The 142,252-nt window shown below is 50.8% G+C and overlaps 2 protein-coding genes across 2 annotated transcripts in view; both read right to left on the bottom strand.

Annotated features, from left to right (window-relative positions):
* The window catches only part of SPNS2 (sphingolipid transporter 2), a gene marked incomplete in the record, with an annotated part of 29,520 nt that extends 15,870 nt beyond the window's left edge, over positions 1-13,650 (bottom strand). Inside the window, 2 exon segments of the mRNA XM_036754277.1 lie at positions 1-53; positions 13,152-13,650. Of these exon segments, the coding sequence (XP_036610172.1) occupies positions 1-53; positions 13,152-13,608 (510 nt within the window).
* Positions 13,651-78,509: 64,859 nt separating this feature from the next.
* SPNS3 (sphingolipid transporter 3 (putative)) lies at positions 78,510-137,781 on the bottom strand. Its single transcript, XM_036754278.1, has 12 exons — positions 137,577-137,781; positions 134,714-134,779; positions 132,458-132,594; positions 130,413-130,564; positions 129,492-129,558; positions 129,015-129,157; positions 127,258-127,395; positions 117,826-118,015; positions 99,730-99,795; positions 82,834-82,932; positions 78,994-79,153; positions 78,510-78,541 (listed from the first exon to the last, which is right to left on the bottom strand). Exons 1-12 carry the CDS (start codon positions 137,779-137,781, stop codon positions 78,510-78,512), a joined length of 1,455 nt encoding a protein of 484 aa, XP_036610173.1.
* Positions 137,782-142,252: the final 4,471 nt, after the last annotated feature.

Here is a 142,252-nt window from a genome sequence, read left to right as displayed (position 1 = left end):
GCCAGCCCCTCGGTCTTTGACTCCAAAGTGCTGCTGGATGTCCAGAAGGACACCTGGGGGAGCGAAGAGGCAGACATGCATTCAGAGAGGCGTCCAGGTAGCCCCCAGCACCCAGGCAGCCCCTGGCACCCAGGCAACAGGATTTGGGAAAGATGGGGAGGGCCAGACAGGCACAGGGTGGGGGACGGGACAGAGGCACGGGGGGCATCTGTAGGAGGTCCCCCCCAAGCAAGGGGGTGGGGGAGTCAGCCAGAAGTGCTCAGACTAGAAGGACCAATGACAACCCACATACAGACCCGCAGCCCTCATCCACAGGCCCAGCTCCATCCACTCACTCTCTCATTCACTTATCTCTACAGGATGGACGCCCTACTGTGGCTGATGGGGGAGGGAGGTGGGCAGGCCAACAACCCAAAGGGTAGGGGTAGTGTCTGGGAGTCTGGTCTCTGGGTGGGGGAGAGTCTAAAGCAGCCAAGGAAGGCTTCCTGGAGGAGGAGGCCTGGAACTGAGCCTGGGAAGGCCTAGACGCTTGGGGGCTGACAGGCTCAAGTCACAGGGGCCTGCCTACAGGCTGAAAAAGGGCCAGCCTGAGGGACCTCGGTAAGTCAGGAGGCACTGAAGGCTTGGGGCCTGGGACAGGGCAGGGTTGGAGGATAGAGGGGGAGACATAGGCTGGGGGGGGGCTGGCCAATTGAGGGGCAGATACAGCTATCAGGTCTCTACCTCACAGACTATTGTACAAGATTGTTGGCAGCTGCTCTTGTCATGGTGGCACAGAACTGGAAACTGAAGGTGGGCCGGAGATGCCCATCAGCTGGGAGCTGTTCATCGTGGGACATGCTACTAATAGCATGTCATAGAGAACGATAGTACCCCCGCTATCTGGGGGCTGATACTATAGGCATGTCAGGTTTGTCTTCCTTCCCGCTGAATGGGAAGTTCCCTGAGGGCAGGGCCAAGCTGGCCCAGCCAGAGCACACAACTGCTGTGTATTGGGGAGCTTTGGGGGATGTGGGGCAGCCCAGGCCTTGGCATATATGCTCCAGGGGAGAGACTGAAAGCCCGCATTGGCGGGATGATTCCCCCCAAGCCTTCCCAGCCAACCAGGGCTCGGAAAGGCCCAGGCCCAGGCCACTGATCACTGGCCCCTTCCCACCGAGGCCTTCAGGGATACCAGCAGCGCCCCCCCCCCCCCACAGCCCTGGTGAGGCTGTTGCTAACAGAACTGGTTTCCATGGTGAGCTGCTGCTGGTGTTAAGGGAGCTGGAGGAAGGAAAGCTGCTGGAGGAGACTGGAGCAGCCTGACAAGGGTCAGAGCCCCATGAGCAGCTCCCCAGGAAAGCTGGGCCTTGTCAAATGCTCTTTGGGGAGGAGAAGGTGGGTAGGGGGACAGCTCAGGGCTGAGGCTGGGCCCTGAAATCCCAGCCCAATCCCCAGGGGGCTTAGCCTCACCATGTAGGGACAGCCCAAGCATAGCAGGCTGGGAAGGACCAGGAGAAAAAGCACACTGCCCAGAGAACCAACAGGGCCCAGGGGAGCTGGGCCAAGGCTAGCCGGTCTGCCCACCAAGGTTCTTAGAGGCATGCAGGCTTGCAGGAAGCAGAAACTTCTCCTTTCCAGGGAGGAGGAAGCTGGATGCCCAGAGGTGCTGCCAGGGGGAGCCTGATCTCCGCGGGGCTCAGCTCCTCCTGGCTTCCTGCCCCGAGCCTCAGCTTTCTCATCTGTGAATTGGGCAGCCTCAAGGCCCCAGGCCCAGCTCCTAGTTCTCTCTCCTGACACCCCAGGACTGAGCTCCCTCACTCACTCCCAGACCACAACCTGCCCCTTCCCGAGCCAGGCACACAAGGCAGCTGGTGGGCTCTCTGAGTGCCCGCTATACCCAACAAGGCAGAAACACAGTACTCCTGGGGGCTTGGCTCCTCTGGGCTCTCTGGGCTCAGCAGGTTCCTCCCCCCATCCCAGGGCCCCACCAAAGCAGGTGCCATGGCCTACACGCACCCTTTCTGCCCCGATAACCCCGGACCAGGCAGGCAGGAACACAGCACCTGACATGCCTCCAGGTCTCTGGGGTTTTGAAGGGGGACGGTAGAATTTCCATTTCACAGAGGAAGAAACTGAGGCTGGAAAGGTCAAGGAACTTGTCTAAGGGCACACAGCTAGTGAGCAGTTGGGCTCCAAGAAGCACCCTTCCCATTGGGCCACCCAGTCCTGTCCTGAACACAACATTCCTGCCTCCCAGCTTTGATCCACACTATGCTCCTGCCCAACACCCAAACTCAGGTCCTGCTGACTGGCCCTCACACAGCAGAAGCCCCCAGAGGATGAGGCTTAGACCTCAGAGGTCCCAGGTCTGTGCCTTCCCTAGATCTTGGGCTCTGGCCAGGGACAGCCCCCTCTCCCCAGGCCCCCAGCCTCAGAACCTCAGGGCTCTGAGTCTTCCCTGACCTCACAGCCCTGCTTCCTCCTCTGGAATGATGAGACCCTCATCGCAACTCCCTCCTAGCCTCCTCAAAGGGCTTCCTACCCCAAGCTTCCTTGTCTCTCTTCTGCTCATAAGTCTCCTGTGGCTCCCTCTGGCCTCCTGAATCAAGCCAATTCCTCTGCCTGGCCTTCCGAGCCCTCCCCAGAGGGACCCCAGCCAAAGTGGGCATCTACCTCCAGGCGCCCTTCCCCTTCCTCTCCAGGGGCTCCTCTCCAGGGCTCCCCCTGAGCTCCCAGAGTGGGCGAGGGCCCTTTTCTTTACATGACCTGATGACCTCCTGCTCTGGCCCTACTAGATTGGAAGTCCCCGAGGGCAGGGCCTGAGTCTCACAAAAACTTGGGATCTTCCCCGCCCCCAAAACACACACACACACACACACACACACACACATACACACAGAGCAGGTGCTTAACACAGGTCAGGTGATTCACATTCTCCATCCTCTGGTCAAACTAGGTCACTCATTCTCTAATTTTGTTTCCTAAATTTGTGTGTTTCCTACCACCGGGCATTTGCCCAGACCATCCCCCACGCCTGAATTAAGCTCCTCCTGTTTCTGCCCAAAGTTTTCCTCATTCTTCTGGCGGGCTATCTTGTGCATGAAGTGACCCCCACCCACCCACCCAAAGCAGCTCCTCTCCTCCTCAGGGTCTCTCTGCCCCTCCTCAAAGCCCTACTCTCTGGGTATTTGCACTGCCCCCAGACCCTTGCTACTCCTTGCTACTATAAGCACCTGGCCTATGGTTCAAACACCCGTGTACAGTGAAACCCAGTGTCCTAGGATTATCTCTGCTGGGCTCTGCTCTGTCTTCAGTCCCCCTTATCCATCAGTTCTGCCTGAGGGACCTAGCACAGAGCCCAGCAATCAGACACTGGCTTCTTCTATGTGGGACAAGGCCAATAACACCCAACTCTGGGGGGCTCATGAGACCCACTCCTTCTTACCCCTCCCCCCAGAAGCCCAGAGGCGAACGGGGTGACCCTTTGTGGAGGACACTGGGCAGGGCTGGGTGGGGAGGATGGTAGGTGCAGCTGGGCTCTGCTCAGAGGCAGGAAGATGCCCGGGAAGCAGCCAGAAAAGTGTGTGGCACCTCTCAGATAAGTCACAGCCACAAGGCGGTCAGGGTGGGAGGACAAAGGGACTGGCCACCTGGAAGCCTGCCAGGGCCCTGCCCCACACCTACTCTGTCATCTCCCCTACTCCCACATTCCCTTCCTCAGCTTGGGAGCCCTTCCTGCCCATCTGGGAGGCAGGCTGGCCATCCCTAGGCTAGGGGGGCCTAGGGGCCGCACCCTAGCTCCATAGACTCCCACCTACCATCTGCTTTGACTGCCCTGTGCCCAGGCCTTCAGGGAGCTCCTGGGCCTGCCAAAGAGACAAGTCACCTGGGAAGACCTAGACACAGGGGCCAGCGTAAGAAGCCCCCAGAGGAAGAGAGAGGAAGGCAGGCCAGGGCAGGGGATCTCTCCCCCACAACACCCAGGCAGGGCAGAAGCAGAAGAGGGAAGGGCTGGGGCTCAAAGCTAGGTCCTCAGGCTACCCCAGGCCAGCCATCTGGCCCCTCACTCTTAGAAGGAGAAATGGGAAGCCCTTGCCAACTAGCCTCAGATGCCAGTCCAAACTCCTCAGCCTGGCATTCAAGGCTTTCTCAATGCTTCATCTTCCACCAGTCCTCTCTCAGGCTCATCTACCCCGAGTCCCCCAAACAAGCCCCTGTCCCGCTCCAGGCTTTGTCCACACCCCTCTGCACCTGTAATGCCACCAGACAAGGCCCAGTTCAGGTGCCTTTTCTCTGGCCTCCATGCCCCGGCCTTCTCTGGGCCTCACCTGCTACTCAGACTCCCAGTGATCAGGACCTATATTCCAACCCCCACTGCAGCCTCCCCTTCCCTGAGCAGGCTGGGTCTGAGCACCCTGCCCTCCCTGCATGCAGGAACCCTGCCTTGGGCAGTTTGCTGAGTCAACCAGCCTCTGGTTGGCCAGCCCCAGAGCCCACCCAGAGCTGGGCAGAGGAGTAGGCCGGGCCCCCACTGGCCCCAGACTAGGCTTGGTCACCTCCCTAGGCAGCTGGGCCCTTCCTCTCTGTTGGGGAAAGGGCGCTGGTCCTCTGAATTACAGCTCTGCCAACCCCCACAATCTGGGAGGAATGATGGTGGTGGGGAGCGGAGAGTAGGTCCCAGGCAGGAGGGCAGGCATGCAAAATCAGGCCTCAGCCACTACCTTTTAACCCTTACTCTGCCTAACTTTTACCCCAGCAGTGGCAAGGCCTCATGGGCTGGCCACCCTTCATTCCAGGCCTGTGGTTCCACATCTAAATTGCTACTACAGCCTCTCACAGGCCACCCCAATTTGGGCCTTCCCAGGCTCCCCCCACCTCCTGTCACCAGGGGACAGATACTGGCAGAGAGCTTGGGGGATGGCCAGCAGCAAGGGGATAGGGCCAGGAGGCAGAAGGGGTGCTGCCTCTAGTGGGGAACCTCCCTCCCCAGTCCTGGAGTGGGCATCTCACCAGGCCTACCTGCTGGCCTTCTCACACACCAGCCCACATGGTGGCCAGTCACACCCCCCCAGGACTCACAAAGATGGCCAAGAAGTTGCCCAGTGAGGTGGCTGCCAAACCCCCAGGCAAATTACAATCGGGCTGACCAGCCCTACCCAGGAGGGGCAGGCAGGGAGGCCTGCTGCCCTCACCCCAGGAAACCACAGGGCTGGGGAGACGATTCCTTACCTCTTGTGTGCTGGCCACTGGGGACATGGGACATAAAGGCCTCCTGACCTCAGAGAGCTCCCATTCTCCCAGGGAAAACAACCTCTACCAGAAAAGGAAATCCCAAATCTATACCAAGTCAAAGGGAAGGAGGGACTCCAAGAGACAAGGTGAGGAGGTAGGGAAGGCACTTCAGGCATGGGGGACCAGCCTGTGCATAAGTACGATGGTGCCCAGGAAGCAGCCCCAAGGCTGGTCCATCTGTGATGCGTATGGCTGTGGGGAGTCCTGGGAAATGGATTGGCACCAGGCAAGCCTCCCTCCTGGAAGCCCTGCCTGACCTCCATACACAGAAGCAGCTTCCAAGACACTGCAGAGGCCCCCCAAATGTTCAGCCATGCTCATTCCCTAAGCTTCTCTGGGCCTCAGTCTTTGCCATCTGGAAAATGGGGATCCCAATTCCTGCTTTGGCTGCCCTAAACTTGTTATAAAGATGGGGACAAGGCAGGGCAGGGGCTGATACAGAAGTATATTGGTCTCTCTCCCCATCCCCCAAGGAAGGCCTGGTTTGAATGATGGAGGAAGCTGCTCATTTCCCTGGAAACAGAGGCTCCTCTGCTCCCATCATGGGGCCTCCAGAGTGAGAGGAGAGAGAAGGAAGCAGCAGCAGCATTTTTGGGGTGTCCCCAGAAGGACAAACCTCAGACTCCAAAGGTGGACAGTCGGGTGTGCCTGGAGTATCAGAAGACAGCAGGTATAGCCCAGATGGGTGAGGTGGGAGGTGCTCCCTGGCCCCCAACTACTGCCCCCTCAACTCCAGGCCTCTTAAGACTCCTCTCAAATTGTGAAAGCCCCATGGGGGAAGGGGGAAAGGGGACAGGGGGGAAGGGGGAAGGGGGAAGGGGAGGAAGGAGAAAGGAGAAAGGAAAGGGGGGAGGGGAGAGGAAAGGGCGCCAGGGATGTGCCACGGGAGGCTCTGGAGCTGTTTTCTCTCCCTTCCTGCCTCTGAGGGCTAGAGCATGGTCCCAGGGCCTGCTGACAGGCTAGAGGCCCCAGATTCTTCTACCCCCCTTCTCTCATGTCCTGCCTCATGACCAATTATCCCAGGGTGCCTGAGCAGGCATGCCCACAGGTCCAAGGATGGATGAGGCAGCGAGTGTCCCCTGGCTGCTTTCAGCCTCCTCACCTCAGTGGGAGGGTTGAAGTTTGGTGAGGGGGGGCGGAGGAGTAAAGGGGGCAAAGCTCACTTCTGTAAGGCAACCCCTCAAGGCCAGGCGGGGTGGGCTGGGGTGAGGCGGGGGCCTGCTGCCATTCTCGGCATAGCTCTGCTTGTGGTTACAACATATCATTTGGGGCTAAGCTTCCTGGAACTGGGATCCCTTGGAACACATGAGGGCCCCTCTGGGCTCAGCTCCCTGGCCCAGCCACAGCCTGAGCTTGGCCTTGCAGGGAGGGGGCGGGGTGGGGACCATTCACAGGAGTCTGGCCCTCCCTGTAACTAGGCCCAGGAAAGAGGCTGGCACCATGTGGTGGTGGAGGAACTCAAGCATGGGCAGCAACTGTCCCTCCGGCTCAGTCCCTGGAAAGGAGGAAGGCCCACTAGCAGGCCACGCCACAGTAGACCTCTATTAAGGGCCTCGTTGTGCCAGGTGCCAGGCTGACAAAGATCAGATGTGGGGCCTACCCTCCAAGACCTTACCCTCAGGAAGAGAGGGAAATAGCCCCACACCCAGAGCCCTCTGCTCCAGAGTGAGTGAGTATGGTGGACACGAGGGAGGAGGCTGGGGAGACTGGGGGAAGCCTGGAGAAAGCTCCTAGAGGGGGTGGCCATAGAGCTGGGCGCTCAAGGGAAGAATCTGGACACACAGAGGCCCAAATGGCCTAGAGGAGGCAGAACACTGGCTTGGCAATAAGAGAACCTGGGTTCAGATCTTAAATACTTAATGCCTGTGTGGCTGTGGGCAAGTCACTTGAGCTCCCTAGGCCTTGGTCTGTCTCTGAAATGAGAGAACCTCTGCTACCGGTGCAATCCCTCCTAGATCTAGAATTCTAAAGCAGGTAGTGAGAGGTCTGGCTGCCCTGGGGTGACAAGCACGGGGCTCTAGAGTTGAGGGAGGCTTAGGAAAGCATTTTTTGAACCTCTCCCCACTAGAGGAAACAGGGGTCCTATTTATCCTGCCTGTATAAAGGCCGTGTGAGAAGCCCTGTGAAGTTAGAGTGGAGCCGGGAAGGGGGAGGAGGAGGAAGGAGATTGCCAGCAGGCTGAGAGGTTTGAATTTCACCTGCAAGGCAGCAGGGAGTTATTGAAGGTTTATGAGCAGGGGAGGGACATGGTCACACCTGAGCCTTTTGGCAGCTGCATGATTTGCTTCTCTGAGGAAGGGATCACCATGGTGACCATGAGTGACTGATGCTGGTATCATTCCCTCCTCTGAGCCTGGCAGGCCCAAAGGGCCTCCTCATTGTGCCCATTTCACAGAGGAAGAAAGCAGGTGACTCACTCAGCCCAGAAGGAAGCCTCAGAGGTGGGCATCCAACCCACGCCTTCCGAGGCTTGGAGCAGTTTGACGGGAGAAGCTGGTCTAATGGGTAAAGTGAGGCGCCTTGCCCACCCTCTCCCCACCGCTGAGGGGATTCAGGCCTTGCGGTGTGGAGGACAGCCCCGAGGAGTGATGGAGGCTGTGCTGGGGCCCTTCTCCCCTTCTCTGGGGTGCCTCAGTTTCTTCACCTACAAGAGATCTTCCCTGAGCCCATCCTCTGAATATGATACCAAGTGGCCCACCAAGGCAGAGGGGGCCAGCTGGCAGTCCCAGGTGAGGGAGTAGAGGGCTGAAGAAGGGGAGGGATGGGGGCAGATGAAGAGCGAACAACCCAGACACTCCCCCACCACCACCACGGGAGCTGGGACCAAGAGATGGGCTGCTCTATTCTGTCAGCTCTGGGCTCTGAATCACTGGCCAGTGTCAACTAGGTGATGTTTCTCTCCCCCTGCCCCAGCCCAGGCCCAGACTGGGCTCTACCAAGGAAGTGAAGTGATCAGATGACCAGGAAATGAACACAAGGAAATCAGCCCCTTATTCATCAGCTGGGGAAAATTCATTACTCAGGGGCCCCTGCAGGGCCAAGATCAGGGAGGGATAGGAAGCAGCCGGCCCCCTGGAGCAGGAGACCTAACCCTAAGCCTCCCGCTGCCCCTGAACCCTGTTCCTGGGCACCAGGGCATGTTGCCAGCCTCCAAGGCCAATTGCCCTCAACGAAGGGGAGACTCCAACCGAGTGGTTGGCTTTTCTCTTCCCAGTTTCATTATTATCAGACTTGGCTAAGGTCCTGAGTTTGAGCAGGGAAGGGCCAGGCCTGCTGGGAGCTCAGCTTTGCGCTTTCCCCAGGAGACTCTGAGAGAAAGGGGTGAAAGGCCAGCCCCCTCCTCTCCTGTGAAGGCTCTTGGGATCCCACCTCCCTTGGGGCCCTGAACACACAGGGCTGCAGTGGTCTCAGGAGCAATGGCAGGTTCATATAGACTGGGTACACAGCCTCTATAGAGCAGATATGAAGCAATTTAGGGAGACCACTAACGAGGCAACTGGGGATATCAAGAGAAGCAGCCTTGGAGCTGAACCTGGGAACAAGACCAAGATGAGAAAGGAATGTAAGCCAGACACAGCGACAGCCTGGATAAAGGCCTGGAGGTCAGTCCTGAAGACAGCCAGTGAGATCACTAAGCACAGGTCTAGTGAGGCAGAATGAGCCTGGAAAGTGAAAGGCCAAATGTCCAGGGGACAAGGTGGAGCAGTGGGCAGGGCCCCTGCCAGCTGTGTAGACAGGTCCCTTCTGCCTCAGCTCCCTCATCTGTAAGATGGGGGCCATGGCCCCAGCCTCTTGGGGTTGGGGTACCCAGCACTGGCCTGGGCCCCCAGGCCCTCAGGCCCAGGAGGGAGCAGAGGAGGACTAAAAGCCCACTTTCTTTCTGAGCAGCAGGTTGGCCCTGCTGGCTTTGGTCAGAGGCACCCTGTGCCCCATGCCCCTCTGTCTGAAGCAGCCTTGGCAATGAGTCTGGCCCCAGGGCAGCTCTGATGGTGGTGAGCAGTCAGCCCTGCTCCACCCCCGCTTCTAAGGAGCCCCAGTGTGTTTAGAGAGGCTTTTTCCCAAGGAGGCGAAATTCCTTGGACTGGGTCACCCAATTAGCCCTCCCACTCCCCTCGTTGGGAGGGGTTATTAGTCTCATTTTACAGGTGAAGGAAACTGAGGCCTGGAGCAACTGAGTCACAGGGTAGGGCCCAGCAGTCTATGGGGCCAGTAACTTCCCCTTCCCAACACTGCTGGAGTCTTCAGGCATGAGCTGGACTCTGCCCTAACCCCACCCCTACTTCCGTGGAAAGATCCTCTACCCCTGGGTCCCTGCCTGATACTAGGGATGGAAGGGACTGAGCAGACCTGGACAGAATAGCTGGGCCAAGGCCTGGCACTGGTCTTGCCCCACAACCCTCTGGCTCAATTGCCCAAGGCAGAAGGGGCAGAGTGAGGCTTCAAGCCACCCCCAGGGCCACTTCCCTGGAGCCCCTGGGGCATCACTGAGCCCCATTCTAGGCTCAAGGGGGGAAATATGTGGCCTGGAGAAGCCCCAAGCCAGGCTGGACAGGAGCACCAAGAAAGCTGAGTGAACCAAAGGAAGGAGATGGTGAGACAGAACGTGGCTCATGGTCAGGTGGATGAGCCCAGAGCAAGTATCGTGGGCTGGGGCCATCAAGGAAGTCTTCCTGGGCTGAGGTCATAGTTTCACCGTGCCCTGGCTAAGCCGGGGAGCCAGAGCCTTAGCTACACAGACACAGACACAAACACACAAAGACACACACACACACACACACACAAAGACACACATAGACATACAGCCACATAAAAGACACACACAGACACACACACAAAAACACACACAGACACACACAGACACGCACACACACAAAGACACACACACACACACCGACGTACACACAAAGACACACACACACATAAAGACACGCAGACATAGACATACAGCTGCATAAAAGATACACACAGACAGACACACACACAAAGACACACACACATACACACACATACACCCAGGCCTGTCCAATGCCAGGAGCCCACCATAGCCTCTGAGGGCCTCAGGATGAAGGGACCTAGCAACCCAGAGAGGGAGCATGGACAGTGTCCTTGCTCTGGCCTGAAGGGCAGCAGGCCCCATGACTGACACCTCACAACCCCAAAGGGGACACCCCCTAGAGATCAGCCAAGGTCCAGAGAAGGGACCCAAGGTCACACAGGAAAGGAGGAAGCTGCTTCTATTCCTCGTTACTTCTCCTTCCTCAGAGGGAGACTCCAGCAGCCTGGGGTGGCAGTGGGAGCAGGGGTCCTTGCTAGCCCCTTTTCCAAGCCTGGCTCTCCTGTCACCTGGCCTGGCCTGGTCTGCCAGTTACATTGGCTGGCTTGGGGATGGAGGCAGGTCTCAGGAGCCTTTATCTTCCCAAGCTGAGTCTAAAGGAGCAGCCCCAACAGCTGAGAAGGGGCAGCTTAAGAGAAAGAGGCTTATGGGTCAAGGCCTTTGGGAGAGCTCCCGGGAAGCTCTCGCCAGGCCCAGCCTCTGAGGATGGGTGGGTAGGGGACATTAGCAAGGTGTTTGTGCAGAGACTTCTGGGCCTGCCTTCCTCTCTGCTGCCCAGTCACCTTCTCTTCTCACCAGCTCCCAGGAGGCAGGGCAATGTCCCAGGGGGCACACACTGGAGTGCCCACATCTCCCTCCTGTGCCAAGGACCAGGCAGGCCTCCCACGACTCCCTCACCCTCCGGGGTCTGGCTAGCATTACTTCCAGGGTGCTTGGAGCCTACAGCTGAATGTGAAATCCTTCTCTGCCCCCCGACCCCAGCGCCCTTCTGCTCTCCTGTCCTTCCTGGTGGCAGGCTCAAACAGCTCTGGGCCGAGCTGGGCCAGGTTCAAGGCTGCATGATCCCTTCATACTTCTATCCTGCCAGGCCTGGTTTCTCCCAATTAGAAGGGCTGCACTAATTACTCTCTGCTTGACAGGATTCAATTAAGAGTCTCCCAGGGACTGAGTGTATGAGACAGCTACCAGGTGGGGGCGGGGCACCTGCTCAGGCCCCTGAGAGCAAGGCTGGAGCCGCCCGCTGCCAGGAGGCCCTCCTCAGCAAAGGTGAGAGGCCCTTTCATACAAGTGGGCCCTGGGGTGAAAGAAGAGGTGTGCCACCTGGCTGCAGGCCTGCTTGGCCCCCCAAGCCAGTCTCAGCATGGGCCCAAGAACAACCCCAGCCTCAGAGAGACCCTTGAGAGGGTGGCTCAGCCTCTCACCTGGGGAGGAGAGGGCTGCATGCCAAATTGGCCCCCAAATTCAGCAGGCTTCACTGCTCAAAGACACTGGGAGGGACCTGAGGGGCTAGCCAGCTCCACGGCTCATAGACCCAGAGACTCAGGCCCAAAGAGGTCAGGGACTTGACCAAAGTCACAGAGGTGCAGAACAATCTGTCTGTGTCCAGGGGGATAGGGCTGGTCTTGCCAACCTCCCGGCAGCTACCCGCACCCCCCCCCCCCCATCCCTGAGTTCTTAGGACATCCCTGAACTCTCTCAGTGACTCCTGGGGCACGAGCACACACACACACACACACACACACACACACACACACACACACACACACACCAAGCAGCAGCGACAGGAATGTGGTCCTTCCCGAGTGTGCCAGGAAGACAGAAGGGCACAAAGTCCAGCTCTCCTTGGGGAGCCCCGGCCCAGCCCACGCCGCCGCGCACCTGCCCCTCCAGCCCCGCTGCGGCGGCGGTGGCGGCTGCTGCAGGGACGGCTCAATCCCAGCCTCGGCCAGGCCTCCCGGCCTCTCCAGCCCTGGCTGCCCAGCCAAGGCCCACTCTCGCGGTCGGCACTGCGGCTCATTTACCAAGTGGTAGCAGAACAGGGGTCAGACAGGGAGCCGTCACTGCCCCCAGCCCAGCCCAGCCCCAGTCCCAGGAGCTCTGCTGGCGCCTCATCCGTCCCTGCAACCCATCCAGGAGGCAGCCTCGGTCAGGCGTCCTGTGCGGAGCTGGAAATAAAACGGGGCCCCCTCCCCCATCAGCCTCGAGACCGACCTGGGGAAGCCCCCGGGGGCTGGGAGCCATCCTCAACCTGGACTGTTTGTCTGCTCCCTTCCCGAGGAAGCTCCAGGAGGAGGCGGGGATTGGGGTGCTGGTGGTCGCATTTGGGGGGGCTCTCTAGGCGCCGGGCTTTGCGGGAGCACCCGCCCCTCCCGGTCCTGGTGTGGGTTGTGGAAGGTTGTGCGTGTGCCTGCGTGTGTATGTGTGTGCGCGCGCGCCTGTGTGTGCCCGTGTGCGGGTGTGGATTGCCGAAGGGGGTGCGGGGGGAGGGCGCTGCGGGACCCAGACGATTGCAAAGACCAGGAGCAGAGCCGGCGGGGCCCCCCAGTCCCAGGTGCCCCCATGAGGCGGTAGCAGTGGCGGCGGCAACAGCAGACCCCACCCCTCTCCCGCATCTGCAGCCTGGGTGATCCTTTTGTCAGCCTCGCACACACCCGGCACACTCACACACAGGCACGCGCACATACATACCCACGTTCACATTCACATGCACAGACTCATACATACACACACGCACCCCGCAAGCACCCCAGCACAGCTGCATCCCAGCTCCTTCGCTCCCTCCGGGGGGTGGGGGAAGGGGATGGAGACCGCCAGGACCAGGGCTAGAGCCAGGGCCAGAGCCTAGGCCAGCACTCGCTAGGAGTGGGGGGCGGGGAAGAGATAGGGGGCTGAGAGGTTCGGGGGGGTGTGGAAGAGGAGAAAGGGGAAGTGGGCGCAGACCCAGACAGACAGGCGGGAATGAGGGGGGGGGGTGGAGGAAGCGGCCCAAGGGCCCGGGGCTCGGGGTGGAGGGGTGGGGGGCGGGCAGCGGACCGCACCTTACCTGCCACGGTGTATCTGTCCAGGTAGTTGAGGACGTTGCCCACGCTGAGGATGGCTGCGGCGGCCACTCGCGCACGGCCCAGGCGGGCCCCCGGCTTGGGCTGCGCACCGCCCGGGGCCGGGCCCTTGGCGGCCGTCGGGGCCCCGACCTCGGGGCAGGCGGGGACGGCGGTGGGTCCCGGCCCAGGGGGCGCCCGCTGCACGCTGCCGGACAGCGTCTGCACCTCGTCGTGGGGCCAGCAGCCGCCCCCGGCTCCGCCGCAGCGCCGGCCCCTGCCGGGCCCCCCGCCCGCCCAGCCCCGGTCCCTGCCCCGGCCGCGCCGATGCTGCTCCGGGTCCGTCCCGGCCGCCGCCGCCACAGCCACAGCCACCGCCACGGCCGCGTCCTCCTCCTCCTCCTCCGCGCAGCCCGCCGCCCCTCCGCTGCCCGCCGCTGAGCCACCCTCCAGGCACATCATGCCAGGCCGCGGGGGCCGCGGGGGCCGTCGCACGGGGGGCGGGAGGCAAGGGGCCGGCAGGACGCCCGGAGGCGCGGGGCGGGCAGGAGAGCCGGCCGCTAGCCCGACGGGGCGCGCCGGCCGCGGCCGAGGACGTCGGGGCCCGGGCGGGCTCAGCACGGCTCCGGCAGCCGGGGGAGCCCCGGCGGCGGCGAAGGCAACGGCATGCCGCCCGGACCCTGCTCCGCGGCGCTGCGGGATCCTCGCTCTGTCCGTGCTCTCCCGCGGTCTGGCCAGCCGGCCGTCCTCCCGTCCGTCCGCCTGCCCGCCCGCCCGCGGACAGTGCGCCGGACCCGCCGCAGCCGGAGCTGCTCCAGGAGCCAGAGCGCTGGGAAGGCGGGCAGGGGGCGGGCGGGGGCGGGGGCACAGACGGCGGCCGGGGCCACCCCTATGCTAGCCGCGGCCAATGAGTGCCGGGCCCGGCGTCCCCGCCCCACCCCGCCTCCCCCTCCCCCACCCCGTGCCGCCCCTCCGCGCTGCGCCAGGGAGGGAAAAGGAGGGGGAGGGGGGAAAGGAGGGGGGCGGGGCCGTGCTGCCTACCCAAGTCGGCAGCCTCAGCTCCCTGCAGCTGCGGCGGGCACAGGCGCACCCTGCTGCCTGGCGCGGCCCAGCCTGATCCTCCCAATCCCTGGCAGCACCCGCCTGCCCGGACCTTCGGGACTCAACTGTGGGCGGCTCCGCGGGGTGGGGGGGGGGGGGCGGACAAGCTGGGTCTGCAGCCCGCCGAAGGGGGCCTTCTGGACCCGCAACCTGCTCCACCCCGCCCAGTACCAGGGTGGAAGGCCAACGCTCTCAACATTCCCCTGCACCGCCGCCCAGGGCTGCCTCTCCCAAATCCGGGACAGGTATCCCTTGAACGAGGGACCCTCAACTCCCCCAATTCTCAGCTCTCGCCGAGTCAGGACCTGCATTCATTCATCCACCAAGGCTAGGAACAGAAGATTAATCAGAGTCCTGTAGCCACACGTCCAGACAGCCCAAAAGATCCAGCCGGTCCTCTTAGCCGTGTCTACGTGTCCACACCCAAGGCAACAGGCCCCTACTCTGAGGCAGACCGGGCCTGGAGGGCCTTGGAGGGGAGCGCAAGGCGACCTACTGGCCCACTCCGAAGTGTTTCCGGACCCCTCTAAGCAGCCCCCAGCACCATGGACAGGCCCTAGGGCTCCTACGGGCTTTGGCTTTTTATAGCTTCCAGTAGTATCCACGTTGCTGTATGTAATGAAAGGATGTAAGCAGCTTGAGGGCAGGAATCCTGCGCTGCCAGGGCCTGGCAGGTGCCACACCACTGCCCACTGCCGTGGGTTGGTTATTGGGCATCCTAAGAGAAAGTCATGGGGGCCGGCCACAGATGGTCATTTGGGTGTTCCATGTGGGGCTGAGCTGCCTGTGCTCCTAGGGAGGAGGGGGGCCAGGTCAGCCAGGTGCTGGCGCTGGTTGATGCCACCATAATGGAACCCTTTGAGCTGGGGCCATGATGGCCTGGCAGAGGCAGAGAGAGGGGCAGCTCGGTGACCATCTGCTGAGACGTGGCAGCAAAGACCTCCCGGCTCCCCTTCCAAGCTCACAGGGCAGCCAACCAGGAAGCCTCCAGTTGGCCTGGCAGCCTCACTGAGCTCTGCAATGTCTTAGCCGAACCTGGGAACTTCACAAAGACTTTTTTTCCCAATGAAAACTCCTATTTCCTCCCGCTGGGGAGCTTCCAAAGAGGGCCAGCCTCTGCCTAGTCAGGTGAGCAGCCTGCTGCAGGCTGTGGTCTCAGGGAGGAGCCTGGGCCCAGAGCTTAAGCTGCCCAGGGCCTCTCAGTCAGCAGTAAACAGGAGAGAGGCCGGAGTAGGTCTTCTCGACTCTGAGGCCAGTGTCCATCCACCACACCACACTGCCCCGAGTGGTAGAGAAGAGGAAGTATCCCCAGCAGCCTAGCTCTGCCCAACTCGCTCAGCCCCAGGATTCACCTCATCCAAGTGTGGCGCTCTGAACACTCAACCCCATCATTACCCTTAGAAATGGAAGCAAACACCCCACCCTGTCAGGGCGGGGCAAAGGCAAACTGCCTGCTGTCCACAGCTGGCTGCGGCGGGCTGTGCTTGGGGACCGGAACCAGAAGGGGGGCACCTGAAGCTGATAAACCTAATGGGGGAGGGGCCCTTTGGGAATTCCATGGGGGATGGAAAGGCCATGCTCCAGGGAGCCTGACTTGGAGCCTTACATTGTGTCCTCTGGCCTAGCCCCTGAGCCCACCTGGTGCTGGCCGATGTTCCCCCCATGCCTCCATCTCCCAGGGGGGTATCAAAGGGCACCACTCGCCACCACCTCTCCATGGCCCTCAGGCCAGCTGGCTTCCCTTGTCTTTTACATTATAAGTGCCATGAAGGCAGGGTCTCAGGCCAGGACCAGTCAATGTCTGTAGAATGGTGTTGGGTTGGATGGTGGCATCAGCTCTGACACCTTGGGCTAAGACCTACATCCCTGGCCTGAAGCCATCACTGAGTCCTGATGAAGCCAGCGTGTGATGGGTTCAAGGCACCAAACTGCTCTTTTAAATTGTCTAATCTTGGCACCTGTACTTCCTGACACCTTCACAGTGCATTTTCAATGGTGTGGGGACTAAAAATATACCAGCAGGCATGGGCATGAATGAAAAGGCAGCCCCTGACTTAGGTCACCAGGAGACAGTTGGAGAAATGGGTTACACTGCAGAAACAGCCTAGCCACCCAGGCCAGGTGGACAAAGGGAGGGGGGAAGAGTGAAGAGCAAGGCATTGAGAGACCTCTTCTCTTCCTCCCACCCCTCCTGCTCTGCTAAGGGATCCCAGCTCAGGGATCCTGTGAAGCTTAGTCACTGGGTCTAGTTTGACCAGAGTCTCTTCTGGGAGATGGGATAATCCAATCCCAATTCAGAGCATTTTCTCTGGCCCGGAATTTTCTCCTGCCTGGAATGCCCTCCCTCCTCATTATTCCCTGGCTCCCTGGCTGCCTCCAAGTCCCAGCAAAAATTCCACCTTCTACAAGAAGTCTTTCTTAGTACCCTTTAATTCTAGTGCCTCCCTCTGGTGATGATGTCCCCCTTATCCTGTCCATATCTTGTTTGTACATAAGTGTTTGCATGTTGTCTCCCCCATTAGACTGTGAGCCCCCTGAAGGCAGGGCCTGTCTCTGACTTTTCTTTGTATCCCCAGGGCTGCAGAGAGCCCTCTGCCTCACCTGGCCCCAGAGCCCTCAAAGCACAATGCCACCATCAAGTGTCCATGCAGCAGCACCCCCCTTCCACCCCCCACTCCTGTCCCTGGCCCAAAGGACTCTAGGTCCTGGAAAAGCTACCTTGGGTTCCTCAGGTGGGTGCTTAAGGCATGTGGGAGCCACAGACCCATAAAGGAGGAGCCTAGAGGGGGCTATCCAGCTCAGTTCAGGGGCAGAAAGCCATCCTGCCATCTCCCTCAGGAAGAAGAGACCAGGTCTCACTCACCTTCATCTCTTCCATTGAATCTGAGAGACATTGGTCACACAGCTGCTGCTCAACACTCAGGATCTAAGTCTTGGCAGCCTTTTCTGAACCTCCCCTTTAATCAATTTTTACAGTGTAATAAATGTTCCATTACAGTATAATAAATATCCCAGTGGGTGGGCACTCTTGTCATCTCCAGTCCTTCAGAACAGAGTGGGTGCTGCTCTAAGGACTTCTATACATGTGGCCTCTTTGGGGTCTATGCCCCATAATAGCATCTCTGATTCAAAGGAAGGCCACAATTCAGGGACCTTGGGGGCAGGTTTCCAAGGGGCTTTCCAGAACAGCTGGACCCCTTCCCAGCCCCAGACTGTGGGCCTGCTTTCACTAACCTTGCCAACAACTAGCATTTTGGGGGAGATTATTTCTGTCATCTTTGTCAATCTGACAGGCCCAATGGAGAACCTTAGAAGTGTTTTAATGTGCATTTCTCTTTTTATTAGCAATTTGTAGCATTTTTAAAGTACGGTTGTTGATAACTTCCTTTTTCTGAATACTGTTCATGTCCTCTGACCATTTATCTATTGGGGAATAGGCCTTGTCCTTATGTATGTGAGTCGGTTCCCTGGATAGCTGGTACCTCAGACCCTGACTGGAGAATCTGGCTGCTAAGATTCCTTTCCCCTCACCCTGCTCCAGTTAACCATTTTCCTTCTTATTTTTACTGCATCGGCTATACAAAATGATTCAATTTCCTATAATCAAAGTTGTCTGTCTGCAGTGATCCTCCTATCCCTTGTTCATCAAGGGCTTTTTCCTTAGCTGTACTGCCTAGGACAGGGGCAAGGAGCCTGCAGCCTCGAGGCTGCACATGATAGGTCCTCAAGCACAGCCCTTGTGATCCTGAACCCCCACCCCTGGGGACCACTGATCTGTTTATGAAGTGACTCTTTATAGTCAGATCCTACAGCTGTTTCAAGCTGATTATTATTGTTGTTATGGTGTTAGATGTTGGTCTAAAACTAATTTCTACCAAATTGCCTTCCAGTTTTCCCAGCAAATTTTGTCACTGAGTTCTTACCCCAGTGCCAGGGGTCTTTGAATTTATTAAATACTAGGGTAACTAGTGTTTAGTGGCAGCTGGGGGTGCCATAGTGCACAGAGCATTGGATTTGGAATCAGAAAGACTTGTCTTCATGAGTTCAAAACTGGCTTCAGGCACCAATTAGCTGTGTGACCCTGGGCAAGTCACTTCACCCTGTTTGCCTCAGTTTCCTCATTTGTAAAATGAGCTGTAGAAGGAAACAGTGAACCATGCCAGCATCTCTGTCAAGAAAACCCCAAACTGAGTCAAGAAGTGATGGACATGACTAAAATGACTGAGCATCTATTTCACTAATAAATTTTCTATTTTTTAATCACTACCAAATAGTTTTGCAGTATAGTTTGCAATCTGATGCTACTAGATCCTTTTCCTTCCCACTTTTTCTTCATTATTTCCCTTGAGATTCTTAACTTTTTTGTTCCTCCAGATAAATTTTATTATTTTTCTAGCACTATAGTGTAACTGCTTGTTGGTTTAATTGGTATGACATTCAATAAATATATTCATTTAGATAGTAATCCAAGTTTTATTATATTAACATGGTCCAACCATGAACAATGAACATATCCCCCATTATTTAGGTCTCTCTGTCTGTAAAGAATGTTTTGTGGTCGTAGTCATATAATTCTTATGTGTCTTAGCAGATAAACTCCCAAATATTCCATACATTTTGAAATCATATTGAGTGGACTTTCTTTTTCTATTTTTGTCTTCTGGGAGTTTTTTTGCCAATATGCAAAAGTACTGATGATTTATGTTGGAGTTTTTAATATCTTAATACTTTTCTGATGTTATTGTTTCAATTAGTAATTTAATTGACTCTCTAGGCTTCTCTAAGTAGGCCATCATATGACATGCTAAAAGTGACCGTGTATTTCTTTTTTGTCTATTCTTATTCTTTCAATTTCTTTTTCTCATCTTATTGCTATAACTATCAAATAATAGTAATAATAAATATTCTTGCTTTACCCTTGATTGTATTAGAAAGGCCCCTCATATTTCTCCAAGCACATATAATTCTGGTCCTTGGTTTTGCATAAATGCTACTTAGCATATTAAGGAAAGGTAAATTTATTCCTTTATTTTATAAAATACAGAAATGGGTTCTATATTTTGTCAAAGCATTTTTCTACATTGAAACAATTATGTGGTTTTTCATATTAATATGGTCTCTTAGGTTTATTGTTTTCCTTATATTGAACCAACTCTGAATTCTTGGAATAAATACAACATGGCCAGAATTTATGATTTTTAATATGTCACTTTAGTGTCTTTGCTATTATTTTGTTCAACATTTTGCATTAATGTTCACTAGAGATAGTCCTCAATAGTTTTCTTTTTTTGACTTATCTCTCCCTAGTTTTGATATCAAGACCATATTTGTATCATAGAAGGAAGATGGTAGGATTTTTCTTTTTGAATCTTTTCAAGCAGTTTGCACAATGTTGAAATTAATTATTCTTTGAATGTTTACTAAAATTCACTTGCAAATCTCCTTGGTCCTGAGATTGGGTTATTTAGATTCTCTATTTCTTATTCTTTTAATTTGAATACATTATAATCCTGTAAATATTCATCCATTTTATTTATTAGTTTTGTTGGGTTAAAAATTCTCATAATTTCCTTTATTTTCTCTTAATTTTTAATGAATTTTCCTGTTTATTTTTTGATATTGGCAAGGTTTTTCTCTTCAAAAATCAGATTACCTAAGAATTTGATATTATTATTATTATTATATGGTTATTGTATATACACATATATAATTAGGGATTTTTAAGGGGAAAACAGTTTTATTTATCAATTATATGGCTTTCGGGATATCAGTTTTGTTCATCTCTTTTTTGATTTTCATAAAATCCACTTTGGGAGGGTAGAATCAATTTATTGATTTTCTTTTTTTTTTAGTTGTATGCCCAGTTCATTGATCTTTTCTTTTGGGGCAGGGAGTGGCCAGTGAGCTCAATATTTATTGATGCAGCCCCACATGGAGTTCAGTGCACATGCAGGTTTTATTTTTAATTTGCTTGTCATGCAACAAAGAGGAGCTTTTCAAATGGCCACTGAGTCAAAACTGGGAATGATTAATGATTTGGTTCCTCTTTCCTTCTAGATGCCTTTGAATGAAAAGGACTGCTTCTGGAGCTGTGACTTGTCATTGCCCCAGTCAGAGCTCTTCAGTCTCTCAAAGTTATTTGTCTTTATAATGCTTTGTTGTTGTAGAAATTATTCTCCTGGTTCCCTCACTCCACTCTGCATCAGTTCATGCAAGTCTTCTCAGGTTTCTCTGAAACCATCTACATCATCATTTCTTACAGCACATTAGGGTTCCATCACCCTCATATACATTTTTTTTGGCTAGGTGGGATATAGATTCAGGAATACTTGAGTTAAAATCTCACCTCAGATACTTACAAACTGTGTTACCCTGGACAAATCACTTAACCTCTTGTCCAGTGGGGTGAAGGGGAAAGTGGGAAGGAGAAAAAAATAAATCCTTGATAATTGAAAAAATGTTGTTGTTCAGTTGTTTTTCAGTTGTGTTTGACTTTTTGTGACCCCATTTGGGGTTTTCTTGACAAATATACTGAAGTGGTTTGACATTTCCTTCTCCAAGTTATTTTACTGATGAGGGAACTGAGACAAACAGGGTGAAGTGACTTGCCCAGGGCCACACAACTAGTAAGCATCTAAGGCCAGATTTGAACTGGGGAAGATGAGTCTTCCTGACTCTGAGCCTGGTGCTCTGTCCACTGTGACACCTAGCTGCCCATATTATATCTTTTAACTATGTCTATTTTTATTTTTGTTTTGTCTGAGATCATGATTGCTACACCTGCTTTGGGAGATTTTTCCGAAGTATAGTAAATTCTCCTCCAGCCCTTCATTCAAATTCTGTTGGAATTTTTATATTTTGAGAATATTTCTTGTGTAAGCTTCCCTGGATGGCTGGTGGCTTGCTCCTCACTCCCCCTTCTCTCTAGGGAAAAGTAATCCTCCCAGATCACACCTTCTCTTACTCTGAGCTAGCTAAAGACAAGAAAGCCAGACTTGTCCTCTCTCTTCCTCATCCTAGAGTCTCCATCAGTGGATGCTCTTTCCCTCCCCACTCTCAGTCCTCAAACTTCCTGTCCCATATAGGGTGGTATCCAGGCCTTGTTCATGCCTAACAAGCAATCACTGATGTGTTATCACTTGACAGAGCTAGTTTCTTATCATTTGAAGTGGGATGGAGTAACTTGATATATTTACTCAATCAATCTCTGTTCCTGCACTGCTATCCCCAGCCCCCAAAACAGTGTCTAGCACATAGAAGGTACTTAATAAATGGTGGGCAAATAACTAACTGAGTCTTATTTACAGCACACCACGCCAGTAACAGAACTGACTTGTACATAAATCAAGGTGGGTGATGGAGAAAATGGCATCAAATGACTGGCTGGGCCCTCTGTCTGAGGGCTTTGTCCCTTGGGAAGAAGCTTTATTTAGCATAAACAGAAGGCCTGGGTATAAGCAAAGCCAAATTCAGTCCCAGGCCTCCCCACAAACCCATTACTCTTCCAAACTGCCCTTACTGTGGAAAGTACCACCGTCCTTCCAGGCACTCAGGTTCCCAACCTCAAAGTCATCCTTGGCTCCTTTTTCTCTCTCATCCTACTTATCCAAATCTTGTTGATTGTACCTGCCTGACATTTTTCACATGAACCTGCTTCTCTCCACTTGGACAACTGACTCCCTCAAACAATCACCTCTTGCCAGGACTATCTCAAGAGATCCCTTTTTATCTAAAAAATTGCAACAACATTCATTAGGAATATTGATATAGTTTTCTTTCTCTGTTTTGACTCTCCCTGGTTTAGGGGTCAAGACCATATTTCTGTCATAGAAGGAATTTGGTAAAGCCTATTCTTTTCCTATTTTTCAAATCATTTGTATAGTATTATAATTAATTGTTCTTTAGATCTTTTGAAAGAATTCATTTGTAAATCCATTTAGTCCTATTTTTTCCCTCTTTGGAAGTTCACTTATTGTTTGTTCAATCCCAAAAAAGGATTATTTAAGTGTTCAGTTTCCAGGTCTGTTAAGCCAGGTAATTTATAATTTTGTAAATATTAATTAATTTCATTTAGATTGTCAGTTTTGTTGGCATATAATTGGGTGAAGTAGCTTCTAATAATTTCATTTATTTCTTCTTCATTAGTTGTGGATTCATCTTTTTTTCGTTTTTGAGACTGAGTATTTATTTTTATTCTTTCCTTCTTTTAATCGAGTTAGCTAATGACATCAATTTAGGGGTTTAAAATAGCTTGTTTTATTTATTAAGTCAATGGGGGTTTTGCTTTTCTGAGGGTTTTTTTAGTTGCATGTCAAAGTCATTGATCTACTCTGTCTCTATTTAATTGATGAAAGTATTTAGAGGTATAAAAATTCCCCCTAAATACTTTGATGCATCCTAAAATTTTTGGTATGTTGTCTCATTGTTGTCAACATCTTTAATGAAATTAATGATCATTTCTATGATTTTTCTTTGACCAACCTATTCTTTAGGATTGTTATTTAGTTTCCAATAAGTTTTTAATCTTTCCTTCCAAGGTGCTTCATTAATTGTAATTTTTATTGCATTATTGCTGGTAAGAGAAACTTTTAATATTTCTGACTCATTTTATTTGTTTGTGAGGCTTACATGCCCTAATACAGCATCAATTTTTGTGAAGCTTCCATGTATATCTGAGAAGTAGGTATACTCCTTTGTATTCCCATTTAATATTATCCAGGGATCTATCATATCTAACCTTTCTAAAATTCTATTCAAGTCCTTCATTTCTTTAAAAAAATTTTTTGGTTAGATGTATCTAGGTTTGAAGGGAGTAAATTTAGGTCCCCTACTATTATAACACTACTTTTTATTTTGCCCAATCACTCATTTAACAATTCCTTTAAGAATTTAGATACTCTGTCATTTGGTGCAGATACGTTTAGATATTAATTCCTTGTCTATGAATGTAGGTTCATTACTTTCAGCAAAAATGTAGTTTCCCTATTTATCTCTTTTAATTAGATCTATTTTTGTTTTTACTTTTTTGAGATCATAATTGCTACCTGTGCCTTTTTTTTTACCTCAACTGAAATATAACACACTTTCCCTCCAGCCCATCTGTGTGCATCTTTCTGTTTCAAATGTATTTCAACACATATTGTTGAATTCTGCTTTCTAATCCATTCTGCTAACATCTGCTCTTTTATAGGTCACTTCATCCCACTCACATTTACTGTTATGACCGTTAATTGTGCATTTCCAACAATCTTATTCTCTTATACTTTTCTTTATTTTAGTTTCTCACTCCCAGTTAAGAGTTTGCTAATCCTTCCTTTAATCTACCCTTCTTCTCCATCACTTGTGTTAACCTTTTGCCCTCCTTTTTCCCTGTTGGGTGAAATGTATTTCTATACCAAACTGTGTGCATGTGCGTATGTGTATTCTTCCTTCCTTTGACCAGTTCAGATGAGAGTGAAGTTCACGTCATCTGCTCCCCCAACTTCTTTCTCTTTGTTGTATAGTCTTCTACATATGCACTCCAATGATTTCCCCTGTTCTTTCTCTCTCTTCCCCTCTCCCAGTGCATCACTTTATCCCTTCTGTTTCCATCTTTTCTTTTAAGGTAATAAAATCATAATAGCATCACTTTCATGTCAATAGACTCCTAATTGATCTCCCTCCATCCAGCCTCTCCCCACTCCAATCCATTCTTCCTTACTCAACAATCATTTGTTAACTGCTTATTATGTGTCAGGCACTGTGCTAAGCACTGGATATACAAAAGCAAGTAAGAAAAGCAGTCCCTGCCCTCAAGGAGCTTATATCCTAACGGGAGAAGGTACAACCTATCAAGAGATGCTGAAATGCAGGGAGGGAACGAAGAAGAGGAGAGAAGGGTCACCATCACAGTGAGGAGATGGCTGGGACATGTCATGGAGGCCTAGGCCCTGGCAAAATCAGGTGAAAAATCACCTAACAGAGCTGAGGAACCCAGAGGGAGAGTCCAAGAATAGGACCATGGGGAAGAGATAGTAAGAAATGCAAAGAAAGTGAAAAACATTGTCCTAAATTGTGGTGATCCCCTCTCTCAAATGAGGGGATCAGCCTACATGACATCAGAGGCATCTTCCAGGTCGAGGACAATGTGTCCACATAAGTAGTATCCAGGTGAGGCAGGAGAAAGTTAAATGAAATCCAGTGAAATAAATAAAAATGAGGGAGTGTCAGAGGCTGGGCTAGGGAGAGAGAAAGTGAAAGGAGAGGAGAGCCATTTGGGGGATAGCCTCAAGGAAGGTGGGGGAAGAGGAGAAACATTTGGTGGAATTTGGTGGAATTTTAGTGGAGGAAAAACAAACTTAACAATCTAGACATGAAAGTGAATGAACAAAACCCAACAACTTGTTATTGGTGAGAAACAAATTTACAATGTAAAGCTTCCCATGGAATTAAACTAATGGATTGGAGTATGATTTATTATTATACCTCAGCAGAACTCCAAGAAGGAGGTGACAAGGCAAAAGTAAAACTTGGTGTGGTTAAGAGGGACCAATGAGGAAGCTACACATGATGCCAATGGCCCCATAGAGAATGAAGCCATAATCATTGGGATAAGCGATGGAGCATCTACATATAGACCAGGAAAACCACGTATATGCAGGGACCTCAATCAAGGAAATGGAAAGAAGGTCCCCCACAGGACGCAACTGAGCCCCATACAATCACAATGACCCAGCTCGACTGTGGAGAAGAGTCGAGACAGTGTCCCTTCTTCGTGTCCTGGCAGTGGTGGGGACTATGGGTGTGAAATACTGCATATACTGGAAGACTCTACTGGGGTCAGTTAATTTTATTGAACTCTTTTTAAAAATCTTTTTTATTCTTTGTTACGAGGGATCGCTCACTGAGCAAGGAAGAGTGATAGACTCAGAAATGAATGTGATAAAAAAACCAAAGCTATCAATAACTTTTTTTAAAAGAAATTCATAGGGTAGTATTTTAGGTTGTGTTTGTCTTAGGCCAGTCCCCTGGTAGTTTAGGTATGATATTGGAATGAAAGAGACAGTAGTAAACTATTCAGGATTTAACAAAAGGTTAATTTCCCCAATCACTAGGAAGGAATATTCCACAAAGATAAGCATTGAGCTTGCCCCAAACTGAATGATTCAGCTTCAGGAAGCTCCCCTGCTTCTGAATTGCCTCTAACGGTCTGCCAGCAAAACATCAGTGAGTACATAGAACTTGCATGGGGGGTGAGGAGCCAGTTGCTTGATACCACATTCTGAAAAAAAAACACTTAGCCCAGCTGAGCAAGGAAGCAGCTCACCCATTGGTGATGCCATTGGGGAGCACATCTAGTGAGGAGCCCAGGCCCAAGAATTGTGGGGTGCCCCAGGGCTTCACATGATCACCCCACTTGTCCCTTTTACTTTCAGCTTGAACCCAGTCTCCCCACACACTAAGTGGGAGCAGAGGTAAGTGTGTTCCCAGTTTGAGAGATGCTTTTTGTAACATATGTCCTTGCTATATCTTCTCACTGAACATCCCTTTGTAAAAGCTGACTGATGTCGACTGGCTGATTAACAATGGGGGAGCCCTCCAGACATGGACATATGAGTGATAACCCCTCAGGGTTAGCCATAGTACTCAGGGGGATGGAGCAGGAATACAGGCTGCCATTTGGAATGGGAGGTGGGAGAGGGAGCCCACAAATTACAAAGGTGGGGGAACATCTGAATTTATTTGGAATGTCTCAGGAGGCAGAGATGCAAACTCACACCATAGTGGAAACCCCTAAGGAAGTACCCAGAACCTCAGTGGAATTGGTAAGGACTGAGTGTTTGGGGACTGAGCAGAGGAAAGACCAAGACAAAAGAACGATCATCCCAGAGCTGGAGAAGGTAGCCTATCAGTTTGCTCTGCACACCCGAGGGTGCTGCCAACAAAGAGAATCTGGATGTCCAAGAAAACTTCCTGGAATCATCAAAAACAACAATGGGAAACTGGGCTTCAACAGGGTGAAAAATCAAAGTGGATCCAGCCCTCACCTCATATATCCCAGTCATTGGCACTTGGGTTAATGAGCTAACCTGAACAAAGGATGGTAAAAAATCAGCAGAAATTGGGCTAATTTCTCGATCCCAAGTGTGGAGGGAGGTTAGCACTTTCCCTCCCCCAGATAGAGGAACTACTGGGGATGACCTGGAGAGACTGGAAGAGAAGAAATTCCTTACAGCAAGCAACAACATAAGTATTACAATGGAAACACAATTGAGGAAAAATCCTTTGTGGTGACTGTGCTGAGGAAGTGCCCAGCCACCAGGATTCATTCCCAAGAGCCATTTAGCTTAGCCAGTCTTCTGAATCCATGGTTCAAGGAAATATTTCCAGATGGAGAATGATGCACCCAGCATTGCGGTGGAGGCTGGCCTCTGCACCACTCCCGGCCTTTCATGCTTCTCTTGGCCCATACAGCAAGCTGGGGGTCAGGATCCCCTGGCAGTGCAGGGGGCACATGGGGAGGCAAATACATCTTCCAGGAGAGCAGTGCCCCATCAACACCATGAGCACCTGCACCACCAGAGTGCCTGGCAGCCTTGTCTGTCCTAGAAGGACTGGGCTCCACCTTCTCTATAGAGGAGAGAGCATCTAAGTAACTAGATACAGAAAAGACATACACAGATCAGATGGGAGATGACCTTAGAGGGGAAGGGTCTAGCATCTGGGGAGACCAAGATAAGTCTCCTGGAGGAGGTGGAACCTTGAAGGATGCCTGGGGGGTGCTGTTGGTTTCCTTGGCTCCTCCATGGAAGGATGTGGACAAGAATCTCAGGATGCTGGGCTGGAAGGGGAGCACCAGAGGACTCCCAGACTGTCACATCCCCTACAAGAGGCCTCCAACACCTGCTGGAAGACCACCAAGGAGGGAGGCTGCCAAGGCAGCTCACCACTAGGCTGTCCTGACATCTCTGAGCCTTTCCTCATTGCTCTTGGGTCTGCCCTCTGCCCAAGACCTGGGCCTCCACATATCAAGGGCACCACCACCCACCTCCCGGCCCTCAGGCTCACAGCTCTTAGATCCAGTGCCTCTAGCCTCTCTCCAATCTGAGTGTTTTCTCTGTCTTTCCCCCAGGCCTGGAATACACTCTGTCTTTGCTTCTACTACTGACCTCCCTGGCTTCATCTCTTTACTGGAAGCCTTCCTCTGAAGGCAAGCACCTTCCCTCTGTTGTCTTGTATAGAGCGACTCTGCAGGCACTGGTTTACAGGGTGTTTCCCCCATTAGATGAGAAGGACTGACACACAGAGAGAGACTATAAGCTCCTCAAGGGCAGGGCTGTCTTTTGCATCTTCTGCATCCCCAGCACTTAGCATAGCACCTGGTGCGTGGTAGCTGCTTAATCACTACTTGTCACCTAGACCCAACACAACAGCCCTCCTAACACTCAGCCTTCGGTCTCCTTAAAGATGTGATGACAGCTAGGAGCCAGCAGAGAACAGGAAGATCTGGACGAGATCCCTGCTGGCTCCCAGAAGACCCCAGATGGCCAAAGCAGAGGGAGTCACATAGGGGCCAAGGGCAGCTGGTGGTCAAGATGACAGAGGAGTGTGCTCCCCACCCGGGCACAGGAAGGGTTGTGGCCACCTCTGTGAAGGCCACACTTCCCAGGCAGTTGTTCCTGGGGAGGGGGCTGAGAGAGGAGCTGCCAGGGCCTGTGAGCATCATCTTGAATTGGGGGGGGGGAGGAAGGTGACCACAAGCAAAGGAGCAGCACTTCATAACTGTTCCCCATCTCTGGTGGCTGGAGCCTTGGGAGGACAGGTGGGGGCAGAGAAAGCCCCTGGGTGAATCGGCTCATTGGATCACAACTTTAGAGTCAGAAGTAACACAGAGGTCACCTCGTCTAACGCCCTCCCTTAGGGAGGCCCAGAATCTGCCCAAGATCTCCCAGAGGATGAAGGACATACAAATCCTCTGACTACGATGCAGTACAAGGCTCCTCTCTATTAACCTCAACCCTGAAAAGCCATGGTGGGGGAGGTGCCAGGCAATGACACTGAGCCCCAGCTGGATCTCCTGCAGGGAAGCATGCTGAGGTTGGCCTAGGCAGAGCAACAAGCCCAGCTCTGCCCACTCCGGCCCCCAATCAGGCACAGTGCCACACTTGAGAGAGGGGGTACTGGTCTTGGGTAGACTCTGGCACCTCCACACACACTTGGGCATTGCTCACAGGGAGCCTTGGTGGGCAATTCACTGTCTGCAGCCCCACTCCAGCAGTGGGCCCTGTCGGCCTGAGCTGAGTGTCCCACTTGGTCAACTGGGACTTTTAGCAGTCACAACCACCCCGTGACATCTTTCTAGCTGTCCCAGCTGGCGTGTACTTGAGCCAAGGGCCCTGTGGGGGACCTCACAAGCAGATCACAGCATTTATGGACATGATACTCTTCTGTCCCAGGGCATTGGGAAGGCTGGATTTCCTCACAGAACTGCTGCTGTGCCAGGTGTCTGGGAATGACTTCTGATTTGGACAGGACACCCAGTTCAAAATCCAACAGGCATTTAGTGACGAGGGCATAGGAGGTCAGCAGGGGTTAAGCAAGGCATGGTGCTCATTGACTATGTGAGAGAGCCAGCATCAGCATCCTAGAGGGAGAAGGCAGGGGGCAGGACACAGACAATGACACAGCAAAGGAGAACACAAAGGATTGGGCAGATGAGAGAAATGAGATAGGTATGAGAACCCAGGAAGACATGAGGATTGAGAAAGAGATGTGACCAGGAGGAGGAGAGCAGCAGAGAGGTCAAGAAGGATGAGGACTGAGAAAAGATCACTGGATTTATAATGAAGAGATCAATCACTCTTTGTGTGTGTGTGTGTGTGTGTGTGTGTGTGTGTGTGAGAGAGAGAGAGAGAGAGAGAGAGAGAGAGAGAGAGACAGAGACAGAGACAGAGAGACAGAGAAAGACAGAGACATAGACAAAGACAGAGAGGAGAGGAGAGAGAGAGTCACTAAAATGACGAGGTCAAAACCTAGATTCAGAGAGTTAAGAAGTGAGAGAAGAAGAGATGGAAGCCCCAAGTGAGGACCAGGTTTTGTAGAACTTTGGTTAGGGAATCAGCGAGCAGAGATCCTGGGCTGTTACCGGAGTCTAGCGAAGTCGGTGATGGGAAGTCCTGGTGAGCAGGAAAGGCTCTAGGAGGGGGTTTCGGACTGCGGGACGCGTGGGGCGGGGGGAAGGCAGTAACAATCTGCTGGAAAAGACAGAGAGATTGAGGACCCAGGAGGAGCCAGATTGTCGGATGGAGGCCCTTTCTCAGGCAAACCTTGTCAAAAGCTCATCTTTCCCTAGCCTTTGTGCTCATTTGCAAGCTTTGATAAGGTTTTAGAACTATATAATTTCTTTTAAATTTAAGGGTTTTTTTTTAATTATCAAGCATCCATTTTTCTCCCTCCCACTTCTACTGGGAAAGAAAAAGAAGTCCCTTGTGCTGCACAAGCACAACCAAGCACACCGAGTTCCCACCCCTCCGACAGGAAACAGGCAGGCGGCGTCCCCATCATTGCCCTGCTCAGAGTAAAACCAGCCAGATCATTTCAAAGACATTTCAGGAAAGTGTGTGTGCTCCCAGTAGCCAAGTGTCAGTTGGGGGACCCCAGGGCGTCTCCGAATTCCCGGGAAGGCCCTTTTCAAGAACTCTTTCGGGACACTACCCGCCTCGCCCTCGAGGGAGGGCTCTGAAGTCTGGTGGGGTTCCTCTGGCAGGGCCAGACTCCACCGCTGCCTTCAGCTAACAAGGGGGTCGCGCCCCCCAGACAGCGACGCCAGCTGACGTCTGGCTCTGATGCGAGGTCTGTCCCTCTTCCCAGCTTCTACTGAAAAGTCTTCGGGGACCTTAATTCTGACCCTCCTGGCTTGGGGTCACCCGTGAATTAGGCACACCAATACAGTAGAAGCCAACGCTTCCAGGCCCTTGAAGGTTGACAGCACTTCACACGGGCAATGACTCAATGGAGTCTCTTCACAACTCTATGTTGCCTCCGTTTTACGGGTGAGGAAACTGAGTTGCTTAGAGTTTACTCCGCTTCCCCACGATGGCGCAGCCAATCAATGTCGCCGGCGAGGTTTGAACTGAAAGCCGGGTCTCCCTGCCTCCACGTTCAGAGCCTTCTCGCTAAGTGCCTCTGGCCCATTTAAAAGGGGATTGACCAGCCCAGAGCTACAGCTCGCCAGCGCTGATAGCGACCCCTCCGTCACTCCGCATCCAGTCCTGCACGGTCCACAGCGCCCGGCCTCTGGCCCACAAGGATGTCCTGAAATCTGGGGCATTCCCCACTCTGCCCATTTGGAGAACCTGTTCCAAGGTATCCAGACCTGCCGCGGATCAGACTCTGCAGGGTGGGGGTGTTTCCCCCCTCACCATGGGGCCTGTCACCCGTGGGCACCGCCCGCCCTCACTGGCCAGAGCGCTCAAGCTTGAAGGAGCAAGAATGTGCTTCCGTGTGCAACAAGGCACTGAGCTTCCCCCTCCCCTGTCCTCGGGGCACGTGGTGCAGCGGGTAGAGCGCCGGGCCTTGAGTCAGGAACACGAGAGTTCAAATCCAGCCTAAGATACTAGCTGTGTGACCCTGGGTGAGTCACCCAACTGCTGTTTGCCTCAGTTTCCTTTAATGTAAAATGAAGATAATAATGGCCATATCGCCTCCCTCCCAAGGTTGCTGAGGATCAAATGAGGAGAAGCACTTAGCCAGTGCCTGGCACACAGTAGGTGCTTGATAAATGCTTATCACCTCCTTCTATCTTCGATTCTTGTCTCATTTGATCTCCACAACCGCCCTGGAGGCAGGGACCCTTATTATCCACAGATGAGGAACCACAGCAAGCATAGGTGAAGTTACTTGCCCACAGTCCATAACAGTAATCGAGGTGGCACTTTCTTTTACTGTTTTCTCTTTTAGCACTTATTTAATCAAGAGCCCTTGAAGAGTCTGGCCTTTGTTTCTTTGATTGGATCAGGAGTCTTTGATGACCTCCTTGCCTCAAGGGAAAGCCTGGTTTGCATGGGTTTGAGTCACATGTTTTTGAGCCTGAGGCTTTTAGGCCATGTGGGTTTGAGTCGGATGTTTGTGGCACCCGTTGACCCTGAACAGAATATATAAACCCAAAGGCTGGCATTTTCCCTTGGGGCTCTCACTCACTGGAAGAGTGGCGTGCGACTTGAAGAGACTCTGGGCAGCCGTTAACAGCCCCTGACTCGTATACCCAGATGTTGATGCTTTCCTGCTAACTACGAATTGAGATTTGGTCTGTTTATATTGTGTATGTTTGTAATTTGTTTGTATTTGCCCTGAGGTTCACGTTGCTCGCTTTTCCTCCTGAACTAAGCGAATGATATTTGTATGTTGGATTAAAGTGAGATTGTTAACCCCTTAACGTTGCTTTCCTTAGTAAAGCAGATCAAAGAACCTGTGCTGGCAGCGTTCTTGTTGTTGGGCTTGTGTTGGTCTTTCACCCCCACAGCAGCTGCTAACCAGATTGTTGCTATAGTGTCCTCATCAGTCCAGTCTGTCTTCATCTCTAGATGCAGACACTGCAACCACTGAGGGCTCCTTAGTCAGTAATAGAGTTAGATGTGAATTTTAGGAACATCAATTGGGCAGCTGTGGAAGATAAGTTGTTGAGGCAAAGAAGCCTCTGTTAGGAGGCTGTAGTGGGAGGCTATTAGGAGCGGCCTGACTGAGGGTCTGAACAGAAGGAGAGGAGAGTGGTATAGAGGTAAGGTGTCTTGTGCAGGCAGAACCACCCAAACTTGGGAACTAAACAGATGGGAGGGTTTGAAGAAGAACCAAGAGCCTGAGATGGCTCGACACTGTGAATGAGGGTGATGGGAAGGATGCTGGTGACAGTGACAGAAATGGCGAATTTGGAAGGGGGGTTAGGGGAGATGTCCAAGGATCAGCTGGTTGGAAGTGTCCAACAGGTGATTCTAGACTGGTACTCAGGAGAGAATTTGGGAGCAGATATAAAGCAGGTAATAATTGGACCCATTGGAACTGATACCATTACTGCAGAGAAAGAGAGAGAGAGAGAGAGAGAGAGAGAGAGAGAGAGAGAGAGAGAGAGAGAGAGGAGGGTTCAGGATGGTCTTGGGGGGACACCAGAAAAGAGGGGGTAGGAGGAAGATGCTGACCCAGCAGGTTGGAGGGGCAAAGAGGGTGAGGCAGTGGGTAGGAGGAACACCGGGAGAAAGAGAAGCATCTAAGAAACCAGGGGAGAAGAAAGGATCCTGGAGGAGGAGGTGATTTTAGAGGCATCAAGGAGGAAGACTTAGGAAAGACCCCTGGATTTGGCAGCCACAGGCCATCAGTGACCTTGAAACTATCCATTCCTGTACGAGACAAAGGAAGGAGAGAAGAGTTCTGTCGGCAGTGACGTCCTGTGAAGGTATTCTGGCCTGATGACAATAGAGAATCTGTTGTCTTCTCAGGATGGGTGTTCAAGGTGTAACAGAGAACTGCCATTCTGGGGAATCCTCCACACTTAGCACAGTGCCTGGCACAGAGCTGTCACTCCATAAACTGCAACTAGCTGACTCATTAAAATACCTGAGTGCCACCCACTTCTAGTGAATCCCTGGATTCGAGGGCATTGCCCCCTGAAGCTTACCAAGGATGATCAAAGATGATGAAGTCTTGGATGAGAAGCATGGGATTCGAGGGTCATTGGTAGGGTTTTCATATCATAGGGTTACCCACCAAAGTCTGGTTCACTTTTGCCTTTGTATCCCCCATACTTAATACAGTGCCTAGCACATAGTAGGTCCCTAATAAATGTTTGTTCATTGATGAGATCTATGCCTGGAATTCGGCTCTAAATGGATATTCCTCTGAGAAACAGGAAAGGCGAAGATAGGGGTGGGGATGGAGAAGCAAGTATCATTATAGTAGAAAGAAGGCATTTTTAGATGAGGACTCCCCCAGGGGAATGCAGAGCAGGTGAAGAGAGAGCATTTGAAGTAAGACCAATGAAGGCAGGAGCAGAAGTGCTTTTTGCCCTTGGAGTAAACTGGAGACCACTTGGACCAGAGAAGGAAATAGATACATAATGTGAGATACAAACAGAAAACATTCCTGTGAGGTGGTTACAGAGATCTTTAGACAGCAAACCCCCTTTGGACTTTATGTATATTCCTGAGGGTAAGCTTATTAAGAGGGAGAGGTGACCAAGTCAGTCCTGGGCTTTAGGGAAATCACTTTAACAGCTGAATGGAGGGTGTATTATAGTGGAGAGAGGCTTGAGGCAAGCGCTGTGACAGTGTGAGAGGATGAACACCAGCACCACAGTGGTGGCAGTATCAGAGGAGAGAAGACCGAAAATCTGGTATTTTTTTCTTCCTTCACAATGACTTGCCAATGGATTAGACGTGGAGGATGAGAATGAGGAATGAGATGATGACACCTAGGTTGTGAGCCCAGGTGGAAGATGATGTCTTAGTAATAAAAAGTTTGAAAGAGAGGAGGGTTTGGGGCAGGGGTAGGGTACCTGCAGTCCTCTAGGTCCTCAAGTGCAGCCCTTTGACTGAGTCCAAACTTCACAGAAAAAATCCTCTTAATTAAAGGATTCATTCTATAAAACTTGGACTCAGTCAAAAGAATGCATCCAAGGACCTAGAAGGCCACACGTGGCCATGAGGCCGCAGGTTCCCCACCCCTGGTTTAGGGGGAGGATAACTGGTTCCATTTTGGACATGATGAGTTTCCGATGACCGTGGAACATCCAGTTTGAGATGAACAAGAGGCAGCTTGTGATGTGTGTCTGGGGCCAGGGAAGAAGCTGGAGTTGAATCATCTGCATAAAGACAAAAATTGAACCCAAGGGACCTGATGAGGTCACCAAAAAAGACAGTAAACATCACCTCTATATGGGAGAGAGAGAGAGAAGAAAGGGGGCCCAGGGCAGACTCTTGAAGAACAGCCAGGGCTGCCATGACCTGGAGGAGGGTCCAGTCAGTAGACCAGGGAGCCAGGGAGCAGCAGCAGGAAAACTCTAAAGAAGAGTGTCCCAGAGAAAGGGGGATCTCCAGCGTCAGAGGATGCAGACTGGCTGAGGAAAGGTCACTAGGTTTGGTGATGAAGAGATGATGGGTGAATCTGGGAAGAGCAGCTCAGGTGGAATGACGAGGTCAGAAGCCAGACTCCAGAGGGCTTAGAAGTGAGAAGAGGATGGTTTCTTCCAGTTCAGCCAGGATGGGGAGGAGAAAGAAAGCATGAAAGCTAGAGGTCATAGTTGAACAAGTGAAGGTGTTTTTTGAAGAATGCAGCAGATGTGGGTCTATTTGTGGGAGGCAGGGAAGGACAGAGTGGATGGAGAGAGATTGAAGATTAGAGAAGGTGGGGTTGATGGAGGCATCCAGCTGCTGACACAACAGGAAGAGACTGGTCAAGGAAGCATGCAGAGAAGGAAAAGGGCCACCCCTTCATGGGGGACTAGGGTGAGAGAAGAAATGATCGAGGCTGAGGAAAGAAGGAGCTCTTGGTGAGCAGCCACAATTGGTTCAGTGAAATATGAGGTGAGGAGATTGGGGGACCATGCACCTGGGAGAAAGGCAGGTCAGGCATGAGGAGGAAGGTGAGAAAAGTGGCTGTGATAGGGGGGACGAGTCGGTCAGGGAGGTCGGAAGGATTTGTAGGGGATCCAGTCAGCAGCACAGTTGGGGGATTTTTCTCCAGCTTCATTCAACAGCAGTAGCAGAGAGATCCAGCTTGGGATTTGTCGATGCACAGTGGTTACAGGACGGGAGGGCAAGAGTTTCTGGTGTAGACTGCTGTGTAGAGGGAGCCGATTCACCAAGTAGTTGTGCTAGGGCAGGGAGGAGGAGAGCGTAACCAGCGCAGCGCCTTCAAAACCACTGAGGGTGAGTGGAGCAGAAGGTCACCAGGCAGAGAGAAAGTCAAAAGGATGGGGGTGACCAGCCGAGGTGGGGATTTCAGAGTTCATGAATGTGGAAGTGGAACATTTGTGGATGATGGCCGGGCCAAGGGTGTGGCCTCCTCTTTGTGCAGCCAGGATGATGTGGACAGGGAGAGGTCACAAAGAATGAGTGGATTGTGGAAGTGGGAAGGGAGGGGAGGGAGCATCACTCTGGATACTGAAATCCCAGACCATGAAGCAGGCACGGACCCCATCCAGGAAAGGAGAATGGGGGAGGGGATAAATAAGGCTCCCCAGGATCTACTCTGGGTGATGAGTTTGGATAGCAGGAACCTCAGAGGAGGGACATGCCAGTGGGAAGAAGTACTGTGCTTACTCCCTCACCATGAACAATGACTGCATCAGAGGAAAGGAGAGTGGCCAGGGATGTCAGGCTATAGAGAGAGGGCCAGGAGGGAGAAGGAGGGAGAAAGGGAGAGGTTCCAGGTGAATTAAGCAGTGAGCATTCCAGAGAGGCAACGGTAGGGATGAGCAGGACTAAGGTGGGCATTGTGGGAGGGGAGCATTGGGGGGATGGGAGTAAGGGAGTAGCCCCTGGGGAATGGCTCTGCCTCAGCAGGAAGGGGTCATTGAGATCATTGAGAACCACTGAGGACCACTGAGGGCAAGTGCAGGCTGAATGTGAGTGGTCTACTCAGGGAGAGAGGTGGTGAGATTGTCAAGGCTCTCCCTCAAAGTTTTGGCAGGTGGCGATGTTGTATCCTGGGGCCCTAGGGGGCCCTCCCTGCCAAGGGCAGTAGCAGCAGGGTATAGGGCTTAGGATACCAGGGTGGGGAGGCGGTGTGAGGTCAGTCTGCTGAAGCAATATAAGGGAGGGGGGAGCAGTTAGTCAGGGGATGGACTCCAGGACACTGGAGAAGGAAGACCCTGAGGCAAAGACTGCAGGAGGCAGGGAGGCAGGTGGGCTAAATTGGGTTCATAGGGTGGCTAGAGAAGACCCTGGGGCAAAGGGCTAAGTTGTTCGGTGCACATGTGTGCCCTCCATATCTGAACACCAGGTTCCTGACACCTACCTGATCACACATGTTGCTTGGTCAAGTGTGATCTCTAGGTGGGTGCCCTCTCTATGTGTATGGCATCCCAATTTTGGTGGGGTCCCCTATGGGACAGTGTACCCCATATCTTCAAGGAAGGAATTTTTGCCACTTCATTTGCTATGCTATTAATAAAACATCTTTTATTTGAACTAATGTGTCCTCTGGCTGACTTGTAAAAGTAAATACAGTAAATATCTCAGCGGGGGCTCGTGAGTTTTGGTTTTATGTGGGTGCTGACCTGTGGAGCACCCTGAGCCAGAGGTCGCTTTTCTAGGGAAACCATGTAAAAGGGAGAGACCAGATGTTATACTTGGGGGGACGGGGCTGGGCTGGGGTGCAGCGCAGGCTCCCTATGGGCAGCCAGGAGCAGCTGTAGCAGTCGAGGGCTTCCAGCTCTACCTTCCCAGAACTCCCAGGTCCTGGGTCCGAGGGTGGGGAGAGCCCTAGGGAGGAAGATCTGGTTCCCTGCATTCTCATCCACTTAGCCAAGGACCATTTTGTCTGCGTCAGAGGCCCTGTAGTTTCTGAGTAATTATTGCATTCCGCAGGGATTAAGTTAAGGTCTGGTCTGAGAGAGGCTGAGTCATTCTCTTAGAGATGCCAACAAGATACCTGGCAGGTTTCTGGGACGTGTCAGAAACCAGGTTGAGCCAGAATCGCTAGCTCTGAGCCGGAAGTGGGTGGCTGTGAGGGAGGCCAGCATCCCCTGCATTGGCCTTCTCTGTGGGTCAGAGAAAGGAACAGGCTGGGAAGCTGAGTCAGCTGGAATGGGAGCTGGTGCCCTTCTCCACTGAGTCCCCAAAACTGAGATCTGGACAGCTCCTCAGAACCATTAGTCCAACACATACCTGAAGGAGAATCACCCTATGCCAGGACCAGAAAGAAGGGGCACCAAAGAGCCCCTCAGAGGGGAGCATAGCCCCCAAGCCCAGGCAGCTAGCACCTGCCACTCTGGATGGCTCCCACCCCAACGATAATGGCCAAGAAGAAGATAGTGATGATGATGGTAATTGCTAGCATTTCCCTAGTGCTTCCAGGCTGGCCAAGTGTCTCAGAAATATCATCTCGTTTGAGCCTCGCGATTACCCTGGGAGGAAAGTGCTCTATTTATCCCAATTTTATAAATGAACAATGGAGGCGGACATAACTGAATGGACTTACCCAGGGTCACGCAGCCAGTAACAAGAATTTAGAATAACAATTACATAGACCTTTCTGCTAGCACCCAGCCCCCACCTGTCTCTCTGCATCTCCCCCGTCCCTGCCCCTTCTCATCCCACCTTCTGGGGCCAAGCAGGACAAGGGTCTGCCCTTCTTCCTTGAAGATGGCTGTCTGAGCCCACATCATTCTGGCCACTGCCCAGCCAGCCACGAGTGCACTCAGATGGGCAATGGATCCGTGATCTCCTGGAGGGATGTGGCAGCCCCTCCACCAGGGCTGATTATGTACCCATCTCTGCCTGGTGCCTCAGTACCATGTCATCTAAACCAGGAACATCTAGAGAGCATCCCTGCCCCAAGGGCTTCGCTCTTCAACGGCCTGGGCACTCACCGCCCGTGACAAGGGGGAATAACTGGGGGGCAGGTGGCAAGCGGCTCCCTGTTTTATGACTTGCTGAATATTAACAGCCACGGGGTCGTTGAATATGGTTGCCTCTGCTGTGAAATCTTTCTAGAAATCTTGAAGAGCGTGGATGCACTGGGAGGGGAGAGGACTGCATAGGGTCAGAGACTGAAGAGGCCTTGGAGGAAGCCTGGAAAGGTCACCCAGGGAGTGAGGGGGCAGAGGCTAGGCTCCAAGCCTGGCCCCCAGGCTCTAAGTCAGACCTTCCTCCCTAGTGCTCCCCAGGGATGTAGGTAGCTAGGTCGTTATCTGGTTATGTGCATCTTATGCATGTGTGTGAATGTGGCTGTGTATGTATGTATGTATGTATGTATGTATGTATTGTGTACATGTGTGCAAGTGGTTGTGTATGTGTGTACTGTGTCCATGTTGTGTACTTGTGTGCGTGTGGTTGTGTATGTGTGTAGTGTACGTGTGTGCGTGTGGTTGTGTATGTATTGTGTACTGTGTGTTGTGTACTTGTGTGTGCATGTGGTTGTGTATGCATGTGTGTATCATGTCTGTGTTGTGTGCGTGTGTATGCACGTGTGCACGTGTGGGTGTACAAATGGATGTGTGCCTTACCTGTACGTGTGTGTTGAGATATGTGGTTGCAGGGGAGCCTTTACGGTGGCATTTGCCTTTCCTGACCCAGGTGCTTTTCACTAGTAAAACCAGAGGCAGGGTGAGTTAGGGGTTAGAGCCAGAGTGGGCGCCTGTGCTCTCCGCCTCTTCCCCTCAGCAGCCGGCCGGACGCCCGAGCGCGCTCTTGTGCGCATCCCTGGCTTTGGACGCTGCCTGCTCGCCAGACGCTTTCCTGCGGGAACCTCCGGGAGCTGGAAAGGCGGCCGGCAGTGAGAGCGGGGGCAGGGGGCGGTGCGTCCTCCGCGTCCCCCGAGGGTTTTTCCATAGTAACCCCCATGAGATCCTGTCTTTCTTGGCATCTTCTCCTTTCTTCAGATTCCTTTCCGAAGCCCTCAGGCTCCCGATAAGCGAGTTCCCTCCAGCCCGATCTCCTCTGGGGCCAGGCGGGCTGCTGGGCCTGTCTCTGCCTCCCGCAGGACTGAATCCTAGTCTGAGCGCACCTCCTCAGTGTGGCGGTAACGACCACCGCGGCAGCAGCGCCTAACGCTGGAACGGCGCCTATGTGCCTGGCACTGTGCCGTGCGCGTCTGATCCTCACGACAAGCCTTCCAGGTAGGGGCTGTTATGATCCCCACTTTACAGATGTGGAAACTGAGGAATCCAGAGTCACAGAGCCAGGAAGTACCTGAGGCTGGATTGGAACTCAGGTCTTCCTGACTTCAGACCCTTTTATAAAGGAGTCTCCCTCCCAAACCAGCATGGCCCTTGACTATTCCCTACTTCTCCTGCTTGGAGCTTGTTTGTGGGCGCTCACGGGCTGTCTTCCGTTAGGACGGGATCTCCTGAGGGTGGCTCTGTCTTTTGCCTTTCTCTGTGTCCCAGGACTTGGCACACAGTGGGTAATTAATACAAGCTTGTTGACTGACCAAGGCCCTTTCAGGCTCTTTCTGTCTCCTGGTTGTAGCACTGGATTTCTGTGTGTGACATTCGTGTGTGACATTGATATCACCCATGTCTGTGTCCTCTCTAGGTGCTCACACAGCCTTTGGGGGCTGCGGTACCATACTGCTGATTCATATTTAAAGCTCCCCCACATCCTCTGTTGCCTGACTAGGCCCCCCACCTGTCCTTGCCCTACCTCTGTCCCCTGCCAGCCCCAGCACCACTGCCCTCCCTTCAGGAGAATGTGACGAGACTTCTCCACCCCCTGCTGTAGCCTCTCAGAGATGTCCGGGGAACACGGGGGAGTCTGGAGATGGCTTGGCAGACCGCAGGCCTGGCTGTGGGGAAGGCTCTGGGGGCACTGGCCAGTTGGCCACTCACTGCTTTGGCTTTGAGCTCTGACTCTATCTGTGCTGGGAGGGGGGGGGTGAGGGGGGGCGGTACCAGCCTACCTTCCCTTGGGTCAGGCTTTAGGAAAATATCCTTCCGGTCTGGCTTTTCTGGAGAATGTTGGGGCTGACCTATGGCTGGCCTGTTTGGCTACCCACGAGCCCAGAGCCTCTCCCTCCCCAGCCCAGTGTGTGTGTGTGTGTGTGTGTGTGTGTGTGTGTGTGTGTGTGTGTGTGGCGGTGGAGTGGATCTTCTCTCCTTGGCTTCTTCAAAGGCATCTAGGTGAGGCTAAGACCCTCACACACGTCCTGAGACATCACCACCCACAGGAATTCTAGAGCAGAACGTGGAAGAAAAGTGGCTTGGGAAGGTGGTGGCAGACAGTGGCATCCCTCCTCAGCCAAATTTGCTTTTAGACTCCGACTTAGACCACGGGGCCACATCCACCTTTTCTCAGAACACCTTAAAAAGACTGGGATATGTATGTCTCTGCACATACATTTGTATGTAAGCACGCCCGTGCATGTTTGTGTGGGTATGCCTGTGCGTGTAAGTGTGTGGATGGATAGATAGACAGAGAGGCAGCAGCTCTGTCCAGGATCTCCTCCCTGTCATCTGAGACCCCTCGGGTAACATGGTCACCCTCTCCGGGGGCCTCCCTCCCGATCCCCTTGCCAGGCGCTTCTTGTCTCCCACAATTTCTAAGCGGACAGGCCCTTCCTCATTTGCCAGGATCTCTGAGATGACACAGCCCCACTGAGTCTTTCTTATTCACCAGAGCTATTTACAGAATCCATGTTTATCCACACGTTCTCTATGTCAGGGATGGACTGGGGCAGGACGCAGAGAGGTCCATGAAGCTGGGAGATCCATCTTTGCCCCTGTGGCAGGCCTCCCCCAGCCTTCCTCTGTCTGCCTGCCTAGCCACCAACTCTGCCTCTCCCCCCACAAGAATGCCAGAGCCTTCTTGAGGCAACCACAAGCTATCTTTGGGACCCAACACAGCAGCTTTGGAAGATAGAAGTGGGTCAGGAGTAGGAGCCTGGGAATGTGAGGCAGTGACTGAAGGAAGGGCCATCCAAGGGGTGATGAGGCCCTGGACCCCCCTATGCTGGGTACAGACCCACTCCTTAACCCTGACTGGGCCTCCATTGGTGCCAGTGCTGTGAGAAATGGGCACTGCGCATGTGTCTGGGGCGGGGGTGAAGGATGTCAACAGGGCCCTCTGTGACTCTGGAGGACTCTTTACAGAACCCTGATAGCTTTCCCCTTGAGTGGGAACGCACCTGTTGTAAAAAGCCTGGAGGATGGCCCAGGTCCTGTGCAAAGGTGGAAGCCCATGAAAGAGGAAGTGGCTTCTTCTTCACCTGGCGTCTGGGCCCTGGGCCCCCATCCTTTCTTGTATTTTCTGTGTTAAGTCTGTGAGACCTGGTTTAATTTTGATGAATACCTGATAATTCTGTGGGCTTGAAGAGGGAGCGGTGGTGGACTTCAGGGGAATGCCCTGTGCTAACTGCTAGCTGCCGATGGTGCAGCTGCCCAGGAGCCAGGCTCACAGGAGATGAGGGAGCTGTGGGCCCCCTTTGGGATGTTGCTGGGTGTCACCTCGGTGGGGGCAGAGAGACCCCAGCCCCATGCGCCCCTGCAAGCTCACCGGGCCCTTCACATCTGAATGTCTCTGACATAGGGACATCCGATTGCCTACAGTTCTGGCCTGTGCTTTCTAATCATCAAGTCACTGGGTCTCTTAATGACTCAGTTTCCTGAGTTCTTAAAAGTGTGGTAGCAAAGAATTGGAAATCAAGGGGATGCCCATCAATTAGGGAATGGCTGAACAAGTTGTGGTATTTGAATGTAATGGAATACTATTGTGCCATAAGAAATGGGGGTGATACGGACTTCATAATAACCTGGAAAGACCTACGTGATCCGATGCTGAGCGAGGGGAGCAGAACCAGGAGAACATTGTACACAACCACAGATATATGGATTCTGTGCTGACTAACCTTGATAGACATCGCTCTTCTCAGCAATACAAGGTACAAAGACAACTCCAAAGGACTCATGATGGAGAGAGCTAACTGCATTCAGAGAAAGGGCTATGGAGTCTGAATGCAGATTGAGGCAAACTATTTGCTCTCCTTTTTTTCTTTTTTGGTTCTGTTTCTTCTTTCTCATGATTCATTCCATCGGTCATAATTCTTCTTTACAACTTGACTATTGTGTAAATAAGTTCACTGTGAAGTTATACGCAGAAGATGCATCAGATTCCATGCCATCTTGGGGAGGATGGGGGGAGAAAATCTGGAACTCAAACTCATGCAGAACTGAGTGTTGTAAACTAAAAATAAAAATCTTAATTAAAGATAGTGGATGAGAATAGCTATCCCAAAGTTTTGTGAGGCCCGAGCATCTCAGAAAGGCTGGAATACTGCAGAGATATGAGGGGCCAATCAGCCAATCAGCACTCATTAAACACCTACTATGTGTCAGGCACTGTGCTAAGCACTTTACAGTTATCAGGCCCCCAAGCAGCCCCAAAGCCCAGATCCTCTGGAGAGCCCCTGCTGCGGTTCCTGGCCACTCCTGTCCTCTGCTGGCCGAGCTGACGTCTTTACCCATTCTGGAAACAATGCACTGGACCTTATTAGACTTCATCTTATCGATTCCTTCCAGAGCTCTAGCAGATCGAGTGACCAAGTGGGGCCCAAAGCCAGAAAGATCTGAGTTCAAATCCAAACTCAATCGGTTCCTAGTGTGTCTTAGACCTGGGCCAGCCACTTAACCTGTCTGCCTCAGTTTCCTTAAACGTAAAGTGGTGATAATATCAGCCTCCTTCAAAGGGTTGCCTTGAGGATCCAATGAGATGTTTGTTTAAAAACAACTTGGCCCAGTGCCTGGCACATAGTAGGTGCTATGCCTATTCCCTTCCTCCTTCTCCTGTCCGCCATGATCCTTTGGGATCCCAACAGTGTCACCCAGAGTGCTGACCATTCATCCTGGACTCCAGGCATTTGATAGCTAGCAAGCATATCAGCTGTACTTCTTATGAGTCACTGATAAAAGGGCCAAGTGCAGATCTGCGGGACCCTCCGCCAAGACCTCCTTCAAGTGAACTTTGAACCATCTACACCTGCTCTTTGAGGCCCATCATTCAACCAGTTCAGAATCCACCTCCTTGTCTTCTCCCTGGGCCCACATCTCTCCAGCTTCTCGAGAAGAACATCTCGAGATGCTTTATTAAGGCTTTGTTAAGCTTTGGTAAATGTGACTTAAACAGCCACAGCTTTCCCCTAATCTCCCTGCTTCATGATGCTGTCTCAAGAGCTGGGTTCTTCCCCCATCACCAACTCTTCTCTCCTCTGCCAGGGTCATATTTCTTGAGCTACTTCCTGCCTCCTCTAACTTCAAGGCCCGTATTTCTACTGACCACTAGGGGAGAGCTGATCTTTAGCCACTTGGCTGGGTCTCCTCCCCTAGAAACCAGAGAGACTGAGCTCTTGGAGAGTTCAGGCGGATCAAGACTGGGCAATTCCTATCCACTAATGGACAGAGGGCTCCACCATGCTTGGTTCCATTTGCAGGTAGACAGATGGGAGCTGGGGGAGACAGAGAGCTGGAAGGCACTCAGGAACCAGCTCAGGGACATTTCACCAAGTAGAGGGAGCCATTCCTGACCATCCCAGCTGTGGCTTGCTCTTGTCCTCAAGTGACCTTCTATTCACTCGTCTGCGTACGTGGAGGAGATCTGCCATAACTCTTCACTGGAGTTGGCTAACATTCAACTGGGAAAAACCAAAGGGATGAAAAACCCCATTGTCCAGGCTACTACAGGCAGCAAAATCAACAGCTTGCAGTCTTGGGGGAGGGGGAATGTATACTGTATAGACGTGTGTGCACATGTATTTGTGTGTGTGGATATACGTATATCTGTGTATGGGCGTATGTGTACTAAACGCTGGGAATACACGTATGAAAAAGTTCTTGACATCAAAGAGCTTACGATCTAAAATGAAGCTGAACAGGGGGTCAGCGATGTTCCATGATGGAGAAATCCAGAGGAACACAGCCAGTGGGGAATGGAGATTGGGCCATGCTGCCTTCAGGAAATGGCAAAGCTCTATTACTGGCCTCAAATTGCTCCCAGAAACAAAGGTCATCTTTACAATCCCAACACACTTCTACGGCCTCCAAGAAGGCCAAATCGAGGGTCACTCAGAGGGCATTGGAGGGCATAGGACGGAGGGCCAAGGAGGAACGCGGAGGAGGAAAGAGTGTGGAATGTCAACATCGAAATGCGGATCCAGAAGGAAGAGCGGCCGTCATGCGGAGCTGGCGAGGGGCAGCAGGAGTGGTCCCTCAGCCCCTCAGGGAGCAGGAGAAAGGGGGAAGTGTAGCAGCATGTCGGGAGGATCTTAGCACCACTCCGGAGGCCAGAGATTAGCTGCCCTCACGGGGGCAATTGGACGTGCATCAGCACAGGGAGCGCACAGGCCGCCAAAGACCACACATCCAGATGTATTGCTTGTCTTTGTATTTCTGGCTTCTGGAGCTTTTGTCGTCTAGTCATTTCAGTCCTGTCTGGCTCTGTGTGACCCCATGTGTTGGCAACCAAAAATGGGCTCCTTAGCACTTAGTCAACAAGTGCCCTTGACTAGTTTGGCTTTTTCCCCTGAACTGAATGCTGTTTGTATGTTGGATTGGAGTAAGCTTGTCGGCCCCTTCACCTTGCTTAAGCAGATTGAAAGAACCTGTGCTTTCCCCAGCGTACCTTACACCCCTGCAGAAGCCGGATGGTTAAAAACAGCTTCCGTTGGAGCCAGAGGCTGCCACAGCTACAGCCACAGCCGAAGCTGAAGCGGGAGCTGCCAGTAGCAGAGCTGACCTACGGGAGGAAGCTGAACAAGGACTTGAAGCCAGTGGGTAATCTTTTTACCATAGAGGGGGAAGCATGATTCTGTTTTACACCATCATGCTTCTCTGTAGCCTCCTGGTTACTCTTGTAAGGCGTACTTATTGGGCCTGGAAGCTTTTGATCAATATGTCAAAATGGGGATGCTGGTTCATGGGTTGGTTACTGTGGAGCCTAAATATATGCTTTGATTCTTCTGCCTCCTACTTTGAGAGTTTCTTATATCCGGCGGTTCCGAACCTTTCAGACATATATATGATCCTCTTTGAGATTATAAACTCTGCCCTCCTAATACACCCCATTTGGCATTTTCTCAGCAAAGATGCTGGAGCCATTTGCCACTTCCTTCTCCAGCTCTTTTTACAGATGAGGAAACTGAGGCAACAGGGTGACGTGATTTGCCCAGGGTCACCCAGATAGGGAGTGTCTGTGGCTAGATTTGAACTCAGGTCTTCCTGACTCCAGGCCTGACACTATCCACTGCACCACCCAGCTGCCCCTTTGGTGCATGGTAGGTGTTTAATAAATGTTGCCTTATCCGTGATTTTAAGATTTTTATTGGGACAGTTATTCCATATCTTCTTTAATTATTTATTTATATTTGTCAGGGCGGTACAAAGTTCATGATTTCAAATTAATATATTACCTAATATTAAAATCACAAGAGGGTTCAATGTGATGCCTTCTCTTGACCCTTCTTGCTTAAACCAATGAAACTGTTATCCTCTACCTGCCACTCACACACACACACACACACACACACACACACACTCATACATGCTCACACACATCCATCCATACTCATTCACTCGCACCCTGCTTTCCTCTCCAGGCCTGATGTAATGGCCACACCCAGACCCCACAAGGGCTGCCCATTCCCAGGCCCAGAGGGCCTCTGGCAGGAAATTCATAAAGGCACTGGACAGGGAGGCCCAAGGAGGCCCTCAGCTCTCAGCTTACCACCTCTGGGCCCTCCAGGGACACACCCCACATCCCTGTGGCCACCCACTCCCACATCCACCCCCATCCACCCCCTGGGGCTGGGTCCACATCCCAAGGAGGCCCATGGTGGCCTGGCACAGAGACAAGCAGCCTATTTGTCCTGCCATGGTAGGCCTGGTGCCTGGGATAATTATGGGCAAAACCAGGTGGTCATCTTTCAACTTGCCTGGTAGTTTCCTGGGTCCTGTCTTGGCCCCCAGTAGAGCCTGGAGGCCCTTCCCAGGCTTGAGGCATGCCTGCCTGGCCTGGCTCCCCTAGAGCCCTACCCTGGACAATGGGCCTTCACAGCTAAGTGACTGCCCAATCTCCCATGGGATTCTAGCCAACACACATCCAATGAGCTGAGCTAGGCTGGGGATACAGAGACCATCCAGCAGAAAGTGGGGGGCACAAGATATGCCCAAGTAAATCCAGGGGAGGGGGGAGAAGAGATCAACCTAAAGCTCCTCTCCCCTCTACATACTCTAGAACCTAGGGGCACTGATGTGCTCTGTGTTCCCCCATGAGACACCCCATCTCCCACCTCTGGGCATTTGCCCTGGCTGTCCCCCATGCCTGGAACACTCTACCTCCTCCCCTCTGTCTCCTGCTGTCCCCTCTCCCAACTCTGTCAAGTCTTTCCCAGCCCCCATGCTTCAACCCCCTTGGGTGTGCATGTCTTCTGGGCCCTGCGCTTCTAGACCCTTGTCTCTCCCACCAGATGAGGAGCCCAGAAAGTTCCCAAACTGTGCGTGCCCTTCGGCCCAGCTGTGCACCATTAAGGAATCACCCCCCCCCCACCCAGACCAGTGGGGAATGGCTGAACAAATGGGGCCCGTCAACACAATGTTATTGGGTCCCAAGAAATGACAAAGACTATTCACCAACAGCGACAACATTCTAGAGGAAAACCACTTAGAAAGACTTTAAACCTTTGACCAAGGACATAAAAAGCTGGGGTGCAGAGAGCTGAGGAAGAAGCTTCCTCCTCCTCCACACTTCCCCCTCCTCCCTCCTCTTCCTTCCCTCATCCTCCTCTCCCTCTTCCCCCTCTTCCTCCTCCTCCTCCTGTTGACCAGGCCCAGCACCCCTGCCTCCTCAGAGAGGAGAAGGGCTGAAGATGTAGAAAGAGCCAGATTCCAGACATGGCCAGTGGGGGAAGGTGCTTAACCAGACTACTCAGCTCTGAACCAAGGCCTTGGCTTTTCAGGGTTTAAAGAAATATTTGCTCAAGGTGGGGTTGTGTTAGCGGGAGTGACATTCATTATTTAAACTAGAATTACTGGGAGGTCCCTGAGGCAGGCATTGTTTTTGCCTCTGGCTCCTCAGCACCTGGCACAGTGCCTGGTACACCTGGGGTGCTTAATAAATGCTGGTGCTCCTGAGGCAGGGAGGCGTCGGAGGGCAAGCCAATGTTATAGAGAGGGAAGAGCCCAGCTTAGCTCTCATGGGTTCACTCGCTCAGATGCCTGCCCAAGCCTCCTCCAGGCCCTGTCTCACCTAGTGGGGTGGCCCTCCTCCTCCCTCCTACCAGCCCTCCACCAGCACAGGTGAACCCAAGTTATCTCATTTTCTCCCTGGCACTGCCCTCCCCCATCCCCATGCCCTTATTCATCTCCGGGATGCTCCCCCTGCCTCTGCCTCTGCTTTTTCAGACATTGGTCTCAGGCTCCCTCTGCAGCTAGCGCCTGGGGCCCTCTCCAGGGCACATCCCTCCACCCAGCCAGCCCCTTCTCTCACTGATGAGCTCTTCCCAGGGCCTTCTGGGGAAGGGTCCTGGGCCTTAGGGAGGGTCCCAGGCTGGCCACCTTTCATTCTCCTCTTGGCTCAACTTCTGACTTTCTGGACTTCATCAGCATGGTGGCTCCTGCTTTCAGTTCCCTTTCCAACATCATCTTCCCCCATTAGAATGTAATCCCTTTGAGGGGAGGGCCTGGTTTTCCTTTGGCTTGTGTGTATATCCACAGGGCTTAGCACAGTGCTTGTCACACAGTAAACACTTAATAAACCACTCAATCCAGTCATACCTCCTAGCTTCGCTCCTACATCTTTCCTCCTTTTTGTGGCTAAACTTGAAAAAGCAGCCTGTGCTCCCTGCCCCCACCTCCTCTCCTGTCTCCCCCTAAGCCTGCTACAGTCATGCTTTTCTCTGGTCACTTGCCTGAAGCCCCTGTGGCCAAAGTCACTGACCATCTTCTACTCACCAAATCGTGGCCTTTTCTCCATCTTTCTCCTTCCTGACCTCTCTGCAGCCTCCCCACTGCCAGTCTCTAGGTTTGGGGGGACACTATTCTCTCCTGTTTCTCTTCCTCCTTCCAGTGCCCTTTGGGAAATCTTGAACCAGGTCATCCCATTTCACTGTCAGTGAGCCCTTCTCTTCTCCCTCCATATGCCCTTTCTTGGGCATCTCATCAGCTCTATATCCAGCCCTACCCTCTCTCCTGAGCTTGGGGCCAGAACCACCAACTGCCTTTGGGCATCTCCCTTCAGAGTCATGTCACCTCTCTGGACGGACAGGTTCCTCCCTCCCAGCATGCCTCTCTTTCCAATTTCTCTGTCACTGTTGAGGGCACCATCATCCCCCAGGCTTGGACCTCAGGGTCATCCCTGACTCACCTCTGCCCCTCAATGCATATATCCTTCTGCTGCAGAGGTTTATCATTTCTGCCTCCCAAATGTCTCTGGCATCATCCCTGGAATGCTCTCCACTTCTGCCTTCTTCAAAGCTACTTCTGGCTTCCTTCAAGCCCCATCTCAAAGCCCATCTTCTGCAAGAGGTCTTTCCTGGCCCCCCTCCCACCTTTAGTGCTCTCTCTGTAGAATTACCTCAATTTACCCTGTCTATACCTTATTTTCACAGAGTTATCTGTATGTTGCCTCCCCATTAGACTTGGACCTTCTTAGAGGTAGGGACTATTTTTTTTTTGCTTTTCTTTCTGTTCCCAGCACTTAGCTCAGTTCCTACCACAGGCTGGGTGCTTAATAAGTGCTTGTTGACTGATTGATGAAGAATTTCCCCCTTGCCCCCAGCCAGAGCTGTCAAAGCTTCCTGATCCTGTTGTCTTCATATTTCTATGGTATGCCTGTTAGTATTCAGATCATGTTGCCATGGGGAATGAAATGTGAGGCGTACAGAGCATTGAAGTAATTTATTTAGCAGATGGAATCAGACAAGACACAAGACAGAATCCCATCCCATCAAATGGTGAAATCTACCCTTCTTGCTATTGATCCCCAGATATCTCCCTCAGCTTTCCTGTCCCCATGAGGAGGCGGGGGGGGGGGGAGGGCAAGCCTGAATTTTATTTATCAAACAGAAGCAGACACAGGCAGAGAAGACATGAGGGCTAATTAATTAAATCCAATTAGCTGACTCTATGTACTCTTTGGGTTTGACCTTGACCTCTCAGTTTCTCCTTCTCTGCCTGGCCACTAGACCCTCTTTTCATGATCCCCAATGGGGATCTATCAGTGGAAAGGCAATGCATCTCAATAGGACACCCTGACTCAGGATTCAGCATCTGTAGAGGGCATCCCAAGGGGCACTTGGAGACATGAGCCTGGAGCTGGGAGATCAGCTGCCTATTATAAGAGGCTTGGACTAGGAAGAGTCCATCAAGGTTAGAGAATGAGACTTTTGTGCTAGCTTTGAAAATATCCCCTTACGCAAAGGGATTGACACTGCACCTGGAACTCTGGCTTGGATTCAGGATGTCTCCTCACTGGGAGTGAACAAACCCCTTGCCTTTGGCCTTCCTTAGCCTGTGACATTTCCTTGAGCAGGATGGATAATGGATTGGGCCAGGCTAGTGTGCACCTGCCCATACCTTAACTGGAAAAGATAGACATACTGGTACACTGCTGGTGGAGTGATGGGGGTGGCCAAACATCCTGGAAATTCTTTGGAATTAGGTAGGAAGAAAGTAACTCTAATGTTCCCTACCCTTTGACTCCCAGGGAGGTCGAAGACAGGAACACCAAAATCCCTACAGCCCCCATGTGGTACCTGCCCTCAGGCTGCTTCCATTTGTATGGATCCATGCTGCCAGGGGCTTGCTGCTTTCTGCAGTTCAGTTCCTGCTACCAGGGCTAAGTCTTTCCCAGCCTGGGCTCATGGGACCCTGTCTCCACATGGATGATGGGAGTAGGTCAGGGATAGGGGAGGGAGAAAACACTCCCCCCTCCAGTTCAAGAATGATTTTCTGTCCTGGGTCAGTTCTTCTTCTAAAGTTGGCTTTCTTCTCAACTCATAGAGGCCCCAGAATGCCTCCAAGATGTCTCCTGCCTTGACTCCTCACTAAAGAATATTCTTGTCTTTAAAAAGTAAACTAGGAGGGCTGGAGCCAAGAGGGTGGAGAAAAGGCAGGGACTCACTGGAGCTCTCCCAAATTCCCCTCTAAACAACTTTCAAATACTGCCTCACAATGAATTCTGGAGCAGAGTAACCCACAAAAGGACAACATAAAAGGTTGGCAGGAAAGATCTGTCACACTGCGCTGACACTGAACACAGTCCAGCACAGGCCTTGCTCCAGTAAACCAGCAGCAGGCCTTGGGGGAGACTGAATCAATGGCAGCTTCTGGACCTCTCAGCCCACAGATGGTGAGGGGGGGTCAAGCAACTGGTCAGGAGATTCCAGGGGTCCCTTTGCCAGCACTGGGTGCAGGACTCTGTTGAATTGTCCATACCTGAATCTGGGTTGCAGTCCTAGGTGGCAGTCTTAGGGCAAGGAGGAACAGTAGCACACAGAGCTTGCTGCAGCAGAGGAGGGGGGACCCTGGTCACAGTTTCAGGATGGGAAAGAGTGCTTGTGGTTACTCACAGACCAGAGCACAGGCCAGGAGGGCAGTGACCACACTTCTCCTTAGATCCTACCACCATGGAAGAACTGAAAACTTACAGACCCCCAGAACTAGCTCTGAAAACAGTGGCATGAAAAACCTGAAGCTTGGGACTATGCTCCCTCTACCCTGGGAGCACAGCCCAACTTTATTGTAAAGTGAAAAGTCAAGGAAAAGGCCAGAAAATGAGCAAACAACAAAAATGAACCTGATCATAGAATATCACTATAATGATAGGGGAGATCAAAACAGAAACTCAGAAGAAGACTAAAAGGTAAAAACTCCTCCATCTAAAGCCTCAAAGAAAAATGTGTACTGGTCTCAAGCCCCAAAAGAATTCCTGGAGGAGCTCAAAAAGGATTTTAAGAATCAAAGAGAAGTAGAGGGAAAGTTAGGAAAAGAAGTGAGAATGCTGCAAGAAAATAATGAAAAAAGAGTCAGCAGCTTGGTAAAGGAGGCACCAAAAATGCTGAAGAAAATAGCACCTTAAAAAAACAGAATAGGACAAATGGTAAAAGAGGCACAAAAATCCACTGAAGAGAAGAACTCCTTTAAAATCAGAATTGGGTACATGGAAAAAGAGGCACAAAAATTCACTTAAGAAAATTCCTTAAAAAACACAATTATGGGGGGGGGCGGAGCCAAGATGGTGGCTGGAAAGCAGGGACTTGCTTAAGCTCTCCCCTAGGTCCCTCCAAACACCTATAAAAATGGCTCTGAACAAATTCTAAAGCTGCAGAACCCATGAAATAGCAGAAGGAAGCAGGACTCTAGCCCAGGACAACCTGGATGGTCGCTGGGAAGGGTCTACCACACAGAGCTGGGAGCAGAGTGGAGCACAGCCCAGCATGGGCTGCCCCAGGACAGACCAGACTGGGAGCCAGGTGGAACAGGCTGTAGGGCCCTGAATCATTGAGCTATGACAGTTACCAGACTTCTCAACCCAGAAACGCCAAAGACAACAGAGCAGGTTAGTGGGAAAAGCTGCTGGGACAGAGTGAAAGCAGTTCAGGTCGGCCACTGTCCTGGGGGTGGCGGAGGTGGTGCAGCTCTGAGGCTGCTTCCAGAGCTACAGTTGCAGTTGCTTCCAGCCCCAGGCCCACTTGGTGGGAGGAATTAAGCAGCAGATTAGACAGGGAGTGCAAAGCCTGCTTTGCCCTGCCTGAATCTGAGCCACAATCCTGGCTGACAGTTCTTGGGGGAGAAAGAGCACTGGTGTGGCAGAGCTTGCTGTGTAGAAATAGTTCCAAAAATAGCAGCACAGACCCTCAAGCTTGGAACAAAGTACTCTCTACTCTACAAGCAGTCATACCCCAATAAAAAGCTCAAGGATCAAATAGTTGGCTGGGAACATGGCCAGGCAGTAAGAACACACTCAGATTCAGACTCAAATTTTGGAATCTTTCTTTGGGGACAAAGAAGACCAAAACATACAGCCAGAAGAAGTCAACAAAGTCAAAGAGCCTATATCCAAAGCCTCCAAGTAAAACATGAATTGGTCTCAGGCCATGGAAGAGCTCAAAAAGGATTTGGAAAAGCAAGTAAGAGAAGTAGAGGAAAAATTGGGAAGAGAAATGAGAGTGATGCAGGAAAACCATGAAAAACAAGTCAATGACTTGCTAAAGAAGACCCAAAAATACTGAAGAAAATAACACCATAAAAATAGACTAACTCAAATGGCAAAAGAGCTCCAAAAAGCTAATGAGGAGAAGAATGCCTTCAAGGGCAGTATTAACCAAATGGAAAAGGAGGTCCAAAAGACCACTGAAGAAAATACCTCCTTAAAAATTAGATTGGAGCAAGTGGAAGCTAGTGACTTGATGAGAAATCAAGATATTATAAAACAGAACCAAAGAAATGAAAAAATGGAAGACAATGTGAAATATCTCATTGGAAAACCACTGCCCTGGAAAATAGATCCAGGAAAGATAATTTAAAAATTATTGGACTACCTGAAAATCATGATCAAAAAGGAGCCTAGATATCATCTTTCAAGAAATTATCAAGGAAGACTGCCCTGATATTCTAGAGCCAGAGGGTAAAGTAGAAATTGAAGGAATCCACCGATCGCCCCCCGAAAAAGATCCCCAAAAGAAAACTCCTAGGAATATTGTCACCAAATTCCAGAGCTCCCAGATCAAGGAGAAAATACTGCAAGCAGCCAGAAAGAAACAATTTGAGTATTGTGGAAACACAATCAGGATAACACAAGATCTAGCAGCTTCTACATTAAGGGATCAAAGGGCTTGGAATATGATACTCCAGAGGTCAATGGAGCTAGGATTAAAACCAAGTATCACCTACCCAGCAAAACTGAGTATCATGCTCCCAAGGCAAAATATGGACTTTCAGTAAAATAGAGGACTTTCAAGCTTTCTCAGCGAAAAGACCAGAGCTGAATAGAAAATCTGACTTTCAAATACAAGAATCAAGAGAAGCATGAAAAGGTAAACAAGAAAGAGAAATCATAAGGGACTTACTAAAGTTGAACTGTTTTGTTTACATTCCTACATGGAAAGATGATGTGTATAATTCATGAGACTTCAGTATTGGGGTAGCTGAAGGGAATATACATACATACATACATACATACATACATACATACATACATACATATACACACACACACACACACACATATACACACAAAGGATATGAAGGGATGATATCTAAAAAAATCAAATTAAGGGATGAGAGAGGAATATATTGAGAGAGGAAGAAAGGGAGAGATAGAATGGGGTAAATTATCTCACATAAAAGTGGCAAGAAAAAGCAGTTTGTTGGAAGGGAAGAGGGGGCAGGTGAGGGAGAATGAGTGAATCTTGCTCTCATCGGATTTGACTTGAGGAGGGAGTAATATACACACTCAATCGGTTATCTTATTCCATAGGAAAGGAGGAGGAAGGGGATAAAAAAGGGGGGATGATAGAAGGGAGGGCAGATAGGGGGAGGAGGTAATCAAAAGCAAACACTTTTGAAAAGGGACAGGGTCAAGGGAGAAAATTGAATAAAGGGTGACAGGATAGGAGGGAGCAAAATATAGTTATTGTGGAAGGGTTTTACATAATGATACACATGTGGCCTGTGTTGAATTGCTTGCCTTCTTAGGGAGGGTTGGTGGGGAGGGAAGAGGAGAGAGAATTTGGAACTCAAAGCTTTAAAAGCAGATGTTCAAAAAAAGTTGTTTTTGCATGCAACTGGGAAATAAGATATACAGGCAATGGAGCATAGAAAGCTATCTTGCCCTACAAGAAAGTAAGGGAAAAGGGGATGGGGGGGAGTGGGGTGACCGAAGGGAGTGATGAATGGGGAACGGGACAATCAGAACGGGAGGGTACAAATGAGGAGAAAATTTGTAATTCAAAATCTTGTGGAAATCAATGCTGAAAACTAAAACTATTAAGTAAATAATAAAATATAAATTTAAACTAAAAACCACAATTGTCCAGATTGAAAAGAGAGGTGCAAAAGCTCACTAAAAAATAATTTCTTAAAAATTAGAATTGGGCAACTGGAAGCTAATGAATCTGTGAGAATCTAGAAACAATAAAACAAAATCAAAAGAATGAAAAATAGAAGAAAATGTGAAATATCTCCTTGGAAAAACAACTGACTTGGAAAAAATATTGAGAAGAGATCATTTAAGAATTATCGGACTACCTGAAAGCCATGATTTTTAAAAAGAGCCTAGACATCATCTTTCAAGAAATTGTCAAGGAAAGTTGTCCTGATATCCTACAACCAAAGGGTAAAATAAAAATGGAAAGAATCTACCTATCACCTCCTGAAAGAGATTCCAAAATGAAAACTCCCAGGAAATTCCAGAGCTCCCAGATCAAGGAGAAAATATTGCAAGTAGACAGAAAGAAACAATTCAAATATCAGGGAGGCACAGTCAGGATAACACAAGATTTAGCAGCCTATACATTCAAGGATCCAAAAGGTGGGGCAATATGATATTCTGGAAGGCAAAGAAGCTAGGATTACAACCAAGAGTCACTGATACAGTGAAACTGAATATAGTCCTTTTGGGGGAAAAGGATATTCAATGAAATAAAGGACTTACAAGCATTTCTGATGAAAAGAACAGAGCTACCTAAAATATTTAGCTTTCAAATAAAAGATTCAAGAGAAGCTTAAAAAGGTAAACAGGAAAGATAACTCATAAGGGACTCAATAAGATTAAACTGTTTACATTCCAATGTTGGAAGATATTTGCAACTCCTAAGAACTTTCTCATTACTAGGGCAATTAGAAGGAGTAAACAGACAGAAGACATGGGTGTGAGTTGAATATGAAGGGATGGTAGCTAAGAAAAATTAAGGGGTGAGAAAGAGAAATGCACTGGGAGAAGGAGAGAAGTAGAATGGGGTAAATTATCTCACATAAAAAAGGTGTGAAAGAGCTTTTACAGGGAAGGAGTATGTGGGGAAGGTGGAGGGGAACACTTCAACCTTACTCTCATTGGAATTGGCTCAAAGAGGGAATAATACACACATTCAGTTGGGTATAGGAATTTATCTTCCCCTACAGGAAAGTAGGAAGGGAAGGGGGTAAGAGAAAGGGGGGCTGATGGAAAGAAGGGCAGTTGCGGGGAGATAAAAGTCAGAAGCAAAACACTTTTGAGGAAGGATAGGGTGAAAAAAAGAGAGAGAGTAGAATAAACAGAGAGAAAAATAGGATGGAGGGAAATACACAGTTAGTTATAATAATTGTGAAAAAAAATTTACAGCAAGTTTCTTGGTAAAGACCTCATTAGAGAAATGAGTCAAATTTATAAAAATAAGAACTAGTCCTCAGTTGATAAATGGTCAAAGGACATGAATAGGCAGTTTTCAAATGAGTAATCAAAGCTATCTATAGTCATGTGAAAAAATGCCCTACATCACTATCGATTAGAAAAATGAAAGTCAAAACTACTCTGAGCTATCACCCTACACCTATCAGATTGACTAATGTGACAGAAAACGAAAAGGACAAATGTTGGAGCAGATGTGGGAAAATTGAGACACTATGGCACTATTGGTGGAGTTGTGAATTAATCCAGCTACTCTGGAAAGCAATTTGGAACTATGCCCAAAGGGCTATAAAACTGTGCACAAACGTTTGATCCAGTAATACCACTACTAGGTATGTATCCCAAAGAGATTAAAAAAAAGAAAAGGACCTAGTACATAATACAAAAAATATCTATAATAGCTCTTTTAGTGGTGGCAAAGAATTGGAGATTGAGGGAGGCTGCCCATCAATTTGAGAATGGCACAAGTTGTTGTGTATGATTGTGATGGAATATTATTATGCTATAGGAAATGACAAACAGGATGCTCTCAAAAAAACCTGGAAAGACTTCCATGAACTGATACAAAATGAAATGAGCAGAACCAGGAGAACGTTGTATGCAGTAACAGCAACATTGTATGATCAAGAACTGTGAATGACTTAGCTCTTCTCAGCAATGTAATGATCCAAGACGATTCCAAAGGACTCATGCTGAAAACTGTTATCTGTCTCCATTGAAAGAACTGACGGAGTCTGAATGAAGATCGAAGCAGACTTTTTTAAAATTTTATTTTTCTTGGGGGTTTTTGTCTGTTTTTTCTTTCACAATGTGACTAATGTGGAAATATGTTTGACATGACCGCATATGTATAACCTGTATCAAATTCCTTGCCTTCTCAATGAAGGGAAGGGGAACTCAATTTTTTTTTAAATGAATGTTAAAAATTATTTTTACATGGAATTGGGTAAAATATTAACTAAATGTATATATTGTTAAAAGGCAGGCTAGGTAGTGCAGTGGATAGAACCCAGAAGTTCTGAGTTCAAATCCTGTCTCAGATCTTCACTAAATTGTGTGACCATGAACAAGTCAGTAACCTCACAAGCTTCAGTTTGCTCTTCCATAATGGAGAGAATGGCACCTGCCTTCCAGGATGGTTGTGTCGACCCAATAGGGCAGATATCGATTAAGAGCTTTGCAGACCTTAAATCATTTTAGAAATGTTGGCTACTTCTAAAGGCTAGTGAGCCTCAGATTCCATCTGGCTGAAGAGCCCCAGACCTTGTACTGAGCCAAGGAAATGGAGGCACAGACAAGGCCTAGGCATCTCACTTTCCCTGCCCTTGGCCTCCCAAATCAGCTCTGACTCTGGGCACTGATGATGGCTGGTGGCCCAGGGGGAGAGGCATTTGACTCATTGACGTTGGGAGTCTCTGGTTGCTCTCAGATAGTCACTCAGATAGTGGCTGGCTTGTGATAAAACCAGTCCCTGGAACAGCATTACTCCTGCCTTGACACCAGTGCCAGTGAGGCCTCACCATCCTCTGCCTCTTGAAGTGGGGCAGGAAGGAAGGAGTGCAGAGTGAAGCTGGTTGGGAGGGTGACAGGCAGAAGTTGGGCCAGGACCCATGGAAAGGGCCAGGGCTCTGCCAATGACCCAAGCTGGCAGTGCCAAGTGTCAGCAGCAGGAGCTGGGACAGGAGACACAGATGGCCAATGCTTCCCAGCTCTGGCCTCGTCTGGCACTCTGCCCTCAGGCACAGGCAGGGCAGCCAGCTCAGGCAGAACTCTCCAGGCCACTGGGCTGGCAGGCTGTGCCTCAGGAAAGGAAGAAGCTATTAGCACAGCATCTGCTAGGAGATAGGAAGTCATGGAAGAGAGTGGGCTCGAAGGACAGTCTGACTCCTCCGGACCACATGGCAAGCTGCCTGCCCTGGGCATGTGCTCCACCGCCAGAGCTGGGGAAACCATCTCTTGTCCCCTTCTGGCAGGGAGGCAGAGGCAGCTCCACCTCCTCCATCCAATGGACCAGAGCCTCCTGGAGGAAGGGCTCGGCCACCAGATGCTCCCCAATTTAGCTGAACAGGCCTGCTATGTACCAGGCTTGGCTCCCATCCAGGAGACCTTTCCCAGGCCTCGGATGTGAGCGCCTTCCCTGAGGGCAGGAACTCTACTTGTCTTTCTGGCTCCTCACTTAGCACAATGCCCATCACCTAGTAGGTGCTTAATAAAGGCTTTCTGATTGACTGGCAGACTTGGCATTGGGGTTACATCAACGAAAATGAAGGAATTCATGCTCTCTACCCAGGCAGTATCCCAGGGCCATCTTAGGGACTCTGACGACTCAGAGATCTCTTGTGCCTCTTCCTTCTGTCAGACTGCCTAGTCCAGCCCCGTCATGATCCTGGTATGAGATAAAAATTTAAAAACTCCCAAAGTTGAGACAACCTTTACATGGGGGGTCTGCTTCTCTGCACCCCTGGGGTGGCACCACCCAAACACTGTTCTAGACCTGCCTCATCTGTGACCCTTGGCTTCCTAAATTGGTCCAAGAACTATCCGAGGGCAGGAATTCTCTCCTGCCGCTACCAGAAGCCCCAAAGCACCAAGATCGGGGCCATGCAGCCAGATGGCACAAATGACCACTTCTTGAATGAATGAATGAACGAAAGAACGAATCCTTTTTTCATCCTTCCAGATGCTCCTGCTTTCTTTCCCCTCAAGTTATCCTGCACGGAATTATCAACGTGCTAGTCTTATTCCTTTGGGGAAGCTGGGGGTGGCATGGGGGCGGAGGATTGCTTCATTTTTTCTTTCAGCTCAACAAACATTTAGGTGCTGACAGTACAAACACGAGAGAGAAATAGTTCCTGCCTTCAGGGAGTATGTGTTCTGCTGGGGATCAAGAACTGGTGCTCACAGCCATGTAACAGGATTAGGGATGTCGTACCCACATGCAGCCCTGTGCTGGGCACGAGAGAACGCGAAGCTGATCCTCACCCTGGATCGTGTCTTACCAACTTCCATCCCGGGTTCTAAGGCAGCCAGAGATGTTTGATTGGGCAGCAAGCCGGGGCCTAACGATCCGGGCCCTTCTCCCCATTGAAAGGGGCTCGCGGGCGAGAACACCGCCATTGTTTAACCGCGGGAGCTCTAGGGGTGTCCCTCCTCTGATAAGCCCGCGTGCGAGCAGCAAACGGCCAGGCTTCACAGCGCAGGGCGCTCTTCATCTGGAGACGGCCCACGGCTGATGGCGCAGGGGAAGAGAAGCAGTGGGAGAGGGAAGACTTGGAGGGGGCCAGGGGAAGGTTCCCCTCTTTCCGCCCTTCGGCGATCACTGGTGTGTGTGTGTGGGTGAGCGCGCCCGCGCGTGTGCACGTGCCCGTGTGTTTGTGTCCTGTGTGCCCGTGTGTGTGCAAGTGTGCGTGTGTGTCCGTGCTGCGCACGTGTGCGTGTCCCTGTGTGTGTCCTGTGTGCGCGCGTGTGTGTATCCGTGTGTGTGCGTGTGCCCTGCTGTGCCGCTAGAATGGATGCCCAGTCATTCACATCCCTCTAACTCCCCTTCCACGGCTAATTACTAGTGCAATCAGCATCCTGCGTGTCCCTCCTTTCTTGGGAATCCAAACCCTCTGGCTGTTCAGTCAGCCCAGTGTTCTCATATTTCCTCGTGACTAACGGAAAGGAAAATTAATCCGGGGGAGAAGAGGAAGGAAGGGAACAAACATTTATTAAGCGCCTTCTGTGTGCCAGACACCGAGCTAACAATGTTGTCTCATTCATTGAATCCTCACAACAACCCTGGGAGGCAGGCGCTATTATGATCCTTATTTTACATCCGAGGAAACTGAGTCAAAATTAAGGGACTTGCCCAGGGTGACGCAGCCAGGAGGTATCTGAGGTTGGATTATCACTCCAGTCTTCCGCCAGGCTCACTTCCTCTTTCAGGATTTCTCTTCAAAATGCCGCACAGTTCATTCCCACTGTCTCTCAGACTCCTTCCCCTTGATCCGAATTAAAAAATTTTTTATTGATACATTTCATTTTACATCCCACAAATCCCCCCACCCCTCCTCAGAGAACACTTCCATATAACAAAGATTATTTTTTAAGAAAAAAAATGAAAGGAAAATCAGGGAAAAGGAAGGAAGGGAAATCAGCAAGACTGACCAACACATTGAAAAATGTAAAAATGTGTGGCCCACTCCACACCCATGGGCCCCACCTCTACAAAGGAATGAGCCAGGGGACCTGTCCTCTGCAATTTCTTCTTTGAGGCTGGCTTGCAATTTTCAGCATCCACTTTGGGTGTATGGCTGTTCTTCCCTTTTAGGCAGCTGTCCTGATTGTTTTCTTGGGTCTGCGGACATCACTCTGCATCCATTCATATCAATCTTTCCAGGCTTCTCCATCCCTCCATCACACAGCCCACTGCTTACAGCCCAGTCACCTTTCCTCACATTCATGGATCACTATAGTGTAGCCATTCCCCGACTGATGAGCATCTGCTTTGTGTCACAAAGATTCTGCTCCGAACACTCTGCTGTTGGTGGGGACTTTGCTCTTCAGTGGTATGTTTGCTCTGGCCCTCTCTCTCTGAGTCTCCCTGCTAGAGCTTCCCCTCAGGATGCTGGGGCCAGCCACTGGGGTGGGGGGAGTGTTTTCCTTCTCTCTTGCCATTGGCTCAAGCTCTAACCCCAGCACCATTTTAGGAGCCTGCGACTAGTCCCCTAATCATATTTAGTCATTTAATAGCACATCAGCTCCACCTAGTTCATTCCAAAGGTGGCATCTCTGCCAGGTGAGCCCTCCCTCGGCTTTCACTGGGTCCAGCAGGTGGCTCTTTGCTCTTGGGGGCATTGTTGCTGGGCCAGCTGTAAAACCCAGCCCGGATCCCAATGGCCAGGTGCATGTATGTATGTGTGTGTGTATACATGTATATACATGTATATGTATGTATATGTATATATATGTACAGGTTAACACACACATATATTTATATAGGCTTCCGTTAGCTGTCTGTCCACTAGCTCAGTTTTTAGTAAAGAAATTCTTAGTCCTTCCTGTGCCTCTGAGTCTGTCACCATGACAGTTAATTCTCCCCAGGTGACAGTTAAACTATAATGCTCCCCAAGCTTACTTCTCCTCTTAAATATATGGTACCAGTATCCATAACCAGCAGGATTGCGGTGGGGGTGGAGATTGAAATACACAAGCAAATAGAAAACATTGACAACATTTCCCAAAGCAATGGAGATGAGGCTGATAGCTGAGGAGTCACCAGCACCTAGGCCAGCGCACTTAATCACTGATTGTTGAGTTGGGATCTCCAGTGAGAGGGGAAGAGGAAACAGCCTCGCCCCCTCCCTTTTCCTATCTGTGCCCTCATCCACATCCTGGGGCCGGTAGCTGAGCTGACAATTCTGCAGATCTGCTCTGGTTCAGATGCGTGACCCTGGGCAAGTCCCCACTCCTCATCTGGAGATAAAGCTAGCACCCACCTCCCTGGGTTGTGAGGCCCAAACGAGATAACATGTATAAAGAGCTTCAAGAACTTGAAAGCATTCTGGAAATGCAGATTATTCTTTATCCATTTTTTTTGTTGTTTGGTTGTATTTTCAGTCCTGTCCAACTCTTAGTGACCCCATTTGGGGTTTTCTTGGCAGAAATACTGGAGTCGTTTGCCATTTCCTTCTCCAGCTCATTTTACAGATGAAGAAACCGAGGCAAACAGGCTTAAGTGACTTACCCAGGGGCACACAGCTAGGAAAGGTCTGAGGCTGGATTTGAACTCAGGAAGATGAGTCTTCTTGACTCCAGGCCCCGAGCTCTGTGCACTAAGGCACCCCCTAGTGGCCCAATGTGTGGATTAGTGTTCCCTTAGTCTACCATAGCTCCCTCCCGTGTATATCGCTCTTCTGCCTGGCACCCGCAGCCTCTCATAGGCCTCTCCGGTCTTATTCTGGACTCCTCTCTTTCCCACAAACCACTGCCCAGCCCAAAGGGCCTTCTCACTGTCCTTCACCTTCTTGGGACGGATTGACCCCATATCTGGAAGGCATTGCCCCTCCTCCTACCTCTCCAGAGCCATAGTTTCATTTTTAAATAAGAATGATTAGCATCAACACAGTGCTGAGGCAGTTAGATGGCTCAGTGCACAGAGAGCAGGGCCTGGAGTCAGGAAGATCTGAGTTCAAATCGGCCTTCAGACACTCACTAGCTGTGTGGCCCTGGGCAAGTCACTTAATCTTTTTGCCTCAGTTTCCTCACCTGGACAGTGAGCTGGAGAAGGAAATGGCAAAACGCTTCAGCATCTCTGCCAAGAAAATCCCCAGTGGGTCACAAAGAGTCAGAACGGACTGAACAACAATGAGGTTTGCAAAGCTCTTGACATATGGTATCTCACTGTTCCTCCCAACAGTCCGGGGAGATCACTTCTATTATCACTTGGCTGTGCCTGTCTGGTCCCTCCCCCTCTACAGAATATAAAGTCCTTAATGGTACAAACTTTAATTTTTTTCTCTGGATCCTCATTGCCCTACTGTGTGCCTGGCACATAGTAAGGGCCTGAGAAATGCATATTGAATTGACTGCCCCCTCCCCCCACCCAAGACTTTTATTCTCAAGGATAAACTTCCCAATTCGTCCAACTAACCTTCAGATGACACGAACTCGAGACTCTTTAGGAATCATTGTGCCCTCCTCTGACACTCTCCCAGATCATCAATATTCTTCCTAAGTGTGGTACCCACAACTGAGCAGTCTTTTTTTCAAAATCTATTTATTTATTTTTAATTTACAACACTCAGTTCCACAAGTTTTTGAGTTCCAAATTTTCTCCCCTTCCCTCCCCTCCCCCTCCCCAAGATGCCATGCAATCTGATATAGACTCTACATATACATTCACATTAAACATATTTTCATATTAGTTATGTTGCAAAGAAGAATTGTAATCAATGGAATGAACCACGAGAAAGAAGAAACAGCAAAACAAAAAGGAGAGACCAAATAGTATGCTTCAGTCTGCTTTCAGACTTTTTAATTCTTTCTTTGGATGTAGATGGCATTTTCCATCATGAGGCTTTTGGAATTGTCTTAGATCCTTGTATTACTGAGAAGAGCCAAGTCTATGAAAGTCAGTCATCACACAATGTGACTGTTACAATGTTCTCCTGGTTCTGCTCACTTCGCTCAGCATCAGTTCATCTAAGCCTTTCCAGGTTTTTCTGAAATATGCCTGCCCCTCATTTCTTATAGCCCAATAGTATTCCATTACATTCATATACTACCACTTATTCAGCCATTCCCCAATTGATGGGCACCCCTCAATTTCCAGTTCCTTGCCAAAAAGAACTGTCATACATATTTTTATACATGTGGGTTCTTTTCCTGTTTGTATGATCTCTTTGGGATATAGCCTTAGAAGCAGTATTGCAGGGTTAAAGAGTATGCACATTTTTATAGCCCTTTGGGCATAACAACTGAGCAGTCTTGAGCCCTCTCCATCCTGAGCAGGATTTAGGGTTAGGATTAGAGTTGGTTAGTAGGACCATCACCTCATGGCTCTCTTAATGAAAGGTCAAGGTTTCTCGGCTGCCCTATCACATTCCTGACTTTCCCCCACAAACCACACATCATCCTGCTCCCCTTTTCTATTTTGTACCTGGGAAGTTGACATTTGGATCCAAGGAAAAAACTTACATCTAGTCTCACTATATTTCATCTTCCTTGGTTTAGCCCCATTTTCTAGGCTGCCAAGACCCTTGTAAATCTCCACAGCCTTCCAGGGTGCTAGCTCTCACCCCCAGTTTGGCGTCCTCTGAAAATATGGTAAACTTAGCATCTCTCTGCGAGAGCATTTGTTCAGGTAACTTTCTCCATCAGTTTGATTAGCTTTCCAATCAACTTGATGAGTTTACAGAGTAGCCGGCCTTTAGGCTATCTGATGGACACCTCCCTACAGAAAGTGTGGGCATATCCATGATGGAGTGGACATTAGATATAAGGAATTATGGCTGACTCCAAGGAAATTGACTGGCCAGGACTCTCAAACTGGAGGTTATCCATGAGGTAGGAGACCCCACTTCCTTCTCTGACTAGACTTGATCCAGCCACCTGCTGCACTGGAGATGCAAACCCCTCTCTTCTTAGCCAGAGGAAAGGGTTCAGGCACATTGTCCATGAATCCACTTCTTGGCTCTTTGCCATGTGCTTCTATAAGAACTTGGTTAGTACTCCACTTGCTAGCACCCTTGGTCTCAGAAAGCCTACTCTCCAAGCTTTTCCTTCAGGCTTGGCCCAGCACCCTGGGCTCCCAGGTGTTCCTTTCCCATGCCAGCCATCAATGGGTCCTGGCGGGAGGAGCCTGCACACATGTACACAAGTCCTTCTAAGGTCACGGGCTCAATCTGTTATACTTTCAGCTTTCTGAAGGAACAAAGGGGAAGGGGCCAAAAGAGGAGGTGAGTCATTTGTGTCTCTGTGTTATAGACCGGTCCAGAGAAGCACCACCACTGCTATCCCCCCTAAGAATGCATTCTCCCTCAAAGTCTCAGGCAACTGATCATTCAAGAGTCAACCCCCTAAGATCATCAAGCTGATTGGAAGTTTGTGGAATCAGTCAAGGAATTCCCCGGTTCAATCTCCTTTACCCAAGCATCAGGTTGTATTACAATAATTAGATCGTTTCACACTTAGGGGAAATATAATGGCTCCTCAGGCTCCCACATTTCTCTCCTCTGCTGCTTTAGAGTTTATATTAGCAAACATTAGGAATAGCATCACAGTTGCTTTCAGACCCCGGTTAGGAAAATTCCTAACATCTGGGCAGAGGTCAATCAGTCAGTCGACTAGCATTCATTAAGCACCTCCTATGTTCCAGGCATTACACTAGGTGCTGGGAATACAAAGAAATGCAAAAAACAGTCCCTGCTCTCAAGAAGTTTACAATCTAATGGGAGAGACAGCATGCAAACAACTCTGTATTAACAAGAGAGACACTGGATAAATTGGAGGTAATGATTGGAGGGAAGGCACTAGCACGAGAAGGAGAGGCTTCTCACAGAAAGGACGGAAGGCGCTAGCATGAGAAGGAGAGGCTTCTCACAGAAAGGAGGGAAGGCGCTAGCATGAGAAGGAGAGGCTTCTCACAGAAAGGAGGGAAGGCGCTAGCATGAGAAGGAGAGGCTTCTCACAGAAAGGAGGGAAGGCGCTAGCATGAGAAGGAGAGGCTTCTCACAGAAGGGAGGGAAGGCGCTAGCATGAGAAGGGGAAGCTTCTCACAGAAGGGAGGGAAGGTGCTATCATGAGAAGGAGAGGCTTCTCACAGAAAGGAGGGAAGGCGCTAGCATGAGGAGAGGCATCTCACAGAAGGGAGAGCTGGAGCTGAGATGTGAAGGAAGCCAGGGAAGCTGAGAGGTGGAGAAAAGCTGGGAGAGAGTATCATGGATAAGGTACACTTGTTCTATCCAGTAAAAAGGTGCAAAGTCAGGAGGAGTGTCATGTCCAAGGATGCCAGAGTGATTGGATCACCATATACACCAAATACAAGGCTGTGTGGAGCAGAGGAAGGTGTAAGAAGACGAGGAAGTAGGAAGGGCCAGATTAAGGGGAGGGGGTGCTTTACAAACTAGAGAGGATTTGATAATTGATCGTGAAGGCAATAGGGAGCCAGTGGACTTGGCTGAATGGAGAATAACATGGTCAAACTTGTACTTTAGGGAGAACAATTTGACATTTGAGTGGAAGATGGATGGACACTGAGACATATTTGAGGCCCCTTCACTAGTCCAAGAGTGAGGTCATTTGGCCTGCACCAGAGTGGTGGCAATGTCAGAGAAGAGAAGTGGGGAGGCATACAAGAGATAGTCCAAAGGTGAAATCAACAGCACCTTCAACTGATCAGATCCAAGGGTTGATAGAGACAATAGAGGATGACCAAGGCTGCAAGCACCGGGGACTGAGAATGGAGATGCCCTCCACAGTAAAGGAGAAGTTAGAAAGAGACAAAGGCTGGGGGTGGGGTGGGGAAGGAAATAATGAGCCCAGCTATGGATGTGGTGAAATACGATGCCCATGGGCCATCAACCATCAACCACTTTGAGCTGTCCAATAGGCCGCGGGAGATATAAGCCCAGAGACCAGGAGAGAGGTTAGAGTTGGCAAACTGCTAACAACAATAGCTTCAGTATTAATTAAAGCAGCTCAGATAATAAAAACTGGTCTAAGATATCTTCGTGGGGATGATGGGATCCACGGGAATGGAAGAAATCCCCCAGTGAAATCATCTAGAGCAGTGGGTCGAACTCAGCTAGAAATAGCTCCCTGAACTACACGGGGACATAGAAAACCACAGACTAACATTATTGATTTCATATCATATTTTCCTTTGCTTTTGTTAAACATTTCCAATTGCATTTGAATCTATTCGAACGCACTCAGGAGTTTTGTGGCCGGCTTGCCAGCAAGCAGTGAATTTGACACCTCTGCTCTAGAGGGAGACAAAAGAGGGTCCATGGATACCTACAGGCAGTGGGTTTGACTTAGATGAAGCTGAAGCAGAGAAGGCTGAGAAGAGGCCAGACAGGTAGGAAAGAACTCAAGGCTTGTATCTCTTCTTTTTTGAAAAAAATATCTATTTATTTTTAGTTTTCAACATTCACTTCCATAAAACTTTGAGCTCTAAATTTCCCCCCTCCCTCCCCAAAATGGCCTGCAATCTGATATAGGCTCTATATATACATTCATATTAAACATATTTTCACATTAGTCATGTTGCTGTAAAAAAACCGGGGTGGAGCCAAGATGGTGGCTGGAAAGCAGGGACTTGAGTAAGCTCCCTACCAGGTCCCTCCAAAAACCTATAAAAAATGGCTCTGAACAAATTTTAGAACTGCAGAACCCACAAAATAGCAGAGGGAGGCAGGGCTCCAGCCCAGGACAACCTGGCTGGTCGCTGGGTGAGGTCTATCGTGCACGGAGCTGGGAGCGGAGGGGAGCGGAGCTCAGTGTGGGTTGCGGCAGGACCAATCAGACCAGGAGCTGGGCAGAACAAGCCCTAGAGCCCTGAATCAGTGAGCTGTGGCAGTTACCAGACTTCTCAACCCACAAACACGAAAGACAACAGAGAAGGTTAGTGGGAAAAGTTGCGGGGACAGAGTGGAAGGAGTTTGCAGTACAGCCACTGCCCCAGGGGCGGCAGAGGTAGCGTAGGTACAGAACTACAGCTGCAGTGGCTTCTGGCCCCAGGCCCACCTGGTGGGAGGAATTAAGTGGCAGATCAGAGCAGGAGTGCAGAGACTGCTTAAGATTTTCATCAGGTCCGGGTTAGTGGTTCTTGGGGAAGGATGAGTGCTGGTGTGGCAGAGCTGTCTGTATAGAAATAGCTCTGAAAACAACAGCACATCCCCTCAAGCTTGGAACAAAGTACTCTCTACTCTTCAAGCAGTCATACCCTGACAAAAAACTCAAGAGTCAAGTAAATTGGCTGGGAACATGGCCAGGCAGTGAAAACAGACTCAGATTCAGTCTCAGACTTTGGAATCTTTCTTTGGTGACAAAGAAGACCAAAACATACAGCCAGAAGAAGTCAACAAATTCAGAGAGCCTCATCAAAAGCCTCCAAGAAAAACATGAACTGGTCTCAGGCCATGGAAGACCTAAGTCCCTTGGGAATTCTCTTTCTTGTTTACCTTTTCATGCTTCTCTTGATTCTTGTGTTTGAAAGTCAAATTTTCTGTTTAGCCCTGGTCTTTTCACTGAGAAAGCTTGAAAGTTCTCTATTTTGTTGAAAATCCATATTTTGCCTTGGAGCATGATACTCAGCTTTGCTGGGTAGGTGATTCTTGGTTTTAATCCTAGCTCCATTGACCTCAGGAATATCATATCCCAAGCTCATCGATCCCTTAAGGTGGAAGCTGCTAGATCCTATGTTATTCTGATTGTGTTTCCACAATACTCAAATTGTTTCTTTCTGGCTGCTTGCAATGTTTTCTCCTTGATCTGGGAGCTCTGAAATTTGGCGACAATATTCCTAGAAGTTTTCTTTTTGGGATCTTTTTCAGGAGGCGATTGGTGGATTCTTTCAATTTCTATTTTACTCTCTGGCTCTAGAATATCAGGGAAGTTCTCCTTGATAATTTCTTGAAAGATGATATCTAGGCTCTTTTTTTGATCATGGCTTTCAGGTAGTCCAATAATTTTTAAATTATCTCTCCTGGATCTATTTTCCAGGTCAGTGGTTTTTCCAATGAGATATTTCACATTGTCTTCCACTTTTTCATTCTTTTGGTTCTGTTTTATAATATCTTGATTTCTCATCAAGTCACTAGCTTCCACTTGCTCCAATCTAATTTTTAAGGTAGTATTTTCTTCAGTGGTCTTTTGGACCTCCTTTTCCATTTGGCTAATTCTGCCTTTCAAGGCATTCTTCTCCTCATTAGCTTTTTGGAGCTCTTTTGCCATTTGAGTTAGTCTATTTTTTAAGGTGTTGTGTTCTTCCATGTTTTCTTCAGTATTTTTTTCAGTATTTTTTTGGTTCTCCTTTAGCAAGTCATCAGCTTGTTTTTCACGATTTTCTCACATCATTCTCATTTCTCTTCCCAATTTTTCCTCTACTTCTCTAACTTGCTTTTCCAAATCCTTTTTGAGCTTGCCCAAGGTCACACAGCTAGCAGTCCAGTGATTCTTTAATTCTCTCTTCTCAATCTATTCTCCAGGTTGAGTGGTTTTGCTATATGAGATACCCTAAATTTCCTTCTATTTTTTCAATCTTTTGACTTTATTTTAATTTTTGCTGTTGTCTCATGGAATAGTTATGTTTTACTTAGTCTGTTCTAATTTTCAGGGAGTTTGCTTTTTGAGTAAGGTTTTTGTAGTTGTCATGTCAAACCATCAATTCCTTTCTATTTCTATTTTCCATGGCTCTCCTTTTTTCCACTTTTTTCTCTAGAATTTTTTCATTTATAGAAACATTTTAAACTGTTTTTTTTAAATTTTGCTTCATTTCTCCCAGGAATTCTAGCTGGATTTGTGTCCAAGTTGTGTTTTTTGGGGGGGCTTTGCTTATAGATATATTGGAGTTATTGTCTTTGTCTGAGGTTGTCTTGAGCTTCTCTGTCCCCACAGTAGGTTTTTGTGGCCAGGTTCTTTTTTGTTTGCTCATGTGCTCATTCTTCGGGGGTACTTCATAACTTTGTATTCAATGTTAGGGCTGATCACTGTGGCACTTCTGGAAGGAAAGTCTGTGCTGGTCTTCTGATTTCTTGGAAGTCATACTTTTGGATTAGGGGTGGGGGTGAACAGACATGTGGGGAGCTGGACAGTGAAGTCCTTTCTCAAGTTGAACTGCCAAGCATTCAAACTCTACTGAAGAGAGTGCCACTCTGATGGGCCGGCCACGTTGTTTGAATGCCAAGTACATGCTTGCCTAAAAGACTGTTTTTACAGAGAACTTGCAGGTACTCACATGGAGGTCAGAAGAAATGATACAAGGACACTCTCAAGGGCTCTCTGAAGAGCTTCAGTATCTATTGCAAGACATGAGAGACGCTGGCACAGGACCATCCAGCATGGTGTACCCACATCAAAGAAGGTGCTGTGCTCTATGAGCAAAGCAGAATTACAGCAGCTCAAAAGAAATGCAAGGTGCACAAATTTAGACATCTCTACTCTAGCTGTTCATATGGACCATTTGTGCCTGACCTATGGTAGAATATTCTGAGCTTGTATTGGTACAATCAGTCACAGGCAGACACACTGTGACTTGAACCTGACACATTGATGTCACTTTGGTCTTCTTTGAATGCAAAGGACAACAACCACCCACCCAACCAGGTTGATGGCCCTCCTCAAGCTTTCTTCCTCCTCTGCTACAGCTCAATTTTCTTTCTACTTTTCATGGATTGCCCAGGGCTGCTGGTTTTTTCCAGCTCAGCTCCAGATGTTTTCCCTTCTTCTCTGCAGTCAGACCCTTGAAATCTCTCTCAATTTCTGAACTCACTCTTGCTTTCATAAAGCTATTTAGATCAGGACCCCCTGCCTCTCCACACCCACATCCAATGAGAGCAGGCTTCCTGGGTGCTGATCTGGTTCTGATTCATTGATTCAATCAAGAAGGTCTCCCTCTAACAAAGGCAATTACTGGGTGAGGGAACAATCAGCCCTCAATGGACCCCCCCCCCCACCACCACCACTACCTCCATGCAAGTTATTTATAAGAAATGTTAAAAGGTACATGTCTCTAGAGAACACCTTTAAAAACCCTTCTAGAGTGATATCTAACAATTAATGGCCATTCTTTGGGTCCAGTAATTCAATTGGTCCCCACGCTGCCTGATTGTACTGCCACTATCTCTCCATCTTTCCCACCACGTTTGGCTAAAATCCAGGTAAAGTCTGCCCTTGATAATGGTCTCCCAAGCCCTGACTCCAGAAGGACGTGCTCATGAAGCCATGCTGATTTTTTGGTGATAACTAGCATGAGAGGGAAGCCTTTCTCTCAGAGCTGCTCACAGGTGCTGCCATTGCTGACAGACCGGAGCGTGAGTGGAGCGAATAGGGGAGACAGAATGGAGAGTCAGACTGCGCTCCCAGAATGTTGTAGGAGGAGGCAGCTGCCTCGAGAATAGGCCCTGGGAGGACGCCTCCTTTCTTTTACTCTCCAGGGCTCCCTCGGCCTTTATGTCTAAGCATTGGATTCATATCACTTGTGTGGGATTGTAAGAGATTTGGAGGGAGATAGGGGCTGGGAGCAGCAAGTGGAATGTCTCACACCTGCAGTAAGCCTTGAACCTGGGATAGCCCAAGGTGGGGAGGAGAGGGCCTCAAAGGGTGTGCACACAGCTCATTTCAGGATCACAGCTCCTGCAGAGAGAAGAGCTGTCCACTGGCCGAGTCTTCACTAGGGAGCAGTGATGTGAAAGCCTTTAGCTTCCTTTAGAATTCCAGCATTTGATGTCAGACACTAATACTACACTTGCTAGGGAATGGACCTCACCTGGAAAAGGAATTGAGGGGTGGCTCTTCCATGAGCTTCTCCCCAGAGAAAACACCCCAAGAACGGGGAGACAAATTTGAAATGTGCAAGGTCTGACACAAGAAGAACTTTCCTAAGGGCTGGAGAATACAAAGCAGAGCCTGACTTCTGCCATCGCTGTGGAGGGGTGTTGCAGGAATGGGCCTCTGGCCTCATCTCCTCTGGATGAGGGAAAGTCTTAGACACCAGGCATGCCCCCATGCCTGTGAGAGTCATCACAGCAATGTCCCTTTAAAGGAGTCAGGAGCTGACAGTAGGACCCCTGTGAGGAAACCGAAGCCCCCAAAGAGGGGCCAGCCTACCCACGGTTACACCGTATGTCCATCAGACTCCGCCTCTGACCTCCTGCTTCAGAGTCTTTGCTGTCTCAGCATGCTCACTGTCTAACAATATAGGGGAGGTGAGGGATAGACACCAGCTGTTCTGCAAAGAATCTGAGGGGCGGGGGAGGTTGAGTGGACAGAAGTCCCAGAGGAGCTAACAGTGGGATAAGGCAGCCAGGAGAGTGAGCACCATCTTAAGTCGAATTGAGAGGCACCATGGCCACCATACCCAGGGAGGTGGCCAGCATCCCTCTGTCCTGGTCCGAGCCTCTCTGGAATGTTGGGCTTAGCTCTGGGCACCCCAGACCTTTCAGGAGGTTGCTTGGAAGCCTCCAAAGGAGGGCATCCAGGAGGATAAGTGGCCTCCATTTTGGCTCACGGGAGGTTTGGTCAAAGAAATTGGGAACATTTACCCTAGACAAGAGAAGACTTGGTGTTAGACTTTTTCTGTTTAGTCCTGGGAGCAGACTTAGGGGAACTCATGCTCATCCCACAGGCAACCCAGCCAGGTGCTGGCTACAGGGATCCAGGTGATGTGTCTGCTATCACTGGGTGGGTTGCATTCAGTCCTGAGGTCACAGGGCAGTGAAGTGCCCAAGACCATGCTATATGGGAGCGGTTGGCACGGTACCTGGCACATGTTGGGCACTTGATAAATGCTTCTCAGTGGACTTGGGAATCAGAAGACATGGATAGGGGGTTAGGGGAGACACATGGCAGAGTCCTCAAGTGCCAGAAGAGCCAATGAGGCAGGTTTAGGCTGGAGGTCAGGAAAGCTTCTGAGCAGGGGCACTGTCCCAGGACGAAGGGTGGCCTCAGAGGCGGGGCAGGGCATGCATTCGGGCAGAGACTGGACATGCTGTGTAAGGCGTGATGGAGAGGATCTGGCTTGGGTCTGGTCTGGATCAGAGGCGGCTGAGGTCTCTGCCAGCTCTGACATTCAAAGACCCTGTGCCTTCCAGTGCCTTCCACTGTGCCCAATGCCTGCTCGACTCACTCCCATCCAGAGCTTATGCAGTGTCTCCAGGCAAGAAGAGAGGGGGGCCATCCCCCAACGACATGTCCCTGGGAGCGTGCTGGGCTCCTTCTCTCCTCCTCCACACTCTGACTCACGCAGACTTGCTAGAGCCCCAAATTGGTGTTGGCTTTGCTGCATGGGAGGCAAAGGCAAGTGAGAATAGAGAACCATCTCACCAGCATCCCTGACGTCCTAAGAACTGGGACTCAGCCTGGCTGCCAGAGGCTGACCATACTCCTTCCCTCCCCTCCCCTTCTGTGCCATCACCTTCTTTTCCTTTCCCTTTAAATCAAGCCAACAGCATTTTAGGCACCTGGTATGTGCCAGGCACTGTATAAAGTGTGGGGAATCAGGCAAAGAAGGGCAAAAAAATATCCCTGACCGCCAGGTCTAATAGGAAAGACAGCATGCAGAGAGCTAAGTACAAACAAGCCTGAAAGGGGATAAATGTGGTGGTGGGGAGGGGGAGAGCACAAGCATTAATGGAACCAGGAAAGGCTCTTTGGAGAAGGAAGTCAGAGCTTTAGTGAAGACCTGAAGGAGGCCAGGGAAGGCAGGAGGCAGAGGTGAGCGTTCCAGGCATGAGGGGATGGCCAGCCAGAGCAAACACCCCCATAGAGGGATGGGGCATCTTGTTGGAGACCAGGGTTTGAGCCAAGAGGCCAGTGTAGCTGGGTGTCGGGGAGTACCATGTAAGAAGATGGGAAAGATAGAACTGGCCCAAAGACTTTCAATGCCAACATGGGGTTTTATATCTGATCCTGGAGGTAAGAGGGAGCCAATGGACTTCCATGATTGCATCAGTCAGATCAATCAGTCAACAAGCATTTATTAAGTTCCCACTGTGTGCCAGGCACTACCCTGAGTGCCAGGGAAACCAAAACCCCAATGAAATGGGTCCTGCCCTCAGGGAGCTTAAGGCTTAAGCAGGGAAGCGAGGCCGATAAAGGGTAGTCTTTTTTTCTAGGAGTTCGGCTAAGGAAGGGGAGAGAGACAAGTTCAGCAATAGGAAGGCTTGTTTGCTGATTTGGAAGGATGAAGATGGCAGCTGGGCCAAAGTCAGCAGGGAAGGAGGTGGCAGAGAGGGAGAGACTAAGGGTTGGAGTGGTTTGAGGAACATGGGAGGGGAGGGGGTCAAGGCCATCCCCGTCAGAGACTGGGAAAGGGGGGTGGTCATGTCAAGGGGTGATGTCAGGGGACTGTGATGTCAGGGAGAAGTGATGTTGGAGTGGTGATGTCATGGGGTGATGGGGGTGGAGAGTGTTGGGGGAGATGAAGAGAAAGGGAACTTATGTAGATGGTGTCAGTTTCCACAGTAGAGTAAGAGAGGAGGTCCTCACCTGGGTGAGAGGAAGGAAAAGCAGGTGTGAGAGTGAAGGGAGAGTTTAGAATAACTGCTGTGGGGAGCAGCATGGGGCATCCATTTTTGTCGTTCATTTGGGCTTTTCATGGCAGAGATACTGGAATGGTTTGCCATTTCTCCAGCTCATTTTACAGGTGAGGAAAATGAGGCAAACAGGGTGAAGTAGCTTGCCCAGGGTCACACAGCCAGTAAATGTCTGAGGCCAGACTTGAACTCAGGTCTTCCTGACTCGAGTCCCAGTGCTTGTCCCCTGCACCCCCCAGCTGCCAATTAGTGGAATCAATTAGGGAGGAATAAAAGGGCTGCCTTGCTGCTGTGAGAGCCCAGTTGACGTTAATGACAGGAATGTATAACTTGGCCTGTCTGCATAGCTATGTGACGGATCCATTCAGCAGCTGGTGAGTGGGAGAGGAGAGGGGATGATGGGATAATCCAGGACAGGCTTGGTAAGATGAGAGCAGCAATGGGCAAAGGGGGTAGGCGGATGGGCCAATGGACTGGGCAGATCAGAGGAAGGGCTTGAGAGAGTTGGGAGGTTCGGATCCCTCATCACAGAGCTCTGGGAGGCCAAGGAGTCACAGGGAGGAGAGGACTGAGATCAGGAGCTCAGGGAGCGGCACTGGGGGCTCTGTGGAAACCGGAACGAAGGAGAGAGTGGGGGGAAGCTGGAGGGGCCAAGAGGAGAAGGGGAGAAGAGGGAGCTCTCGGTGAGTGAGAAGTTAAAGGTGAGATAGTCAGCTGAGTAGGGGAAGGTGTTGGAAGCGAGAAGAGCCAGGTTGGAACAGTGGTCTGGGGATCACCTTGCACTGGTGAGGGCCCGCTGAGATTGGGCAGCAGAACCTTTGGAGTGGACGCAGTCAGCCCCACTCCGGTGTGTGATTTTCTGCAGTCTCTTGCTTTCTGCTCCCTCTCCCTGTCCTTGCTGCCACCTTCCCGGTGACTCTGCCAATGCCTTCATCATCCGGGTAAATCCTCCCCTCCTCAGCTCTCAGCCATTTCCTCCAAAGCCCAATTCAGCTGCTGCTTCCTCCAGGAAGCCCTCTTTGAACTTCCCCTCCCTTGAGAGGGCCCGCTTCCTTTTCTATTCTCACTTTGTCTGCACTTTTTATTTTGGTGTCTGTGTGGGTGTCTCCCCCAGAAAGGCAGACACCTTGAGAGTGGGGGCTGTTTCCTTCTTATGTTCCCAGGCCCAGCACCAAGCCTTGTACAAAGCAGATGCTCCATGAGTGTTGGTTGACCTGAGCTGGAATGGATCCCAAAGTATTCCAGAGAGGTACGGGCCTTGGGAGGCAGGGAGGGAGGGAGCTCCCCAGCCCTGGAGGGCTGCAAGCAAACACTGTCACATGGCAGAGGGGATGTTGGTCCAGACAAAAGGGATGCCCTGGCAGCTCAGAGCCTCAATGAGTGGGTTCTTCTGCCTTCCTTCACATCCCCTATATTCCAGCAGTGGCCAACTCCTATTGATTGGAGGTCCACAGTAATTGTGATTATTCCATGCTGGAGGACAGAGGCCCAAGCCAAATGATGCCTGACAAGCTGGACTGTTGGGTCTGATGTAATTAGATGAAATTGAGTGGGCCTGACTCCCAGCAGTCTTGTCCTTCCACCCAATTCATTATAGGGGCTCCCTGTCACCTCTAGGAGCACGTACAAAATCCTCTGTTTCAATCCAATATTTATTACATGCCTCCTATGTGCCAGGTGCTATGCTAAGTGCTGGGGATACAAAAAGAGGTAAAAGACAGTCCCTGCCCACAAAGAACCCACAGCCTAATGGAAGAGACAAGTGGACAAATGAATACAAAGCAAGCTTTACCCCGGATAAATAGGGAATAATTAACAGAGGGAAGGCTCTGGAATTAGGAGAGCCAGGGAAGGCTTCCTGTAGAAAGGGAGAGTTAGTTGGGACTTCAAAGAAGCCAAGGAGGTCAGTGGTCAGAGCAGAGGAGAGAAAGTATTCCAAGCATGGAAGACAAGCAAACAGAAGGCACAGAGCTGAGAGACGGATGGTCTTTTTGTGGGACAGCCAGGAGACAAGGGATCACTGAAGCAAAGAGTATGTGGAGGAGTAAGGTACAAGACTGGAAAGGAAGGAGGGGGCAGGTGATGAAGGGCTTCAAATGCCGTGTTTGCTCCTGGAGGCCATAGGGTGCCACTGGAGTTTATTGAGTTGGGGGGGGGGGTGCGTGTGTGACATGGTAGAAACTGTGCTTGGGGAAAATCACTCTTGGCCCCTGAGGGGAGGGGAAGGAAGGTGAGGGGAGAGGAGGGGAGAACACCAATGACCTGGGTGGGGGGAACTGAGAGCTGACTGAAGCCCCTAAAGGGAGGAACCCAAGGACAGAAGCAATGGGGGCTGGAGTGGGGGTGGCGCTGTGAGGAGGCAGATTTAGCCTTCAAGTGCTAACAAAGAGTTGTCACAAATAGGAATGGGCTGCCCAGGCAGGTGGTGAACTCCCCACAAATGGAGTGCTCCAAGCGGAGGCTGGAGGGGGCTGGGAGCCCTCATTGCCTCTCCCTGAATCTCCAGTCTCCTCCTAGGTCCTTCAAACTCTCACTCATCTTTCCTTTACACAGCCCCAGAAAAACCTTCCCAAGGCTCATCTCTGACTGTGTCACACCCCTGCTCAAGGACCTTCAGAGGCTCCCCATTGTTTTGGTACTATTCTTTGGCCTGACCTAGAAGAGCCTCAACAACCTGGCTCCAGCCAGACTCTCCGGCCTCATCAAATTCTCCTCCCCTGGCAGTAGAACTCCCAGGCATTTCCTCCCTTGCCTACTCCACGAAGTAGCTACAGGAGCCTTCCTGTTTCCATTGCCAGCCTGTCTGGTCCTTGTCTGTGGATTCCTAGGACAGATTGTGCTCCAGGCCAATGCTGGGGCCAGCACAGACACCAAGAGTTGGGCACAAGTAGCTGCCACCTGTTGGGTACAGCCAGGACTAGACGTTCTTCATGCCTGCCCATCCTGCCCAGTGTCTGCCCAGCTCTTGCCCAGCTGGTGACTGCAGTACAGGATGCTGAAACCTCCTTAGCTGACCACCTAATTCCCTCTGGTCCACAGACCCTCCTCAGCCTGCCTGGCTGGTCCTGGGTTTCTCCAGTGGGCCTGCGACATCATCAAAGTGGGCATGGCTTCCCATGATGCAGACCACAGCCCATCCTGCTTTACCAGAAGACAGCCACAGGGGCCCCTCCCTCACAGCCACCTCACTTTCTACCAATGTAGCAAGGCCGCCAAGGGAGCATTTCCAGCCAGGGAGGCCCTTAGGAACCATCTAGTCCAATGGATAAGACTAAGGCCAAAGGATGGGAAATGAAGTGCTCATGACCCCACCTAGGTCGCATCCACACAGGCACCAGGACCCTAGGAAAGCAAGTGTCTCACCTCAGAATTAAAGCCCTGGTCTGACTATGTCACCCCCCCCTCTCCTGCCCCACTGCATAACCTCCAATGGCTCCCTATCACCTCCAAGATCAGCATTCAAAGCCTTTTGTACCCTGCCCCTCCTTTCTTTCCTCCCCACCACATCCCCTTTGAGCCCAGGACACAAGCTCCTATCTCTTCTGTGAACAAGAGCCTCCATGTCTCAGCTCCAAGCATTCTCTCTGCCCATGCCCCAGATCCGGAACACTCTCCTCCTCTGCTCTGACGTTGCCTTCTCCGGCTTCCTTCAAGAAGCCTTGCCGGATCCCCCTTAATGCTAGTTCCATTATCCCTCTGGTGATTATCTCCAGTGTGTCCTATGTATGCCTCTCCCATTAGATTGTGAGCTCCTTGAGAGCAGGGATTGTCTTTGTATCCCAAGTGCCTAGTGCAGCGCCCAGCACATAGTAGGCACTTAGTAAATATTCACTGACTCACCCCATGCTCCCCTTACTCCTTCTTTGTGCCTGGAGGAGGAAGGAGGTCCCAAAGAAGAAAGGGCACTGTGGGGGAAGAGGGAGGGAGTTAGGGTTCAAAGCTTGATCCCCTGAAACCAGGCTGGTAGCTGGTGCCAGGCAGAGCTCCTAGCTTCCTGGCTTCACTTCATGCGTCTGCCCTCTGTGCTCCAGCCAAACCGGGCTGCTGGCTGTTCCCCAGCTTGCACCCCATCTGCCAGCTCTGTGCACTTGTCCAAGCTCTGCCCCATTCCAGGAATACACACCCTCTTCTCTGCCTTTGAACAAGCAATCACTAAGAGCCTACTATGTGCCAAGTGTGGTGTTACACCCTGGAGAGAAGAATGGTAAAAATAGAGGCTGCCCTCAAGGAGCTTGTGGTTTAATGGGGGAGACAACACAGAAAACATAGTCACGAGTAAGTTGAAGCAACCAGGTGCTACCTTGTATAGCGCACTGGGGCCTCAACTCTTCCCAGCCGCGTGGTCCTGGGCAAGTCACAACCCCTTTCTGCCCCCATTTCCCATCTATAAAAAAGGGGGATGATCTCAGCCCCTACCTCCCATGTCTGTTGTCAGGATAGAAGGAGACCTAAAAGTGCTAGCTATCCTGATTAATTACTAATATCATCATGACTGCGATAGAGACAGAGTCGGTGGAAGGTCGTGTCAGAAGAAGGCTCCAGCAGCTGGGAGCACCGGGGAAAGCTTCCTATGGAAGGTGGGCTTTGATTAGAGCCTTTGAGGAAGTCATTGTGGGGAGAGAGGAGAGGAGAGGGTTAAGTAGCCCTCATATGCTGCCTCTAGCAGATGCCTGGTGCACCTTTGGGGAGCTGACTTGGGACCTTTCTGTGTGAAAGGAGGGTTGGCCTTCCACAAATCCCAGATGTTTCCTGATGGCTCAAAGAGTCCTAAGACACATGTGGAGCAGCTTCCCCCACTTCCCTGCTCTCCCTTTGAGTCCAGAAGGTGCTCATCCATTCTCCTGTCCCACAGCAGCCCCTTCCCAAGTACATGGTTCCCACCTCCTCCCAGAAGCTGCTGGAGGCTGACAGATGGCTTAGGACCCAATCAAGCAAAACCTAAGAGTTGATTAACTGAGCCCACAGTTGGCAGGTCCTTGCATGCCCAGGATTCTCTCCCGATGCCCCCAGGGAGGCCCACTCAGAACAGAAGCCACAGTGCAGTTTTGTTACCTCTCTGTTGCCAGGTTTCTCAGCCCCCAAGAGCTACATATTCTGTAGTTTCCCAAAGCCAAGACAGGTCCTGACAAGGAATCTGCCCTGGGCTGGAAGAAATGCCCAAGAACTCTTTCCAGCCTCCCCCTCATCTCCCCTCCCCTACCCACCCCTCAAGAGAGGCTCTGGCACAGTCAGCCTGGAGAGGGAGGACCAACAGCCCAGTTCCCGGAGGCAGCCAGTTCCAAAGCCAGCACCGAGGGCAGCTCCCCAGCCAAGCCTGCTGATGTTCCTCCTGACTCAGTAAGTTTCTCAGGGCCCAGGCCCAGGTCAAGGTAGCAGGAGACAGCCTGAGGGCAGGGTCAGAGAAAAGCGAAGATGGAGGCTGCTCACTCCTGGGACCCTCAGCCCCAGGAGGCCAAGACCTTTATCCTCTGTGCTCCCAGGACTCTTCGATGGCTGTGGGGACAGAGAAGTTAGCATCAGCGTGGGGAGCAGATAGCCAAGGACTGCATATGACAAGCAGCCACATCTTCACTAAGGCACTCTGGGGGGACAGGGGGTGTGGGGGATGAACATCAGAAGATAGCAACAAGCTCAGGCACCCTCCCCCTACCTGGGACCAAAGGCATGTGAGGGTCAACAGGTCAGCCTGTGGCCAGAGCCCAGAGAAGGCCCACGGAGCAGCACGAGAGCATGGGGGCAGAAAAGCCTCCTTCAAATGCTGGCTCTGAGGTGACCTTGAGTGAGCCCCTTCTGTTTTCTGACCTTCCTCAGTTTCTTCCTTTGTAAAATGAGAGGGTGGACAGGATGACCTCTAAGGTACCTTCTTGCACCAGACCTTTGTGCTTATGAACTTATGAGGCCAAGATAGTTTATAATCCAAAAAGGAAGATAAGCAGATGAGTGACCTGGGGCTGGAGGCAGGCCACGTTCCATGTGGAGGGCAGTCATCAGGAAGCAGGCACCCCCCAGCACATCAACAAAGATGCAGATGAAGAAGCTGTATTGCAGACTTCGGAAAAGCCACAAGGAGGAGTCACCATGGGCTGCCTGGAGGACACTGGACACCTGCTCAGAGAAAAGGAGAGGCTGAGGGAAGCTGGCTGGGAACTGCTTGGCCCCCTGGCAGGGTCTGTGGGTCAGGCTCTCCCAAGATCAAACCCAGGCAATAGCAAGGGCTGTTCACCTTGACCATGGCCTTCCCCTTCCCTTTTCCTGCACCAGCCATTCCCTGCTCCTTCCCCCAGGTCCACCTGCTGCTCTAGCTGTCCTTCAGGTGTCCTGCCCCACAAGCCTTCCCCGGTGATTCTAGTTCCATCAGATCCAATTCAACAAACCTTTATTAATCCCTTGCTAAGGAATGGGCTGGGCACTGTGCTCAGTATTGGGGAGGCAAAGACCAGGGGAAAAAAGCAGGTATAGATCATGCCCTCAGGAAGCCTCTCAGCCTCTGAGAAGATCCAGCATGCCCACAGCTTTATGTGCACGTGCCAACTGGAGGGCAAGAGAACTGACAGACCAAGAGAGAGATCAGGGAAGGCTTCCTGTAGGAGGCACAGCAACCTCCCCTTTCTGGTCTTCTATAGCACTTGGGCCTGAGATGTGCCCACACACTGTCATGTCCTGCCGGATGTTTCAGGAGTGGGTGCCATCTCCCCAGGTGGCATGTGGCCACCTCATCTTCTCCCTGCCCCAAGGCTTCATGTGGGGGTCATCTATGTCACCTCACTTCATGCAGTCAACTTGTTCTTGAAAAGGCAGGTAAAAAGTGACCTCTGGGCAATTGTTTGGGATACTCAGTACCCTGGGGAAATTTGCTGCTTAAAGGAATCCCATAGGAATTCCTTTTCTTCAAGCAAAGAGCCATCGTGTAAAATTTGCCTGGTTTACCTTTTGTGGAAAATGAGATTTGCCCACAGATCAGCTCACCATAAAGTTTCAGATTTGGAAGTTTGAGGGGCTCTGCTAACTTCCCTTTCAAGTGCTCCCCAAGGTCCCTGTCCACTATCAGTATCATTCTGTTAGTTTGCCTTAGATGAAGTTGGCCGTTAGTTTTGGACTGAATTTGAGGTGACCTCATGCAAGGAAGACCCATGCCAGAAGATCAGAGGCAGCTGCTTCTGGCTTCAGATGCTACTTGAGGGCACATCTCAAAGGCTTCAGACCTGCTGAATTCTCTTCAAAGCAGCCCCTTCCACCTTCTGTGGGGAAAGGGGCAGGAGAAGAGAAAAGTGTTTGGTTGAATAAAAAGAAGGAAATTGTGAAGGTGGCTTGAAGGGGTTTGCACTTGTGAAGAAGGCCAGAGACTGAATGAATTTGTGGAGACAATGAGGAAAATTTAAAAGAGAACCATCTCCCATCCAAAGGCAATTTCTAGTAACTCCCAAGGAAGATTGGAGGAGGGGGAGCAGGGATAAGGAGAAACAAGAAGGAACCAGGAGCAGAAACAAAGATTAAGAAGGATTCTTAAGAACTGCTTTGAAGAGGGGGACAGAAGGAGAATGCAATTGGGAACGACAGGCAGGAGAGAAAAGATAAGCAAATAGCCAGTGAATGAATTGGCCACAAAATTGGTAATTAGACCAGACTGGCAAATAATAAATATGAGGTTGGCCTGAAGGAAGAGAAGTTTGGTATGGCTGTAACATTCATAAGAAGCTCTAAAGTTTAGCATCCTCAAGCATTTCAAAAATAAGGCTGAGAGGCTCCATCAGCGGGAAAGCAGGATGATTTTTGCAGCATCTTCCAGAAAGGGCAATATTTGGATTTTGGTCACAGCCAAGTGGCTGCTCTCTAGGTTTCAAGTGTTCAAGTATCTACACATATACATACTGGAGTTTCTCTCCCTCTCCCTCTCCCTCTCCCTCCCTCCGTTTCTCTCTGTCTCTCTGTCTCTCTCTCTCTCTCTCTCTCTCTCTCTCTCTCTCGTCTCTCTCTCTCTGTCTCTCTCTCTGTCTCTCTCTCTGTCTCTCTCTCTCTCTCTCTCTCTCTCTCTCTCTCTCTCCAAAAAGTAGCCAGCAATGACTCCTGGACTAGCCTAATTATAAGTTCCTCCTTCAGAAGGTAGAGGCACCACCTAGAGATCTGATTCTCACATCTGGGAAGGCAGAGATTGTTAGGACTGGAAGGATGGGAATCCTGGGGGGTGGGAGGAGGAAGTGACCGACCCTCCTCCCTAGAACCTAGGTGAGAGGTGAGGAAAGCCACACACAGTCCAATCTGCCCTCTAGGTATGGAGAAAACAAATTTCAGAGGTGAAGATGGTTAGACATCATGGACTAAAATTCTGTAAGAGAAGCCAATCTAGGGGTGATGACAACTCATGAGAATGACTGTTAGGACAGAAAGGGAAGTGATTCCAATGAGAAAGAAAAAACTGGGGTTTGTATAAAGAGACCTCAATGGCTTCCTCTCTCTGGGTTTGTGACTCTGTTCTGGTCTGATTCTCTCCCTGCCTGGCCACTGCTTCTTGGCTTCCTCTCATGGCTCTTTATCCAGGTCACACCCATTAGCCACAGGTGTCTGCCAGACCTTTACCTTGGGCCCCCCTTCTCTTTTTCCTCTCTATGATTTCTTTGAGTGATCTCTTCAACTCCCTTGGGTTCAATTAGTATCTTTAAGCAGAGGATGCTTGATCTGTAAAGATAGCCTGAGTTTCTCACCTGAGCTTCAGTCTCTTATCACCAAATGCCTTTTGGACGTGTCTAAAATGTCCCGGCAGTATCTCATACTCAGCATATCCAAAATGGAACTCATCAGCTTTCCCCCAAACCTTGCCCACTCACCAATTTTCCTCCTACTATTGAAGGCACTTGCTTTTTTTTGTTTCTTTCTTTGTAGAGGGGAAGGCAAGGCAATTGGGGTTAAGTGACTTGCCCAAGGTCACACAGCTAGTAAGTGTGTCACGTATCTAAGGCCAGATTTGAACTCAGGTCCTCCTGACTCCAGGGCCAGTGCTCTACTCACTGCACCAGCTAGCTGCCCCGCTGCTGCACTTTTGGTCACTCACAACCTCATTGTCATGCCTGATTCCTTCCTACGTGTCTCACTGGGGAGGTGATGTTACCACATCTGGTCCTTTCTGCCTCCCTGTTGCTTCTCAGACATCTCTTCTCTGTATTCCCCCAGCCACCAGCCCAGTCCAGACCTTTCTCAGTCCTGCTGGACTCTCACAGTAACCTCCTGGTTGGCAGCTCTAATTCATCTCTCTCCCTCCAATCCACCCTCCATGTGGCTGCCAAAATTGGGGCTGGGCACAACTTTTTACCTCCAACTCTGCCCTGAATTCATCGTTTCCCATTTCCACAGATCAGAGTGGAGTGATTCCCATGTCCTCAGTCTCTGGCTAGCAAGTCTCACAACTGATGTTTGAAAAGCCATAGCCTAGGAGAGGGACCAGGCTTGTTCTCCTTGGCCCCCGAAGGCAGAGCTGGGAGCCACAAAAGGAGGGATGGGGGAGCTTCAAAGAGGCCAGTTGAGGCCAGAGAGCAGGAAGATCTTCCTCACACTGAAAGCTGTCCCAGAGTGGAGCTGGTTGCCTGATTGGGGTGGGGGGTGGTAAGAGATAGATGACCACTTACTGGTGGTGTTCCAGAGGAGATTATGGGGTGCAATGTGGTCTGAATGGGATGTCCCTGAGGGACTTTCCAACTCAGACACTCTCCAACATAGGTGGTCCAGCCCCAGGGAGGGAAAGCACCCTTTTCTTCCTTCGAGAAAGCAATCCCTGCCCCTTCTCAAGTCCTTACTTGTCCAATGAGGTAGGGGCTGCCAGCATCTCCCAAGATGTGGCCCACAGTGATCTGCAATGCTTCTGCAGTTCCTCGTCGGCTAGGCATAACCACAGACTATAAGACAGAGGAGAGAAAAGTCAGACTCATTATGGGCATCATAAAAGCCATCCCCAGCTCCTCTCCCTCCCCCTCCACCAGGAGGTCAGTGCCCACATGTCCTGGCATGGCCACATATGAGCCAGACAGGGCTGCCTTTACCAGTAGGCAGAGAAGATGGTGAGAGGGATGTGTCCTCTCTGGACAAGCAGGATTTTGATGGATGTAGAACAAGAAAAGCCTAGCCCTGAATAACTGTTCATGTGTCAGGGTAGGGATGAACATGGCAGTCCATGAACAGAGGACACCCAGGACCCAGTGACTGAATCCAAGGGAGGGACTGGACTGGTTGAGGCCATGTGTAGGGTGGGACCAGATTGATGGGACATCTTGAAGTCTAGGGAAGGAAGTTGGTATTGACCTGATGGCAAACAGGGGTCACAGTAGACTCTTGGAAGGCAGAGTAGTTGGGATGAAGAAGAAGCGGAGGATGATCTGGGGGTCAGGGAAGGAACCCTGAAGAGCAGCAGCCAGGGAGCCTCTATGCCTGCCCAGGAGGAGAGGCAGAGGGCTGGCCCACATGACAACCTGGACAAGTCAGCATGACTGACTCACCTCCTCCCACCCTTACAAGGAGTTTGGGCTCATTCTGGTCAGAAGAAAAATGGACCCAAAGTCTCTGCCCCCATTCCTCCCCCCATGCTCAGTCACCTGATTAGTGGTGGGATTGAGAGAAATAAAAACTCAGGAGGGTTTTGCCCCAGTTCAGAAACAAACAAGCTGAGATGTGGGACTTTGTTGCTCAGTCCTGCTCCTCCCCAACCTCTCTGTGGCCTTTGAGACTCTTGGTCACTCTCTCCTCCTTGACACTCTCTTTTCTTTAGGCCTTCTGGACACTCCTGACACCTCCTGGTTCTTCTCCTACCTCTCTGATCACTCCTTCTCTGCTTCCCTTTACTGGACCCTCGTCTGAATCATGCCTGCTAACTGTGGCTCTCCTCCAAGGCTCAATCAGTAAATAAACATTTATTAAGCACCTACTATATGCCAGGCACTGTGCTAAGTGCTGGGGATACAAAAAGGCAAAAGCCAGTCCCTGCCTTCAAAGAGCTTAAAATCTGGTCAAGGAGACAACATGCAAACAACTATGTACAAAACAAGTCACATCAAGATAAGGAAAAATGGACTGAGGGAAGGCACTGGAATTAAGGGGGGCTGGGAAAGGCGGGATTTTAGTTGGGACTCCAAGTGGGCCTCTTCTCTCTGTGTACTCTTTCACTTGGTGACGTCATCAGCTCCTCCAGATTCAGTGCTCATTTCTGCTGTTCACTTGTTTCAGTCATGTCTGACTCTTCGTGACCATTTGGGGTTTTCTTGGCAAAGACACTGGAGTGGTTTGCCAATTCCTTCTCCAGCTCATTTTACAGATGAGGAAACTGAGGCAAACAGTGCCTTTCCCAGGGTCACACAGCTACTAAATGTCTGAGGACAGATGGGAACTCAAGGAGATTAGTCTTCAGGTCCAGTGCTCTATCCACTGCACCACCTAGATGCCTCATCTCCATCCTGATGATTCCCAAATCTACTTAGCCAGCCCTGGCCTCGCTGCTAATTTCCGGTCTTGAATCTCCAACTGCCTATTGAACGTCTCAAGCTGGATGTCCAGTAGACGTCTTAAACTCAGCATGTCCAGAATAGAACTCATCATCTTTCTCACCCCGAGCCCTCCCCTCTTCCAAATTCCCCTGTTACTTTCAAGGGCACCATCATCCCCCCGTCCCCCAGGCTCACAGCCTAGGTCCCATACTCAACTCCTCATTGTCTCTCACCCCCAGATCCAATCTGTTGCCAAGGCCTGTCTAGTTTACCTAGGAAACATCTCTCCCCTCTGCCCCCTTCTCTTCTCTGACCCTGCCCTCACCCTGGGGCAGACCCTCCTCACCTCCCACCTGGACTGTTGCAGCAGCTGCCGGGGTGGGGATCTGCCTGCCTCAGGTCTCTCCCCCCTCCTCCTCTCAGCCACTCCTCCTAAAGCTGACCACATGTCCCTCTACTCAATATACTCCAGGGGCTCCCTCTCACCTCCAGAATAGATACAAGATCCTCTGTTTGGCATTCACAGACACCTGGCCCCCTCCTCCCTCTCCAGTCTTCTTACACCTGACAGCCCCACATATTCTGCTTGTCTGACTGTTCCCTTGCTGGATCATCATTCATGTCCTGCCTCCTCCTACCTGTGGGTCCCACCCAGGCCAGGCTTTGTCCTGAGCCACCTTCTTTTTCTCTGGGTGATCTCATCAGTTACCATGGATTCATCTATCTTCCTGAGGTCTTTACTTCCCAGATCGCTATGTCCTGCCTTCTCCTCTATCCCAAACTCCAGTTCCCTAATCTCTAACTGCCTGTCAGATGTCTCAGAACCATCTCAAACATCAACTTATTTCTCCACCTAGCCCCTTTCCCAATCTTATGTTTCTGTCAAGGGCTTCGCCCTTGTCCTAGTCATGAAGGTTCATAGCCTTGGAGACAATTACAGCTGCTTGTTCTCACACACTGATCCCCACAACCATTCAGCTGCTATGTCTCCTCAATTCTACCTTCACATCCTCCCTCATGTGCTAAACCCACCCAGAAGAATTGTAAGCTCCTTTAGGGGTCAAGAAGAATGTGCAATGCCGGAAGAAGGATCTCATGCAGGCACACTAATGGCCTCTAAAAACCTTGGCTTCCAGATAATCAAAGCCTTCCCCTTGGCCCCTCAGACCTTTTTTGCTCTACTGGACTCTGTTCTCTTAATGCCCCAGAATGCCTGTCTCCCAGATGTGTCTACCCATCCTCTGCTCCAGAGAATCCCACAGACCCCTTTGGCAAAGTAGGCTTCCTTAGAACTATTATCCCCCATTCAATGGATGGAAAGACTTACTCTATCCCTATTAGGAAGGCTAAGATTTGAACCTCAAATGGCCAATTTCCTGAGCAAGACCCATGGAACCCACCCCCATCTCCACTACCAGGTGGTTCCCACAAACCCATCCATTATGTCCTCCATTTAGCAACCAAACCTAGGTGTGGACGCTGGAATGCAGAAAGAGAAGGGGGAAGAGTTGGCCCAGGAAGGCAGTGGCACACCTTAAAGGTGGGGCCAGGGTGAAGGAGGAAGAGGGACAGAAACATCTGCTGGTGACACAGACACACAAGTTTGGAGAAGATCCTGCTCTGTCTGAAGGGGGAGTGGAAGGCTAGTCCCATTTCCTGGGATGGAAAGCCCAACTGAGAATGAACCAAGTACACAATGAGCCATTTTCCTAGCCCACAGGGAGGAGTGACCCAGAGCTGAACCCAGTCCAGCAAGCAGCAAGTGAGCATGAGCTGTCCCTCCGGCAGTGGGTATGGGCTGTGCTGAGCCTTACACACTCCTTCAGCTGGTCCCTCTTAGGATCACAGCACACATTGATGAGATGATTAAATGGCATTGAGGCATCATCAGTCCGCACCCAAAGTTGGGGTCAGTCTGTGGCTGGTAACAGAAGTAGCTAGTGCTCACAGGGCTCTAACCCAGAACCTTGCCCTTCCTTAGCCACAGGATCCAGACCACTGGTCTAAGCAGCCCCAGACTCATCCCACTCCAAAGAAGAGGGGTTTGCCTGAAGCTGCTGTGTTAATTCCTTCATACTTCTGCCTGTGGCCAGAGTCTCCCTCCAGAAGGAAGGTCCCAGCTGGCTCATCTCCTCCCATGTCAAAGGGCCCTGCTCAGGCTCCAGCAGGTCCTAGGATGCTATTTGATGGAAAGCATCTTCTCAGAGCCTGCACGCCCAAAGCTTGTGTTCATGTGTGTGGGAAGTCCATCTTCTCTGAAACCTCAGGGTGGGCCCTCTCCCCATGCACTGGAGTCTGTAACTGTGGCACACACATTTCCTGGGGCTCAGCACCACAGGAAGGGGTTAAGAAGCATCTCCATCTCAGACATCACCAGCAGACTCCACATGCCCCTGTCGCCAGCAGATGGAATGCGTGCTAATTACACATCCATAAAATAACAGGTTGAAGAAACAAGGTGTGCATTGACGTCTGGAGAATGGAAACATGCTATGGATAATTATGTGGGTTTGAGAAACAGAATCTTGTTGTTGGGTGGAAGGAAGCCTTTTGGATGGAGATAATGGAAGCGCTGAGCTGCAGGAAGGTGTACTCCAGGCAGGGCCATGCCCATTGGGTACAGTGTGTTCTGTACTCATATTTCATGCCACTCTAGACATCATGAGCCTCCAAAAGGGCTCATTTTAGGAACATTAAGAAGCTCTGCTTCCAGAGTCACTCACACTGTTTCCTAAGACAAAGCTCTGCTACTTCTCAGAGGGGCCCTTTTTCTCCCTTCTCCCATGGTGCCAAGAAGGAAGGGGGCAGGAAGCACATCCACGTATGTGATAATTAAGGAGAACCACAAGAGCTTAGTGCTGAATGATAGGGCTGGAGAGGCCATCCCATCAGTCTAACCTCCTGTCTGATGCAAGAATCAGAGGACCACAGATCTCAAAGATAAAGGGACTTCAGAGGCTGTCTGATCTAACACCTTCATTTTACAGGTGAGAAAACAGGCCCAGAGGAAGTGGAGTGACCTAGGAAATACTGGAGGTAGACCTGGAGCCCAGGTCTATGAATTCTGTGATGTGAAAGGTCCAGTCAGCCTCTTTCTTCAAGTGGACCCAAGAGCCCAAACCTCCTGCCAGTAGCTGGAGGCTCATGTTTGGGTCTAGGGAGAGACCAGCAGGAGGCCCAGGCTTCAAAGCCCACGTTCGGTACTTCCTACCTGTCTGGCTCTTGAGAAGGTCACTCCACTTGCCTGGGCCTCTGTTTCCTCAGGGTATCTCCTAGGCTTTCTCCCCTGGCTGATTGCCAAGGGCAGAGTGCACTGGCCACAGCTGGACTGGGCTTTTGGCACCAGGTGGGTACAGGCCACAGATTGTGTTCAGTCACTGGCCAGGTGTGAGCCAGCACAGAGGGAAGAGTTTGGTGGCCTTGGCTCTGGAGAGGATGGCACCTCGTGAAGAGAGACAGAGTCTTTGGAAGAGAGCGGTCTTCCCTTCTCTTCCACAGAGGTGACATTCCTTGGTCACTTTTGCCCCCTTCTGACAGGGTAATTATTATGAACTCAAAGTTCTGTAGCAAGTTTACAAAAACAGCTCCTCCAACACCATGGTGAGGTAGGTGTACCAAAAATGGTCATTTTACAGCTGAGGAAACTGAGGTGGAGGCCAAGTGATTTTGATGAATTGTAGCATTTGAAAGGACTTCGATGTGACTGGTCCAATTTGTAACTGAATGAGATTCATTTTGGCACCATTCATGATTTCCAGCCCCTGCTTGCAGACTTCCAGTGAGGAGAGCTCACTCCCTCCTGAAGCAGCCCATGCCAATTCTAGACAGCTCTAGTTGTAGGAAGTTGTCCTGATGTCCACTGTAGTCCTTCCTTCTTTAACTTCCCCCATTGCTCCTGATTCTGTCCTCTGGGGACAGCAGAATAAGCCTAATCCCTTCTCTTAATGACAGTCCTTCAAATACTCAAAGACAGCTGTGATGGACCCTCAGTCTTCTCCAGGCTAAATACAGCCCCTTCCTTTGATCCTCATGCAGCATAGACTCAAAGTCATTCCCCCAGAGTCTGTCTGGGACAGTGATTTTCTTTTCTTTTCTCTTCTTTTTGCTTCAGATATTTTGTTTTTTCCAATTACATGTAAATTTTTCAGACATTTGTTTTTTTAAAATTTTGAATTCCTAATTCTTTCCCTCCCTCTCTCCCATCCTCCCTCATTGAGAAGGCAAACGATTTGATATAGGTTATACACATGCAGACATGCAAAACATATTTTCATATTAGTTATGTTGTGAAAGAAAACACAGACAAAAAAGAAATAAAATAAAGAAATCCCAAAAAAGTCTACTTTGATCTGCATCCACCTTCACCTGTTCTTTCTCTGGAGGTGGAGAACATTCTTCCTAGTGAGTCCTTGGGAATTGTCTTGGCTCACTGTATTGCTGAGAAGAGCTAAGACACTCACATTTGGTCTTTGTACAACATTGCTGCTGCTGTATAAAATGTTCTCCTGGTCTTCTCACTTCACTCTGCATCAGTTCATGTCTTCCCAGGTTTTTCTGAGAGCATCCTTCTTATCATTTCTTAAAGCATGATAGTATTCCTACCACAATCATATACCATAATTTGTTCAGCTTTTCGCTAATTGATGGACATCACCTCAATTTCCAATTCTTTGCCACCACAAAAAGAGCTCCTATAAATATTTTTTGTATATATAGATCCTTTTCCTTTCCTTTTAAAAAAATCTCTTTAGAATAGAGACCTATCAATGATATATATTGCTGGGTGAAAGGGTATGTACAGTTTTATAGCCTTCTGGGTGCAGTTCCAACTTGCTCTAGGAGGATGATTTTCAAGGTCTATGGGTCTGTGATGTCCCTGCCTCCTTTCTGCCTGGGACCAATTCATGGAGGCCAACTAGATCATTTTGTATTTGATCTTGCATCCCTCCAAAGCAGATCCCATTCTTTGAGAGGGAAGGACTTCAAAGGAACATGCACTGGCACTTCTGTGGAAGAGCAAAAAGGCAGCAAGGGTGAAAGTCTGTTCTCTCTTCAAGCAAGTGATGCCTTGAGACCTTATATAGCCCAGATATCGCATTCCTTTTCCTCCAGAGCTCTGGCAGCTGCTTCTGCTGCTAGTGATGTTGGGGCAAATGTAGCTAATAATCCAAATCAGAACCTTCCTCTCACTCTTACCCTCCCCAGCACCCCAGGACCAAACACCCAGGTTCCATTTGGCTGGCAATCAGTCAGAAGGTGTTCCTCAGGCCCAGACACCACCTCACTCATTGGATTCAAGCTTATCTGCATCCCAACTTCATTGGATGAGGAGGAATCTGCTCATCCTCCACATGGGTCAGATCTCAGAGCCACAAGGGCCTGCTTTCCTGTCCTACCTGACACAACTTGGTTGTGTGAACCTGCAAGGCACTTCGCTTTCAGCACCATGGACAGCTCTCCAAGCCTACAAACTGGGGAGTCAGTGCCAGCCTGGCATGGTAGAGGGAGTTCACCAATGAAATCACAGGTCTAATTCCCCCTCCCCACCCCTACCTGCAAATCCCTGAGGACAGGATCAGATGTCAAATCTCAGGTTCTTTTCACCTATCCTCAAAGGACCGGTTTTAAATCCTTCTCTCTTCTCTTCAAAGTCCATGTGTCCCATGCCCTAGAAGGGTTAACATGTCATCCTTGCTCTGCCACAAACTCCCTACTGGCCCTGGGGAAGTCACTTGCCACTCCTGTGCCTGCTGCTAACTTTCTGTGGACGTTGGGCAAGCTATTGTCTTCAGGCTTCAGTGTCCTCCTCTATGAAATGAAGGGGCTGCAGGAGAGTGTTTGTAATGGTCCTTCCAGCTCTAACATTCTAGAGCTATAGAACCAGAGTCATAGGATGATCCTGAGATTCTAGTTCTGAGGTCCCATCATCTTATCATTCTATGGTTTTAATATCTTACAGTCCTATGGTCCTATCGTGCTATGGTCCTAGGTTTCCATCATCCAATGGTTTTATATTCTAGGATCCTGTGTTTCTGTGGTCCCATGTTCCTAGTTCCAACTCTGTGATCCTGTATCCTACAAAGCACCAAGTCCACATGAGTTTGCACACTGCTGGAAATGCAGCCCAGATGTGCATATAATGTCAACAAGTAACACAGGACAAATGGAAAGGACAGGATCATTAACTCCGCTTCGGAGGTGTCACCTCCACAGTTCAGATGCTAATAGCTCCAAGTTGTTAATCATGCTAATTTAGTGCTAAAATAATGCCAAGCTGATGATGGTGTTAATTTTGTGCTAAAATATGCAGATGATTTCTGCTGCTTCTTCTGAAATGTACCATCGGCCAAGGCTAAGGCAAAGATGAGCTTGGGAATTTTGACATTAGCCAAGTTTGGAGCTTCATCCAGAAGATTTGTGTCTATGTTTAAATTGCAGCATCCTAGAATCTCCGTGTTAGAAGGAACGCTGGAGGTCACCAAGTCCAAGCCTGACCAGAGGAAGATTTCCTTTTATAACCTGCTCAACAAGTGCTCACAGACTTGGCTCCCTTACTCCTGCACGTGCTGGATGGCCCTGAACAAATCACTTGGCTTGTCTGAGCTTCAATTGTCTCCCTGATGCCCAGAGTACTTCAAAGGTGGTTGTGAGGATCAAATAAGATGACTGTGTAACCTACTTTGCCAACCTTAAAATGCCAGAAATGCCCAGGATGCCTCGATGGCACTAGTGACTCAACCTGCTCCCACCCCCACCTAAGGGAGCCTATTCCCCTTTGGGGAACCACTGGATTATGTAGAAGTTTTTTCCTGACCAGAAGCCTCAGTTGGCCTCTGCCACTTCCCCCATTGCCCCTTCCAGGACCAAATAGTACAAGGCTGATCCTTCTTCCATGTAACAGCCCTTCAAAGAGTCAAAGACAGGTAGCACACTTCCCTGAGTCTTCTCCTCTCTGCATAAAACAACCTTAGTTCCTTCAACATGACATGATCATGACATGACATGTTTTGAGTCCTTCTAGCATCTAGAGCATTCTCCTTTGGACATATTTCAGCTCAGAATGACCTTCCTAAGATGTGCACCTAGGTCTTCTCCAGATGTGGCCTGACCAGGGCAGGACCACAAGATCAGAGCTATAATTGGAGATGTTGGAAGAGACCTACAGAGCAAGTGATAGGATCATGAGCAGTAGGACACAGAAGGAGGCAGCATCCTACAGGGCCTTTAAAGAGAAGGAGAGGTCCTTTGCTCCCTTGACCATGAGTCTGGCGCTTCCGGGCAAAATCAGTTACTGGAAGAATGAGGATCAGACCCAGGTAAGGTTCCAGGACTTGGGAATGGCATGGCTTCAGTGCCTGGCCCTCCAGAGGAGATCCCACACACACACACACACACACACACACACACACACACACACACACACACACACACACACGTCTCTGTGTGCTTCCCTTGCCTCTTGGGAGGGCTGCCTGGGGAGCAGCATGCTGTGGAAAGCAGAAAACTGCCTTGGGACATGTAGACTAGAGCTAATATTGTCTCCACAATGGCTGTCAGCTTTTCACAACATGCAAATGTTGGAGCTGACTAAGTTGAGAAAAACCATTTAGCCATCTAATTAAGATGAAAGTATCTGACAATGCATGTCCATCAAAGTCTCTTAAAATGAATTTACCTTCCAGGGAGCATTGAATTTATCTCTAAGCCAGATGTAAATCGACTTTTCTTAATGGCATAAGAATTGTATTGAGCAACAGGACCAAAAACCAGAGGCCAAGTTTTCTCTAAGCAGTACTCCGAAACAACTACCGACAACCTGAAAACTGTACCCCAAATTCTCTGTACAACCAATGCCCCCAAGATCAATCTCTCTCCTTAGACTTATCGCTCTAACAATCTCTGGGCCTGCCAACCCTGTGACTGGTCAGGCCTGTCCTCCCTTGGGTGTTGCATGTGCTGTAGTGGGCATCTTCCCAGGGGAGGTGGTCATCATAAAGGAATCCATGAAGCTTGGGTAATTCTGGTACTGATACATGACTTCTAAGTCTGACCTGTCACTCTGAGGTGTATCTGAGAACCCTGGACAGTGCACTTGCTCTCCTTTCTCCATACCCTGATTCCAGGATAGAATCTGAGAGAGCCCTGACTTTCTTAGTTGTCTCATTGGGCTCCCAAATAGAGCTTCCACTTCTCCAAGACCACCAGGCCTTCTCCATGTGTCCAGTCATTCTTCCCTGTCCCAAAACATGGAGTAGTTGATTTTTGAATTCATGTAGGACTTTTTGAAAACCTGCATTAAATTTCATTTAATTATAGATTAATTATAGATTCAGACCATTATCTCAGCTTATCAAGATCACGAGATCATGAGTCTGCCATCCAACATGGCAAGTCTGTCTTCCAGTTTCCTGACATTAGGGGACATCACAAGCATGCTTTCTATGACTCCATCCCAGTGATTGTTTGGGATTCTTTTTAAGTAACAGGACACAGCCCAAGACATGGGCTCAGCCACACACCAGGAAGTCTTTTTGGTCCCCTGAGATGTAGTTGTGGGTGCTGGAAGTCCCTGAGGGAACCTTGGGGTATCTGTCAATCATTTGATTTCTATCTTGTCGAAACAAGACAATCTTTTCCCTGGTAAGGAAAGGGAAAGCCCCACAACAGTTAAGTGAGGGGTGCTCTGTTCTCCCCATCCTGTTACCATTGGCCTACCCAACCCAAGCAGCTCTATCCTGGCTTTGGATTTCCTCCATTTGATGATCTGAACTGAATGAACTCTAGAAACTTCTTCAGAGGCCATCCTGACATTACATTACAGGATTGAGCTACCTCCATCCACCCTTCAAAGTCAAGACAAGAAGTCAACAAGCATGCAGCAGATGCCTACTCCTTGCCCAGGCACTGTGCTAAGTGGTGAACCCTAGGTGTTCCTTAAGATTATGTCATGGGCTCCCTTCTGGTCTCTCCCTGCCTTCTCTCCAGGTGGGATCTCATCCATCCCCAAGTCTTCAGTCATGCACTCCCCACCAGAAACCAAAAAGCAACAACTGTCTCTACAGTCCTTACTTACTCCTCCTTACTGCTTACAGTCTATACCTCTGCCCAGCTCCTGATCAATCTGTCCCTACTCTTAGAATGGTGCCACCATCCTTCTGGTCATTCAGATCCATGAACTCTCCCCTCTCAGACCCCAGCAGATCTCAGATCCTGGTCCTTCCTTTCCATTCCCACTGTGGCCACCCCAGTTCAGGCCCTCATCTCTTCTCCCCTGGACTCTTGAAGTAGCTTCCTGGCTGATCTGCCTGGCATGAGCCAACCCAAAAGTATTTATTAAGCACCTACTGTATACAAAACCAAAAGTGAAAGTCTATGCCCTCAAGCAAAAAGGCAACATTCATTTCCCTCCTTCTGTCCTTCCTTCCTTCCTTCCTTCCTTCCTTCCTTCCTTCCTTCCTTCCTTCCTTCCTTCCTTCCTTCCTTCCTTCTGCCTACCCTGTGCTAGTTGACTTAGTGGAACATGCAGTCAGGGTCTTCAGAAGGCAGCTGACTGCTACTACCTTGGGAGTCTAGGGGTAACCCTGAGTACTTTGAGATGTCTACTACTGTTGCTTATGAGCCCCCACCAGTGCACCACCTCCCACACCTCCATTGACTATCAGACAGAGTTAGAGATACCATAGACTATACATTCACCAGGCAGTAATAGTAAGGACAGTTGTCCTAGGAAGCGCCTCCCAGGCTGGGGCCATAGTCTCCCCTTGATACAAAGATACTGGGTAGAGTGAGATCACGTTTCTAGTATGACAGAAGTGAAACAGCCTTGGTCTTTTTGCTGTGTCTGCAAAGGGCCTTTTGGTCCAGCATTGGACCACAGGTTTCAACCCCATGATTCTATTTCTCTCCTATTCAAAATCCTCTTGGTTGCCAGAAGTCACTTTCCCCTGGACTTATAGTCTAGAAGATTTGAGTTCAAATCCCGCCTCAGTCACTTACTGACTGTGTGATCCAGGCCAAGTCACCTCACCCCTCTCAGCCTCAGTTCCCTCATCTGTAAAACAGAGATGATAATAACACTTACCTGCCAGAATCAAATGAGAGAATCTTTGTAAAATGCTTTGTAGACCTAAAAGCACTACACGAATGCTAGCTAGTGTTCTCCTGCTTTCACTCTGTTCACTTTGCCTCCTCGGTGTATTTGGGTACAAATATCAGAGGCCTGAGTTGTGTCTCCACTCTTGCTGAATATCATGGGGGCCTCCAGCTGGTCTTCTTCCTCCTGGATACCCTGTGGTAACAGCCTTGATGGACATACAGGCAGCTCTCTCCCTTTCTGCCTTTCTGTTCTGAAGTCAGTGTTTTAATCAGTAGTAATGAGGAGACCCCTCCTCTGCACCTCGGGGTTCTGTTTCTGGCCTGAGACTTCAGGTTTCCCTGTTCTACTTCCTAGGTCCCTTGGAGCAGGAGGATTGAGTGTGAGGCACCATCAGGTTTGGTGAGGGGACCTCTCACACTCCAGAGAAGTGCAGGGAAAGGACTCACGTTTCCCAATCACTCATAGCCCTTGGCCCCTCCCGCTGCCCCAATCTCATCAGCTGCTTCCTCCAAGGGTCCATGTCCCCCTTCAGGAGTTCCATGGCCCAGTTCAGAGTCTCTGTGGTTCGTCCTCTCCCAGCCTCCTCCGAGTCCCCTTGCTCTGCCCTCCAGCCCTGGCACAAGCCTGGCTCCCCATCAGCCTCTTGGATTTTCTTTTCCTGTTCTCTCAAGGACTCGCTCACCCTGCTAAGGTGGAATCCAGAACAGCTGTCCTCCAACACACTCCCTTCCTCCTCCTGGGCATGCCTGCCAGCCTGCCTAAAAATAGAAGCACACAGGTATGATCTACACCTGGGTCAAACCCCAGGGAGGGGAGGCGGGGTGTGCAGAGGGCAGAGCCCAGCTGCCAGCCCACTCTTGCTGCTGGCTCATTCTGGGACTTCAGACAAGCCATTTCATTCTTCTGGGCCTGTTTCCTCCTGGGCAAAGTAAGAGGCTCAGACCGGAGAATCTGCCTCTGGAGCCCTTGGCAACTCCAGCATTCTGCAGCTGTTCAGCTGAGGTTCCTGGCGTGGATGGCGCTGGCTCCAGTGGAGACCACTTACTCTTCAAGGACAAAAGAACTCAGAGGAAGAAGAGATTGTCCCCATGTGGAAGCAGGCTCCTGGTGGGAATAGCATCAGCCACCTCCCCAGATGAGAAATAGCGGCCCACTCTGCTGTTTCATGACTCGAGTGAGTGGGAGCCAAGAGATGGCAGAACGAAGTCTCCCCCAGGACTGACAAAGGCAGCTAGCACAAATCCATCCCTGGAGAGGGGCTGAGCTGGGTGCTAGGGGGCCACCTCCACTCTCGCTGCTCCTGGGAGTCACCAGCCTTGGTCCTCCTGGAGAGCAGGCACTGAGAACCTCTGCCCTGAGAGAGGTCTTCACCCTGGGGAGCCCACCACCCAGCTGTCCTGTGAATGGGGGGGGCTCCTCACCCTTCAAGAACACGACAGTAACACCTCCCTCTTACTGGTGGAGGCTGGGGAGACTTTGCAAACAATTAGATCTCTGAAGGAAACTGAGACATCCTTAAGAAAGCAGAATGGTGGATGGGGTGGCCCCCACCTCTGAAACACCCCCAGAGACAAAGCACACCCAATGGTCTCCTTTACATTCTGCGCGGAGCCAGGATGGGGGTGGGGGGAGAGGCTTGGAGAAGACTGGCAGATCCTCCCTCATCCTAATGGGGAAACATGGTTCCCATTGAGGGGTGGCCGCTTGGAGTTGGGGTTTGATGAGGGTCTTGTGCTACAGCCAGACAGCTCACTCCTTGGAGTGCAGAGATGGGAGTAATGATCCTTGGCTGGAGTAATCCTGGAAGGTTTCTCGCAGGTGGGACTTTTGAAGGCAGCCTGCAGTCCGACCGTCAGGAACAATGGAAACAAAGGAGCAAAGAATGGCCAGGCTGAGATGAAGGGAGTGTGGGGGCTGCCAAGCAATGGAAGGGCCCACGGAAGCCTCCAGCCCAACCCTCCAGGTTCCTGAACGACATTCCCTCTGCCATGGGGACTGGAGGCCATCTGGATTGAAAGCCACCTAGCCTCCCCTGAAGGCCTGCCCCGAGCCACCTCATCCCCTCCAGTGTCTCCCACTCACTGCTGTACATTCTGTACCCCTCCCCCACCAACCAGAGCAAATATCACCCCTCCCTCCTCCAAGAAACAGCCTATGGTGGCCAGTCCTCAAGCACCGAGCAAAGGAGATTCACAAAAGTCTGGCTATGGCTTGTAAAGGAGCCTGGTCAGGCTGTCCAGAGGACTGAGTTCTAGTCTCACATCCCTTCCTCTCCCTGGTCTGTTCTCTCCTCATAAAGGCCTGGCTGATCCTGTCTGATCTCCACAGCCTTCCATCAGCCTCCCATTCCTTACATCTCAGATTTAGGCAGTCCTCCAAAGAGGGGCGCACTGCCCCCAGGGACTCACGGGGAGGTGGGAGCTGCTCAGATTGCTGCACCAGAGCTGGTTCTGAAACCACTGGACATGGAAAAGCTTCCCTGCCTCCACTCCCAGGCCCATTCCAGGGCCCATCCTGAGAGAAGACACAGAGCAGAATTGCTCAGTCATTCAGCAACCAGGCCAGAGCTGTCCATAGTTCTAGGAAAGAGCCAAGAGTTCAGCAGCAGAAGGGGCCTTTGTCTTTCCCAGACACCTCATCTGTCCCAAATCCCACTGCTTGGGGAACTAGGTCCCATGCCTCTCTGAGTGCATATCTGCCTCTTCCTTTCCCCCAGATGTCTTTCTGGACATCCAGCAGGTGGTGTGTGTGTGTGTGTGTGTGTGCATATGTATCTGTGTGTGTGTGTATGTGCATATGTATCTGTGTGTGTGTGTGTGTATGGGAGGAGGAGAGATGCACAACAGCTTGAGAGAGCAGGTGGAAGACAGAATCAGAGCCACCTCTACCCCCAGCACATGCGCTTCATCCTCCTGCCCTCCCTCTGTTGAGCATTTCCCACTTGTCCTCTAGGGATCTGCTTTGTACCTGGTCCTTGGCATGTGGTCTGTCCCTTGAGGCTGAGCTCCTGGAGGGTATGGACCGACTTTTGCCTTTCTTGGCATCCCCAGTGCTTAGTGGTGTGCCCACAGACAGCAGACACTTATTAGTTATTGACTATGTGTCGTCTTCCTGGTTAGAGTATGAACTCCCTGAGGGCCGATGCTGTCTTTCTTTCTGCTGACCTAGGGATTCTCTGGGCTTAGCTTGATAATTTAGCCTGTTGCTTTGGTTTGACTTGTCGGGGGCTGTTAGAAGGGCTGGGGATAGCCCACACTCTGTCCCCAGTTTCTCGGAGGCAGGTGGGCAAGCTCCCCAAATCTCCATTTCTTAAGCTTCCTTTTCTGTTTCCTTTTTGTTTTAAAGCTGATCAATGTGGCTCACCTTGACATTACGATTAGTGTGTGTTGTTGCACAAACACAGCTGAGAGGGAATGCCTGAGCATGGCTGATCTTTGCTCAAACTGCAGTACACACACACACACACACACACACACACATTCACCAGAGATTTTTCTCTGCCTGGGGGCTCGAATTGAACAAAAGAGAATTATTGATTTATTTTTGTAACTTCCCAGAACAAGAAGAAAGAAACCAGACTCAGCCTTTCTAGTCAAAGAGTGGGCAGGTTTCTTTAGTGGAGTAATGAGGGAGGCTTATAAGGAGCTGCTTTGAAAAGAAAACCATTCCTCCAGGAAGAGAGTGGCTGGAGGGAAAGGCCTGCACAAAGGCAAGGACCCAGTGGGTAGCAAGCAGAACCTTTGAGAAGGTGAGAGGCTCATGATGGGAGGGCCTGGCCCTCCTCCCCAACACACCCACAATTCTCGGCCCCAGCTCCCATCGTGGCTGGATGAGGACAAAGACCCTAGTGATAGCAGTTACCCTGGGGCTGAATGGGTTGTAGGCATCCCCAGCAACCCCCCTAAAGGATGACCACCTGCTGGCTATGGTGTAGAGATTCTAGGTCAGGATGAGGTGGACTAGAGGCCCTTCCAGCTCTGAATCTAGAATCTCTAGAGTCTAGAATCTAGACTGTCCCAGAATCATTCTGGAGCTGGCCTAAAATCATGTTATCATCCCTCCCCTGCCTGTTCCTTTCTCTGGACTTCAGAAGCAGGCCTCCTCTTCTGCCCTCTCCTCCTGTAATTTCACTCAGCACCCAGGGCCTCCTCATCCTGGAATGGCCTCCCCCACCCTCCCCTCACCATCCTTTCATTGCACAGACCCTCCATGGCCTCATTCCCCTCCTGGCCCTGTTCCTGACTTTCTCTTCAGACTCCGCCCCTGCCACTGACTCTTTCACTCTCCCCTCTCCCCACTTTTTCTGCTTCCTTTTGTGTGTGGCCCTCCCCCATCAAAGTGGAAGTTCCTTGAGAGCATTCTTATCTTTCTTTTTGCTTATATTGGTATCCCCAGCACTTAATGGTAAGCATTTAACAAATGTTTATTTCCTTCTTCCCCCCCTCCCTCTTCCCTTCCTTTCCTCCCTCCTCCCTCTCTCCCTCCCTCCCTCCTTCTTTCCTTCCTTCCTTCCTTCCTTCCTTCCTTCCGTCCTTCCTTCCTTCCTTCCTTCCTTCCTTCCTCCTTCTCTGATCTGAGGGTCATCAAAGGAACACAGCATTAACACTAGAAAGGACCAGCCTAGTCTTTTATTGATCTCCAGTAACTCCTACTCTGGCTAGACTGTGAACTCCCACAAGGCAGAGGCAGCTAGCCCTGTCCAGCAGAGGCCCACGACTCCCAGAAAATAGTCAGTACAGATTGGTGATGGATGCACTGACCAAGGCAAAGGGGCCCAGACCAGCCCAGGGAAGCTCCAATGGAACAGCAGGGTTACTCCAGGAAGTCAGGCAAGGAGTGAGAGTTGGCACTGGGCTGGATTCCACAGCAGCTGAGAGGACTCTACTTCTTACCTTCCCTCCCATGCCCAGCCAGGGCTGGTTCCAACACTGCTCCCCCAGCTCCTCACCCACCCACCACTGTGTTCTGCTCCAGCCAAGGCCCGGTTTGACCCCAAGAGCACCGAGAACTTCTCCCCGGGACCCACATCAAACTCACACCAGCTCACTGTAGGGGGCAAGCCTGGACACTGGATGCTCTTCCCTCCCAGAACCAGCCCCCAACACAGCCCCAGGCTGACTTACCAGCAGGATGTCAGTGACAATGGCCCAGTTGAAAGAGAGAAGGACCTCTCCAAGAGTGAGAAAAACCTGTGGACAGAAGAGCCACTATCATTCTAGCCCTTTCTCCACATGGAGAAGCCCCCGCCTAGGGAGGTAAGCCCCTGGAGGGCCAGGCTGGCCTCCCTCCACTTCCTTCTCGCCTCTGGGTAGGTCCCTCAGTCTGGCATGGATATTCCCAGGCTGCCAGGGGCACCTTCACCCCCACCCACTGCTCATCTGCTCCTCATGACCGAAAGCCTAGAAACAGCCACAGCTCCGGGTGTCGACAAGACAGAGCCAGGGCTCCTGACTGCAGGCCTGGGCATTTCCCCTGCTTCAGTATGCCCCAAGATCTAATCCAAGACTTAGATCAACTTGGCCAGAGTCAACGAATCAAGTCAAAAGGCATTTACTGAATTCTTTCTTTGTGTATCCATGACCTGAGGCCTCATCATCTCTATAGTGAGGCCCGTCAGCACCATGGACATCACAGGTGGGAGTTAAGTGATCGACTCTTCACTGGGATGGCCTAAGGTCCCCACCCTCTCTGGGCTGCCACCGTGGCTCTTGGAGGGCCCTCTCAGCTCTGAGCTCAGTCAGGTGTGGGAGAGAAGCAATGGTGATCCCTAGCCCAGGACTAGAGCCTGGATTGAAGAGCCTCAGAGGCTTCTCCCGTTCCTGCATCTTTAACCCAGCGAGAAAGCAGAGAGACACACACACTGCTGCCCATCCTCCTGAGACCGCCCCAATCCCTGCCTACCACCATGGTCCTCCTGCCCCATCTCTAGATCCTGCTGAGGTTCCCCAGATACCCCCTCCCACCATGCCTTTGGACTCTCCCCCTCTCTTCCCCCTCTAAAAGGCGAACTGTTTGCTGGAGCCCTTGTCCGTTGGGTCTCTAGGCAGCTGCCCCTCCCCCTCCCCAGGCTGGCTCCCAGGGCTGGGCCGGTTCCAGCCTGTTCCCAGTGGTTCTGGCCCTTCCAATGTGCTGTCACAGGCTTGGCCCCAGGAGCCAGACCGCGCATCCCCACTGCCAGGATGAGCACATTGAGGCTCAGCGAGGATTTGTTATTAGTTTTTTAGCGCATTTTTAGAACGCTTTGAGGTGTACAAAGCACTTCACAAATATTCTCATTTGATCTTCGCAATAAATTCTCAAGGTAGAGGCTGTTATTATCCTCCTTTTTCTGACGAGGAAACTGAGGTAGATAGAAGTGACTTGCCCAGAGTCACATTGCTAGTGGCTGAGGCTGGATTTGAACTCGAGTCTGACTCCAGGCCTGATATTCCTGGACCTTCCTATAGAGGATCAAGCATGGAGTCACGAACTTTGTTACATCTGGGAAACTGAACCCAGATGGCGTGTACCTGTGACCAGAGCTGGAGGGGGCTGGGGGAGTGCCAAGTCGGTGCCAAGCAGCCTGGGCTGCTCTCACTGGCCCCAGACTCTTGTGGGAGGCTTCTCGAACCCGGTCAGATGTCATCACCATCTGTCGGCACTAGTCATGGGGCAGGGGAAGGCAGAGCAGTCAGGGGATGTGCCCCAAGACTCTACTCTGAGCTACGGGAGAGCCCTGCTCTGCCCAAGATCTCCCTTCATGCTTTACTGCTTACCCAACCGGGTAAAGAATGTGCCTCATTTTCCCCCTCTGTAATATGGATTAATAGTCCTTGTATTCCTTCTCTCACGGGGACATTGTGAGGAAAGTGCTTTGCAAACCTCGAAGTGCTCTGGAGACCTGAGGGGAGCCCTGGTAAAGCATCCCAGGGAGGCAAGCAGGCTCGCAGGGGGAGATCTGATTTAGCCAGCTCTTTGGAGGAAGCCCTTGGAGGGTCCGGAAGCCATTCATGGCTGTGACGCCACAAGCAGATTCTCACAGCAATCCTTCAAGCAGGGCTGTGCTCTTGGGATAGCTGTCTCCATTACAAGAATACTGAGGCCCAGGGAAGCAAACGGCTGGCCCAGAACCACACGAGGAGTCCCTGACAGGAGCTGAGTAAGAAGAGGACTCAGGTGCCTTGGCTCCAGGCCAGCTACTTCCCATAAGACCACACTTCCTCCATGACGCATTGGGGGGAGTTGCCCTCAGCACATTCTTTTGAGTAGCCACAAAGGTGGAGATCCTTTGTCCTTTGTCCCTTGAGGGTGGACTTGCTTTTCTGGAACAGCCAAATGTCTGTCACTTGGAGTCCAGTGTTGGTCAACATGGGATGGGTGAGGCTATGAAGTAACAAGACAGGTTTTCCAAGGGCCTCCTCAAACTGGCCCCTAAGGACAAAGGTGGGTCTTAGAAAAACACTCCGAGAAATTGCAACATTCTCAGAAGCAGAGGCAAGCCTCCCAGAGAGAACAATGGAAAGGCCAGGCTCTGGCAAGAATCTCAGAATGATGGGAGCTGAAAGAGCTGGAAAGAGCGTGGTCCCTCCCCTCCACAGGCAGGCAGGGACTCTGAATGCAGCCTCAAGCATCAATGGCCCAAAACTTTGACCCTCCACTTTCTAAGCCACTGTATGTTGACACTCAAGTCCTCCACACAGAGCAACTCCAAGGTGAGCCCACCCATGCCGACTCAGGCTCAGAACATGCCCCAGATGTCTCCTTCAAGCCTCTTCGCCATGTGCTGGAGGGTCTCTGCTTGCTTCTTCTGCCTCTCAGTAGGTAATGTGGTCCACCCAGCCTTGTCCTCCACATGCCCAGTGGTGCCAGGGTACCACTTCTCACTCCTAAGGCATTGCTGGCACAGCATGGCATATATTTAGCTGTCAAGTTTCTCTCTTTTCCCTCTTAAGTGACTCACAGATTGCATTATTTGGTGTCCTGTGCTTCACTGCCATAGAGCACCATCACTGGGGGAAGATTAATATTATTAATATTCAAAAAGCAAAGTTTTGTGTCAGGGGTCCCCTGGGAGTGCTTTGAAATCCTTGTACAGACTACATTCATCCAGCCCATTTCCACCCTCCCATTAAACTGTGCCCAGATCACTGTCCACCAGTAGATCATCTCTCCAAGCTAGACATGTGATTGTATTACCACATATGTGGTTGTATGTACTCAATGGACTGTCCACCCAACTGCCCATCCCAGTCTGACAGATGGGCATTCTACATCCATGCTACCTCAATGGACTGTTCACCCAACTGCCCATCCCAGTCTGGCAGATGGGCATTCTACATCCACACTGCCTCAGTGGACTGCCCACCCAACTGCCCATCCCAGTCTGGCAGATGGGCATTCTACATCCACGCTACCTCAGTGGACTGTCCACCCAATTGCCCATCCCAGTCTGGCAGATGGGCATTCTACATCCACGCTACCTCAATGGACTGTCCACCCAACTGCCTATCCCAGTCTGGCAGATGGACATTCTACATCCACGCTACCTCAATGGACTGTCCACCCAGCTATCCATCCAGGTCTGACAGACAAATGCTCTACATCTCTACATCACCAGTCCCTATAGCCTTGTGGGCTTGATGGGATCAGCACCGTGTCATCGGGCCAGAGAAGCATCTGGAGGACCACCCCCTCCCAGGGGATTCTGCTTTGGACTTTTCAGGGAACTACCAGTGTCTGTGATTGTAACAAACCCTGCTCAGCCAAATCTCACATTCTGCCATCTTTGACATGACTAATCAGAGAATCATTAAAGCATCCTTTCTGTCCTTGTGCCTATGGAGGAATCTTACGTGATTTCAGCATGTGGCCAGGAGACTTCTTGGAGCAGTCTCTGAGGCAGTGTTTGCTCAGCCAAATGCTCTTTGTGTAGCTGTGGGATCCTTTGTCTACCTTCCTAAATCAGTTAACTGTGTGATTGGAGAGAAGGGGGCAGGTGAACAGGGAAAGGTCTATTCACCAGATGTCCCCTGAGACGCAGGGGGAGGGGTGCACCATGAGCAAAGCATGGAGACTGGAATGGTAAGGATGAGGAAAGGGGACACGTGTGACTAGCCTAGGTGGCCTGGAAAGTGGAGGATGGGATGGGATGTTGGCGCCAGACATTGGGAGTCCTAGAATGCAAGGCAAAGGGTTTTGTGTTTTATCTGATCAGCCACAGGGCACAGTTTAGGATTTTTAAGGACAGGGAGTGATATGAGCAAAATGTCTCATGAACATTCCTCAAGACAACTATGTGAAGGGAGGCTGGGAATGAGAGGAGGTTAGAGACAGGGGACTGGTTAGGAGGCGCCTATGATAATCCAGGTGGGAGACGGTTAGGGCCCAAATAGGGGTGGTGACTGCAGGGCTGGGCAATGGGCAAGGCAGAGGGCCAAGCCAGCCAGCCCAGACCACACAGATTCGCTGTCACCTCTGAAGTTAAACTGAGAGGAGGAGTCTCGGTATAGGTGTGCACATGGAACAGACAACATAGATGTCAATTGTTTTGAAAGAGGGAGCTTTCTCCATTTGTCTCTCAAATGAACCATCTTGGGATGAATGCTGCCCTCACAAAGATGGAGCCTAAGCCAGGCCCAGAGAGGCTGGGAAGTGGGGACCCCAGGATGGTGCTCCCTTATTCACTTGACCCCTTTGGGCTTGGGCATTCCAAATGCAGTGGGAGGCTGAGAGGGAGGTGGCTTTAGTTAGCTATGCAGTGCCCTCTAAAATTTACATTGGGTGGAAATACGTTTTTCATGACTTTCATATAAATAATAGGCATCATGTCTCTTGCCTTCTCAATGCATGGGGGAAGGGTGGGGGCAGGGAAAGAATTTGGAGCTGAAAACAAGCATTTAACCTTTTTTTAAAATAAAGGCATCTCTATGCCACACAAACTAAATAAACAGAATTTACATGGGGCAGACAGCCACCTTCTTTGCCTCAATTACACTTTAAGCTTAGAGACTGTATCGAAAGGAAACAGTGAAAAGTGTGACTGACCCACAAGCCAATGCCTCAGTGCTAAGCCAATGTCCCTTTGCATCTCCAGCCTCCACTCCAGATCCAGGGTCCTCCTCCCTGCGGCCTGGCCCTGCCCTGGTTGTCAGACACTGGCCCAGGTGCTTCTGAACATACACATGGCCTCCTCACCCTCGGATTGAGAAGAGCCAATGGATTCAGCCAATGAGCCCAGTAGAAGGTAGAGCACCTACTATGCGCCAAGCCCTGGGCTAAGCACTTTACAAGGCTCTCTCATTTGACCCTATGACAACCTTGGGAGGTAAAGGCTGTTGTCATCTCCATTTTACAGATGAGAACACTGAGGCAAAGAGGGGGAAGTGACTTGCCCAGGGTCACACAGCTAGTCCGTGTCTGGGGCTGGGTTTGAACTCAGGTCTTCCTGACTCCAGGCCCTATCCACTTGGCACCAGCTGCTAAGATTCCCTGCCCAGTCAGGGAATCAGGAGGCTCACAGCTCCTTGTTACCAGCTTTTGTAGCCCCAGCAGCAGCGCCCCCTGGACACTGGCTCAAATTGTTTAACCTTGGCATAAGGTTTTGTCCACACTCTTCCTCTCTTCCAGGCACCATCTGGGAAAAAGAAAATAAAAACCTCTTCTGGCTCTAAAATCTGCTGCAGAAAACTGTCTTCCTGGCACTGTGGGGACTGAGGGAGAGAGTGGGCAAAGAAAAATGAGGCAAACGATGAAGCAGCTCCAGCCCTCCTCCCCTGGCTCATTTTCTCCGTCAGCTGGCCGCTGCAGCAGGCCCAGGTGCCCACACAGCTCATGGGGAGCGAGTGAATGAATGAGGGACAGAGGATGCCAAGCCAGTGCCAGGCCTGCCCACCAGCTCCTCATTGAAGGAGCGAGTACCAAGCAAGTCAAGGGCACAGCATGACTCTGATGCCAGCCTCCAGCCCAGGAGGTGGGAGGGTTTGGCTGGAGGATTATGTGAATTATCTTTCTCACCCTGGAGCACAATTCTCCAGCACTTTTTTACCATCTCATCCTGCATAATCCTGTGAGGTGGGGAACTCAGCCCCATTTACAGACAGGAAAACTGAGGCTCCAGAGAGGAAAAGGCCTAGAATCTTCGAGTTGGAAGGAAGCATCATCACTAATCTGCATTAGTCCAGCAAGTAAAGAAGGCTCAGAGGAGGAGAAGAGCTTTCCCAAGGTCACACCTGGCCTGGGATTCAGAACCATGGGCCTCCTGATGCCCAAGCCAGGCTCTTTCCGCTAGGATCAGCTGCTTCCCTGTGTCTCCAGAATCCCTTGGCCCCACCCCTGGGGCACTTGGACCTGCCCACTAGCCACACCTCCTGAGGTGGGGCAGAAGCCTGACCTCTACCCTGAGCAGAGACTCTGAGGAAAGAGGGCTCCCCCAAGCAGGGGCTGGAGGGGGAGGCTGGGCGATGAGCTGATGTACTTCCTCAAAGATGAGAAGCAAAGGAGGGAGGGGTGATAGCTGGAGAGACAGTGGTGTCCGTCTAGGGGCAGCAGCCCCAGAGGTGGGCAGGGCACTGTCAAGAATGCTGACACACGGGCACATAGATCCCACCACTCAGTCACTTTACCTCCTCTGGGCTTCAGCTTCCCCATCTGTAAAGTGAGGTGGGCTTGGTCTGCCTGCCCTCCCGAACTCCCAGTCCTAAATCTCTGCTCTGATGACTCTCTAGCCAGTTTTGGCTCCTCTCCTTGCTGCCCCCACCCAGGGAGGAGTCTGTCCTCCATTCTGGGGCTGTCCTGCCTTGGCCAATATGGCAGCCCCATTTAGACGGGCAGAAGCTCCGGGGAGCATCCCCTACCAGACTCCAGGGATCCTGTACATAGAGCTTATAGGCCACCAAAAACCAAAACACAACAAAAACCACCCAGATTCCAAGAGGAACATTTAAATATGAAAGGCCAAAGGTACACGGGAAGGGAGGCTTCTTTTGGGGTGTCACTTACATAATACTCTGCTATTCAACTCCCTCACCTTCAGTATTATCTTGGGTGGAGAAAATAATGAAGGGTCTTTGTATCACCTGGCCCTGCAGTGGTATTGCCTGAGTCCTGCTGCCCCTGCACTGGGATCAGCAATCCACATCTTCTGTGGGCCATGAGCATTTAAAAGGGAGACAATGATGTCCCAACACCAGCTTGGCGCCCTCCAGGACAGGTCGGAATAGCTGAAACTCATTTTAGACAGGGTTACTAGATCAGTGCATTGGGGAATGCCAAAGATCTAAGATGCTTAGACTTCAGCAAAGCATTTGGCTGTCTTGGTTGCTTTCTTTGTGGTCAAGATGGAGACATGTAGGCTGGACCAGAGGAGGCAGACACAAGGGCAACTCTCCGGGCTGCCAGGAGCAAATTAAAATGTAGTTGGGAAATATTTAATAAAATAAATAGAAATACAATAGAACATAGTATTGTATTATGTGGTTTTCTAAGTCAATAAATACGTGGCCACAAAAATCTTAGTGTCAGGTTTGGTGGCCCGATTTCTACTTGAGTTTGACACCATTGGGCTAGCCCATAGTGCTGTTAGAGAGATTCAAACCTGGTGGATGACCAGACCCAATAAGTTGACATAAATTTGGAAGGAGGTCTCTAGTGGAATCTGCCTTTGACCCTATGACATTGAACATTGTTCTCTGTGATCTCAACCACCATGTGGTTGCCTACTATGTGCCAAGACCTGTGCTAAGCACTGGGAATGTAAAAAGAGGCAAGAGATAGTCCCTGCCCTCAAGGAGCTTGTGATCTAATGAGGGAGACAACGTGCAAATAGGTACCCAGAGAGTTATATACAGGGTAACGAGGGAACGATTAAAGGAAGAAAGGCGCTAGAATTCAGAGGGGTTTGGGAAGGCTTTCTGTAGAAGGTGGGATTTTAGTTAGGACTTGAAGGAAGCCAAGGATGTCAGTAGTCAAAGAGAAGGAAAGAAAATGTTCTAGGCATAGGGGACAGCCAGAGAATGCCTGGGGCTGAGGCATCTTGTTCATGGAACAGCCAAGAGGCTGCACTAGATCGAAGAGTAATGTTGGCATGTAAAGTGTGAAGACTGGAAAGGTGGGGAGGGAGGGCATAAAGGACTTTGAATGCCAAATAAAGTATCTTCTATATTTGATCCTGGAGGCAATAGGGAGCCACTGGAGTTTATTGAGTAGGAAGCTGACATGTTCTACCTGTGCTTCAGGAAAATCACTTTAGGCTGAATGGAGGATGGACTGGAGAGAGGGGAGGGGCAGCTCCATCAGCAGCTACTGCAAAGCTCCAGGTGTGAGGAGATGAGGGAAGGTAGGAGGACACAAAGCTTTCTGGGGAAAGAGGAGTTCTGTTTGGGACATATTGAGTTTTGGGTGTCAGCTGGCCTTCCAGTCTGAGATGTCTGAGAGGCAGCTGGAGAGAGGAGACCGGAGGCCAGCAGAGAGGCTGGGGCAGGGGGCAGATCCAGGAGGGGAGAGTGAGAGGAAACATTTTTGCCTAGCTTGCCCACCACACCTCTTTCACAGCAACCTAGAAAACCCATCAGTCAGAATTCTAAACAGGAAAAAACAGATAGGGATAGGGGGAGAGGGAAGCAAAGACATACAGACAGAGAAGAGAGAGAGAGAGACAGAGAGAGAGAGAGAGAGAGAGAGAGAGAGACAGAGAGAGAGACAGAGAGAGAGAGAGAGACACAGAGAGAGAGAGAGATCTGCCAACACTGAGGTAGGGGTTCATCAGGAGTGTACTGTGGCACTGGCAGAAAGCATCCCAGCACTCAGAGACAATGGGGGTGGGGGAGCAGGGCCTGAGACTGAATGTTAGAAAGCACCAGGGCCAGAAGAGGACCCAGGAGACCCTGATCTAGCAGTGGTAGCAAGAACAAATGCCATCTGGCAACCCTGTCATCCTTTGCCTGGTGCCGGGTCACTGCTTCAACAATCCGGCTAGCAGCTGCTGTGGGGTGAAAAACCAACACAAGCCCAACAACAAGAATGCTGCAAGCCCAGGTCCTTTTGATCTGCTTTACTAAGGAAAGCAACATTAAGGGGTTAACAATATTACTTTAATCCAACATACAAATATCATTCACTGAGCTCAGGGGGATAAGTCAGCACCCTGAGCTTCAGAGCAAATACAAGCAGAGCAAATAAACACGAATCAACAGATTTCTGTCTGACAAAATCATAATTTACAGTTACCAGAGAAGCATCAACATCAAAGCTGGGGAGCGAGTAACAATGGCTGGCCTAGAGTTATGCACCACTCCTGCTGAGGCTCAGAGCTCCAAAAGAGAAAGCCAACCTCTGCATTTATATATCTTGTTCAGGGTCAAAGGTGAGTCACACATGCGACTCACCCACGTGACCTAAAATCATCACAAAAATGTGACTTACACCCATGTGGTCTAAAAGCCTCTGATGTCACAAACATGTCACTCAAACCCATGTAAACTAGGCTTTCCCTTGAGGCAAGGAGGTTATCAAGGACTCCTAATTTAATCAAGGAAACAAAGGCCAAACTCTTCAAGGGCACTTGGTTGAATAAACGCTGAGCCCATCTTGATTCCCAATACAGTCACAGACACAGGATGGATGGGGGTCGTTGTAAGGAAGCACAGGGCCCAGCTAAGTATGAACACAGAACAAGTTCCAGAAATGTAGCTATGCAGCTGTAAGCCCAGAGCAGAGTGGCACCTCAGTGCTAACCTTTAGCCCCACATAGGCCTGCAGTGGAATGACCAGGGCAGGGGACCAAACCCAAAAAGGGCTGACAGTTCAGGCAGTCTGAGCCTGCAGAACCTCCTAGGGCTAACAGTGACTGAATGCAGCTCTCCACAAGCCAATGGACCCAACCATACAGACTCAGATCAGGAATGTGGTGATCAGCTCCCTCCCCAGGCCACACCCCTTTGGAAGCCCTGAAATCTTGCAGACCTCCAGACCGAGCTGTGAAAACAGTAGAAGGACATATAGGGAGGAAAACTCGGACCAACCTTTCCCTGCCCCCCACCAAAGTCAGTCAAACTCAACACCAAAGTCCAGAGTCAAGAAGTAGGCTAGAAAAATGAGTAAACACAAAAATACCGTGGCCATAAAGAGCTATTATGGTGATAGGGAAGCTCAAGATACAAACACAGAAGAAGAAAAAGACTCATGAATATCTATAAATAAACCCTCAAAGAAAACTTGCCTGGACATGAGCCCAAAAAGAATTCCCAGAAGAGTTAAAGAAAAAATTAAAGGTGCTAAAATGATTTTAAAAACCAAATGTGGGTGGCGGAGCCAAGATGGCGGCTGGAAAGCAGGGACTAGCGTGAGCTCCCCACCAAGTCCCTTCAAAAACCTATAAAAAATGGCTCTGAACCAATTCTAGAACTGCAGAACCCACAAAACAGCAGAGGGAAGCAGGGCTCCAGCCCAGGACAGCCTGGATGGTCTCTGGGTGAGGTCTACCCCACACAGAGCTGGGAGCTGGGAGCTGGGAGCAGAGCAGAGCAGAGCCCAGCGTGAGCGGCTCGGGCCAACCAGACCAGGAGCCGGGTGGAGCGGGCCCTAGCGCCCTGAATCAGTGAACTGCGGCAGTTACCAGACTCCTTAACCCACAAACACCAAAGACTGCGGAGAAGGTTAGTGGGAAAAGCTGCGGGAGTGGAAGGAGTTTGCAGTTCGGCCACCGCCCCCGGGGCAGCGGCGGTGGAGCAGCTACAGCTGTTGCTTCCGGCCCCAGGCCCACCTGGTGGGAGGAATTAAATGGCAGATCAGAGCAGGAGTGCACAGCCTGCTGAAGATTTAAGCCTAGTCTGGGTTGGGGGTTCTTGAGGAAGGAGCAGTGCTGGTGTGGCAGAGCTGGTGCATCCCCCCCCAAACATGGAACATAGAACTCTTTAGTCTACAAGCAGTCATACCCTGCTGAAAAAATCAAGGGTCAAGTTAGTTGGTTGGGAATATGGCCAGGCAGCGAAAACACACCCAGATTCAGTCTCAGACTTTGGATTTTTTCTTTGGTGACAAAGAAGACCAAAACATACAGCCTAAAGAAGTCAACAAAGTGCAAGAGCCTATACCAAAAGCCTCCAAGAAAAACATGAACTGGTCCCAGGCCATGGAAGAGCTCAAAAAGGATTTGGAAAAGCAAGTTAGAGAAGTAGAGGAAAAATTGGGAAGAGAAATGAGAAGGATGCGAGAAAACCATGAAAAACAAGTCAATGACTTGCTAAAGGAGACCCAAAAAAATACTGAAAAATACACTGAAGAAAACAACACCTTAAAAAATAGACTAACTCAAATGGCAAAAGAGCTCCAAAAAGCCAATGAGGAGAAGAATGTCTTGAAAGGCAGAATTAGCCAAATGGAAAAGGAGGTCCAATGGACCAATGAAGAAAATACTACCTTAAAAATTAGATTGGAGCAAGTGGAAGCTAGTGACTTGATGAGAAATCAAGATATTATAAAACAGAACCAAAGGAATGAAAAAATGGAAAACAATGTGAAATATCTCATTGGAAAAACCACTGACCTGGAAAATAGATCCAGGAGAGAGAATTTAAAAATTATTGGACTACCTGAAAGCCATGATCAAAAAAAGAGCCTAGATATCATCTTTCAAGAAATTATCAAGGAGAACTTCCCTGATACTCTAGAGCCACAGGGCAAAATAGAAATTGAAAGAATCCACCGATCACCTCCTCAAATAGATCCCAAAAAGAAATCTCCCAGGAATATTGTCGCCAAATTCCAGAGCTCCCAGATCAAGGAGAAAATATTGCAAGCAGCCAGAAAGAAACAATTTGAGTATTGTGGAAACACAATCAGAATAACCCAAGTTCTGGCAGCTTCTACATTAAGAGATCGAAGGGCTTGGGATACGATATTCCGGAGGTCAATGGAGCTAGGATTAAAACCTAGAATCACCTACCCAGCAAAGCTGAGTATCATGCTCCAAGGCAAAATATGGATTTTCAATAAAATAGAGGACTTTCAAGCTTTCTCAGTGAAAAGACCAGAGCTGAATAGAAAATTTGACTTTCAAACACAAGAATCAAGAGAAGCATGAAAAGGTAAACAAGAAAGAGAAATCATAAGGGACTTACTAAAGTTGAACTGTTTTGTTTACATTCCTACTTGGAAAGATGATGTGTATGATTCATGAGACCTCAATATCATAGTAGCTGAAAGGAATATGCATATATATGTTTATGTATATATAATATAAGTGAATGTGCATGTATGTATATATGTATGTGTATGTATGTATATATATACATACATATATATATATATATATATATATATACAGAGAGAGAGAGAGAGAGAGAGAAAGAGAGAGTGAACACAGGGTGAGTTGAAGATGAAGGGAAGATATCTAAAAGAAATAAAATCAAATTAAGGGATGAGAGAGAAATATATTGAAAGAGGGAGACAGGGAGAGATAGAATGGGGTGGATTATCTCGCATAAAGGTGGCAAGAGGAAGCAGTTCTGTGGGAGGAGGGGAGAGGGCAGGTGAGGGGGGAATGAGTGAATCTTGCTCTCATCAAATTTGGCCTGAGGAGGGAGTACTATACATACTCAATTGGGTATCCTACCCCACAGGAAAGAAGAGGGAAGAAGATAAAAAAAAAGGGGGGGATGATGGAGGGGAGGGCAGATGAGGGTGGAGGTAATCAAAAACAAACACTTTGGAAAGGGGACAGGGTCAAGGGAGAAAATTCAATAAACGGGGATGGGTTGGGAAGGAGCAAAATATAGTTAGTCCTTCACAACATGAGTATTGTGGAAGGGTTATACATAATGATACACATGTGGCCTATGTTTAATTGCTTGACTTATTAGGGAGGGTGGGTGGGAAGGGAGGAGGGGGGAGAATTTGGAACTCAAAGTTTTAAAAACAGATGTTCAAAAACAAAAAAAAAAGTTTTGCATGCAACTAGAAAATAAGATACACAGGCAATGGGGAGTAGAAATTTATCTTGCACTACAAGAAAGGAAGGGAAAAGGGGATGGGAGGGGAGTAGGGTGACAGAAGGGAGGGCTGAATGGGGAACAGGGCAACCAGAATATACATCATCTTGGAGTGGGGGGAGGGTAGAAATGGGGAGAAAATTTGTAATTCAAACTCTTGTGAAAATCAATGCTGAAAACTAAATATGTTAAATAAATAAATTAAACAAAATAAATAAAAAAACCAAATGTGAACTATGAAAGAAACCTATTAACAGCTTGGTAAAAACAGGTACAAAAACTCACTGAAGAAAATAAGTCCTTGAAAATTAGAACTAGCCAAATGGAAGCTATTGGTTTCATGAAACATCAAGAAATGATAAAACAAAGCCCAAAATCTGAGGGAAAATAGGAGAAAATGTGAAATATCATAGGAAAAACAACTGATCTGGAAAACATCTCAAGGAAAGATCATTTAAAAACCATTGGATTACCTGGAATCTATGAACAAAAATAGAGCCTTGGTGTCATATTCGAAGAAATTATAGAGGAAAACTGCCCACATATCTTAGAACCAGAGAGCAGAGTAGGAATTGAAAAAATACACTGGTTACTTCTTGAAAGGAATCCCGAAATGAAAACTTCCAAGAATTTGATGGCCAAAATTCAGAACTCCCAGGTCAAGGAAAAAGTGCTGAAAGCAGCCAAAAAGAAAGAATTTAGGATCATGCAAGATTTAGCAGCCACCATCATATTGGGAAGCGGAATAGAAAGCTTGACATCCAAACACAAGACTCGAGAGAAAACTACAAAGGTAAGCAAAGTGAAAATTCTCAAGGACTCGATAAGGCTCAGTTGTTTACATTTTTCTGTGAGGAGATGGTACGTGCACGCCCTCAGAACTTTGTTATTACCAGCAGGCCAAGGGAAAACCCAATGGGACAGAGAGCCTGGGTGTGATTTTATTATGTTTGGATGACCTCAAAAGGAGAATGTGAGAGTGGGGAAGGGGATGCACTGGGAGAGGAGAGAAGGGAGTGAAATAATGGGGAAAACTATAGCACATAAATGGAGTTTGCAAGAAAGAGTTTATATAGTAGATTAAAGGATAGTTAGCATGTGGTGTATCCAAATTGGAATTCAAAAAGATCTTGCTGGTTAGCCCCCAAAAATGTGCCTCTCCACATTCTCTGCATGAGTGTGGAATGCTCCATAACCCAAAGCTGGATTGCATTATATGTTGGCTCATTCTGCTGCATTGTTTTTCTTGTCTTTTGCACAAGATGACTTTCTCTGGGGGAAAGAGGGAAGGATGTTTTGGGAAATGAAGGTGATGTGTAAATGAAAGCTATCCATAAAAGTTTAAGCAAGCTTGGCAGGCTAGAAAATTGGGCAGAACCAGATGACATTTAGAATGCACAAATGTCAAGTGTTTTATTCAGCCTCAAACAGTCAACTTCACAGATAAAACCTAGAAGTTTGGCTACATGATGGTTCCTGTGAAAATAAGAGACCTGGGAATTTGAGTGGCCCCCAAGCCCAACGTGAACCAACTACGTGGCATGGCAGCATCATAGGATTGCAGAGGTGGAAAGGACTTCAGCAGCTGTAGGGTCCAACCCGACCCTACCATGATGTCCACTGCCACATCACCAGAGGACAGACTGCACCCTGACAAACTAATGTCTTAGAAAGGCATTGTGACAGCTCTACTATTCTCCTTCCTCTTCTTTTTCTTCTTCTTCTTCCACCTCTTCTTCTTCTTTTTCTTATTGCTTTTCCACTACCTCTTTCTCCCCTTCTTCTTCCCCTTGCTCCTCCTCTTCCTCTTTTTTCTTCTTCCTCTTCCTCCTCCACCTCTTCTTCCTCCTCCTCCTCCTCTTTTCTCCCTCTCTCTATTTGTCTCTCTCTGTGTCTCTGCTTGCTTGCCTGTATCTCCAGTCTCCAACAGTGTTCTACCCTCTCCCACCCCCACACTCACACAGATAAACCAGCTTACAACAGATGACCCAGTTTCCTTGAGAAGATCAAGACCATTGTCCTTCCTCAAACCCTTAGACCTCAGCATCATCACCATGTTCTCCTCCTTCTCTCTTGTTTCAGAGGAAGGAAGCCCTTAAGTCCATCCTCTTCCACCTCCTCCCAGGCCCTGCTCCACCCACCTGTGCCTCCAGCCTTTCCTCTCACTGGCTCCTGAGATGTTCTAAAACAGCTCATCCTGGACCCCTCCATCCCCACCAGCTCCCATTCTGTGACTCTCCTCTCCTTCACTACCAAACTCTGGAATCTCTCCTTTCCCCTTGCCCCCTGTCCCTGTCTCCTGAAAGCAGCATCTTCTTTGTTAGGCTCTCACCCTCATCCCTGCCTGGAATCAAAACAGGGAAGAAGCTCTCTACAATGCCCTTGGTCCTGGCTCTGTGTCTCAGTCTCTCTATCTGTGTGTGTCTCTCTTTGTGTCTCTCTGTCATGTTTCTCTATCTCTCTTTCCCTCTCTCTCTGCCTCCTCTCTTTCCCTCTCTCATCTCTTTGTGTCTCTGTCTGTCTCTCTCTCTCTGTGCCTATCTGTCTCTGTCTGTCTGTCTCCCTCACACCCCACCTTCTCCTAGAGGATAAAGCATCAAAGAATATCTTGCTTCCTCAACTTTTCTGTGGCAAAAACAAAGAGAAAGAGGCAGCTAGGTGGTGCAATGAGTACAGCACTGGCCCTGGAGTCAGGAAGACATGAGTTCAAATCTGGTGTCAGACATTTGATACACTTACTAGCTGTGTAACCTTGGCCAAGTCCCTTAACCCCAATTGCCCTGCCTTCCCCCCTCCAAAAAAAAAAAAACAAAGAGAAAGTCAGAAATGGGGGAATGGTCAGTACCAGTCTCTTATTTTTACTGATAAGAATGGGGCAGTCCATGTGACTTTCTGCCTAAGTCAGCAAAAAGGATCCCAAAGAGATGGTCTATGGTAGGAAAGGAGCCCTGTGCTCATTACAGAATGGCAGGGGATCCTACATGAGGCTGTCCAGCATGATCCACAGCAGAACAGAAGTCCCTCTTTGGTGTGTGTGCCCAGTGGCCTCACCTGGCCTTGCCTGGAGGCTCCCATGGACAGAAGCATGCTGTCCACTGAGCCAGCCCCTTCCACTCTGGAGCAGCGCTTATCATGACAGACATGCCCCTTTTGGAGGCCCACAGGGGCCTTGCTCTGCCCCCCATCTGTCCCTGAACCCCATGAAAGATAAAGTCACCTGGAAGAGGAGGCCAAGGCCCCAGCCTAGCACCATGGCCTGAATCCAGGTCTGAGGTCCCTCTGAGTCTCAATCAAGGCTGGAGGAGGACAGAGCAGCATAGACCTCCTGGGGGGAGGCAGCTCCACTCCTGGAAAGGAGGGAGGAGGGCTTTATATTTAGAAGAGGAAGGATGACCTTCACCATAAAATGTTAATTACTGTAATTACTGCCCCACGGCATCCCGTAGTCCATGCTCATTTTGACACAGACATGCACAGCCCCTGACAGAAGAGGTGAGTTCCTCAGCACCAAGGTCAGCAGCTCCAAACCAGCTGAATGAAAGCAGATCTCACTGACTCGGGAGCGAATGGAGGAGGCAAGATGCTGGACAGAGTCAGGCTCAGTGTCAGGAAGGCCTTGCTAAAGATCTGAGATGGGAGGGAGCAGAGCAAGCAGCCCCAGGAGGTAGTGAGCTCCCCATCCTGGCAGGTCCGGGAAGAGGCTGGACAAGCCCTTGTTGGGACAGATGTAGCAAGTATCCCTGCTCACATCCAGCCTGAGTTCCCAGCTCTGAGACCTGAGGTGTACGGTCCTGGGATGCTCACCAAGTGCTCTGTCTCTGAGTAAAAATACCCCCAGTATCTTTAGAGAATCATTCTCCCCAAGAACATCCTCTTCTAAACCTCCTTCATGAAAGAGGAGGAGGCTGGAATCTCTCTTCAAGGCACCTTCCCACTGAAATCCCACAAGCCAATAACTCTAAGGCCCACGCCATTGTCCGCCTCTCAGGAAATGTCACCTAAACCCTTTCTATTATAGCTTCTGCCCTCTCCTTCTCGTCTGGTCCACAGAGGCTGGGGCCCCCATACAACAGTGACAATTCTCCTGGGCACCAGATGGAAGAACCCTGAGTTTCTGGCCATGATGTACAGCCCCAGTGGTTGTGTGGAAGACCTGGGTCTCTCCAGGTGTTTGTGACCATCCACAGCTCAGTCTCTGTGCTCTCTCTCCTTCATCTGTCCCCCATCTATTATCAGGACCACCCTCAGGTGAGGCTTCTCTTGCAGACCTCCAGGCTGGCCAAAAACATACTGAAGAAGACAGAGGAGTTGGGCTCCAAGAAGCTGCCAGTCTCAAGATGGGTCATCTGAGTCCCCAAAATGCAGCCCAAGAAACAGACTCATGGAACCAGTGAGGCATGAACTGAGCCATCCAAGGCCACAGAGCCAGGGATGGGAGAGGCCCCTCTGAGCCACGGCCAGGATGTGTCCCCAGAGTTTCTGGCACTAACAGTGAAGCTGTGCCAACCCTGCCCCAATGGCTCTGAGGAGGTCAAGAATTTGGTCCTTCCCCTACCGCACCCCTACCAACCCCGATCATTAACGTGCTGCACGAAGAGCCAAGTGAACAGACTGGTCAATGGGCCACATAGCCCAGACCCCCAGCATCAGAGAGATCCCTTTTAGTGCTCTGCCTAACTCTGCTGAGGTTAATGCCCATGAATTCTCATGCCCAAGTCTCTGTGTACCTCTGAGAGCTGGAGACCATTCAGGAGCACAGCCAACATTGGGGGGAGGAAGGAGGCCAGAGACCACACTCCATGAGGAACCATTGGGAGGTGGGGACAATGAGAAGACATGGGGGCCCTGAGAGCCATCTTCAAGTTCTAAAGAGTTGCCATGGGGAATCAGAATCATCTGGTTCTGTCTGGTGCCTGGGGCTGAGCCAGGACCTATGCATCCTACAGAGCCTGGTTTAGGCTTCAGGTCAGGAATAAATTCCTCACCCTGAGGGTGGATGGTCCAGTACAGTAGAGACAGAATTACACACACACACACACACACACACACACACACACACACACACACACTCTGGAAGCCTTCCCACCAAGCCTGGGTAATCTCAGTTTCCTCACCTATAACATGGGGAGAATTTCCCCCTTCTGAGATGCACAGAGATGGCATGGGACTGAATGAACTCATAGATGGAAGTGAAGCTCTAAGCACATTGGTCCCCTCGGGCCCCTGCCCCAGGCCCCTCCCCTAGCCCCCACTTACATAAGCAGCCAGGATGGTCCTCTGGGCAAGGATGATGGCCAGGTAGAGGCAGGGGGCAGCAGCCAGCATGCTCCCAGCACAGACCAGTGGCTCGGCCGTCGGGGTGAGCTTCTTGTACCTTCTTGCTATCTCTGCACCTACGAGGACCCCAACGATCCCTGTCACGACGGTCAGTGCCCCAAAAATCAGGCTGATAGGAGAAGCACAGGAGGCTCTGTTAGCTGGAGGGATCAGGACAGTGGCCCATCCAGGCAGGTGTGGCCCAGGGTGGCCACACTGGGAGCAGCCTCAGCAAGGGACACTGAGCCACCTCAGCAGCCCTGACTTCTCAGGGCCAGTGGAAAGAGGCTATACCTGGGAGACTAATAATCAATACCATCTCTGGGGCTTCCTATGTGATCTTGAGCAAGCCACTTCTCAGAAACTCAATTTTCTTATCTGTAAAATGGGACTCACAGTCTACACACCACCAGCTTCACAGGGCCATTAGGAGGAAAGCCACTAGAAATGTGAAGCAATGTTGTCACGCCCCGCCCTCCTTCTCTTATCACACCCCCAAGCAGGGGTTCTGGCCCCTGCTCTGGGAAAGCCCTGGGGAGTGAAGAAGAGAAAACCCCTGGAGGCTCTTCCATGCACCAGCCACACAGCTGCCCCAAGGCAGAAGGCAAGAATGGTCCTCCCACTGGGAATGACAAATCCTTTTTCAGCTGCAGATTCTAACCACATCCCTCCCCTCAAGAAGCAAATGTCCTTTGGGATGACTAGACAGGCAGCCCCCTCCCCATCATGCCTGCAGTGTCCAGGTCACTCATGACTACATGGGGTGCAGAGTAAGGGCCTTCTATCCCTGCCATGCCATGGTTGCGGTCCATTATTGCTCCTAAAGTCGCACAGATCCTGTGAGCAAGCCACTTCTCTTTCCAAGAGACACTCTGTGTGGGAAATCCCCTTCTCTCTCTAGAAGGCCAGGTCCCTGGGCTCCCCAGCTTAGGGATGCTCACCACCAAAGAAAGCTCCCTTCACTGGTCCGAAGCCCAGGTTCTTACAGGAAGTGGGGGTTTGGGAATGGCACTGTGTATTAATCCCTGTCTCAGGTCACATGGATGGGCACCCATTGGCCTTTCTTCCAAGACTGTCATATGCTTCTGTAGGGGCTTGTGGTCCTGTGATACAGTCCCTGGGGCAGACATCTCTTGGATTGGCAGCATCTACTCTGTCCTCCTGAACTACTGCTAACACAACTCTGAAAGCCGGAGCTGCCCAGCACATCCCCTTTCTCTGCCAGATTCTGAGATGGTCTCATTGGGAATCCAAAGTCCTCATTCCTCTACATAGAACGTGGGGCTTAGAAGCCATATCTTGGACCTCCCTTTTCAGTACATATGCAAGCACATACCTCCCACAACCATGTGTTCCTGGCTTAGGTAGTTTCATAGGCCATTTCCAGCTCCCCAGGAGGGACAGGCAAGGGACAGAACTATATATAATTGGACTACAGGAACCATGGTGGAATGGAGATGAGAGATTCCCTTTCCCTGACTTGTTGTAAATGATACATTTCAGAAGTTCACAATTTCTTGTACAAATCTCTTTCTTGTTCTTCTCTGTTGATTTTTAATTTGGATAAAATTTTAGTGGAAGAAAGCATAGGGGAAAAGGCAGAGTCATTAAGAGAGCCCTCAAAGTGTAATCAGATTACATTTCTAAGCCATGAAGAGGGGCATGCATTTAATTGGCCAATCCTACTGGAACTCATACCTCCCCAAGGAGGTGAAAGACTCCTCCCAGGACCTCCTTTTAAGAAGGCTGCCCAAGCTACCTCTCTTCCTTTTTCACACACATCAAGCCAAGCCTCATGCTCAGTTCCTTCCTCTTCCCCCAAACCCCTCCCCCTTATCTACTTCCTTTTGTGTTGTCTTCCCTCATTAGAATGTAAGCTCCTTGAGGAAAGGGGCTGTCTTCTTCTTCTCTTCCTCTGCTTTTACTTCTTCTTCTTCTCTTCTTCTTCTTCCTCTTCTTCTTTTTATTCTTCTTCTTCTCCTCCTCCTCCTCCTTTTTTCCTTCTCCTCCTTCCTCTTCTTTTTCTTCTTCCTCTTCCTCTTCTTCTTCTTCCTCTTCTTCTTCTTCATCTTCTTCTTCCTCTTCTTCCTCTAGTTCTTCTTCCTCTTCTTCTTCTTCTCCTTTTCCTTTTTTTCCTTCTGCTCCTTCTTCCTCTTCTTTTTCTTCTTCCTCTTTTTCATCTTTTTTCTCCTTCTCCTCCTTCTTCACCTCCTTCTTCTTCTCCTTCTTCTTCCTTGTATTTCTATTCCCCCACAATGCTTGGCACACAGTAAGTGCTTAATTAATGTTTGTTGACTGACTGACTAATCAATCATTAGGAGTTTCCTATGTGCCATCAGTTTGATCAGTGACTTCTCTGTGTCCCTTGCTCTCTACCTTCCTCAAGTTGGTTGGGGAACTCCTCAATGTCATCAAGGCTTCACTTGATCAACCCTCATATATATGGAAAAGCATCTTATCAATTAGAGACACCCCCAATCACATGAACTGCCTCTTGGGTGGTTGACGGGGATGTTGTCAATACAGAGTCAGCCTGGTTTGGGGTGGGCTTGATGGCTCCAAAGGCCCCATCCAACTGAAGACTGTGTGACTCTGTATATATCCACTATGGGAAAAACCAGAGATGTACAGCCAGAAGGGACTTTCAACAACACTTAGTCTACCCCCTCCCCACTTTACAGATAAAGAAGCTGGAGCCCAAGGAGCTATCATGAGCTATCCAAGTTCATACAAGTAATAAGCATTTGAACCCAGTAAAGAAGGAAGGATTTGAACCCAGCAGGTCCTTGGACTCTGAATCCAGCAACCATTCCAGGATACTGCCTCCCAACTTGTGGTCAGATCATGACAAACAAGTGGTGGATCACAGAGGGGGTTGATGGCGCCCTCTTGCCATTGGGGCAGGATCTTGGCTTCCTTGCCTCAGCCCTAAAATCCTCTTGTGTTCCCATCCCTGCAGAATCTCTACCTGAGCCAAGGCCCCAGAAGTCCCCTCTGACTCATGACCACCAGCAATGACGCCATGGTCCCAGCAACAGTAATGATGTTCTTGGTCCCAGAGACGTCATTGCCTGGACCGAGAGTGCAATGGCTTCACAACCAGTCTCTGCTCTAGCACAGACCTACCTCTTACTTTCCTCCTTTGTGAAATGAGCTGGAGAAGTTGGCAAACCACTCCAGTATCTCTGCCAAGAGAACTCCAAATGGGATCATGGAGTCAGACACGACCGAACAACAACAGACCCATCCCCATGTGACCTAGGCTTGTCCCCAGTGGCAGTGAAGGGGCAGAAATAAGTCTTCATTAAGGAAGTTCCCTCTGGGAATGGAAATAACCACGGTCATGGTCAACATGGCCTTGCAGGCCCTTGAGTATCCAGCAGCAGAGCCCTCCCCTGCCCAATTCATTACTCTGATTGTTTCCACATTCCATGGAGACAGAACTGACATGCTGCCTGGCTAATCATCCTGGGAGAGCTATTCATAGCCATCTGCCAAGGCATCCACTCCCTCTGGGGCAAGGCTCTGCAGATGCCCCAGTTCTGCTCTAAGAAGGTCAGCCGATAGGGGAATCACTGCAGCTTTCTCTAGAAGCCCACTGTGGGACCCCAGCCTCTGGATCTCACCCTCAAGAAATAGAGCCAACAGGAGCCCAGACAGAACTGGGGGTGAGCTGGGCCAGGGGAATGGATATTCAGACAGAAGGCCAGCATGAGTTTGGGACAGGGCTCATGGATGCTGAGGAAGTGTATGTGCTAAATTGGTCTTCTTGCCTAAGGCTCCGATATAAATCAAGCTAATGTGCCTGCTTTAGAAGAGGGAGAAGAAAGGGTGCAGTGCCTTGCTAAGTTCTGGCTTAGGAGAGGGGTTGAGGGGCACCTATATAGGAAGCAAAGAAGAATTCAAGAAGAAAATCCAAGAAGGAGATCTCGAGGAGGAAGGGAACATGACCGTGAGCCCAGAGGTTGCCAAGTAGGAAAATGTGATGAAGGGCATTCAGTCCACAACTTCTGAGATGTCCCCTTAGCAAGAGGAGAAGAAAACAGGGTGCCACCCATTCCTCTCCCAGGTGAGGGGAGCTTTTCTGAGGAAACATCAGCAAGAAGGAGCCCTGAGGGGTCCCAGGTCTGGGGCGGGGCCTGGCCATGACCTCCAAGAAGAGCTGGAGCTCCACTCAGCACCTGCCCAAGCTCTCCCTTCCTTTCTGGTGTGCAGGAACTTCCAAGCAGATGTCATGATGACAGTCAGGATGAGGACAGCTCTGGCCCTTTCTGACAAGCACATGCCTGTTTTCTGCAGTGACTAAGTCCCTCTGTCATTTTGGCTACTTCCTTCACATGCCCAGGGGCTGGTTTCTACCTTCACTCCTTTCCCCAATGTCAGAGATAAGTGGGTTAGAACAGCCAGATACTTTGTACAGAGGCCCAGGAGGGGCTCAGCCAGCAGCTGGGTCACTGCCTTCTCCCCTGCTGCCCCCCACACCCTCCAGCCTTTCTTCCTCCTCAGGCTCTAAAACCAGGAGGCATGGGTCAAAGGGGAGTGTGAGCTTTGTGCCCTGGATCCTGAGAAGGGAGGAGAGGATGCCCAGGGCCGGGAGTCATAAACAATGACCAGTCCAAGTGCTTTATTATGTGTCTGCTCTGAGCCAAAGACTACCTTCCCAAGAACCGTGTGTGTGCATGGGTCAAAGGGGAGCGTGCACTCTGCACCCATTTCAGGGGGACACTTCATGATCTCTGTCCTTGCTATAACTTGGCAGCTGGGCAGCATGGCATATAGTATTGGAGACGGAGTCAGGGAAATCTGAGTTCAAATTTTGCCTCACACACTAGGCTATGTGACCCTGGGAGAGTTACTTCATATCTATGCCTCAGATTCCTCACCTGTCAAATGAGAATTAACATAGCGTTTACTTCCCAGGGTTGTTCTGAGAAGCAAATAGATAAATATATGTAAAGTGCTTTGTAAACCTTAACACACTATATGAAAGTGATAATGGTGACTGGTTTTCTTAGTAAATATCCCTTTGTAAAAGCAAATTGATATCAACTGGCTGATTGATGTTCAGGGGACATAGCAGATGGGGACTTGGGAACAATGGTATTAGAAACCTCCACCCTTCAGGGCTAACCAGTGATAGAATTCTGAGGGAAGGAGCACTGACCCTCCCTGAGGGGGCCTGAGCCACCAGTGGGAGCAGGAGTGAGGGAAGAAACTGCCAAGTGGGGCTTTGTTAGGAACCCCAGAGAAGAGCTGGAGCATCAAAGGAATTTTCAGAAGAAGACAGACTGCGACCTTCAGCAGAAAGGTCAGAGATCACATGTATGTCCTCATAGGTCTGTAGACTAGCAGACATAGCAGGAGAAGTAAAGTAACCTGCTGCATGAACCAAAGGGGGTATCTGTCATTTCCCTGCAGACGCCAAGGTCTGGCGGGATAGAACCTGTGACCAGGAGACAAGAGGGAAGCCTCTGAAAGAGTGGGTACCAAGGCAGATCTCTGATGAACTTGGCTTTCTAGGAGACACGGACAAAAGACAGAAGGAAGGATTGCTGTTTGTCCTTGGGGCTCCAAGGGGACCAATGACATCAGGAGGGGGGTGTCCTGACTTGCTAGTGCATTGGATTTAAGTGAGGCAGAGCTGAGCAAAGTCACCAGCTTCACTCTCTCCTCCAGTCACCTGAGTCCAGTGGTAAGTCAAGTGTAAGAAGACTGGAGAGGGAGGAGGGGGCCAGGTGTCTGTGAATGCCAAACAGAGGATCTTGTATCTATTCTGGAGGTGAGAGGGAGCCCCTGGAGTATATTGAGTAGGGGGACATGTGGTCAGCTTTAGGAGGAGTGGCTGAGAGGAGGAGGGGGAAGAGACCTGAGGCAGGCAGATCCCCACCCCGGCAGCTGCTGCAACAGTCCAGGTGGGAGGTGAGGAGGGTCTGCCCCAGGGTGAGGGCAGGGTCAGAGAAGAGAAGGGGGCAGAGGGGAGAGATGTTTCCTAGGTAAACTAGACAGGCCTTGGCAACAGATTGGATCTGGGGGTGAGAGACAATGAGGAGTTGAGTATGGGACCTAGGCTGTGAGCCTGGGGGATGGGGGGATGATGGTGCCCTTGAAAGTAACAGGGGAATTTGGAAGAGGGGAGGGCTCGGGGTGAGGAAAATGATGAGTTCTCTTCTGGACATGCTGGGTTTAAGATGTCTACTGGACATCCAGCTTGAGACATTCAATAGGCAGTTGGAGATTCAAGACCGGAAATTAGCAGCGAGGCCAGGGCTGGCTAAGTAGATTTGGGAATCATCAGGATGGAGATGAGGCATCTAGGTGGTGCAGTGGATAGAGCACTGGACCTGAAGACTAATCTCCTTGAGTTCCCATCTGTCCTCAGACATTTAGTAGCTGTGTGACCCTGGGAAAGGCACTGTTTGCCTCAGTTTCCTCATCTGTAAAGTGAGCTGGAGAAGGAATTGGCAAACCACTCCAGTGTCTTTGCCAAGAAAACCCCATGAAGAGTCGGACATGACTGAAACAAGTGAAGGAGGGTTACATTCCCATAAAAGGGAGGGCCAGGGCCCTACAAGGATAGCGGCAAGAAGACAAACGCCTCTGAACCATGCTGCATTTTTATTTTCTGTCTCTAAGATAGAAAGAAAAGGCCAGGGAAGAACCGCTGTCTGGGACAGAGAGGCTAGATCACACAGCAGTCCACAGAGCCCACCCGGTTCATCGACTCCTAGTTTGCTTTTTTCCACCCAACGTCTCCTAACTGGAATGGGCAGAAGCAGAGAGAAGAGCCAGAGAGAAAGGGAAAGGAAAGAAAGCCCCGTAACCCTGCTCCCAAGGAGGCGGGCCCTGGTGGGTCACTTGAGGTCCAGAGATCTGAGCCACAAGTGGCAGGTCAAGCTAAAGAACCTTGGTATCACCAGCAAGCCTAGCACCTATACTGGGAGCCCCCAGGGCAGGGGGCCACCAGCAGGGGCAAACCATCACAGGTCAGGAAGAAAGATACTCAAAGCTGGGCCAGTCACTGAGAGGGGTTGGTACTGGGGCTAACCACTGAGCTTCCAGCCTGGGCCAGGCTTTCTCCAAAAGTGACACAGGGGAACTCAGACACTTCCTGGCTGTGTCACTTCATCTCTGGCTGCCCCAGATTTCTCCTCTGTAAAAAGGTGATCATAATAATGCCTACCTACAAGGTTATTGGGCGACTCCAATGAGATTATCTGTAAAATTTTCTGTAAGCTGTTAAGTGCTCTCTAAATGCTGGCTAAAAAGAAGAGACGTTTGGGGGCTCTAGAGCAAGACAAATGCCATCCTAGTGACTGAAGGCCCTGACGGAGAAGGTCGGGGATTCCCCACATGCTGTCTTGGAGCAATAAAGCAAAAAGTGGAAGACTGGTGGGCAGCTGAATGCCAGGGGAAGAAGTGGAGGTTCGTATCAGCATCCAGGAAGCTTGGGGTAGTCCCAGATCCCAGCAGGTGCTGCTGGGAATGAAGCAATGGGAACAGAAAGAAGCCCTCATCAGAAGCCAGCACGAGGTCACAAGAGCCGCTAAGCTAGCTTTACTGGGGGTGGGAGGTGGGGAGTGAGGACAGAATGATGAGGCAGGTAAACAGAGGCTTGCTGGTGAGGTTGCATGTCCCAGGGTCCATGAGGCATTGCGCGAAGTCACTTAGGCTATCTCGGCACACTACAGAGCGCAATGACTGAGCCCACCCAGGGTGGGATTCAGTGCTCGAGGTCAGTCCGTGGGCAGGTCTCTGGAGGCAGAGAAGTCAGGACTCTGGCTGGAACGTCTATATCTCAGATGGTGGCAAGGGGACCAAGGGCAGCATCTCAAAGGCCCTGGCCAGTCTGACTGCAGTGGTGGTCACTGATCTCCCTCCATCCCTCTCAGGGCTCATAGAGGCTGCCCACAATCATGGAGTTTTGAGCCAGAGCAGCTGCCAAAAACCTTCTCCTACCTCGTAAAGAGGCCACAATCAGCACCAGTGAGAGGACCAGTGTGTCCAGTGGACCGTGGGTCCTAGAGTGAGGCCTGGGCCCTTTTCTCTGTTTGTGTCCCCAGAGCAGCTCAGAGAGGATGTGGCTGCTCCAGACCAAAGGCAGGAATCCTCCATTCAGAGCAGGGAGGGGCCTCAAAGCTTGACCAGATTAACTCCTTCCTTTTTCAGATGAGAAACTAAGGCACAGAGAGGATTTGAACCCAGGGCCTCTGATTCCATTTCTTTCCAATGCTACCCTGCTAAAGAACATTACTGAATTGCTGACTAACTTTAATTAATGAATTACATGTAATTAATCCAGTTTGCTGGATCGAATTATCTTTGCTGGAATTTGAAAAGAAATCTCAATGACCGGTCCAGACCCCAGGGCTCTTTCCTGGCCCCAGGCTCTGCCTCCTCCCAGTATGGAGGCTCCTTTGTAATGGACACTCCCTGGGGAGGGGATCTGCCCATGGCCCATTCCCAGCCTGCCCCCAATTTGGGGTTCCCAGGAACCTCTCACAAGCTGCCCAGGGTGGGAGTGAGAGGGCAGGTCATGGTGCCCACATTACAGATAAGAAGACTCAGGTCCAGAGAATCCAGGATTTTAAGCCAGAAGGGGCCTTAGAGATCACTGAGCGCCATGCCCATTTACAGATGGAGAAACTGAGGACCCAGAGAGGGGCAGGGATTTGCCCAAGGTCATACAGGTAATAAGGGTAGGGTCCTGGATTCCCACATGGGGCATCTGCCTGCCCACTCAGAGCCCTTTCCCCCAAACTCAGCTAATTATGAGCATTGCCTCTCCCCCCCCCCCCCCCCGCCCAGTGCACTCAGGTGGACTGAGAAAGGTTTCTCTAGGGCTGAGTCTGCCAGATGCCCTCACCGGGATGCGCCGTCATGTGGGACCCGAGTCTGCACAAGCATTTGGCAGGACGTGTCCAGAATTCACCAGATTCTGTGATTTTCCAGGACTTATCTGGCTAACTGGGGCTCTGGAGACCCCATCTCCACGTACTTAAATACTTTAAAATCAGTTTCAGGGGAGAGAAGGAAGTGCCCAGATGGATGCCCAGCAAGGCACAGGGCAGACTTCCCCACACACATGGCGCCCAGACTCAGGCAAGCCTCTTCCCTTCTCTCCCTGGGCCCTCAGTTTCTTCATGTATAAGAAGGAGTCAGGCTAAATTCTCACATCTCCACAGCATTTCAAGATTCCCAAAGGGTCAGAGAAATTAAGAGCCACACTTAGAGTGTGGAAGCCCAGCAAGGACATTCCAGAGGCAGACCTCCGGCACACCCTTCAGAGGAGGTATTCTCCCCACCAAGTCCCCAGCCCCCTACTGCCTCGGCCCCGCACCAGGCTCTCCTGGAAGCCCTGGCCTGGCCCCTCACCTGTCAGGGGAATCACAGGAAGGCTGCAGGCCATGAAGCACTCGGGTGTAGTACAGGAATTTCGGGACCCAAAAGCCCAGGGCTCCCATCACGAAGGCCATGGCTGTGACTCCCAGAGTCGACCACACGAAACTCCAGCTGCAGAGACAATTGAGGGGTGGGGCGGGGATCCAGAAACTGCCCTGAGAACAGTGCAGGTGGGCAGGCACCCCTCAGCTGCACCAACCAGTACTATTAACCCATTTTACAGATGATGGAGGAAGCTGAAGAAGGGAAGCTGTCCTGCCCATAATCACAGCCTAGTCATTCAAGGTCCAGCTGAGCCCTTTCCCCCCAGCACAGGAGAAGGGGGGGAGCTGGAGTCTTGGGGTGCTCTCCTTAAACTGACTCACAAATGCAACCCTGCAGGCTGCCTTTGCCTCAGTTTCCCTCGCTGGACAGCAAAGCCACGGGTCTGTGCCATCAGCAGGACCTCTGTGCTCCCAAAGGCAGAGAGGGGCTGGGGCTAGGGGCCTCCTTTGTTCCAGATTCCAGTTCTCTCTTCCCCTCATCTCCCAGGGTAGGCTGGGAAGACTGGGATAGACCTAGATCGGGCTGCCACTCTACTATTTAGTGACTTCCAGGGGCTCTTTTATTTTAAATTTGGAATCAATCAGGGTCAAGTGACTTGCCCAGGGTCACACAGCTAGCAAGTGTCTGAGGTCGGATTTGAACTCAGGTCCTGCCAACTCCAGGCCTGGCACTCCCTAGCGGCCTGAAGGTTCAGTGGCTTCTTTAAAGTCAGGGTGCAGCATAGCCTGAATTGGCCATGCAGTGTACACAGTCCTAGCTGCAGACAGAGCTGCTCTCGCACCCCTTTCCAAGGCATTCCAGCCACTGTCTGGTTTGCTCCTGAAGCCCCAAGGGCTCCTTCCCTTCATTTCAAGAGATGAGCTGGGGCTGTGACAGGATGGGGAGGTAGCCTGCTGGGGCTGTGGGTGCAAGATCTCCGCCTCTTCCCAAACGCCCCATCCCTTGACACTCAAGGCTGAAAATCTGGACCTACTCCAAACCCTAAACGATTGCCTGGAGTTCTAGCAGGTCAACAGCTCCCCCTGGTGGGCCTGTGCCTCCCTGCCTGGCTCCAGGACCCTATCTCGCTTGCTTGTCCTCCGCTAGGCCCCGGGCCGCTTTTCAGTATTTGTGACTGTTTCCCTCCCTCTAGCCCTGTGTCTGGAGTTTCTGAATCTGCACAACACCTTCTCCCCTCAAAAAATCCCTGGACCCCTTGAGGTCGCAGAGCCAGGAGGGGCCTGGGGGGCGGGGTCAGCTGGACAGCTTTGATCCCATCGGCCCATCTCCTTGGCACACAGACCTTCTGCCAGCCCGCCTCAGACAGACCACGAAGAGGCTGCAGTGTGGATGAAGCGCGTAAGGCCGAGGCTCCCCTGCCGCAGCAGCTCCCCTGGCTGCAGTGTCTGATGCCTGCTGCTCCCCTATGAGAACGTAATTCTTTGGGACTGGTGGAACTTCATGGTGGAGGGTTCCTCTTAAAAAGGCCTTTCCTAGCATGCTAGAGTTAGGGGAGCCTCGGAGGCTGAGTCCAACCCTTCCTCCCCCATTTCACAGATGAGTAACCTGAGACCCAGAGTAAGTAACAGGCGCCTCACCCAGCCCTGATTCTAGACCCGGCTTCTTCCCCGCTGCTGGGAGGGACCCTTGGCTACCAAAGACCGAGCATGGACTGGAGAGGGCGGCTGGCCACGACCGGCACTCACTTTTTCCCCAAATATCTGACGTCCTCACACCAGCTTGTCCTGGGGCCACCAGCTTCGCTCTGCTCTTCCGCGCCTCCCAGGGGTGGGTCTGGGACCAGCAGGACCAGTAGGACCAAAGCCACAGCTTCCAGGCAGGGCATGATCTGGGGAGAGCCAAGAGCCCAGTCCGGAGAGGCCCTTCTCCGCTCTCCGGCCTCCTCTCCTTGGTGGGAAGGGCTCGGGTTGACTTCTGTGCAGCTCCAGACTGGCTGCTCTTTGGCCTTGGGATCGAGGTCCAGTTAAAACCCATCACTAGACCCAGTGAGCTGCTGCTCCCCGACATCCACCTCCTGGTGCTGGCATGGCATCCCTCCCTGCCCTCTTTCCTCCCCATCCTGCTTCGCTTCCTTCCGAACCCAAATCAAGTGGGTGGAACTATCCCCGCTTCCTCAGCATCATTGGTGAAGGAAGAAAGGGAGGGGGGCAGCCGAACCTTACCCTGAAAGCCCAGTGCCAGTCCCCCGTGGCTTTAGTCACAGCAGATCCGAGGACATAACCCAGGCCACTGCGAACAGAGAGAAGCCTCAGGTGAGTATGTCCGAGAACCCAAAGGTGGCGGGGAGTCACCGAGAAGTGGAGTTAGGGACTGGTGAGCGAGAACCACACCCCCTCTTCCAGCCCCCAAGAAGGGCCACCAAGTCAGCCCCAGAGGAGCAAGAGCCAACTCCACGGAGCATTTCTTAAAACTCGGCATTCTATGCCCTGCCTCCCCGAGCCGGGAATGCCCTCCCTCCTCATCTCAGAATCGAGAATCCTCAGGCTCCTTCCAGGCACTGCCCACATGCCTCCTCCCATGGGAAGCCTTCCCTGATGCCCCTGATGTTAATTCTCTCCGCTGCCTTGAGCTGTCACGTGTGCACTTATTTACACTCTGGAGCCCCCACCCCACAAGGAAAGACTCTTTTGTGCCTTTGCGTCTCTGGGCCCTTCCCCACCCCCAGCCTGGAGCCCTTCACACTTTTTATCTGGGTCCAGATCCCTGGTTTCACTAGTATAGGGGGACGTTCCCCACTCCCCATCCGCCCAAGCAGATTCCTGCCTTCTCTGTCACATGTGGTTTTGGAAAGACTCCATGGCCCTGACTGGCTAAGTCAGAATAATAGGCCACCCAGCCCCACAACCCCATGTGTCAGAGGGAGGCCTTCCTGACTCAGAACCTGGCCCACCCTAACCACCACACCACAAGGCCTTGCTGGAGCTAGGTGACTGATAAATGCTTGTGGTTGAACTGCACTGTCCACAAAACTCTACAGACAAATGGCAAGGCAATCGGGCTATCTTAGACCTCAGTCTATCCCCCTGAGAAACCGGCCCATAGATGGCATCCAGCAGTAGCCCCTCAGAAGACTGTCCACCCACCTTCCAACCGGGATGAAGATATAGAACAGAGACAGCATCCGGGTCCTCTGGTCCTTCACAAAGAGGTCCCCGATGATGGTGGGGGCAATGGTGGAATAACTGGCCACCCCAACGCCCACAACTCCCCTTGAAAGGAAGAACAGCCAGGAATCCTGCCCCCAGGAAACAAGAGAGGAAGGAAAGCAAACATGAAGCCGGAGGGGCTAGGGCCATTGATGGGGCCCCTGCTCAGAGCCTGTACTGGGTCATGGTGGAGTGATCTCTTACAACATCTACCAGCCCTTCCCTACAGGCTCCCCCGGCCAGATGGGGACTCAGAGTGGCCTGAAATGCTGGGAGAGACCAGAGCCTGAAAAGGAGGGGTTTGGAACCCTGGGAACTCCAGGGCCTCGACTCGAGCCCAGACCTGAGCAGATGTCCCTTCTGTCCCACGCCCAGCCTCTGCCTGAAGCCCTCCAGGGATGGGGAACTCATTACCACCCCAGGCAGGCAGCCTGCTTCACTTCTGAACAGCTGTCCTGGGAGCTCCTCCATCAATAGTCTCCGCACCCCTAATTGGTGGGGGGGGCGGGAACCACCTCCCCAGGCAGTCCCTCCCCCAGTGGGACAGTTCTTGGTGATAGCAGATTGTTTCTGACCTCCGACCAAACCTGCTTGCTCAAAGCATCCCTACTTCTCCCCCCCACCCCCTACCTCTATCCTGGCTCTACCTGGCAAGACGGGCCAAGCATTCTTAGACCAGGAAAGGTGAAACTTGTCCAAACTGAGGCCCAGAAGGAGCGTGTGAATTGTCTGAGGTCATGCAGAAAATTAGTGACTGAGCGGAGTGTGGAACTCAGGTTCTTTCTCAGCACACCCACCCCCCACAAACTGCCTGGCATTCCACCATCATAGCTTTACACTTTGGGGTCTCAAAGAGTCCTCTGGTACAATGCAAATATGGGGGTAAGGTGCACTTAATTATCAGTTGACCTTGGTTATAAGTTATCAGGAACAGATAGCAAGAAGTAAAGTTGGCTCCTGGGGACCTGGAGCAAGAGAGAGAAAAGGGGAGCTAAGGGGGCTTCTGAAAAGGGAAACTGAAGAAGGGAAGGGGAGAGTGGAGAGGGAACAGGACGGGGAAGAGAGGTAGAAGAGAAGGGGGAGGGAGAGGACAAGAGGGAGGGGAGGCAGGGGTCTATAGGGTCTGCTATGTGCTTTACAATTATCTCTGCTGATCTGAGAGGGGGGAAAGGAAGGAAGGAAGGAAGGAAGGAAGGAAGGAAGGAAGGAAGGAAGGAAGGAAGGAAGGAAGGAAGGAAGGAAGGAAGGAAGGAAGGAAGGAAGGGGGGGCCAGCAAACATGCAGTTGGGGTACTCTACCAAGGTGTATCCCCAAAGGAAATTCAACCTCTGCCTGACAATTTTCTTTTGAGCTGATCCCAAAATAATTCTCTCCTCTCCAAAAGGGATTTCCTATCCATCAAGGTCACTGACAGAAAGGCAGACTTCCCAGTCCAGCCCTGGAGGCTCCCAGACTCTGAGACCTTCTCCGATGCTTGGGGGGAGGTGGGGGGGCTTTGTCTCTGCCCAGGGCTGGATCTCCCGTGTCCACAGCTCGGTCCTTTCTCAGATCAGAGCCTGGCCTGGGAGAGGGAACTGGCTGGTCACTTAACCCTTGGTCTGTCGGAAGGGTGAGGACTCTGGGCCTCTGAGAGGGGGCAGGGAAGGAAGGGAAGGCTCAGGGTCTGGGGCCTCAGTTTCCTCATCTCCAAAATGAAAGGCATGAGCTTAATAGTCCCTTGGGACTGATGAGCCTCTGACTAGAGATGATGGGGAACAAGGTTCGGCCAGATCTGGGTTTTTCAGGACCTGGGGTCCTGGGAGGTTACAAACAGAATGGCCCCCAACCCCAGGGCTGCTGAAACAGGAGCCTGGACTAGGAAAAGGAGGGGACAGCCCCAGCCGGACTGGCGCTGGGCTAAGTCTTTCCCAACTCCCCCATGAGGAGGTGGAGAAATCACCAACAGCTGCAGTCTGGGTTCTTCAGGGCCCACAGGCACCTACCCGGCCGGGGAGGAAGGAGCCGCTGAGGCTCCCGCTGGACCAAAGGATGACCCCGACGCTCAGAGTGACCTTCCGGCTGTAGCGGTCCCCGAGGTAGCCGAACAAGGGAGCGGCCAGCAGCAGGCCCGAAATGAACACTGCAGGAAGGGGAAGCAGACGTGCCTGAGAGTCCCTCTGGGGAGGGCTGGCTCCAGGGGTCCCCATTTCCTAGCCCTGGGACAGTGGAGAAGACAGGATGGCCCGGGAGCATCGGCCCCACCCCGTGGCTGGCCAAGGGAGGTGAAGGAGTGGGAAAGCCCTGGACTGAAGGGATGAAGGAGGCAGTGGCGGGGAGGGGAGGTGGCTCCTCAAGAAGCAGCTTGTCCGAGGTGACCCAGCCATTAGACACAGAGACAGGACTGGGACAGGAGCATCCTGCCTGTCTGGGTCCCAGCTATCTCTGCTAGCCTGTCGGGGTTGGAGCACGTCCCGAGCCTGAGACATCACTCCTTTTGAGATGGCCCCAGGCTTATACAGGGTGGGCTCGATAGTGGGGACAGCTTCATCTCTGGTTCGGGGCTCCTCCCCGCAGAATTCCTTCTGAGCTGTCTCAGACCGTAGTTGAAATCGAGCTGATGCCTGGGTCTCCACCGATGTGGATAAAAGGGCTATCTCCGTCTCCTACGCAAGTGCTCCACGTAACCATGTATTTCACGCACAGCAGCCCCTAAAGGATCGTGCACTGCTCCTCCCTCCCCTGGGTTCCACCTTCCTTCAGTGAAAATCGCTAACAGTAACAGCCAGCTTTTCCATAATACTTCCAAGGGCTTCCGAGCTATGATCTCATTTGAGCCTCACGACGACCCTGGGAGGGACGTGGATTATTGTCCGCCTTTTCCAGATGAGGAAGAAAAGGTTAAGTGCCCAGGAGGGTTACACAGTGGGATGTGTCTCAGGTTTTGAACTCAGATCTTCCCGACTGCCCGCAGTCCCTCAGATTCAGCCCATGCTTGCTTCGGCCTCCAGTTGGAAAGGCCTGAGCCCTGGGGTTCCTGGTGCCAGCTCCCAACATTCCAGTGAGTGCCCCCCACCACCGGCCCAGGGATCCATACTGTCTTCAGCATAGTGCTGCTCCCCTCTGGAGCACCTAGACCCTCCAGAAGTAGCCCCTTGCCCATTGGAGCCACACAGCAGCGAGAAGTCCTGTGCTCTCGGAGAACAGAATCCATGCAGGTCCCTGCCTTGGTCCCTCACTGCTCTTCCTGCCTGAGGGGCACCTGTATAGTCCTCCTCCTCTCCAAATACCTGAACTCTGCTCCTTGGTTCCCCCTCCCTATCTGGACTGTTCTCAGGCTGCCCAGGAGCCCATCGTCCTCTTTCCTTACCTGTGGCTCCAGAACTGGACACTGATGTCCAGGCTGGTCTCCCTACATGCCTGAAGACACCACAGCTCAGGAAAAAAAGAGGCAGAAGGCAGTCTGAGTGACCCCCACAGCCAGACCTCAGGGGCCTGGTGGGAGAAAGAGTCCCTGTGTTCTGGCTGAGCAAGGGCTTAGAGACCCCTGAGGTGACTGACCCCAGCTCCTGGTCACTGCCCCTTCTTCTAGCTCTGATGCTGAGGCTGGCCTTGGCCTGGGCCTCCCTCCCTTTGTGCCCATCCCCTATATTGGCACCTGGGGAGCACCCACAAGGCCTGAGAAAGGGGAGCAGAGGAGAATCAAGACACTGAGCAACCTCGCACCAGCCTTATCTTTGTCTGACTGTGGTCGGCCAGTGTGGTCAGAGGCCAAGCCTGCAGAGATAGGCCGGGCCAATGGGCTCCTCACTACTGATAAAGCAGTACAGGTGCTGCCAAATGGGCTGAGCAGCGTGGGTCCCCAGCATGAGATCCAGAAATGGCCTTGAAGGAGGAAACGCCTACCAAGGCCCTGATCTGCCTCCAGCCACTGGTTGCGCCCTGATCTTGGGCAGAGGTGGCCCTTGGGCCAGCCGGCCCTGCTGACATTGGAAGGCCCCCAGTGCCCGCTTCCTGCCCAGCCTGGGAGGCATTAAGTCAAAAGAGCTGGGGAGGGGGCCCAGCTAGAGGAGACCCACACTCTGCCATCCCCCACCCTAAGCAACAGTATCCCCAAAGCCTGAGGCCAGAGATGTCGGCAAGGGTCAAGAGGGCAGGCAGTCAAGGCAGCAGGAGAGAGGGGGAGAAGCACCTGAACAGCAGAGGCAGAGACGGGGGTGAGCCCAGTCCTGGAAGGCCCCCCTGGAGGCCCCCGTCCTTACCTGTCTGCAGTAAGCCAGCTTCCAAGTCATTGAGGCCAAAATGCTTCTGAATGTCCAGGAGCACCCCTGCAAACCAAGAGGCCAGTGGGCAAATGGAGGCAGCAGCTGGCCAGTGCCTGGACAGCCTCCCTTGGGCTCTCGCTCTTTCTGTCTCTGTCTTGCTCTGTCTCTTACACACCCACACATACACACCACACACTATACAAGCACGAATTTCACACCTATACATGCACATATGCACTCACATTCACACACACACTCACATGTACTCACGTTCACACACACCACACACACACTAGCATGCATTTCATGCACGCAGCCCTTAGAAGGCTTTAGACTCCCCAGTGCCCATCACCAGTGGGGCTCCCAGTGGACATTGGTGTTTCCCAAATGTGTCAAAGCCCAGTGATGAAGGGATGGAAAGGGTGGCTCAGGGGTCTAACTAATGCCTTCCCAGGCCCCCTCCCCAGGGCTCCAGGAGAGGGGGAGGCCCCAGATCCAGGCAGCTCCTCAGGAATGTCTTTGCACCTGAATCCCCAGGAGAATGCAGGGCCCCAGGACTGACCGACTATACCTTCCACTAGCAGTCCTACATCATCCCCCTCTATAAAGCAGGAATAAAATGCAGTCCAGGGTAAAGGCCCGGCACCCACCCCATTTCCCATCAGCTGCTCCCCGGGATCCTCATCAGGACCCTCAGTATCCTCTGCCTGCTGATTGGAGGGCTGGGGGCAGAGTAGAGGGCTCCTCCCGAAGCCTCCATTTAAAGAGAGCTCCAGGGCACCACGTGGATTGGGCCTCTGATGCCTCCCCTCCCCCACCCTGCCCACTGCCCCTTCAGGTGCCTTTTATACGTCTGCTGGGGGACTGTGAGCTCCTTGAGGGCAGGCCCTGTCTTGTTAAAAATTCGTATCCCCAGCACTTAGCTCAGCGCCTGGCACAAAGTCAGGCCTTTAATAACAGAGGAATTGTCCACATTCAGGAAGGGCACTGAAAAACCCATCATCAAGGAGTGTTAATGAGAAACCCGACAGAAACAAGCCATCCAAAGATGTTGTTCAGGCCTGGCATGGGCAGAGCTTTGTCCTGTTTTGGGGCCAAGTTCAACGTGCACAGGGGTGGCTTGTCTGGAGTCCAGACCTGAGGTGCCTGGGCTCAGATCCCAGCCATGCCAAGTACTACCTGCCTGTGAGACCTTGGACAAGTCCCTTGTGGTGAGGCTGGGTTTTGCCCAGTAACAGGAAGCTCTGTCAGATAACAAAAACCCTGCTTCTTTTGCCTATATCCCATGTACGTGGCTAGCCCCCCAAACTGGAGCAAGCTAAGTTCCTTGTTTGGCAATCACATCCTTGAATTGTCCTCAGCACACCTGCTCCCTCCTCCTGACACCTTTTTCCCTTCGATTAACTCCTCCTGTAGACACATATTCCACTCTTGGCTAAGTGCCCAAAAATTGTGTATAAAAACAAACTTCTGTATTCTTACAAACTGCTGTTCCCCACCCCCAGGGCTGGCCCATTGCTTTTTGAGTTAACAAAGCCCTCTTGACTAGGAGAAAATCAGTCTCTTGAGTTCTTTCTGACAACCAACGCCTGAACCTCCTCTTCCTCATCACCTCATGTTCTCGTTATAAAAGGAAAGTGGGATGTCGGGCAACTTGCCCAGGTTCACACAAGGCCAGAGCTCTGCCAGGCACTAAGGAGCCACCTGGGAGGTGGGAAGAGCCGAGTTCAAACCCGACCTCTGGTCCTTCCTTGAGGTGTGGCCCCTTTCTGCCTGTTTTGTCCTCTGTAAAGTAGGTATGATAAGAGTTCCTGCCTCATGGGGTTGCTGTGAGGCCCAGATGAGATTTACGGATGTGTCCATGTAAAGCACTTTGTCCACCCCCAGGGTCTGCTACAGGAAATGCTTCCTATGGGTGTCCCATTATCTGGCTTATAGCACAAGAGCTGGCCAGACTCCTCTCCATTTCAAGCGTTCAGCCAGCTCTCGGGCTTGGAGAAAGGCCTTTGCTTGACCAGGCCAAACCCTTTGTTATCACCCAGAAGCTCCCCCAGAGCCTCATTTCATCTGGCCCCCGTCTGGTCTGGGCTCCTCCCTGCCCCCATCAGTCACCAGTCCTGCTTCCAGCCTGACCTCAGGATCCTCATCCCCAGGAGTGAGCCCCCATCAGGATGGAGCCGGGCACAGTGAGGATTCTGGGCCAGACCAGCCTTTCCAGGGGTCAGCATCAGAGAGGGCAGTGAAGAGGAGGCCCAGCCATTTGCTCCATGGCCCATAGGACCCTCTCAATGGATGGGAAGCCTCTTCTTAGAGCCTGGCCTCAGGGTAAGCAGGGCCTGGCTCCTTTCTTCTGCTATGCCTCGTGTTTAGTATCCAGTATGTATCCTATGTATGCACAGGGATCTGTATGCAGTAAATGCTTAATAAATGCGTTTTCATTCAGTTACCCTGTGCCTTCTCTCAGCTCCAGATCCCCAATTCCCACTAATCACTCATAATAGCGCCCCTGCTATGTGCCAGGCTAAGTGCTTTTACAATCATTTTCTCATGTGATCTTCACAACAACCCTGGGACATTGTTATCCCCCATTTTACAGACAAGGAAACTGAGGCAAGCAGCCGTGCCCAGTGTCGGAGGCTGGATTTGAACCAGGTCTTCCTGTCTTTGGCCCTGGCACTCAGTCTGCGGCACCACCACCTGCTCTGTCAGTTCGTGAGCTCCCTTGTGACAGGCAAGATCAGGGTTTGCCGCTGTGTGCCTGCCCCAAGTTCAGAGAAGGTGTTGGATCGTGTTTGTTGACTGACTGGCTGAGTGACAGGTTCCAGGCCTCCCTTCCCCTGCCCCCCCCCCCCCAGCTCACCTGGGATGATGAACCAGTGCATGTAGTTGAGCAGGTTGATATAACAGAGTACAGCGACAGCCCCATAAGCCCTGCATCGGGGGACACTCCGGGCACCCCCGGGCTCCTGCGGCTCCGGGCTGGCCTCGGAGGGGGCTGTTCCATAAAGGCGAGGGGCTGGCTGGGCTCGCAGGCCAGAGGCTTCTCCTGGGCCAGGGCTCTCCATGTCACCCAACCCTGTGCAAAGTGGAGGCATCAGCCCCAAGGGCCCCAACCCCAGCCTCCGCTGCCTCAGCAGCCTCAGGCACTTCCTGTGGCCCCCAGAAACCTCAAGAGCAGCAGCCTGGCCACAGGCGTCTTGTGCTGAGCTCTCTGCACACTCCTGAGAGAGGGGAGGGGGCGGGGGAGGGCCAGGCCGGCCACTTCCCCATTGTGGGCCCATGTCTCCTTCTCTGAAGACTGAGGCCTGGAAACGCACCGGTAGCAGTCCACATTTCATGCCTCTGGCAGACGAGGCTCGTCAACCCCATGCCCCGTTCCCCGTATCCCGACTTTCCTTCCCCACCGCTTCCCAATTCACTGCCTTGGAGCCCTCCCCAGGGTCTGCGTAGCCACTGAAGTGGTCCATGGGGGGCGATGGGGGTTTGCACCAGGGAGGGTGGGTGTCCGGGGAGAGAGTGGGGGGGGGGGGCGGTGAGAGAGAGTGAGGACCCAGGATGACTCCTGGGCTGGGAGCCCGAGTGAACAGTGCTGGGAAAGCAGCGGTTCAGGAGGAGACAGAATGAGCTGTGCAGCTGAAGGTGAAGATGAGCTCATCTTCCCGTGCAGCGGCGGCATTTTCAGAATCTGTCATCTACCCAGGCGGAGCAGAGGTCCACCGACCCCCACCGCGGAGGAAGAAGGAAGAGATTTTATCTCCAACTAAGAAGCTGCTGGCGCCCGAGCATAGCCGCGTGGAAGCCGAAGGGTAGCAGGAGCACATGCTCACCTTGCCACGCAGCAGGAAGACGCGCGAGGAAGGCATGACGTGGGTGCATAGACATCCTGGAGGAGGATGGGAGACCGTAAATGGTGGCGCAGCCGTGGTGGATGGCTCCTGCTGCCCTGCGGCCCCGCCGAAAGCCTAACCCAGGGAAAAAGAGCAGGGAGAGAGTGAGGAAAGCAGAAAATGCGTGCGAGCAAAGGGAGCTCCAGACACACAAACTTCTCTTTCCTTTTGTCCTCAAGAAGACAACAATAAACCATTCACCTGATTCTGGAGCAAGGGAAAAAAGAGGGGAAGAGGCAGGTCAGCCCAGCTTTCCATCACCTACTTGGCGCAGGGAGAGTAATCACCCCCCAGGCTGAGACTGACATTGCCAGGTGCGGGTGCCATCGTGGCACCAGTCGGAGTAGAGACTCCATGGTCGATGAGACGAGTCAGTCAACAAGAAACGCTGATTCAGCACTGTTTGCCGAGCCCTTTAAGAACATGGAGTGGCGATTGTGAGAGACAAAGTAAGCAGGGGTAGAGACTTGCCCAAACCTTCTGAGACCGAGCTGGGAAGTGGCGCCAGCTTCCAGGCTCTTCTTCCTAGTTGCTCTGTTAATTACAGATCTGATCCAAAGTGGGTGAGACTGCCTTCTCATGATCTGTCCTATTCCATGCAGGCTGGGAGAAGGTTGTGTGAAAGCAGCTTTCTTTTCTTGTGTCCAGTACATGTGTGTGGCCGCAGTGTGGATTGCCGATGTAACGTAAATGTCAAGCGTCAGTCACATTGGAGGAAATTTCCTGGAGGGGGTCAGAAAAGAACCCTGGGCATTTCCGCAATGTTAACATTTCTGAGGAATATCCTATTTTCACACTCCTGGATCAATGCTGAATTGAGTCAGCTTCCAGAGCACCCAAACCCTGCAGCCTCGGGGCAGTGGAAAGGAAGAAGTAACAGCTTGGAAGCTTATCAGTCTCTATGGCATCCATGCTGGGGATGTAGCTGCTGTTGGGAAACCCTGCCCAAGAACGCTGGACACTCTCTTATGAAACCATGGATCAGTGACTTGTGTCTAGAGCCACCTAGTGGTCACCTTATGTACTAAACTCCCTTGATGGTGATGTACGGACTAAGTGACAGCCCTTATATAGAGTAGGACGTGGGTCCTTGTTGCTCAAACACCTCGATGTCACTTGGGCTTCTCTCCACGTGTACCCAGGGATTTTGGCACTATCTTAGCGTCAACTCACAAAATACAGGGAGCAAGGGCTGGGGAGACAGCCTTCAGGTTCCACAGCCAGCCACTGTCTGGGGCGGGCCTTCCGGACCCCAGATCCAGCCCACTCTAGCACCTGCTCCCTGAGATCCAGAATCAGAAGGGACCCCAGAGAGCACCGATATGAACAAGGGTTCCCCTTCTCCCCACAGCGTAGGTGAGAGGTTGGCGTCCAGTCACTGCCTGAAGCCTTTGGGTGAAGGGGACCCAGCCACCTCTGAAGGCAGCTCCTTCCACCCAGGAGGGCTCTCACCATTGGGAAGTTTTTCCTTATGTTTAAATTGTCTGTCTCTTTGTGACATTCCTAGTTTTAGAACAAACCTAATTCTCCTCTCCCATGACAGTTGTTGAACATGGCTATCACATCACCCCGAGACTTCTCTTTCCAGACCACACAGGCCCAGCACCTTCCTCTAGGGCATGGGCTGTTCACCAACATGTTGGCCCTCCTCTGCCCATGAGTTTGTCGACATCTATCCTAAAATGTGGCACTGAGACCTTAACACAAGACTCCGGGTGTGGTACGATGAGGGCAGAGGACAGAAGGATCATCTGCCTCAGCCTGGACACTGTCTCTCTCATGCCATCTGAAGTCACTTCTGCTTTCTTGGCTGCCAAATCTCCCTGGTGGCTTAGGTTCCACAAAACTGAGATTTCACCTCTTGTGTAGCCAAACCTTCCTCGCCTACATAAGCAATGTTGATTTACTCAAAAAATACTCCAACCAATCTTTGATCTCCCTGATACGGCTCTTCCCTCCCATGATCCAGATGGCACCCCATCCCTGCCTGCCCATTCTGTGTGCTCTCACCCAGGCCATTCCACCAGGTTTCTTGAGGGGATCCCCCCAATGTCCTGGGAACGTTCCTTGATTGCTCCTGGCCTCACAAGGATACCAGCAGAGCACTCAGACTTTCTAACCTCACCATATAACCACCATCTGTCTTTTCCAGTCATACATTTCCTTTATGCCCGCTCTCTGAGGTAGCTCCCTGATTGCCCAGTGCCGGTGGCTCATGCCCACCAGGCATGCTCTCCATTGCCCTCCAAGTGATGCATGTTTTTACCCTGTGGGGTCCCAGGTCTAGAGCTCCAGGGACCTCAGAAGTAACCTACTCCAACCTGCTCGTTCCACAGATCAGGCAACTGAGTCTCACAGACAGGAAGTGGAGTTCTCTGGAGATGCCTGTCCTGGGTTTGGCAGACACACAACAAATACTGGTAGAATGTTGGTATTTAAAAGATGCATGTTTCTGAGAGGACTTTGGGGTCATTAAAGGGTCTAGGCAATTTCCTGCAGGAAATCCCTCTGCCCTGTTCCTCCTACTTCATTCTGGGCCCAGTTGGCTGCCCATTGGACTGGCCGGCTAAGCTGTCACTGAGGGGAGCCAAGTGGACAGAACTTCCAAGTTATAAGGCAGCTTAATGGCCCTCAGATACAAGGTGGACCTGAAGCAGGATGTGCACCACCACCCCCCAGCTAGGCCCCCCAGCCTACCCCTTTCCTGGCAGCCCATTTCACCTCTAGAGAGCATGAATTCCTACAAAGGTTCTCCTGACATTAAGCCTACCATGCCCCCTTTGTAGTTTCTGCTTCTGGTCACTGGGGATCAGGACAAATCAAAGCCCATAGCTCTCCTGTCCTCCTGGAGCCTTCCCTGCTCTGGCCAAAATGTCCCAAGGCCTTCTGCTGACCCCAAGGTCCTGCCTAGCCCAACTCCCTTGGCTGGTTTTTATTATTAATCCCCATTCACTGGCATCTTCCTTTGAATCAGTACAGACTCTTACAGTTTAAAGACACGAGGAATTGTTTTCAATGTCCCTGGAAGGGCAAGATTCCAAAAGAATAAAACCCATCTTGGGCAGCTTGGTAACCCCTCCCTGGAAGTGTTCTAGAGGACACTAGCAGCTGTGGCCCCCGTCCACCTGCCCTTTAGAGCATTTCTAGAAAGCCTTTCTGGAGCAGGCTGTTATACAGGCAAGAATACAACAAGCAGATGTTTCACAAAAACAGACCAAAGGATCAAAGAGGCTTTTCCAGATGATTCCTCCCAACAGACCAAGGCTTAGCCTAGCACATGCTCATAGTAGGTGAGTAATGAATGTTCGTCAACTGGCTGCGCTTCACAGTCAAGTGACTGAAAGGGACAAAGAAGGTCATTATGTTTATTGTTTTTTAAAAAAGCAATTGGCTCATCCCAGTGACACCCATCTTGCTAAGCTGCCCTCCTGAACCTGCGCTGAAGTGGGCTCGGACCCCTCTGATCATTAGATTAGGAGAAGCAGAAAGCAGGGTGATTCACGCTGGTGACCTTCAGGAAGTGGGTCAGTGACCGCCCAGTGGCCAGCCAGTCCATCCGTGCCTGGAGAGAGAGGTGAGCTGGCCATGTAGGTGGGTCCCAGCATTGCTGATATACCTCTGCTCAGCCCTTCAGACAGATTCCTGATTT

This window comes from Trichosurus vulpecula, chromosome 4 (genome assembly GCF_011100635.1).
Source record: "Trichosurus vulpecula isolate mTriVul1 chromosome 4, mTriVul1.pri, whole genome shotgun sequence".
NCBI classification, from domain to species: domain Eukaryota; kingdom Metazoa; phylum Chordata; class Mammalia; order Diprotodontia; family Phalangeridae; genus Trichosurus; species Trichosurus vulpecula.
The sequence above is the reverse complement of the archived record's forward strand: the minus strand, read 5'-3'. Positions and strand labels throughout refer to the sequence as shown.

Bases quoted from the DNA above. Each gene is read 5' to 3' on its own strand.
- SPNS3 (XM_036754278.1), bottom strand. From the start codon at position 137,781: ATGGAGAGCCCTGGCCCAGGAGAAGCCTCTGGCCTGCGAGCCCAGCCA. The intron at 130,565-132,457 runs GTAGGTGCCTGT...TCCTGGGGGCAG, and splicing joins GCTCCTTCCTCCCCGGCCGG to GATTCCTGGCTGTTCTTCCT. The intron at 82,933-99,729 runs GTAAGTCAGCCT...TCTGTCTTATAG, and splicing joins TTGTCACTGACATCCTGCTG to TCTGTGGTTATGCCTAGCCG.